This window comes from Gadus morhua, chromosome 6, assembly GCF_902167405.1.
Source record: "Gadus morhua chromosome 6, gadMor3.0, whole genome shotgun sequence".
Lineage (NCBI taxonomy): Eukaryota > Metazoa > Chordata > Actinopteri > Gadiformes > Gadidae > Gadus > Gadus morhua.
Genome location: NC_044053.1, coordinates 4,166,446 through 4,310,624, shown reverse-complemented (window position 1 = coordinate 4,310,624; position 144,179 = coordinate 4,166,446). Strand labels below are relative to the sequence as shown.

The 144,179-nt window shown below is 42.3% G+C and overlaps 7 protein-coding genes and 3 long non-coding RNA genes across 19 annotated transcripts; 1 reads left to right on the top strand and 9 right to left on the bottom strand.

The window, feature by feature from the left end:
• The first annotated feature begins 4,299 nt into the window (after positions 1-4,299).
• LOC115546145 (protein ALP1-like) lies at positions 4,300-6,497 on the top strand. The gene is made up of 2 exons (XM_030359837.1): positions 4,300-4,864; positions 5,140-6,497. The coding sequence occupies exons 1-2, from the start codon at positions 4,557-4,559 to the stop codon at positions 6,035-6,037; spliced, it is 1,206 nt and encodes a 401-aa protein (XP_030215697.1). The 5' UTR covers positions 4,300-4,556; the 3' UTR covers positions 6,038-6,497.
• Positions 6,498-6,946: 449 nt separating this feature from the next.
• LOC115546144 (sialic acid-binding Ig-like lectin 14) lies at positions 6,947-18,004 on the bottom strand. 3 transcript variants are annotated; one of them, XM_030359834.1, is made up of 9 exons: positions 17,896-18,004; positions 17,403-17,462; positions 12,971-13,294; positions 12,543-12,836; positions 12,014-12,277; positions 11,326-11,628; positions 9,999-10,071; positions 9,673-9,754; positions 6,947-8,915 (listed from the first exon to the last, which is right to left on the bottom strand). In XM_030359834.1, exons 2-9 carry the CDS (start codon positions 17,446-17,448, stop codon positions 8,625-8,627), a joined length of 1,677 nt encoding a protein of 558 aa, XP_030215694.1. In that variant the 5' UTR covers positions 17,449-17,462; positions 17,896-18,004; the 3' UTR covers positions 6,947-8,624. The 3 variants fall into 3 exon arrangements, with proteins under 3 accessions (XP_030215694.1, XP_030215695.1, XP_030215696.1); XM_030359835.1 differs by lacking the exons at positions 17,403-17,462; positions 17,896-18,004 and adding exons at positions 13,890-13,949; positions 14,407-14,507; XM_030359836.1 differs by lacking the exon at positions 9,999-10,071 and having other exon boundaries at positions 8,740-8,915.
• Positions 18,005-26,682: 8,678 nt separating this feature from the next.
• LOC115546143 (sialic acid-binding Ig-like lectin 14) lies at positions 26,683-57,295 on the bottom strand. Of its 7 annotated transcripts, XM_030359831.1 has the most exons (10): positions 57,086-57,295; positions 56,565-56,624; positions 55,700-56,044; positions 55,271-55,564; positions 54,736-54,999; positions 54,058-54,360; positions 53,805-53,877; positions 34,340-34,421; positions 34,201-34,257; positions 32,671-34,164 (listed from the first exon to the last, which is right to left on the bottom strand). In XM_030359831.1, exons 2-10 carry the CDS (start codon positions 56,608-56,610, stop codon positions 34,036-34,038), a joined length of 1,593 nt encoding a protein of 530 aa, XP_030215691.1. In that variant the 5' UTR covers positions 56,611-56,624; positions 57,086-57,295; the 3' UTR covers positions 32,671-34,035. The 7 variants fall into 7 exon arrangements, with proteins under 7 accessions (XP_030215686.1, XP_030215693.1, XP_030215692.1 ...); XM_030359826.1 differs by lacking the exons at positions 32,671-34,164; positions 34,201-34,257; positions 34,340-34,421; positions 53,805-53,877 and adding exons at positions 26,683-27,099; positions 27,653-27,734; positions 27,979-28,051 and having other exon boundaries at positions 57,086-57,282; XM_030359833.1 differs by lacking the exons at positions 32,671-34,164; positions 34,201-34,257; positions 34,340-34,421; ... (5 more) ...; positions 56,565-56,624; positions 57,086-57,295 and adding exons at positions 26,683-27,099; positions 27,653-27,734; positions 27,979-28,051; ... (4 more) ...; positions 31,060-31,090; positions 31,249-31,390.
• On the bottom strand, positions 46,034-46,852 carry LOC115546146 (sialic acid-binding Ig-like lectin 5). The gene is made up of 2 exons (XM_030359838.1): positions 46,477-46,852; positions 46,034-46,296 (listed from the first exon to the last, which is right to left on the bottom strand). The coding sequence occupies exons 1-2, from the start codon at positions 46,832-46,834 to the stop codon at positions 46,220-46,222; spliced, it is 435 nt and encodes a 144-aa protein (XP_030215698.1). The 5' UTR covers positions 46,835-46,852; the 3' UTR covers positions 46,034-46,219.
• Positions 49,454-50,574, bottom strand: LOC115546150 (uncharacterized). The gene is made up of 3 exons (XR_003977203.1): positions 50,508-50,574; positions 49,983-50,042; positions 49,454-49,465 (listed from the first exon to the last, which is right to left on the bottom strand). It is a non-coding gene; the product is annotated as an uncharacterized LOC115546150 (long non-coding RNA).
• Positions 57,296-59,489: 2,194 nt separating the features above from the next.
• Positions 59,490-62,846, bottom strand: LOC115545785 (sialic acid-binding Ig-like lectin 10). Its single transcript, XM_030359220.1, has 5 exons — positions 62,816-62,846; positions 62,377-62,679; positions 61,107-61,179; positions 60,298-60,379; positions 59,490-60,215 (listed from the first exon to the last, which is right to left on the bottom strand). Exons 1-5 carry the CDS (start codon positions 62,844-62,846, stop codon positions 59,994-59,996), a joined length of 711 nt encoding a protein of 236 aa, XP_030215080.1. The 3' UTR covers positions 59,490-59,993.
• Positions 62,847-71,816: 8,970 nt separating this feature from the next.
• LOC115545784 (sialic acid-binding Ig-like lectin 10) lies at positions 71,817-110,614 on the bottom strand. The gene is made up of 8 exons (XM_030359219.1): positions 110,401-110,614; positions 109,988-110,281; positions 109,452-109,715; positions 100,866-101,129; positions 100,194-100,496; positions 99,941-100,013; positions 99,121-99,202; positions 71,817-72,743 (listed from the first exon to the last, which is right to left on the bottom strand). Exons 1-8 carry the CDS (start codon positions 110,612-110,614, stop codon positions 72,522-72,524), a joined length of 1,716 nt encoding a protein of 571 aa, XP_030215079.1. The 3' UTR covers positions 71,817-72,521.
• Positions 78,735-80,081, bottom strand: LOC115546148 (uncharacterized). Of its 2 annotated transcripts, XR_003977201.1 has the most exons (4): positions 79,994-80,081; positions 79,501-79,560; positions 79,266-79,431; positions 78,735-79,127 (listed from the first exon to the last, which is right to left on the bottom strand). It is a non-coding gene; the product is annotated as an uncharacterized LOC115546148 (long non-coding RNA). The 2 variants fall into 2 exon arrangements; XR_003977200.1 differs by lacking the exon at positions 79,266-79,431 and having other exon boundaries at positions 79,994-80,070.
• Positions 110,615-110,717: 103 nt separating the features above from the next.
• On the bottom strand, positions 110,718-111,863 carry LOC115546149 (uncharacterized). Its single transcript, XR_003977202.1, has 3 exons — positions 111,763-111,863; positions 111,289-111,348; positions 110,718-110,730 (listed from the first exon to the last, which is right to left on the bottom strand). It is a non-coding gene; the product is annotated as an uncharacterized LOC115546149 (long non-coding RNA).
• Positions 111,864-122,974: 11,111 nt separating this feature from the next.
• Positions 122,975-127,345, bottom strand: LOC115545781 (sialic acid-binding Ig-like lectin 14). Its single transcript, XM_030359215.1, has 7 exons — positions 127,292-127,345; positions 126,465-126,794; positions 126,052-126,345; positions 125,575-125,838; positions 124,690-124,762; positions 124,359-124,440; positions 122,975-123,852 (listed from the first exon to the last, which is right to left on the bottom strand). The coding sequence occupies exons 1-7, from the start codon at positions 127,335-127,337 to the stop codon at positions 123,505-123,507; spliced, it is 1,437 nt and encodes a 478-aa protein (XP_030215075.1). The 5' UTR covers positions 127,338-127,345; the 3' UTR covers positions 122,975-123,504.
• Between the last annotated feature and the right edge of the window lie 16,834 nt (positions 127,346-144,179).

Sequence of the window (144,179 nt, the reverse complement as noted above, 5' to 3'; positions counted from 1 at the left end):
AGGAAGTCTCTGTAGCCAATCAGATGCCTCCCTCGTTTTCAGTCAACCACATGACTGCTGTGACTGGGTTTTTACGTCGGTGCCGTTTACTAGTGATGTTATGGTTTGCGTCGAGGCATCGGGGCGTGTGTCGAGTACCTCGGCTTCTCCCCCAGCGAAGCTCCGTATCGAGTAGGATTCACATAGGCGAAATGACGTAGCGCGTGACGTTCGAGGCTTCATCTCGGGCTGTTCCGCGATATGGGTTCACAATTGGCACATTTTTACAAAAAGAAGACCCTACCCAGTTCCAAGATCACTTTTATGGCTATGTAATTAATCACACTCGTTCTCAGTCATCATGCAGTTCTATTATTACAATTATTAGTAGGCTACTGTAGTTATAAGACAATCTATTTTGCCCGGGATGACTTAAAACCTTAGTCAAATGATTTGTTCTCTACCATGAGCTCGGGAGATATTTATGAACGGCACACTCACACGTATCACTGAAATGACTTTAATTCTTTAACGGTTTGATGTTGTACGAAGCAAACATCACATCGTCACAGGAAACTCTTTCTTTCATCATAATTTCATTCACCACTAGGTGTCCCTAGCGTAGCCTACTCATTTGAAGCTTCGAGGTCGAACCACTTTGATGGTTCACCTGGATGCGAGGCTTTGACGTTTCATGAGGCATCATCTCGCCACCACTACCGTTTACTACTTTAACGGCACCGATAATCCCAAATCCCAGTCGAAATTAGATGGAAAAAGTGTCGTGACGCAGCATTCACTTCTTCACCACCTAGAGATTGTTATGTACGATCATTCAAAAAAACATGTTCTTTCCGATAGAGTAGACATTTGACAGAGAACCGGGAGGCTCGGAGGCTGGACTCAGAGGTCGGAACTGCAGCCATGTGATTGGCTGAAAACGAGGGAGGCATCTGATTGGCTACAGAGAGTTCCTTGTTGAAAAAAATGCATTTGTGAATCTAGCGACGTCAGGAGTCTCAAAAATCCACACATAAATGCAGACAGTTTCACACACAAATGCAAACAAGCTCACAAATGAAAAGCGTCTTGTAAATTCAAGTTTAACAGTTTGTACATAAATGTAACAACATCCAAATACATTTTTGATGAAAATTGCAAATCTATTTTAAATTAATATATTTATGGATTTATATTACCTTTATTTAAAACAAGACATATTTGTGTGTGGATCAGAAATATGTTTGTGAAACTTATTTTTGTTTATGGATTTATTTTACATTTATACATGCCGATATCCATTTGTGTGTGCATTGAAATGTATTTGTGAGAAGAGAGTAATTTATGTATAAATCACAAAATACATTTGTGAATCCTTCTCTGTGCATTCATTAATAATGAGTCTGTTCTGACTCCATACACTCCAAGGGAGTAACACTGATTGGCTGTTACGGCATGTCACTCAGTGGCAACGCTGTTGAACGCTGATTGGCTGTCATCACGCGTTTGCTGCCGAAAAGTTGAAATATTTCAACTCGAGCAGCATTTGTCGCGCCGCAAAATACGTGAACGCACTGCAAATCAAATTTTGCCGCGCCGCAAATCAAATTTTGCTGCCGGTTTTCTCGGCAGCATGTGGTCCGGCAGCAAACCCGCAACACGTCTCTACATTCACTTTGAATGGGATCGTGCTGCGCGGCAACTTTTTGCATCTTTTGGTGTGAACCCAACCAGCTCGAAAACAAACTACAGAACTTTACATTGTATTGCACGCACAGCAATGCAATTCATAAATTGGAATGCATAAATATGCATTATGTGGTTGGAATGCATAAATTGCCCAGTTTATGCATACCGTTTATGCCCAGTTTATCGATACTGTCCACTGACGGTGCGACTGCATGGAATAAAGCATCTGTCAAACATGTGTCAATAAAATCATATTTTTATGTGACACTGTAAACACATGATCAAATGTCAATTAAATTCCAAGTGTGGAAAATCAAGCCACATACTCCTCATCACAATCGTTATATTATTGTCCGTTCCTCTTAATGCTTTTCATGACAAATCAGGCATTAAAAAGGGGTTATGTTCAAGAACATTTTTCGTGGTTGATTACAAACTGATTATCCAAGGTGTTCTCGGTCAGTCTTATTACCGTAACCCTATAAATACAGCGGTGAGCCCCGTGCGTAATGCTGCACCATGGCACTGGTGCAATGCTGGCACTGCTGGAGGACCATGCAAATGGCAGGATTCGGAGGGAGAGTGTCTTCAGGGACCATAACGATTTATTTGTACATAAAAATATGTACCTTTATGACAGACCACTTCTTTTTTAATTCTGGGACTGTGCGCTCCGTGCCACTGACAGAGTTCACTGCTGCAGCATCTCTCATCTCATCTCATCGTCATCCGCTTATCCGGGGTCGGGTCGCGGGGGGAGCAGCTCAAGCAGGGGGCCCCAGACTTCCCTTTCCCGGGCCACATTGACCTGCTCTGACGGGGGGATCCCGAGGCGTTCCCAGGCCAGTGTTGAGATATAATCTCTCCACCTATTCCTGGGTCTTCCCCGATGTCTCCTCCCCACTGGACGTGCCTGAAACACCTCCCAAGGGAGGCGCCCAGTAAGTGGGCATCCTTGCCAGATGCCCGAACCACCTCAGCTGACTCCTTTCTAAGTAAAGGAGCGCGGCTCTAATCCGAGTTCCTCACGGATGGCTGAGCTTCTCACCCTATCCCAAAGGGAGACGCCAGCCACCCTTCTGAGAAAACTCATCTCGGCCGCTTGTACCCGCGATCTCGTCCTTTCGGTCATCACCCAACCTTTTTTTTAACCTCTTATTTACCAGACATCTGAGGTTTTTTACTAGACATACTAGATATCTTAACCTCTGATTTACTAAACGATCCCACGCACAGTTTTATAAATGAGACCCCTGGGGTCTCATTTATAAAACTGTGCGTGGGATTGCTACTAAAAAAGCGAAATTTCACGGAGGTTAAAGTGGAGACACTTGTGGGTGAGATGGAGGCCCGAAAAGTAGTTTTGTTCGGCGGTCACGGGAATGGGATCGCCAACAACAAAAAGCAGAGTGAGTGCAACATGTTGCTGCAGCAGTGAACTCTGTCAGTAGCAAGTCCCAGAATTAAAAAAAGAAGTGGTCTGACATAAAGTTACATATTTTTATGTAGCCTACCAATAAATCGTTATGGTCCCTAAAGACCCTCTCCCTCCGAATCCCGTCATTTGCATGGTCCGCCAGAAGTGCCATATGGTGCAGCACCACGGCGCTCACCTGTTACGGTAATAATAGGCCTACTGACCGAGAACACCTTGGATAATCAGTTTGAAATCACCCACGTAAAATGTTCTTGAACATAACCCCTTTTTAATGCCTGGTTTGTAATGAAAAGCATCAAGAGTAACGGACAACGATTGTGATGAGGAGTGTGGCTTGGTTTTCCACACTTGGGATTTAATTGACATTTGATTATGTGTTTACAGTGTCACATAAAAATATTATGTTATTGACACATGTTGGACAGATGCTTTATTCCATGCAGTCGCGCCGTCAGTGGACAGTATGGAGTGACGGGATTAAATATAGAGAATTTTTTTTTATTTCTATTCTAAGGCCGCGTTCACATCTAGCGTTTTTTTTAATCTGCCAGCGCTTGTTTTACATTATATTCCTATGGAGCAGAGCGTTTCTGGAAAAAGTCACGGCCGCTTTTTTAAACGCCTCTCCCAGCGTTTTTTTCTGCCATACGGAGTGTTCGAAAAAGTTCAACTTTCAGGAAGAAAGCGGCCGACGTCAGGCGTCTTTTGGGCAACTGACCAATCACAAGCGGAACATTGACACTTCGTCACGAAGGAAGCTCTCAACTGTCAAAACAAGAAACAATGGCAGACAAATCACTCGGGAAAGTGCCGGTGGAGCGATTAATAGTTTTAATTACAGAACATGTCGAGATCTACAACTTGTCTAATGGGCTCTATCCTGGATACATAGTAGGCGGGTAACGTCGGATCTAGAATGGGTTCGTTGATAGGCAATAGAAAAAAAGCTCTCGGCGCTTTTATGGCCAAAAACGCTGCCAGCTTTTCTTTTTGTTGAAAAAACGGTCGGCTCAACTTATCCCTATTACAAAAAACGCTAGATGTGAACGCGGCCTTAGGCCGCGTTCACATCTAGCGTTGTTTCTTGTTTTGACAGTTCAGAGTTTCCTTCGTGACGAAGTGTCAATGTTCCGCTTGTGATTGGTCAGTTGCTCTGCTCCATAGGAATATAATGTAAAACAAGCGCTGGCAGATTAAAAAAAACGCTAGATGTGAACGCGGCCTAAGGGCCTGTGTCCACCAAAAGCGTTTTTAAAAGACGGAGCGCTCCGTGAACTGCTTTCAACGCGTTTGTGCGCGCCGCTCAAAAAAAAGACGCACAAAGCGTTTTTCGTTTACGTCATTAAATACGCGTCATCGCTTGTATCCATAGATACACAGCTTCTATCTGTTGGCTCCATCATATGGCATCTGACAACTGAACGTCCTGGTTACTCCTACAATTTGCGAAATGAATCCGAGAGTGATAACGCTTCTTGCCGTGGCAGCGGAGGTTACGGACGATCCCCCTGCGCCTTTCGTGGTTGCCCGGAGGAGAGTGTGGGTCCACAGCATTAATCGTGGCAGGGGGCAGTACGGGGAATATCACCGGCTGTGCCAAGAGCTCCGCCTGGACGAGGATCGCTTCAAGGTCTATTTTAGACTCAACCGGCAGCAGTGTGAAGGAGTGTTAACGTTTATTGGGCCGACCATCGCCAAGATGAACACCAATTATAGGGAGAGCATCAGTCCCGCCCAACGGCTTTGCATTTGTCTGAGGTGAGTAGCATAAACTGAAATGTGTCTTTGTAAATGAACACAACAGTTGGTATTTAACGTTAGGTCTATAGACCTAACGTTAAATACCAACTGACGTTAGGTCTATAGGAGTTAACAGGAGTTAACGGTTTGGCTTCTTATTAATTCAATAAATTAAATTAATTAAAAGTTTTCATATTTAATTAATAAGGCAAACCTTTATTAGCAGCTGTGCAGTTCTTTTTTGTTTTCTAATTAACTGAAGATAATGTAGGCTCTCTTTGTTTATGTTGCAGGTACCTGTCAACTGGAGACTCCTACAGGTCCATAGCCTTCAGCTACAGGGTGGGGTTCTGCACTGTGGCGAGGATCGTGAAGAGTGTGTGTGAGGCCATATGGCAGTGTATGGTCTCCACATACATGCCTGTGCCAGGGGCAGAGGACTGGAGGAAGATAGCTGGGGACTACGAGAAGCTGGCGGACTTCCCCAACTGCCTCGGCGCCATAGACGGCAAACATGTGGTTATACAGGCCCCACCGTCTACTGGCAGCCAGTATTTTAATTATAAGGGGGCATTCTCCATCGTCCTTCTGGCGGTGGTGGATGCCCGCTATCGCTTTAGGGTCGTGGATGTTGGGGCCTACGGCAGGAGCAGTGATGGAGGCACGCTCTCGTCTTCGGCCTTTGGCACTGCTCTGCGGCTGGGGAACCTGGACCTTCCACCTGATCAACCCCTACCTGGAGCAGACCATCTGGGACCCCAGCCGCATGTATTCATTGGGGATGAGGCTTTTCCTCTGCGGAGGAACCTCCTGCGGCCCTACCCTGGCCAAAACCTGGGGGGAGAGCGGAGGATTTTCAATTTTCGGCTGTCCCACGCCCGGAGGATTGTGGAGTGCGCCTTTGGCATCCTCGCCAACCAGTGGAGGCTCTACAGGAGGGTTCTCGGCGTGTCTCCAGAGGTGGCAGAGAGCGCCGTGAAAGCCACCTGTATCCTCCACAACTACATGCGTTGGGATGGTGAGGGAGAGGATGGCCCCCGCACTCCAACTGTGCCATCACAGGGTGCAGTGCAGAGCATCCCCAGGGTCGGCAGCAACAACGCCTCCAGGGAAGCGGTCGCAGTGAGGGAGACCTTCAACTGCTATTTTTCATCTCTGCCTGGTCGAGTGACATGGCAGGATGGAATTTAGTTTATCATTTTGTATATATTTATTTTGTATATATAATGATATATTTTTTTATCATTTTGTATATATTTAAATCAAAAAAGGCGAAAAACCAAAACTAATAATAAAATTTCTTAAATCAATCTAACATTCATGTTGTATGCTGATTACTTCTGAAGACAAAAACACACCTTTAACACCTTCATCATCATCAGAGCATTCATTATGTATCTACTACCTAATGTAATGAAAACAAAACAACATTGTCTTAGCATTAAAATGTTTAATTAAAGTCATAAGTCATCAGTGATGCCAGTGATGCCAGTAACGCGTTACGCATTACTGGCATCACTGATGACTTATGACTTGCTTATCAATAATAATCATATTTTAAAAGTTAAACCAATCTATAGAATCATAATAATCATAGTCATATAAAAAATATTCGAATGAAAACCTATTCACAACCTTTTTTTTAACTCTGATTTACTAGACATCTGGGGCCGTATTCACAAAGCTTTTTATCTTACCGCTAGGAGTGCTCCTCACTTGCTCTAAAAGTTTTTACGTAGGGGTTTTTCTTAAAGTAATTCACAAAGCCGCTGAGACCTACTCATACTAAGGATAAATCAACAAGAGTGAACTAAGAATGACACCCCCTTACGTCGATTCTCGGGCAAAAGTTTAGCGGTCAGTATGGTGACTGGTTGTTGAGTGCAGGCGGTCTCGGTGAAACTCATCCGAAACATCCTGTTACATACGCTACAATGAAGTCCTATCAAATAGTTATGGACAGTGCAGTTAGCAGAATACACACATGATGACACGTTTGTGCAGACCACGATAATGCAATGTGCACGTTAAAGAGAGAGAACACAAACAATAAAAACACGCAAATTGCATTATATCAAGGAGGTAATTAAAAGCACCATGCAAACTTCATCCATTGAGCATTTATCCAGAACTCAAACACTTTAAAATCAGCCCATACTGCTGTTCAAGTCCTCCTCTCATGATGAAAGAAAGCAAAGCCTAGACATGAAACTCAAGCGAAAGCCCAACTGGTACCAGGACCAATTGCTACTGAGCTGATTACAAACTTAATACAATATATTAATAAGAATGATTATAGATTCATTTGTAACATTTCCCCTGTTAAGTTTTAATATGTGATATTGCACCCTACTCCATGAACTGTGGTAGTAGGGTACCAGTATAATCCTGTTGACAATGTGTTACATGTTTTACGGTAACGTGATGATGTCACTACGCTCTAGCAGATGAGTGCGTCAAGTCAAGCTGGAGCGATGTAGTTGAATGACTGAGCGGCATCCAGTCGTGTATTCTGTAGGCTCTTCTGAACGGTGAATAAATATGTCATAAGGCTGAAGTGAATACTATTCGTTCTACGTATACTCCACCACGCCAGCGACAAAGAGTCACCACTCGATCTAAGCTTTACAGCCCCGTGTGTTTTAACCATCACTGATGTTGTGATTGTTGACGTTAAGGAAGGCCGCTTCCCCATACGCTACACTCTTTACACACGTGAACTCTTTAGCTCTTGGGCATGGTTTATGATATATTTTCTCAATACCATTTATACATGTTACGCTCGGCCGAGCTCTCTTAGAACTGCATTATACATCCTGAACATGTGCTTGATGTGAACGCACCTTCATTTACATATGCAAGCCTGCATCCTTACACAGCTCCCCACAGTGGTTCAATAATCTGTGGACTTGGGTTCAGAATCAACACTATATATATACATATTTATACAACAACTGAGGACATATTTATATGTCCTCAGTTGTTTCCCTTAACAGCGATATTCCTAAATCGTCAGCATTGCAAAGTTGCATTTTCCCTGTTGCTAAATGTCGAGGTGTTATTCACAAATTCAACCACAAGTTTGATACCCTTACGCCTATATCTCTTTATCAATTCGAAGTCCTCTATTATCTCCAAAACATTTTGTCTCGCTGCAGCCATTTTCTGATTCTTTGTGAATAGGTCTTACTGAGTTAGGAGTCCTCTCGAGGACTTTTAAGCTCTCCTAGACTTGGGTTCTACTTTTGGGCCCATAATACTTTGTGAATTGCTCTAATTTAAATCAATTAGGAGTCCAACATTTAAGACTGACACGCCCATTATTCTTAAGGGTTTCTCCTAAATCAGCCACTAACCCTAACTTTTAACCCTAAGATTCTTTGGGAATATGGCCCCTGGTCTAGCCCCGTACTCATCCCTCTAGCCCTTAACTCATCCCTACATCCCTTTACTCATCCAGGTAGCCCATAACTCCTCCCTCTAGCCTTTACCCATCAATGTAGCCCTTAACTCAGCCCTCTAGCATTAACTCATCCCTGTAGCCCTTAACTCATCCCTCTAGCCTTTACCCATCAATGTAGCCCTTAACTCATCCCTCTAGCCTTTACTCATCAATGTAGCCCTTAACTCATCCCTCTAGCCTTTACCCATCAATGTAGCCCTTAACTCAACCCTCCGGCCCTTAGCTCATCCCTCATCCACCCCAGAGGAAGTGTAGGGGCCTCTAGGGCCCTGGGCCCCAGAGGGTCTCTTCCCCAGGAGCTCAGATCTCTTTTTTCTAGGACTTCTTCTTCCATTTCACTGTTGTGTACACCACATCACAGTCGGCCCCTTCTCCCAGTCCAACAGCCCCTTCTCCCAGTCCAACAGCCCCTTCTCCCAGTCCAACAGCCCCTTCTCCCAGTCCAGCAGCCTCTTCTCCCAGTCCAACATCCCCTTCTCCCAGTCCAGCAGCCTCTCCCAGTCCAGCAGCCTCTTCTCCTGCTCCAACAGGATCCTGTCTCGGTCCGACCGTGTTCATCAGTGTATCAATGTTAGCATAGATGTCCTCCCCACTTCTGAAGAACACCTGAATGAGATATATATATTATATATATATATATATATGGATTTACTGATTGGGATGTCAAAAAGACATCCCACACACACACACACACACACACACACACACACACACACACACACACACACACACACACACACACACACACACACACACACACACACACACACACACACACACACACACACACACACACACACAAAGACACACATTTTTCCACATTTGACTTATTTCATGGGAGCTCAGACTTATGGGAGCTCAACTCCTACTGGCTCACATGTTACTCCCACCCTGGTTACCCGGGTTAAAAACGGTTACGTTTAGGGTGACCTTGGGACAGAGATAGGGTTAGGGTTACCTGTATAAACATAGGGTCGGGTTAGGGTAACCCATTTACAGATAAGGTTAGGGTTACCTTGGTAAACATAGGGTTAGGGTAACCTGTTTACCGATAAGGTTATGGTTACCCTGCTAACGATAGGGTTAGGGTAACCCGTTTACAGATAAGGTTAGGGTTACCTTGGTAACCATAGGGTTAGGGTAACCTGTTTACAGATAAGGTTAGGCTTACCTTGGTAAACATATGGTCGGTTTAGGGTAACCTGTTTACAGATAAGGTTAGGGTTACCTTGTTAATGATAGGGTTAGGGTAACCTGTTTACAGATAAGGTTAGGCTTACCTTGGTAAAGATAGTGTTAGGGTTATCCGGCTACAGATTGTTTTCAGATAGGGTATCCTGGGTATAAATAAGGGGAGGGTTACCTGGGAGTTCCCTTGGTTGGGTGGAGCTTTGTTGAGTAGAGCATCACTGCCAAGTCTTGTTCGGTTGGCCATTTTCCAAGCTCTGGAATGTTAACAGTTGGGAAGAAGAAGAAGAAGAAGAAGAAGAGGATGGAGAAGAAGAAGCTGACCATTTTTGATTGACATCGTGATTAGCTGAATTGATCCCACTGCAGGACAGGGAAAGTGGTTTCAATTCAGATGATGAACTCGGTGTGCCTGTAAACTAAATATTGAATAATGAGAATAATTAAATAATCAGTGAAGAAATGGACATTCGTACAAACAATGGCTAGCAGTCCACGTACCTCACGGCACACACTGTTGCAAACAGCAGACCCGCGGCTAGCACTGCAGTAGCAGCTATCCAGGGCAGTTGGTCTGAGTGTGAAAAGGTGGCACCAGGAATTTGTGATTTGACCAATCAAGGCATATTAAGAATCCCTTGTGCTTATTAGTCGTCGAAAGCCATTAAAAAAAAAGGAAATTTCTTACCAACCTACCAATTGGTGGAGTACATCGTGGAGGTGACCTGGGAGTTGATCTACCCATCCTATATTTTGTTTATTACCTCACTTTCATGAACCATGATCTATGATGTACAAGTCACTCCCTCAATTTTTTCTTACACGGCCTAACATGTGTTTTTTTGCTTTTAGACCTTACTGCTGCTTTTGAATCAGTAGACCATGTGATTTTATTGAACGTCTTAGGCATTGGGTTGGCTTATCAGGTGAAGCCTCAGATTTGTTTTCTATTTTATCCTTATGTTATCCTTTCTATTAGGAACTTTTGCGTGGCCATTGGTTACTTTAGTTCCCCAACCTTCCATTAACTATGGAATGCCTCAAGGCTCAGTCCTTGGCCCTTTTATATTTTCCATATATTTTTAACAGCTAGGTCAAATCCTTCATCAGCAAATCAGTTTCTATAAATATGCAGACTAATGCCGGACCAATTTCTTGTTTCACTACAATAAAACTCAAACACAACTGGTCAAAGTACAACACAGAATATTTTAAGTTGTTGTATATTCAAAACTTTCTTCCGCTAAACTCAGATCAATTGGTAGCCATTACCATAGGGGCAGGCCAGAGAGCACTTCTCCTCACGGTATCCTGTTGCATCATACCCCATTGCAGAAATGTTGGTGTCATAATTTCTAACTTTAACCACAAGATAATATCAGTCTTTGAATTGTGTTTCTGCAGTGTCGGATATCTATAAAATTAGATTGTTTTTATCCCGTTAAAATCTTGACACTGTTATCAACGCTCTCATCTCTCCTTGCTTACACTACTGTAACTCGTTGTATTACTGTCCCTCTCATTACAGCGTCTACAAACTTGAGCTTTTTTTCTTATTTCAAATATCTCCTAATTCATCTTGCTTGTCATTATTACTTTATCGATTCTACTTTTAGTAATTTGTCTTGTTTGTATGACCATGTAAATTACTTTGTAACTTTGAAAAGTGCTATATAAATAAATATAATTATTATAATCATTATCATACATCATCTGTAGTCTACATCACTCCTATTTGTGATGGGAGTATTTTTAAAGACATTGTAATGACTGACCAGCCTCACAGCTGGTGGTGCAATAAGGTCCCTTTATCTCCCTGAGGTCAGACCTGTCAGGGTTGGCTGTGTATCCAGGTGGGGGACAGGAAGCTCCTGGTTGGTGTTCCCGGCAGCGTTGGAGCTGTGGCAGGTCAAGGCTGTCAGACCAGCAGGGGCCCTCATTGTGAGGGAGCTCCTCAACGTGGCGTTCTCCAGCTTGACCTGGCTAACAGACACGTCTTCAGAACCCAACACCAGTTTCCCATCCAACCACCACTCCAGAGACGGTGATGGTCTGCCCACGCTGTCGCAGGAACATCGCACCCAGGCTGCAATTCTGCTGCAGCCTGAAGAGGGCAGGATCCTGGGAGGAGCTGTGAATACAGGGAAGGGGATGACAACATCAAGAGAGAATTTCATCTTCATCTTTCATCATCTTACTTCCGGTTTAACAAAAACCATTGTTATCACTACATCACCAAACTCAGGGTTGTTCCTGGTTTTGAGTCAATCTTACTTTGAATGTCGACCTTACAATAAGCAGTCAGAGTGAACAGAAAAGCAAAGCAAAAACTGAAATGAATAGATAAGAAACGTAATCAGGTTTGAATAAAATAACCTTACAATTGCTCAATGGTTTTGAGTCAATCTTACTTTGAATTATTGATCAACACACTGCTTTGTCTTCTGTCTTAGATCGAGGAAACCTTTAGATACATCACCAAGCTCAGGGTGGCTTCCTGTTTTGAATCAACTTACTTTGAATGTCAATCTTGTAGACATTAGACTTTTCTGTGCCAAAGTCATTCCGGACCTCACAGAAGAAAACGTTATTGGCGTTCCACAGCTGGATGGACAGAGAAAATCCAGTCCCGATCTTAAGGATGTGTTCTCCGTGTATTCGGTACCAGGTGAACTCGCTGACAGCAGGGTTAGCATGACTGGAGCAGGTTAGGTTCAGGCAGCCTCCCTCTCTGGCTGGAAGACACGGGCTGCCGACAGCAGAGGTGTTCCTGGGGGCATCTGAGAGAGAACCCACCAATCAGAGCCCTCAGCTCCGGTGTCATGTTGGTCAGATGTTGTGAATTTAACAAAACTGTTCTGAATACAGTAAAATATAGTAAATGAAATGAAAAACAGGAGAAGCATCAAAAGTTCTTGTTTATCAACCCACTGCTTTGTCTTCTAAGATCAAGTAAAAAAAGGTATATTACCGAGAAGATGAATATAAAAAAGTAAACAAATAATAAAATGTACTCTTCATTGAAAAGGTAGTACATTGACTCACATGAGATACTGAGTTGGTATCTTGTAGACGTCACAGTTTTGTCCCCAGATGGTATGTAGTAGGCTGCAGTGCAGGAGACATTGTTTCCATGGTGGAGGTGGGAGGCGTTGAAGGTCAGAGTGGAGGTCACGGTATCGTTCTGCTGGAGCTGGGTGCTGAGCCCCAGGGCGGGGGTCCACGTCACAGTGGGCGGGTGGGTGTCACAGTAGGACGGGGCAGAGCACCCCAGCTCCACAGGAGTCCCCTCCACCACCGGCTCCTTGGGGGGGGTCAAACGAGGTGCATCAGGGAGCCCTGGGTACCAAACCAATTTAGAGCGGTTACTATGGAGACCCAAGCATTACCAGCATTCAGCATCATCTGAACCACAGTAAGACCAATAGGACTTAGAGACATGTTTGTTTCAGACGGACACACATTGAACTTACCCTTGATCCTGATGGTCACTGGGTTTTCTTCAAAATTATATTTTAATGGATCTCCACAGTCAATTCTTAAATCATATTGACCATTGTCTTCAAGAACATCATTGAATGTCGTAGTACAGTTGTACGCTTTTAGATTTCCCTTTAATGTTGTAGTACTGAATGATTTTTTATCTTTTCGCCATATTGATATACATCCAGGATGTAGCTTGTCTTCAAAGCCGTCCCTCACGGTGAAGGAACAAGGAACGGTAACACAGGATCCTCTTAGTGTCGTCACTCTTTCTGGCATTAGGGCCTCAAATTCTGCAGCGTTGCACCCAGCACCTTTAAAACAAGAGATTGACAAATCCAAAGGCTCAATCGATGCACAAACTGACAAAATATTTAAATGCAACATTGCATTTCGTAACAAAACAAGATAATATATCCTACTATTATAATTAATTAGTAAAATTAGTTGCTTAGTTATCAGTTGTTATTATAATTATCATTATTATCATTGTTATTATCATTTATTATGTTTGATTTGGATGGTATATTTCAAAATCGAAGTTTAAAATCTTATGGTTAAATAATCATTGAGCAATTAAAAAGTATTTGCAGAGTACAACTGGTAATGAGAGAGGACAACAAAGAGAACTACCGGTATTAACAGAGGATTACAGTGAATACTCCAGATATTAACAGAGAACTACAGAGGGTACTACAGCTATTAAGAGAGTACATTAGGTATTAACAGAGGACCACAGATAGTACTACAGGTTTTATGAGAGTAATATATGCATTAACAGGGTAAGTATTATTAGAATACTATAGAGTGTAAAAATTAGAGTATCAAAGATATTAGAGAGTGTTCAGTGCTACAGGTATTACGATAGTACCCACTACAGGTATCATCAGGGAGGGTTGAGATGTTTACCTTGCAGGAGACTACAGAGAAGAAACAGTCTCCAGGATCCAGTCATGTTCTCCTCCAGAACTTCACCAGGAGAAATACAAAAATCACATTAACTTCTGTACTAGACTTAACATCGTACTACCTACTAGGTATTCAGTACTACAGTAATAATAGTAATATAATAGTAATAACATTGTTAAAATTTCAAAATACCAGTAAATCTACCACTTTTACCATGACTAATTAAACTAATTTTCCATCATATAATACCGATATTCAAAGAGGAACAATGATAATAACCATGCATATGTGATGTATTGCCTTTAAAGATAACATTTGGAAATGTTCAACTCTTGAGAAGTTTAGACAGAGATATAAACAGGAGAACAAAAGATCACACCCTTACATTAACTAAAACAGGTATAGCTTGAATAAAACTAAAAATAATATACATAAATATATGTAATAGACATTAGACGTGCAATACAACAGTAATTATGTCCCTTTGTTCTATCAACCAGACATAGAGTTGACTTACGTGATAGAGGTGAAGGACTTGATATGAAGTTCCTGAAGAGTAAAAGCTTCACTTCATCTTTCTCTCTACGCCTTGGTGAGGTGAGTGAATGAGGAACTTATTAAAATGTACATGAGCAGAGACATAACCTAGAGATGAGCCAACATACAGGAAGAAGATATAGTTAGAGATTAAAGGTTCAACAAAACCATAATCAACCAATATTAATACTGCACTGTATGACTGTTGATTAGTAAATACTCTTAATACTGTTAATTGCTACGACTGTTAATAATGTTAACGCTGTTAATGCAGCAAATATTGTTCTCTATTAATACTATTGATACTGGTCTCTTTTAATACTGTTACTATTGCAAAAACTCTTAAGCCGTCCACACTGTTCACTGGTAATACTGTTGATACTGACTTCTATTCATTTTGTTAATAATGTTAACACCGTTCATGCGGTTCTCTGATGATACTGTTTGTTAACACTGTTGATACTGTTCTCTGTTAACCTCGTTGATACTGTTCTCTGTTAATTCTTCTCACTGTTGATACTGTTCTTTGTTAATACTGTTGATACTGTTGACAATGTTCTGTTGAGACTGTTGATACTGTTCTCTGTTAATACTGTTGACACTGTTCTGTTAATACTGTTGATACAGATCTGTTAATACTGTGTTTAGACCCGGCTCTAGGCCGTAATAAACTATTTGAGAGGGTAATGATTGAAAGTAAACTTAACATAATTGAATGAAGGACGACCACTAAATTGAAGTAATGACATGTGTAGATCAGCAGCATCATTAACACAGTAAGTGGATGATGGATACATGTTATGTAGTGGTCTAGAGTCGACAAAGCAGGGTAATGGAACAGAAAACGGGAAGTTGAGCAGCCTGCACAACGGAAAGCGCAAGAGAGTCTAGCTGCAGACATCCACCCACACGCTCCGGACATCCACCAACAGGCACTTCCGCTGCAGACAGAAACATCCACCCACACGCCGGAAATCGGATAATAAAAAATAAAAATCGGAAAATAAAATAAAAATCGGGCGTTGCGATGTGTTTACATAAATGAAAGGGCGTTAAGTAATGTGTTTACATAAATGAACGAAATAAATTAAGTTATAAAATCGGATAAACGCTTCCGGTTTTGGACAGAAGACCTGACACTCGAAATATACTTTTGAAATATACCATCCAAATCAAACATAATAAATGATAATAAGCTTGTTTACTTTAAGCTGGAGCTTATGGCTCTTCTCTTTCTGTAAATACACACCTTATTCAGATTCCCTCTGTGTTATACTGCAATCATCTCAATTTAATATTTGATCGGACACAAACTGATACTCGTATTGTAAAGCTGAAGGGCATCAGAGATTGAGGCTAATAATTATTTTAAATACTATGAGTGGACAGGAATAGTTAGAACAATTCCCCTTTAGCTTCACCTTTTCTGACATATTTATATTAGGTCTAGCTATGTTACATTCTGTTGTCTTAATATCATAAGGTTCGATTGCATTCCAACATAATTTATCATACGTTATTAGCACTTTTGCATTCCTAAATTCTTACTCTGAACCATCATTCATTTAATATCTGGCTCTAATTGTCTATAATATTGTCTTACCTTGTGCTGCTGGACCACCTTATTTGCCCATATTTAAATCCGACAAACTCAAGTCTGTGTTTTAACTTAGCTCTGTGTGTAACCAAAGTGAATAAGTAAAGTCATAAAAAAAATCAATACATTGCAAACGTTGTAACACTTTATTAAGAACACTCAACAGATAACTGAACTCAGAACCTCAACACACACACACACACACACACACACACACACACACACACACACACACACACACACACACACACACACACACACACACACACACACACACACACACACACACACACACACACACACACACACACACACACACACAGCAATGTCACTGGCTGTCCACCCAGCGACCCAGAAACATGGCGTTGACCCGAAGATCCTCCTCAGCTGCCATGTTAAGGAAGACCTCCATGTCTTCCTGAAAGCCAAATGTGAAGAGCAGGGGGTACTTTTCTTCTTCATCACTTGAAGAACGTATCCTTTCCAGGAGCTCCTGCTGTTCTTTTGCGTCCATGTTCGGAAATGCAGGCTCGACCACCTTCCCCTTGAGCAAACCTGCATGCTTACGCAGCCAGGCAACTCCAGCCACAATGTTGTAAAGTGGCCACTGTTTAATGGAAAATGAAATGCCACCAAGTTGGAATAATTTTATATTCAATTATATTATTTTTGCAACCAGTTAGTTACTTAAACTAAGACTTGGAACTGTTTTTCAAACCGGTTGTACTTTTACTCTGGGCAGCAGAGACGGCAGAGGAAGACACAACAGTTGAAGCTTGGGGAGCAGGAGCAGTCGGGGCTGGAGAGGTGGTGGCTGTCTTGACTGTGATGGGGTTTTGATTGGATGTATGGACGGCAGCGGAGGTGGAGGGACTGTCTTGCGTGTTTGTGCAGGACTTCAGGTGTAGATCCATAACCGACTTCCTGATGATCGTTTTGCCACAAAGGGGGCAATGATAATGTCCCCCATCCCTGCAGCTGAGGTTGCACCTGCATATCTTTTTGTCTAAGATCAATGCAGGCAAAAGATAGAGGAAAATGAGTCAGTGACTTATAAAAGTAAGCAGACACACATTCATAAATATTGTCTACAGACATATACACATATATTCTTATATTCTTTCTACACACATACATATATGACCTTTAAATGTAATGGAATGTTTTATGTGGGATTCCAGGTGGCACTGAAGCTCCGTGTTGATGGTTGGTTTGAAAGTTGGGCATAGGGGGCAGTGGAAAAGTGAGCAGCAAGTTGTGCAGCGTTTGACTTCTGGCTTTGAATCATCCGTAAAAATCGAGTGATGCATCTACAAAAGACACAGTGCATTAAGATAGTACCCACTACAGGTATCAACAGAGAGGGTTGAGATGTTTACCTTGCAGGAGACTACAGAGCAGAAATAGTCTCCAGGATCCAGTCATGTTCTCCTCCACAACTTCATCAGGAGAAATACAAAGATTTCATTAACTTCTGTACTACACGTAATATCGTACTACACTTAAGGTATTCAGTACTACACTAATAATAGTAGGACATTGTTAACTGCTCTAGAAATGTCTATTTCAAAATACCAGTAAATCTACCACTTTTACCATGACTAATTAAGCTAATTTTCCATCATATAATACCAATATTCAAAGAAGAACAATGATAATAACCATGCATATGTGCTGTATTACCTTTAAAGATAACATTTGTACATGTTCAACTCTTGAGAAGTTTAGACATAAACAAGAAAACCAAAGATAACACCCTTACATTAACTAAAACAGGTATGGCTTGAATAAAACCAAAAATAATGTATATCAATACATGTAAACAGTAATTATGTTCCTTTGTTCTATCAACCAGACATAGAGTTGACTTACGTGATAGAGGTGAAGGACTTGATATGAAGTTCCTGAAGAGTAAAAGCTTCACTTCATCTTTCTCTCTACGCCTTGGTGAGGTGAGTGAATGAGGAACTTATTAAAATGTACATGAGCAGAGACATAACCTAGAGCTGAGCCAAAATACAGGAAGAAGATATAGTTAGAGATTAAAGGTTCAATAATAACATAATCAACTGATTAGTAAATCCTCTTAATACTGTTAATTGCTACTACTGTTAATAATGTTAACACTGTTAATGCAGCTACAGTTCTCTATTAATATTGATACTGGTCTCTTTTAATGCTGTTACTATTGTAAACACTGTTAAAGCCGTTCACACTGTTCACTGGTAATACTGTTGACACTGACTTCTATTCATTTTGTTAATAATTTTAACACCATTCATGCTATTCTCTGATGATACTGTTCTGTTAACACTGTTGATACTGTTCTCTGTTAACCTTGTTGATACATTTCTCTGTAAATCACTGTTGATACTGTTTATGTTCTTTGATAATACTGTTGATACTGTTCTGTTAATACTGAGTTTAGACCCGGCTCTAGGCCGTAATAAACGATTGGAGAGGGTGATGATTGAAAGAGTAAACTTAACATAATTGAATGAAGGACGACCGCTAAATTGAAGTAATGACATGTGTAGATCAGCAGCATCAGTAACACAGTAAGTGGATGATGGATATATGTTATGTAGTGGCGTAGAGTCGACAAAGCAGGGTAATGTAACAAAGAACGGGAAGTTGAGCAGCCTGCACAACGGCAAGCGAGTGCACTGGGGTCGAGGGCTTGAAGACTGCGTCATTCAAAATGGCAGCTTCTGAGATCACATGACACAGGTGCTTCCACCTCTCCGTAATGAGCCACTGGCTCCTCCCACGACCTCCAACACATGAGCAGGGGACCCGCCCCCAGTCTCCTCGAGCCACAGGGTCGGCACAACTGTTAGTACTGTTAATACTGCTCTGTTAATACTGCTCTGTTAATACTGTTAATACTGTTAATACTGCTCTGTAAATACTGTTAATACTGCTCGGTTAATACTGTTAATACTGCTCTGTTGATACTGCTCTGTTAATACTGTTAATACTGCCCTGTTAATACTGCTCTGCTAATACTGTTGATACTGCCCTGTTAATACTGCTCTGCTAATACTGTTGATACTGCTCTTTTGCTACCATTCTCCGTTACTTCTGTTGATCCTGCTCTGTTCATACTGCCTGTAGCAAATGTCCATGTTATACTCCACCTAGATGACTGCCCCACTCCACCTAGGTGACTTATTTTGGGCTCCTCCAGACAAAGGATGTACGGATGTGGTGTTAAAAATATGTTTTATTGCACAACTGTGATAATGAACATGGCAAGTGTGTCAGGTATGGTACACAGAAAGCTAGGGTGACTCAAGTGCAAAGCAGGATAAGTTTTAAGGTATTTATTCCTCAGACAGATAACGTTCCAATGAAGCTCAGAAGATCCGGCCTAAATACTGTGAGACAAAATGGCCGAACAAATCACATGACTAATTAACAGGGGGCAGGTGAGTCTGCTTAACAAGAGAAATAATTAGATGGAAAAAACAAAGAACAGAAAGTCAGAAATTGCGACATCTAGTGGTCTATAACAAAAGTCTGACATTGTGCCAAAGGGTGCTCCGCTGCCATCCAGGAGATCTCCCCGAGTGCGAGTGCAGACGGCTGGTTTAACCTGTGCACACTGATTACTCAATGTGCAACAGGTGTGCAGCCTCACCCAGCACCAGAGTCCAATCAGACTCCCCCAGTTTATAATGTTCCATTCCGAAAATGTTTTCTGTCGATAAGGTCATCTGTTAACAAGTTAGTACGTTTATATGCACAGCTTAATTTGATTAAAGCTAGTACGACTATGGTCCTCAATTGGACAACTGCAATTGTCAGATTATACATGGCGTTGAAAAACCGGTTCATTGGCCGAAGCATGTCATACCCCGGTACGATAGGTGGCGCCGTACCTAAAGTGGTGTCGAGATGATGCCTGATGAAACGTCAAAGGCTCCCAGCCGGATGAACCACCAAAGTAGTTCGACCTCAAAGCTTCAAATGTGTACGCTAGAGACACCTAGTGGTGATTGAAATAATGATGAAAGAAAAAGAGATTCCAGTGAACCTAGCCAAAAATGTGATGTTTGCTTCGTGTGCTGATACAACATCAAAACATTTGAGATTTAAAGTCATTTCAGTGATACATGTTTGTGAGGGTGCCGTTCATTAATATCTCCCCGAGCTCATGGTAGAAAATAAATCATTTTTAGCAAATATTTTAAGTAGTCATCCCGGGCAAATTATGTCTTATCAACTATAGTAGCGTAGCCTACTAATAATTGTAATGATAACAATTGAAGTAATTAATAGATTGAAGTAGTGTCACATCAGTTAAAACCAGACTCGGACAATAATAACAAAATATCCTGACAAATAATCTAAATAGAAACATATTGAAGACAGTAGCAGCATTAGAGCTGAAACTCATTTGTTTTAACGGTGACTCAGTCATTATGAAACCATAAATAGAGAATAGATTTTTTTTTAATCTACAGCTGTGAAAAAGTCTAAGACATGAATTACAGGTCTGAATACATACATATGAGAATGTATTTATATGTGCCCGAAGTCACTTATTCATTACCTCGTTGATGACCAACCTTTAGAAAAACATTAACTTTTAATTCAGTCTTTTCTTGGGTGAAATCTAAGCATAGTTTGTAGTGAATGCATGTCGATGATGATACACTTATAGGGTTACTACATTGGTACGACACCGGCTTCCTCCATCTTCTGCGCAACCTTTTTAAATAAATCGCCGTTTCTCGTTTTCCGATGGCGACAACAACACGACTACCATCTCCTTCTGCTTCAGGCTCACAGCCACCAGAAAAGATTATGAGCATGGGCAGAAAATTAAATCCAATTCCAATTAGATTAACCGTAAACATTAATAATCTAGGGGTCTTATTCCGACGACTAAGGTGTAAACATGCATCTTAATAATCCAATCATAGTTGAACTTACCCAATAGTTCAGTCTTCTTTAGTTTCATGTAAACGACTGTTTATACTGTTCTCTCTTGATACTGTAAAGACTGCTTTTGGTTAATTCTAACCAGGGAGACTGGAGGGCCCCAAGCTATGCTAATGGTTACCTAGGACTTTGTTAATAGGGACACTGGTCATTGTTGGTTCTAGGCAGTAGGGGGCCCTAGGCAAGACTTTCTTTAGGCCAGCTCCTTACCTTGCCTTGAGCTAAAACTGTGACTTTTCTTTTTAAACTTAACACTGCAATTGTTTAAAAGAGATGGTTACACATTTTAATTAACATTGCTATAAAACCTATAGTAGAAACATGACATGTTTATTTTGCCAACAGGATAGAATTACAACTAATACATTGATAAATTTCAATCGATTTCGTGTCATGTTTCACACAATGTCGTTTTTACACTGAAAAAGTATACATTGCATTAAATGCACTACTGACAACTACAAGCATTCTCTGCCTGGGCTGTGAATTCAAATCACCACCAGAGGGCAAAATAACCCCTTCAGAATGGATCTGAAATTGAATTGGCATAGCGGGTCCACACAATTGCATAGCCCTTAGCTCATCCCTCTAGCCTTTACCGATCAATGTAGCCCTTAACTCATCCCTCTAGCCTTTACCCATCAATGTAGCCCTTAACTCATCCCTCTAGCCCTTAGCTCATCCCTCATCCACCCCAGGGGAAGAGTAGGGACCCTGGGCCCCAGAGGGTCTCTGCCCCAGGAGCTCAGGTCTCTTTTTTCTTTTTCTTTTTATTCTTCCAGTTCACTGTTGTGTACAGGACATCGCGGTCCTCCACCTGCCTGTCTGCTGCTGGGTCTGCTGCTTCCTCTGAATCCCGTTGGATCAAGGCTGAGGAACCTGCTGCTGTTACAGCCTCCTCCCTCGGTCCAACAGCCCCTTCTCCCAGTCCAACAGCCTCTTCTCCCAGTCCAACAGCCCCTACTCCCAGTCCAACAGCCCCTTCTCCCAGTCCAACAGCCCCTTCTCCCAGTCCAACAGCCCCTTCTCCCAGTCCAACAGCCCCTTCTTCCAGTCCAACAGCCCCTTCTCCCAGTCCAACAGCCCCTTCTCCCAGTCCAACAGCCCCTTCTCCCAGTCCAGCAGCCTCTTCTCCCAGTCCAGCAGCCTCTTCTCCTGCTCCAACAGGCTCCTCTCTCGGTCCGACCGTGTTCATCAGTGTATCAATGTTAGCATAGATGTCCTCCCCACTTCTGAAGAACACCTGAGTGAGATATAAATATATATATATATATGGATTTACTGATTGGGATGTCACCAGAACCTCAGGGATCTCACATTTTCTCTCTCACTCACTCACTCACACACACACACACACACACACACACACGCGCACGCACACACACACACACACACACACACACACGCACACACACACGCACACACACACGCACACACACACGCGCACACACACACACACATTCATTTTGTTGGCTTTAATGGTGACTTTCAAACGTAAGACAGATTTAATTGAATACGAAGGTTACACAAATATAGCCCCTGCCAGTCTCCCAGACTACCTAAATGAAATGAGTGCTCCAAAACGCCTTGTTCTTGATGAGTTTATAGGCTACAACGTAAATTAGGCCGAATGATTTGTTCATGTTTATCGGAGTGAATGTTGTAGGTCCGGCCAGCCAGGTAGCCTAAGGAATGTCCATCTGAAAATGGCCTGAATCCGTTTGGATTTCAGTCTTTACCAAAATGTTATAAAAAAACGACTATGTCCGCATTATCGACCCATGCGATTGGGGGCGTCTACCGTGCGCTCCACACATGCATGGAGAGGTCTTTCAAATGTCATCGCAAAACCCCACACTTTAAGCTTGCGGTGAGTCAGGTATTGTGAAAGGGGCAGAAAGAAGAACTGACGTTGCGTGTTCAGACTCTTTGAGGTAAGACATGTCTCGTTTATCTACCTTCTCTGTTTTCTCACACAGATGGGTTGCCAGTTAACTGTGTGTTTGTTTGTGTGTGTGTGTGTGTGTGTGTGTTCGTGGGCGCACGCGTGTCCGCAAGTGCGTGTCCGCAAGTGCATACTTGTTTATTTTTTATAGTTTCTTCCCCTTTTCACTCGTTGCTTTCGTGTTTTTTTTAATAATTGTAATGGATGGGCAAGGTTCTTCTCCGTTTTGTGGCGAGCTGTGAATGTAGGTACACAACAGCCGCTCACCCAACAAACAGAAAACACATTCAAACATCTGTCTGCTTGACTTCAAGGTATCAAACAAACCAAACTCATCAATCATAACAAAATGATAATAATACATTTACCATATGTCTGCGACATCCTGACCAGGGTGACTGCTCGGAAAGCTGCTGGTCCTGATGGAGTCCCCGGACATGCACTGCGAGCCTGCGCTGAGCAGTTGGCGGGTCTCTTCACTGACATATTATTCAACATGTCACACAACCGATCAACAGAGGATGCTATCTCCACAGTGCTCCATCTAGCACCACCTGGATAGCCCCAAAACGTATGTTAGAATGCTGTTTATTGACTTTAGTTCCGCATTCAACACTGTGATCCCCTCCAAGCTGATCTCCAAGCTCAGCCAGCTTGGCATCAGCAACTCACTATGCAACTGGATTATGGACTTCCTTACTAACAGACCCCAGGCTGTTAAATTGGGGAGTCTCTACTCCCCCACTATCACCCTGAACACTGGCGTGCCGCAGGGTTGTGGGTTGAGCCCTCTGCTCTACTCTCTCTTCACCCACGACTGCGTTTATGGCTCCAACGCCATAATCAAGTTTGCAGATGACACCACTGTGGTGGGCCTGATCAGAGAAGAGGATGAAACAGCATATAGGGATGAGGTTCAACATCTAACTACGTGGTGTAAAAACAATAACCTGGAACTCAACACCAAGAAGACCAAGGAGATCATTGTGGACTTCAGGAGAACCAGGAGCAGGGCACACACCCCCCCTCCGTATCAGCGGCGCTGAGGTGGAGCGTGTGTCTAGCTTCAAGCTCCTTGGGGTCCACATCACAGAAAATCTTTCTTGGTCCCTCAACTCCTCCAGTCTGGTGAAGAAGGCATCAGTGCCTTCACTTCCTATGGAACCTCAAGAAAGCAAAGCTTTGTCGTAGGATTCTGTCAGACTTCAACCGCTGTACCACTGAGAGCATACTTACAAATTGCCTCTCTGTATGGTACGGCAACTGCAACGCTGCCGACCGCATGACACTACAAAGAGTAGTCAACTCTGCCCTGAGGACTATTGGCTGTCCACTCCCCCCCCCGTTCACAACATATACCATGACCGCTGCTTAAACAAAGCCAAATCCATTGTCAAGGATAACACCCACTCAAACCATGGACTTTTCACCCTTCTCCCATCTGGCAAGCGATACAGGAGCCTGCGCTCCCGCAACAGCAGGCACAAGAATAGTTTCTTTCCAGAGGCTGTAACACTGCTGAACAAACCCCCACCCCCCGTATAGCACTGGACTTTTAAATGGTTACCTGCATAGCTGTTGCATCTCACTTTATGCAATGTTCAACCTGTTAACATTGTAGTGCCTTGCACTGTGTAACTGTTTACACTCATTACTGCACTGAACTGCACTGTCTAGCACTGCACTTTTTAAACAGCTAACTTTTTGGTATTTAAATGCTTCGTTTGCATTTCATTAGTTTGCATTTCATTAGTTTTGTATCTATACTCTGCTAGTGACAATAAAGTTGAATCAAATCAAATCAAATATAGATTGCCATAAACAATAACGTTTCCTTTGGTTTTTCGTTTTAGGGTGAGGCTTTCCCGTTGGGGTTGGGTTATAGGGTTTGTTTTTTATATTAGGGTTGGGTTTTAGGATTAGGGTTGATTTTAGGATTGGATTTAAGGTGAGGTATTAGGTGTGGGTTTCAGGGTTAGGGTAAGGAATTTACTTGTTCTCTATTCTTGTAGGCAGTAGCAAGCCAGCCTGATTTTGCTCTGCCAGACTACAACAAACTCCAGGTGAGCAGTCACATCATCACATCCTCACAGCTTCCTGTCAACCTACGGTGTGATGTCACTAACATCTTTCTCATTCAGGCTCCCTCTGAACTGTCATTGGCCGTCTCAAAGTTTGTCCCGCTTCCTCCTGTCAGAACTGCAACAACTGTTTAAAGAAGCAAAACGATTTTATAAATGAATGTGTGTGTCTGTGTGTCTGTCTGTGTGTCTGTGTGTCTGTCTGTCTGTCTGTCTGTCTGTCTGTCTGTCTGTCTGTCTGTCTGTCTGTCTGTCTGTCTGTCTGTCTGTGTGTGTGTGTGTGACTGTTCATTTCATCCAGTACAATTTCGGCATACTAATTATTATTTATAATCTGTTTTAGTATGAATTTATAGTTACAGCAGAACAACTATTTATTGAATAATGAATAAGGTGAACAATTTTAATAATCTGGTTTTAGATTTCTGTACACAACCAAATGAACATTTTTCATTTGGTTTTGAACAGAAACATCTTACATTTTTAGTGCACTTACTTTTAACTGTCCCTCATGATCGGTTCCCTAAATAATAAGTAATCCATCCACTTTAAATGTGGTACAATGTCTAAATTATTTCACACCTTATATTTAGTTTGAATTGAAATTGTCAACATGTTACTTGCTTATACTTTACTAATAAATGCCTAAAGGATTAATTTCCTCTTTTGTTTTTAGTTCATTTAATTAGTTTTACACAAAAGTGCATTGGATTTGTTGAAGGGATAATGTGATGGATTTAATCTCAATCTGACTTGTTCTAACGTCCTCTTATCACGAAATGTTGGCTGCTGCCCATACTCTTTAGCCTTCATATTTTAAGCACACTATGTCTTCACATAAACCTGTTGCTTGAATAAATTGTTCCTATTTCTATTTTGGTTTTACATCATTGAGGTCTTAAAGTTAGACCTAAACTGTTAAGACTTCACTTCTGCTTTTGCTTCACTTCATAGCATCACGTCCCGATGATGGAATATAACTTGTATGAAGTGTTTTTTATTGCCATACATTTTGAAAATGTTGTCTTTGGTTGAAAATAAGACACAAGACACAACAAGATGGTAGTATTTGGTATTATTCAATACAAATACGGTAAACAAGTAGTAAACAAAATATCAGAAATACACAGTATGACTAATGACTGGCTTGTCAATAATAATCCTATTTTAAAAGTAAAACCAACTATATAATAACAATAATAATTCTTATCACAATATATATTTTTTAAACATATTTACAACCTGTGGGATTTTTAACCTCTGGTTTACTGGACATCTGGTCTAGCCCCTTACTCAGTCGTTTGCTCATCCCACTAGCATTAACTTATCCCTGTAGCCCTTAACTCATCCCTCTAGCCATTACTCATCCCTGTAGCCCTTAACAAATCCCTCTAGCATTAACTCATCCCTGTAGCCCTTAACAAATCCCTCTGGCATTAACTCATCCCTGTAGCCTTTACCCATCAATGTAGCCCTCAACTCATCCCTCTAGCCTTTACCCATCAATGTAGCCCTTAGCTCATCCCTCTAGCCTTTACCCATCAATGTAGCCCTTAACTCATCCCTCTAGCCTTTACCCATCAATGTAGCCCTTAACTCATCCCTCTAGCCTTTACCCATCAATGTAGCCCTTAACTAATCCCTCTAGCCTTTACCCATCAATGTAGCCCTTAACTCATCCCTCTAGCCTTTACCCATCAATGTAGCCCTTAACTCATCCCTCTAGCCCAGATCTCCTTTTTTTTTTTTTTTTTTATTCTTCCAGTTCACTGTTGTGTACAGGACATCACAGTCCTCCACCTGCCTGTCTGCTGCTGGGTCTGCTGCTTCCTCCGAATCCCGTTGGATCAAGGCTGAGGAACCTGCTGCTGTTACTGCCTCCTCTCTCGGTCCAACAGCCCCTTCTCCCAGTCCAACAGCCCCTTCTCCCAGTCCAACAGCCCCTTCTCCCAGTCCAACAGCCCCTTCTCCCAGTCCAACAGCCCCTTCTCCCAGTCCAGCAGCCTCTCCTCCTGCTCCAACAGGCTCCTCTCTCGGTCCGACCGTGTTCATCAGTGTATCAATGTTAGCATAGATGTCCTCCCCACTTCTGAAGAACACCTGAGTGAGATATAAATATATATATATATATATATATATATGGATTTACTGATTGGGATGTCACCAGAACCTCAGGGATCTCACATTTTCACACACACACACACACACACACACACACACACACACACACACACACACACACACACACACACACACACACACACACACACACACACACACACACACACACACACACACTTGACTTATTTCATGGGAGCTCAGACTTATGGGAGCTCAACTCCTACTGGCTCACATGGTGAGCCAGTGTGAGCCAGTTTTTAACCCAAAAACACCCAGGTTTTTTGGGTTAAAAACTGTTAAGTTTTGGGTGGCCTTGGGACAGAGATAGGGTTAGGTTTACCTGGATAAACATAGTGTCCAGTTAGGGTAACCCATTTGAAGATATGGTTAGGGTTACCTTGGTAACCATAGGGTTAGGGTAACCTGTTTACAGATAAGGTTAGGCTTACCTTGGTAAAGATAGTGTTAGGGTTATCCGGCTACAGATTGTTTTCAGATAGGGTATCCTGGGTATAAATAAGGGGAGGGTTACCTGGGGGTTCCCTTGGTTGGGTGGAGCTTTGTTGAGTAGGCCATCACTGCCAAGTCTTGTTCGGGTGGCCATTTTCCAAGCTCTGGAATGTTAACAGTAGGGAAGAAGAAGAAGAGGATGGAGAAGAAGAAGCTGACCATTTTTGATTGACATTGTGATTAGCTGAATTGATCCCACTGCCAGACAGGGAAAGTGGTTTCAATTCAGATGATGAACTCGGTGTGACTGTAAGCTAAATATTCAATAATGAGAATAATTAAATAATCAGTGAAGAAATCCGTGGAGAAATGGACATTCGTACTAACAATGGCCAGCAGTCCACGTACCTTACGGCACACGCTGTTGCAAACAGCAGACCCGCGGCTAGCACTGCAGTAGCAGCTATCCAGGGCAGTTGGTCTGTGTGTGAAAAGGTAGCATCATGGTATCCTGTTGCATCATACCCCATTGCAGAAATGTTGGTGTCATCTTCGCTAACATCTTTAACCACAAGATGATATCAGTCTTTGAATTGTGTTTCTGCAACGTCGCATTATCTATGAAATAGATTGTTTTTAACCAGTTAGAATCTTGACACTGTTATCAACGCTCTCATCTCTTCTTGCTTAGACTACTGTAACTCGTTGTATTACTGTCCCTCTCATTACAGCGTCTCTAAACTTCAGCTATGTTTCTTCTTTCAAATGTCTCCTAATTAATCTTGCTTGTCATTGTTACTTCATCAATTCTACTTTTAGTCATTTTTCTTGATAGTATGACCTTGTAGTGCACTTTGGAACTTTGAAAAGTGCTATATAAATAAATGTTATTATTATAATTATTATCATACATCATCTGTACTCTACATCACTCCTATTTGTGATCGGAGTGTCCAGAAGTGACTCTATTTTGAAAGACCTTGTAATGACTGATCTGCCTCACAGCTGGTGATGCAATAGGGTCCTGAGGTCGGGTTGTTCCTGTTTTTTAGTCAATCTAACTTTGAATGTCGACCTTACAATAAGCAGACTGAACAGAGAAAAAGCAGAGCAAAAACTGAAATTAACAGATAAAAAACGTATTCAGGTTTGAATAAAATAACCTTACATTTGCTCACTGGTTTTGAGTCAATCTTACTTTGAATTATTGATCAACACACTGCTTTGACTTCTGTCTTAGATCGAGGAAACCTTTAGATACATCACCAAGCTCAGGGTTGTTTTCTGTTTTGAATCAACTTACTTTGAACGTCGATCTTGTAGACAGTAGACTTTTCTGTGCCAAAGTCATTCCGGACCTCACAGAAGAAAACGTCATTGTCGTTCCACAGCTGGATGGACAGAGAAGATCCAGTCCCGATCTTAAGGATGTGTTCTCCGTGTATTCGGTACCAGGTGAACTCGCTGACAGCAGGGTTAGCATGACTGGTGCAGGTCAGGTTCAGGCAGCCTCCCTCTCTGGCTGGAAGACACGGGCTGCCGACAGCAGAGGTGTTCCTGGGGGCATCTGAGAGAGAACCCACCAATCAGAGCCTAGCCCTGAGCTTCGGTGTCATGTTGGTCAGATGTTGTGAATTTAACAAAACTGTTCTGAATACAATAAAATAAAGTAAATGAATTGAAAAACGGGAGAAGCATCAAAAGTTGTTGTTTATCAACCCACTGCTTTGTCTTCTAAGATCAAGGAAAAAAAAGGTATATTACAGAGAAGATCAATCTAAAAATGTAACCAAATAATAAAATGTACTTTTCATTGAAAAGGTAGTACATTGACTCACATAAGATACTGAGTTGGTGTCTTGTAGACGTCACAGTTTTGTTCCCAGATGGTATGTAGTAGACCGCAGTGCAGGAGACATTGTTTCCATGGTGGAGGTGGGAGGCGTTGAAGGTCAGAGTGGAGGTCACGGTATCGTTCTGCTGGAGCTGGGTACTGACCCCCAGGGCGGGGGGCCACGTCACAGTGGGGGGGTGGGTGTCACAGTAGGACGGGGCAGAGCACCCCAGCTCCACAGGAGTCCCCTCCACCACCAGCTCCTTGGGGGGGGTCAAACGAGGTGCATCAGGGAGCCCTGGGTACCAAATCAATTTAGAGCGGTTACTATGGAGACCCAAGCATTACTAGCATTCAGCATCATTTGAACCACAGTGAGACCAATAGGACTTAGAGACATGTTTGTTTCAGACGGACACACATTGCACTTACCCTTGATCTGGATGGTCACTGGGGTTTTGTCAAAATTATATTTGAAACCATCACTTCCATCACAGTCAATTCTAAAATAATATTGACCATTGTCTTCATGTACGTTATTGAATGTTGTAGTACAGTCGTATGCTGTTAGGTTCCCCCTGAATGTTGTAGAACTCATAAGTACTTTAGTATCCGTTTTAAACCACAGTTTTCCACATTCAGGAAGTATCTTGTCTTTATACGTGTTATCCACGGTGAAGGAACAAGGAACGGTAACACAGGATCCACTGAGTGTCGTCACACTTGCTGCCATTGGGGTCTTAAATTCTGCAGCGTTGCACCCAGCACCTTTAAAACAAGAGGTTGACAAATCCAAAGGCTCAATCGATGCACAAACTTTGACAATATAACGCAACATTGAAATTACTACAAAACAAGATCATTTATCAGTATCAGAAATTATTATTAGCTTGTAATATTATTTACTACGTTATTAGTTATTATTATTATTATTATTATTATTATTATTTTTATTATCATTATTTTGTTTGATATGTATCGTATTCTTCAAATTAGTTTCAAAATCTTACGTTTTATAGTAAACACTGAGTAATTAAGAAATATTAGCAGAGTACTACTGGTATTGACAGAGGATCACAGAGACTACTACAGGTATTAACAGAGGATAACAGTGATGATCCAGGTATTAATTAACAGAGCACTACAGAGGGTACTGCAGGTATTAAGAGAGTACTATAGGTACTCAAAGAGTACTACAGAGGGCACTACAAGTATTAAGAGAGTACTACAGAGGGTACTACAGGTATTATGAGTAATATAGAGGTTAAAAACAAAGACAGAGATAACTTCACTGCTGCAGGTATTAAGATAGGACCCACTACAGGTATCAACAGAGAGGGTTGAGATGTTTACCTTGCAGGAGACTACAGAGCAGAAATAGTCTCCAGGATCCAGTCATGTTCTCCTCCAGAACTTCATCAAGAGAAATACAAAAATCTCATTAACTTCTGTGCTACACGTAATATCGTACTACCCTTAAGGTATTCAGTACTACACTAATAATAGTAAGACATTGTTAAATGCTATAGAAATGTCTATTGAAGAAAACCAGTAAATCTACCACTTTTACCATGACTAATTTAACTAATTTCATCATATAATACCAATATTCAAAGAAGAACAATGATAATAACCATGCATATGTGATTTATTACCTTTAAAGATAACATTTGGACATGTTCAACTCTTGAGAAGTTTAGACATAAACAAGAAAACCAAAGATAACACCCTTACATTAACTAAAACAGGCATTGCTTGAATAAAACCAAAAATAATGTATATCAATCCATGTAAACAGTAATTATGTTCCTTCTTTCTATCAACCAGACATAGAGTTGACTTACGTGATAGAGTTGAAGGACTTGATATGAAGTTCCTGAAGAGTAAAAGCTTCACTTCATCTTTCTCTCTACGCCTTGGTGAGGTGAGTGAATGAGGAACTTATTAAAATGTACACGAGCAGAGTCATAACATAGAGCTGAGCCAACATACAGGAAGAATATATAGTTAGAGATTAAAGGTTCAATAATAACATAATCAACTGATTCGTAAATCCTCTTAATACTGTTAATTGCTACTACTGTTAATAACATTAACACTGTTAATGCAGCTACTGTTCTCTATTAATACTATTGATAGTGGTCTCTTTTAATACTGTTACTAATGTAAACACTGTTAAAGCCGTTCACACTGTTCACTGGTAATACTGTTGATACTGACTTCTATTCATTTTGGTAATAATGTTAACACCGTTCATGCGGTTCTCTGATGATACTTTTCTGTTAATACTGTACAATTCTGTTAATACTGTTGATAATGTTCTTTGTTAATACTGTTGATAATGTTCTTTGCTAATACTGTTGATAATTTTCTTTGTTAATAATGTTAATACTGTTGATACTGTTGACACTGTTCTGTTAATACTGTTGATACTGTTCTGTTAATACTATTGATACTGTTCTTTGTTAATACTTTTAATACTGTTGATACTGTTCTGTTAATACTGAGTTTAGACCCGGCTCTAGGCCGTAATAAACGATTGGAGAGGGTGATGATTGAAAGAGTAAACTTAACATAATTGAATGAAGGACGACCGCTAAATTGAAGTAATGACATGTGTAGATCAGCAGCGTCAGTAACACAGTAAGTGGATGATGGATATATGTTATGTAGTGGTGTAGAGTCCACAAAGCAGGGTAATGGAACAAAAAACGGGAAGTTGAGCAGCCTGCACAACGGAAAGCGAGTGCACTGGGGTCGAGGGCTTGAAGACTCCGTCATTCAAAATGGCAGCTTCTGATATCACATGACACAGGTGCTTCCACCTCTCCGTAATGAGCCACTGGCTCCTCCCACGACCTCCAACACATGAGCAGGGGACCCGCCCCCAGTCTCCTCGAGCCACAGGGTCGGCACAACTGTTAGTACTGTTAATACTGTTAATACTGCTCTGTTAATACTGTTAATACTGTTAATACTGCTGTTTGTTAATACTGTTGATCGGTTAACAGTTTATACTAATCTCTGTCAATACTGCCCTGTTAATATTTTTCATAATAATCTGTTAATACTGTTCAGACTGCCTGTAGTAAATGTCCATGTTATACCACCTAGGTGACTGCCCCACCCCACCTAGGTGACCTATTTTGGGCTCCTCCAGACAGAGGATGTGTACGGAGGTGGTGTTAAAAATATGGTTTATTGAAAAATTTGATAATGAACATGTCAAGGGTGTCACGGTATGGTACACAGAAAGCTAGGGTGACTCAAGTGCAAAGCAAGTTTTAAGGTATTTATTCCTCAGAAAAATCTAGTTCCAATAAAGCTCAGAAGATCCAAAAAAAGCAAAAAAAACACAAAAACTCAGTCCCAGAATCCAAAAAAGGCAAAGCACATTGACAGTAAATCCAAGGGGTAATCCAAAAGGCAGGGTAAACAGACAGGCAAAGGTTGGCAACAAGATCAATCCAGAAAGAGCGAACAAATCAACAGGGTAATACAAACTCAGAGTAGTAAAACAGTCCAGGGTCAAAAGTACCAGAAGGCAATCAGCAAATACTGTTGAAGACTAAGGTTTACTCACGGGGGTTCAGTGAAGACTCAACAGAGACAGAGTGGAAAGATCAGGCTTAAATACTGTGAGACAAAATGGCTGAACAAATCACATGACTAATTAACATGGGGCAGGTGAGTCTGCTTAACAAGAGACACAATTAGATGGAAAAAACACAGAGAACAGAAAGTCAGAATTGGCGACATCTAGTGGCCTATAACAAAAGTCTGACATTGTGACAAAGGGTGCTCCGCTGCCATCCAGGAGATCTCCCCGAGTGCGAGTGGAGACGGCTGGTTTAACCTGTGCACACTGATTACTCAATGTGCAACAAGTGTGCAGCCTCACCCAGCACCAGAGTCCAATCAGACTCCACCAGTTTACACTGTTCCCTCCTGAAAATGCTTACTGATTATACGGTCATCTGATAACACTGTTTATATTGTTCTCTCTTGATACTGCAAATACTGCTTTTGGTTAATACTGACCAGGAAGACTGGTTGGTACCATGGGCCCCAAGGTATGCTACTTGTCAGTGCTGGCTCTAGGCAGTAGGGGCCCCTAGGCAAGACATTTTTTTGGGTCCGCTCCTTGCCTTGAGCTGAAAACTGTGACTTAAAAAACAACAACTGAAGACTGCAATTGTTTAAAGGAGATGGCTACGCATCAACATTAGACATTGCTATAAAACCTTGTAGAAACTTGACCAATGTTTCTTTGGCCAAAAGGCTGGAATTACAATTAATACATTTATTAATTTCAATAGATTTGCCGTCATGTTTTACACAATGTAAGAAACAGTATATATTGCGTTAAAATTCACTACAGACAACTACAAGCCTTCTCTACCTGGGCTGTGAATGCAAATCACCACCAGAGGGCAACATAACCCCTTCAGAATGGATCTTGAATTAGAGAATTAATTAACTTTTGTGAACTGGCTTAGCTGGTCCACGCAACTGCATACTCAGCGTATAGGGCAGGCTGCCACTGATGGCTATCAACTTATTAAAAAACAGTTATATACTAACTTTTTAAAATATCTACCTGGAGGAAATACTTGGTCATCATGAACTGTTTACTGAGTATCTTCAGTGAGCTCCCTAGAGACCGGTCGTCCTGGGTGGGAGCCTGCAGGGCCTATCCGGCGGGAGGAGGCTGCATCACGGTGCTTTGAGACTGGGGAACCGGCTCTCAGAACAGCCTCCTCTCTCGGTCCAACAGGCTCCTCTCTCGGCTCAACCGGGTTCATCTGCATCCCGCTGTTAACGTAGTCGTCCTCCTCACTTCCAAAGATGACCTGAGACACAGAATGGGTCTTGAAACACAAAAGAGCTCCACAAATATCTCAGAGGTAAGTGTGGAGCTTGTATCCACGTTACCTGGGACTCCTCCTCGTCTGGGGGGGCTCGCTTCACAGTGGCAGCGTTAAAGGACCGCATCTCCTCACTCATCTTCCGAGTTCTGAAATCAAAATAATACACAGTAGAGCAAACTGTATATCAGAGGGGGTAGGATGGTCTATAGGTCAGGGGGTTTGGAAACCAGTTGAAAGGTTCTTGCAGAGCTATCATAGAGAGAGCGCTGTCCCACTCCCGTTGACCGGAATGCAACCAGAAAAATAATGCGCACCAGGGGTGCGCATTATTTATTATTGTACTAAATATAGTACAACTAGAATCCGTCTATTTCTGATTCGCTGCTACATAGATAACAATCCATGGGTTATTGTAAATAATGCGATTTGTCCCACACACGATTGATGTGTGATAAACCTTTTTAGATCAGAAGCTCCAGCACTGAAGCTACATGACGTGACGAGCACCTGGCAGCACTGTCAATCCTGCTGAATCTCTTTATTGTTTCTTTAAATAGCCCTCATTGATTAAAAAAATATGTTTTGCAAATATTATGCATAGATCTTGCCTTAAAAGTTTTCAGATTTATTGAACAGCAGGGCATAATAAGTGTACGTAGTTGGTACTTGAGGAGTAGTTGGCAACCGTCATTACACTCTACACTGTCAACGCTCAACTGCGCCCCTGGGGTTCAGTTCTCCATGTCCTCAAGTCTGGAATATAAAAGATCTGTGAAGGAACTGTGAATACGGGGAAGGGGGAAGACAACAAGAAGAGAGAATATCAAGCAAGTCATCTTACATCCTGTTCAACAAAAAACATTGTTATCACTACATCACCAACCTCAGGATCGTTCCTGTTTTTTAGTCAATCTAACTTTGAATGTCGATCTCACAATAAGCAGTCAGTCATCCAAAAAAGCAAAACTAAAACTGAAATGAGTACCTAAAAAACATATTCAGGTTTGAATAAAATAACCCTTTTCATTTGCTCAATGGTTTTGAGTCAATCTTACTTTGAATTATTGATCAACACACTGCTTTGTCTTCCGTCTTAGATCGAGGAAACCTTTAGGTACAAGCTCAGGGTTGATGCTATTTTGAATCAACTTTTACCACAAGATGATATCAGTCTTTGAATTGTGTTTCTGCAATGTCGCATTATCTATAAAATAGATTATTTTTAACCAGTTAGAATCTTGACACTGTTATCAACGCTCTCATCTCTTCCTGCTTAGACTACTGTAACTCGTTGTATTACTGTCCCTCTCCATACAGAGTCTCCAAACTTCAGCTATATTTCTTCTTTCAAATATCTCCTAATTAATCTTGCTTGTCATTGTTACTTCATCAATTTCTACTTTTAGTAATTTTTCTTGTTTGTATGACCATGTAAATTACTTTGTAACTTTGAAAAGTGCTTTATAAATAAATATTATTAGTATAATTATCATACATCATCTGTACTCTACACCACTCCTATTTGTGATGGGAGTGTCCAGAAGTGACTCTATTTTTAAAGACCTTGTAATGACTGATCAGCCTCACAGCTGGTGGTGCAATAGGGTCCCTTTATCTCCCTGAGGTCAGACCTGTCAGGGTTGGCTGTGTATCCTGGTGGGGGACAGGAAGCTCCTGGCTGGTGTTCCCGGCAGCGTTGGAGCTGTGGCAGGTCAAGGCTGTCAGACCAGCAGAGAAGCCCCTGACTGCAGCCCGCAGACGGAGCCCACATGGAGGGGGCGGGCACTCAGTCCACATGGAGGGGGCCGGCCCTCCGCCCACATGGAGGGGGCGGGCACTCAGTCCACATGGAGGGGGCCGGCACTCCGCCCACATGGAGGGGGCGGATACTCATGCTGCGTTCGAGTATTCTCTGCGAACCGACTCGGATCTCGGATCTGACGCCACGCCCGTCCACATCGAGGGGGCGGCCACTCAGTTCACATTGAGGACTGGTCAAACAGCATGTGCAGCATCTGATCCCGTTTCTGACCTGAAATTAGCTGAAATGTACCTGAAATTACCTGAAATTAGAGTGTGCCCGCCCGAGCTAGTGATGCCTAAAACATGCAAGTAAGTGAGACTGTCAAAATGCCTATATTTAGTAATATTTATGCAATTATGTATTATGTCTTGTTAACTACTTAATCGTCTTTTAAGTTTTAGTTACACCTAGCATGTTCCCCCCAACATGCTAGGTCAATTTTCAGCATCATAAGGTTGAGTGATATAGTCATGTCATACACCGTTTGAAAGCTTAGAATCTGTCAACCAATGTCAACCATTCGGTGGAATAAATATGTTTAGTGAATATAGATCAAATATATCCTAGTGTCTTGGGTCAAAATAGCCCCCCTCACCCTCCTCCTCCCTTGGTCCATTCTAACTTTATCGTAGTTGTGGATATCCTTAGCAATGAGTTGATACTTCATGTTGGGTCTTGAAATGTTCATAAGCGTCCACAGAAATCGAATATCAATATTATTTTAGTCTAATTACATTGTGTATATGCACAAGCCATCTTATACAAAGCAGCCGAAAAATAGAAAACCGAAACGCTGCAATGTTTTTTTGTAGAAAACTGCTTTTATGTTTATACTGGTTTTCTTTGACTTTTAGAGACACGTCAGTGTAATTGTGAATGGCGAGAGCCCTGAAATACAGCTGGACAGCAGCGGTCTACATCACTGCCCCTTCTGCAGATACAAAGGGTCAAAATGTGATATCGACCATCACATTAAATGCCATGCCTCGGTTAAATACAGAGGTACATTTTCTTATTTTTTTATTATTATTATTTATATTATTATTGTTATTATATATTTGTATGTATGTAATGTATGCCGTTTACTCACCAAGGTCTGCAGAGGAGCTTTCAGGAAGCAGGAAGAGAAGACGGGAGGAAAAAAAAGCTACAGGTACGTGTCATATACTGTAATGTGTGATGTTGTCTTAGAGCAATTGTGAAAGACTATAGTCTTACCACCCTCCCACCACTAATACATTTCAGGATAAAGATCTCTGCACAAAAAGGGCTAGAGTTGCTCCAACAGCATCCAGCTCTGAAGGATCAGGTCATGTATAGACTGTTAATCCAGGTGAATCCATGTAGGCCTACACATATTCAGAGTGTTTGTGAGATATGATTGATTCTATTAGGCTTCTACTTCCAAATTAAGTTGTACACATATCTCCATCAATATACAAGTTATAGCCTACTCCATGGCTGATCTATTGCGCATACTAGGGCCTACTTTTATTATTCCATTGTATTGGCCTACTCAACATTACAGACAACAATCTGTTTTGTTTCCAGACAAAACTGAAGACCAGGAACTGGAACCTGGGAACCTGGTACATAATATGTGTGTAATGTTGGAGGTTGTTTGTATAGCCAGATGAAATAGTCTGATGACTAGTTGAATAGTGTTTTTTATCACTGAAAACTCATCAGTAGTAGTAGCCTTTGTTTGCATACCATTTTGTGGTTTTGGGAGGGTAGGGTGTCAAGTACAGACACAAATAATTGTTCTTTCTTCTTCAAGGAAGATTATGTTGTCCTGAAGGACACAATTCAGGCAGCAGCATGGTGCCAGTTACAGTCCTTCAAGGACAGCGTTTCTCTCCCAGAGGTCATTGGGATGGAAGGTTGGGAGCAGATGGCAGCATCAACACAGCGCAAATCCCATGACGGCGGGGATGAGGAAGAAACGTGGAAACCATTCCAATTCTCATTCAGATTACATACTGACTATGAACTGTTCTGTGTGGAGAGGATGGACAGGAGAAACCTGAAGGTGTTTGCCTCTTTTGAGTCAAACACCTCTCCCCCTCCCCGTCCCCCCTCCCCGTCCCCCTCCCCGTGACGCCTGCGCCACACGACTCCAATGTAGTCTGATGATGCAGCATAATGGCGGCGCTTGGCAGCTATGGCGGCGGTGACGGCGATGTCGTGCGACAGAGCGTGAAGCAAGAGTGGCATCCACCTCACTGAGGAAGGCGTCAGTGTGTTCCCCCTTTGTTGTTTGACTTTGTTTGTTCTACTCTTTATTGATTTATCTTTTATGTTTATAGTTTACAATCTATTTTTTGTAGTTGTTATTTTTTAATTGTTTTGTTGAATAAAAAGACAGTTGTTAGTGCTCCTGTGATTGGTGTAACTTAATGTGCTTCACACATGTAGCTTTTCATTATGTCTATTGAGGTAAATTTTTTGCCCTTAGATGTGGTCACTTCGTTATTCCTCACATTACATCTGTTAAGGCCATACCTTTGGGTCCCAGTCTTCATAGTTCCCCAAATCTTATTTTGGCTCTTACTGGGCCTGTAGTTCGGACACGTTGCATTGTTTACAGGCAAGGGTGGATTACCGCACGGGCACACCGGGCACATGCCCAGGGGCCCAAGGGCGGCCCTAAGCCAGAGCTTCTGTGTGAAGTCGCTGTTAGTAACTTTTAATGTTGCATTGTCAAAGCAATCAGTAGAGAAATACAAAAATTCAAGCGAAAACGGCAATGGTAGGGCTATTAATACTGAGTAAAAAAAAAAAAAGATCACTAGGGGGCACTATTTCACTTAGTGAATTTGAGACAGGTCACGAACAAGGCACTGTGATTTAAACATTGAGCAACGGCGAACGGTAGTAACGTGAACTCTTAAGTGGAACCTTAATAGGTCCATGAGTGGAACAGTTAAGCGAAAAAAAAATAAACAAGAGAATATGTATTTGCAAGTCGTTTAGGCTATGCTTAACTTTATAATAGTTCCATGGTACGCAGCAAGAAAGATACCAAGTCACAATACTCCCGTACCATCTGTTTGTATAGTTTAATTAACAGCATGGGCTCCCGCTAGCTTAACATAGTATTACCGTTTCTTGCATTAACAAGAGCAGCAGAAATCTGCTCAATCGTCAGAGGTCGGAGCGCCCGCCCCCTCCATGTGGACTGAGTGCCCGCCCCCTCCATGTGGGCGGAGGGCCGGCCCCCTCCATGTGGACTGAGTGCCCGCCCCCTCCATGTGGGCTCCGTCTGCGGGCTGCAGTCAGGGGTACTTGGACCAGCAGGGGCCCTCATTGTGAGGGAGCTCCTCAACGTGGCGTTCTCCAGGTTGACCTGGCTAACAGACACGTCTTCAGAACCCAACACCAGTTTCCCATCCAACCACCACTCCAGAGACGGTGATGGTCTGCCCACGCTGTAGCAGGAACATCGCACCCAGGCTGCAATTCTGCTGCAGCCTGAAGAGGGCAGGATCCTGGGAGGAGCTGTGAATACAGGGAAGGGGGAAGACAACAAGAAGAGAGAATTTGGAGAAGTCATCTTACTTCCTGTTTAACAAAAAACATTGTTATCACTACATCACCAAACTCAGGGTTGTTCCTGGTTTTGAGTCAATCTTACTTTTAATGTCGACCTTACAATAAGCTGTCAGAGTGAACAGAAAAGAACAGCAAAAACTGAAATGAATAGATAAGAAACAATCAGGTTTGAATAAAATAACCTTAAATTTGCTCAATGGTTTTGAGTCAATCTTATTTTGAATTATTGATCAACACACTGCTTTGACTTCTGTCTTAGATCGAGGAAACATTTAGATACATCACCAAGCTCAGGATTGATCCTGTTTTGAATCAACTTACTTTGAATGTCGATCTTGAAGACATCAGACTTTTCCGTGCCAATTTTATTCCTGGCCTCACAGAAGAAAACGTCATTGGCGTTCCACAGCTGGCTGGACAGAGAAGATCCAGTCCCGATCTTAAGGATGTGTTCTCCGTGTATTCGGTACCAGGTGAACTCGCTGACAGCAGGGTTAGCATGACTGGTGCAGGTCAGGTTGAGGCAGCCTCCCTCTCTGGCTGGAAGACACGGGCTGCCGACAGCAGAGGTGTTCCTGGGGGCATCTGAGAGAGAACCCACCAATCAGAGCCTAGCCCTGAGCTCCAGTGTCATGTTGGTCAGATGTTGTGAATTTAACAAAACTGTTCTGAATACAATAAAATAGAGTAAATTAAATGAAAAACAGGAGAAGCATTAAAAGTTGTTGTTTATCAAAAAACTGCTTTGTCTTCTAAGATCAAGGAAAAAAAAGGTATATTACAGAGAAGATCAATATAAAAAAGTTAACAAATATTAAAATGTACTCTTCATTGAAAAGGTAGTACATTGACTCACATGAGATACTGAGTTGGTATCTTGTAGACGTCACAGTTCTGTTCCCAGATGGTATGTAGTAGGCCGCAGTGCAGGAGACATTGTTTCCATGGTGGAGGTGGGAGGCGTTGAAGGTCAGAGTGGAGGTCACGGTATCGTCCTGCTGGAGCTGGGTGCTGAGCCCCAGGGCGGGGGTCCACGTCACAGTGGGGGGGTGGGTGTGACAGTAGGACGGGGCAGAGCACCCCAGCTCCACAGGAGTCCCCTCCACCACCGGCTCCTTGGGGGGGGTCAAACGAGGTGCATCAGGGAGCCCTGGGTACCAAACCAACTTAGAGCGGTTACTATGGAGACCCAAGCATTACCAGGATTCAGCATCATCTGAACCACAGTAAGACCAATAGGACTTGTGAGAGATGTTTGTTTCAGTCAGACACACATTGCACTTACCCTTGATCTGGATGGTCACTGGGTTTCCTTTAAAATTATATTTTAATGGATTTCCATATCCACAGTCAATTCTAAAATAATATGGACCATTGCCTTCAAGTACATTATTGAATGTTGTAGTACAGTTGTACGCTGTTAGATTTCCCCTGAATGTTGTAGTAGTAATGATCGTTTTTTCATCTTTTTGCCATGTTGGTATACATCCAGGATGTCGATTGGCTTTATACTGGTCCTTCACGGTGAAGGAACAAGGAACGGTAACACAGGATCCATTGAGTGTCGTCACCCTCGCCTGCATTAGGACCTCAAATCTTCCACTGCACCCAGCACCTTTAAAACAAGAGGTTGACAAATCCAAAGGCTCAATCGATGCACAAACTGACAAAATATTTAAATGCAATATTTCATTTCCTAACAAAACAAGATAATATATCCTACTATTAATATTTAATTAGTAATATTAGTCACTGAGTTAATAGTTATTATTATTATTATTATTATTATTATTATTATTATTATTATTATTATTATTATTATTATTATTATCATTTATTATGCTTCTAAATCTCAAGTTAAAGTAATCACTGAGTAATTAAAAAATATTAGCAGAGTGCAACCGGTATTGACAGAGAGAACTACAGGTACTTACAGAGGATAACAGTGAGTACTACAGGTATTAACAGAGGACTGCAGAGGGTACTAAAGGTATTAAGAGAGTACAATAGGTATTAAAAGAGTATTACAGAGGGTACTACAGGTATTAAGAGAGTACTACAGAGGGTACTATCGGTATTAACAGAGGACTACAGAGAGTACTACAGGTATTATGTGAGTAACATAGGTATTAACAGATGACAAAAGAAAGTAAAAGTTCTCCAGGTATTATTAGAGTACTACAGAGGGTAAAAACAAGGTACGAGAGAGTGTACTACAGGTATTAAGATAGTAACTACAGGTAACATCAGAGAGGGTTGAGATGTTTACCTTGCAGGAGACTACAGAGCAGAAATAGTCTCCAGGATCCAGTCATGTTCTCCTCCAGAACTTCATCAGGAGAAATGAAAATATCGTATTAACTTACATTGTAAACTGGTATAGAAATGTCTATTTCAAAACACCAGTGAATCTACCACTTTTACCATGACTAATTAAACCTTAAAAGATAACATTTAATTCGACCTGTTCAACTCTTAAGAAGTTGAGGCAGAGATATAAACAGGAAAACAAAAGATAACACCCTAACATTAACTAAAACAGGTATTGCTTGAATAAAAATAATATACATCAATACATGTAATAGACATTAGACGTGTAACACAACAGTAATTATGTTCCTTTGTTCTATCAACCAGGCAAAGAGTTGACTTACGTGATAGAGGTGAAGGACTTGATATGAAGTTCCTGAAGTTCTCTCTACGCCTTGGTGAGGTGAATGAATGAGGAACTTATTAAAATGTACATGAGCAGAGACATAACCTAGACATGAGCCAACATACAGGAAGAAGATATAGTTAGAGATTAAAGGTTCAACAAAACCATAATCAACCAATATTAATACTGCACTGTATGACTGTTGATTAGTAAACACTCTTAATACTGTTAATTGCTACTACTGTTAATAATGTTAACGCTGTTAATGCAGCTAATACTGTTCTCTATTAATACTTTTGATACTGTTCTCTTTTAATACTGTTACTATTGCAAACACTCTTAAAGCCGTTCACACTGTTCACTGGTAATACTGTTGATACTGACTTCTATTCATTTTGTTAATAACGTTAACACCGTTCATGCGGTTCTCTGATACTTTTCTGTTAACACTGTTGATACTGTTCTCTGTTAATCTCATTGATACAGTTCTTTGTTAATTCTTCTCACTGTTGATACTATTGATACTGTTCTTTGTTAATACTGTTGATACTGTTCTGTTTATACTGTGTTTAGACCCAGCTCTAGGCCGTATCAAACTATTGCAGAGTTGATGATTGAGGGAGTAAACTTAACATAATTGAATGAAGGTCGAACACTAAATTGAAGTAATGGCATGTCTAGATCAGAAGCATCAGTAACACAGTAAGTGGATGATGGATATATGTTATGTAGTGGTGTAGAGTCCACAAAGCAGGGTAATGGAACAGAAAATGGGAAGTTGAGCAGCCTGCACAACGGAAATCGAGTGCACTGGGGTCGAGGGCTTGAAGACTGCGTCATTCAAAATGGCAGCTTCTGAGATCACATGACACAGGTGCTTCCACCTCTCCGTAATGAGCCACTGGCTCCTCCCACGACCTCCAACACATGAGCAGGGGACCCGCCCCCAGTCTCCTCGAGCCACAGGGTCGGCACAACTGTTAGTACTGTTAATACTGCTCTGTTAATACTGTTAATACTGCTCTGTTATTACTGTTGATACTGTTCTGTTAATACTGCTCTGTTAGTAATGCTCTGTTAATACTGTTAATACTGCTCTGTTAATACTGTTAATACTGCTCTGTTAATACTGTTAATACTGCTCTGTTAATACTGTTCTGTTAATACTGTTAATACTGCTCTGTTAATACTGTTGATACTGCTCTGTTAATACTGTTGATACTGCTCTGTTAATACTGTTGATACTAATCTCTGTTAATACTGCTGTCTATACTGGCTGTAGCAAATGTCCATGTTATACTCCACCTAGGTGACTGCCCCACCCCACCTAGGTGACTTATTTTGGGCTCCTCCAGACAGGATGTACGGATGTGGTGTTAAAAATATGGTTTATTGAAAAATGTGATAATGAACATGTCAAGGGTGTCACGGTAGTCACGGTATGGTACACAGAAAGCTAGGGTGACTCAAGTGCAAAGCAAGTTTTAAGGTATTTTTTCCTCAGAAAAATACAGTTCCAATAAAGCTCAGAAGATCCAAAAACATAAACTCAGTCCAAAAATTCGAAAAAGGCAAAGCACATTGACAGTAAATCCAAGGGGTAATCCAAAAGGCAGGGTAAACAGACAGGCAAAGGTTGGCAACAAGATCAATCCAGAAATAGCGAACAAATCAACAGGGTAATACAAACTCAGAGTAGAAAAACAGTCCAGGGTCAAAGTACAAGAAGGCAATCAGCAAATACTGTTCAAGACTAAGGTTAACTCACAGGGGTTCAGTGAAGGCTCAACAGAGACAGAGTGGAAAGATCAGGCTTAAATACTGCGAGACAAAATGGCTGAACAAATCACATGACTAATTAACATGGGGCAGGTGAGTCTGCTTAACATGAGACATAATTAGATGGAAAAAACACAGAACAGAAAGTCAGAATTGGCGACATCTAGTGGTCTATAACAAAAGTCTGACATTGTGACAAAGGGTGCTCTGCTGCCATCCAGGAGATCTCCCCGAGTGCGAGTGCAGGCGGCTGGTTTAACCTGTGCACACTGATTACTCAATGTGCAACAAGTGTGCAGCCTCACCCAGCACCAGAGTCCAATCAGACTCTGACAGTTTACACTGTTCCCTCCTGAAAATGCTTACTGATTATACAGTCATCTGATAACACTGTTTATATTGTTCTCTCTTGATACTGTAAACACTGCTCTTGTTTAATACTGACCAGGAAGACTGGTTGGTACCATGGGCCCCAAGGTATGCTACTTGTCAGTGTTGGCTCTAGGCAGTAGGGGCCCCTAGGCAAGACTTTTTTTGGGGGCCGCTCCTTGCCTTGAGCTGAAAACTGTGACTTAAAAAACAACAACTGAAGACTGCAATTGTTTAAAAGAGATGGCTACACATCAACATTAGACATTGCTATAAAACCTTGTAGAAACTTGACCAATGTTTATTTGGCCAAAAGGCTGGAATTACAATTAATACATTGATTAATTTCAATAGATTTGCTGTCATGTTTTACACAATGTAAGAAACAATATATATTGCGTTAAAATTCACTAATACAGACAACTACAATTCTCTACCTGGACTGTGAATGCAAATCACCACCAGAGGGCAACATAACCCCTTCAGAATGGATCTTGAATTAGAGAATTAATTAACTTTTGTGAACTGGCTTAGCTGGTCCACACAACTGCATATTCAGCATATAGGGCAGGCTGCCACTGACACAGATGGCTATCAACTTATTAAAAGAAAGCTGCATACTAACTTTTTAAAATTTCTACCTGGAGGAAATACTTGGTCATCATGAACTGTTTACTGAGTATCTTCAGTCAGCTCCCTAGAGACCGGTCGTCCTGGGTGGGAGCCTGCAGGGCCTATCCGGCGGGAGGAGGCTGCATCACGGTGCGTTGAGACTGGGGAACCGGCTCTCAGAACAGCCTCCTCTCTCGGTCCAACCGGCTCCTCTCTCGGCCCAACCGGGTTCATCTGCATCCCGCTGTTAATGTAGTCGTCCTCCTCACTTCCGAAGATGACCTGAGATACAGAATGGGTCTTCAATCACAACAGAGCTCCACAAATATCCCAGAGGTCAGTGTGGAGCTTGTATCCACGTTACCTGGGACTCCTCCTCGTCTGGGGGGGCTCGCTTCACAGTGGCAGCGTTAAAGGACCGCGTCTCCTCACTCACTTTCCGAGTTCTGAAATCAAAATAATACACAGTAGAGCAAACTGTACATCAGAGGGGGTGGGATGGTCTATTGGTCAGGGGGTTTGGAAACCAGTTGAAAGGTTCTGGCAGAGCTATCATAGAGAGAGCGCTGTCCCACTCCCGTTGACCGGAATGCAACCGGAAAAATAATGAGCACCAGGGGGACAGACTAGACAGTGTATAATGCATAGTGTGGACTGAGCTAAATATAGTACAACTAGAATACGTCTATTTCTGATTCGCTAATACATAGATAACAATCCATGGGTTATTGTAAATAATGCGATTTGTCCCACACACGATTGATGTGTGATAAACCATTTTAGATCAGAAGCTCCAGCACTGAAGCTACATGACGTGACGAGCACCTGGCAGCACTGTTAATGCTGCTGAATCTCTTTATTGTTTCTTTAAATAGCCCTCATTGATTAAAAAAATATGTTTTGCAAATATTATGCATATATCTTGCCTTAAAAGTTTTCAGATTTATTGAACAGCAGGGCATAATAAGTGTACGTAGTTGGTACTTGGGGAGTAGTTGGCAACCGTCATTACACTCTACACTGTCAACGCTCAACTGCGCCCCTGGGGTTCAGTTCTCCATGTCCTCAGTCTGCTTGTAGGCATCTGCTGCTAAATGACATCTATCTGAATTCAACAGAGAAAGTTGTGAATTTCTAAACACAGTGAATGTGTACGAGTTCAAGTGGACTTACCTTATAATACAGACGACCACGCACACTAAGCCCACGAGCATCACAGCAGATTTGACAATGCACAGCACCAAGTCTGGAATATTAAAGATCAGGATTTAGAATGTGTTGTCAGGTGGTTTTGTTAATGGTTTTGTGATTGTCTGTGATTGAACAGGTCAATACATTTTTAAAGAACCCGAGGCTCTTCAGACTCACAGCTGGTCGTGCATTGATATATGTGCATTGGTTGTGCTTTATCTCCCAGAGGACAGACCTGTCAGGTTTGGCTGTGTATCCAGGTGGGGGACAGGAAGCTCCTGGCTGGTGTTCCCGGCAGCGTTGGAGCTGTGGCAGGTCAAGGCTGTCAGACCAGCAGGGGCCCTCATTATGAGGGAGCTCGTCAACGTGGCGTTCTCCAGGTTGACCTGGCTAACAGACACGTCTTCAGAACCCAACACCAGTTTCCCATCCAACCGCCACTCCAGAGACGGTGATGGTCTGCCCACGCTGTAGCAGGAACATCGCACCCAGGCTGCAATTCTGCTGCAGCCTGAAGAGGGCAGGATCCTGGGAGGAGCTGTGAATACAGGGAAGGGGGAAGACAACAAGAAGAGAGAATTTGGAGAAGTCATCTTACTTCCTGTTTAACAAAAAACGTTGTTATCACTACATCACCAAACTCAGGGTTGTTCCTGGTTTTGGGTCAATCTTACTTTGAATGTTGACCTTAAAATAAGCTGTCAGAGTGAACAGAAAAGCAAAGCAAAAACTGAAATGAATAGATAAGAAACATATTCAGGTTTGAATAAAATAACCTTACATTTGCTCTATGGTTTTGAGTCAATCTTACTTTGAATTATTGATCAACACACTGCTTTGTCTTCTGTCTTAGATCGAGGAAACCTTTAGGTGCAAGCTCAGGTTTGATCCTGTTTTGAATGAACTTTTACCACAAGATGATATCAGTCTTTGAATTGTGTTTCTGCAATGTCGCATTATCTATAAAGTAGATTGTTTTTAACCAGTTAGAATCTTGACACCGTTATCAACGCTCTCATCTCTTCCTGCTTAGACTACTGTAACTCGTTGTATTACTGTCCCTCTCAATACAGCGTCTCCAAACTTCAGCGTTGTTTCTTCTTTCAAATATCTCCTAATTAATCTTGCTTGTCATTGTTACTTCATCAATTTCTACTTTTAGTCATTTTTCTTGTTTGTATGACCTTGTAAATTACTTTGTTAGGATTTTTTATTATTTTTTTAGGGTCCCTTTAGCTCCCTGAGGTCAGACCTGTCAGGTATTGCTGTGTATCCAGGTGGGGGACAGGAAGCTCCTGGCTGGTGTTCCCGGCAGCGTTGGAGCTGTGGCAGGTCAAGGCTGTCAGACCAGCAGGGGCCCTCATTATGAGGGAGCTCGTCAACGTGGCGTTCTCCAGGTTGACCTGGCTAACAGACACGTCTTCAGAACCCAACACCAGTTTCCCATCCAACCGCCACTCCAGAGACGGTGATGGTCTGCCCACGCTGTAGCAGGAACATCGCACCCAGGCTGCAATTCTGCTGCAGCCTGAAGAGGGCAGGATCCTGGGAGGAGCTGTGAATACAGGGAAGGGGGAAGACAACAAGAAGAGAGAATTTGGAGAAGTCATCTTACTTCCTGTTTAACAAAAAACATTGTTATCACTACATCACCAAACTCAGGGTTGTTCCTGGTTTTGAGTCAATCTTACTTTTAATGTCGACCTTACAATAAGCTGTCAGAGTGAACAGAAAAGAACAGCAAAAACTGAAATGAATAGATAAGAAACAATCAGGTTTGAATAAAATAACCTTAAATTTGCTCAATGGTTTTGAGTCAATCTTATTTTGAATTATTGATCAACACACTGCTTTGACTTCTGTCTTAGATCGAGGAAACATTTAGATACATCACCAAGCTCAGGATTGATCCTGTTTTGAATCAACTTACTTTGAATGTCGATCTTGAAGACATCAGACTTTTCCGTGCCAATTTTATTCCTGGCCTCACAGATGAAAACGTCATTGGCGTTCCACAGCTGGCTGGACAGAGAAGATCCAGTCCCGATCTTAAGGATGTGTTCTCCGTGTATTCGGTACCAGGTGAACTCGCTGACAGCAGGGTTAGCATGACTGGTGCAGGTCAGGTTGAGGCAGCCTCCCTCTCTGGCTGGAAGACACGGGCTGCCGACAGCAGAGGTGTTCCTGGGGGCATCTGAGAGAGAACCCACCAATCAGAGCCTAGCCCTGAGCTCCAGTGTCATGTTGGTCAGATGTTGTGAATTTAACAAAACTGTTCTGAATACAATAAAATAGAGTAAATTAAATGAAAAACAGGAGAAGCATTAAAAAATGTTGTTTATCAAAAAACTGCTTTGTCTTCTAAGATCAAGGAAAAAAAAGGTATATTACAGAGAAGATCAATATAAAAAAGTTAACAAATATTAAAATGTACTCTTCATTGAAAAGGTAGTACACTGACTCACATGAGATACTGAGTTGGTATCTCGTAGACGTCACAGTTTTGTTCCCAGATGGTATGTAGTAGGCCGCAGTGCAGGAGACATTGTTTCCATGGTGGAGGTGGGAGGCGTTGAAGGTCAGAGTGGAGGTCACGGTATCGTTCTGCTGGAGCTGGGTGCTGAGCCCCAGGGCGGGGGTCCACGTTACAGTGGGGGGGTGGGTGTCACAGTAGGACGGGGCAGAGCACCCCAGCTCCACAGGAGTCCCCTCCACCACCGGCTCCTTGGGGGGGGTCAAACGAGGTGCATCAGGGAGCCCTGGGTACCAAACCAATTTAGAGCGGTTACTATGGAGACCCAAGCATTACCAGCATTCAGCATCATCTGAACCACAGTGAGACCAATAGGACTTGTGAGAGATGTTTGTTTCAGACGAACACACATTGCACTTACCCTTGATTCTGATGGTCACTGGGTTTCTATGAAAATGATATTTTAAATCACTTCCATCACAGTAAATTCTAAAATAATATTGAACTTTGTCTTCCTGTACGTTATTGAATGTTGTGGTACAGTTGTATTCTGTAAGGTCCCCCCTGATTGTTGTAGAACCTATATGCATAAAATGATAATTTAACCAGAAATGTCCACATCCAGGCTTTAGCCAGGCATCAAACCCGTCCTCCAAGGTGAAGGAACAAGGAACGGTAACACAGGATCCACTGAGTGTCGTCACTCTTTCTGGCATTAGGGCCGCAAATCCTGCAGCGTTGCACCCAGCACCTTTAAAACAAGAGGTTGACAAATCCAAAGGCTCAATCGATGCACAAACTGACAAAATATTTTAATGCAACATTGAACTTCCTACCAAAACAAGATCATTTATCAGAATCAATAAATTATTATTTGTTAGTAATATTAATTACTAAGTTATTATTTATTATTATTAATATTATTATCATTATTATTATTATTATTATTATTATTATTATTATTATTATCACTATTATTTTTGACTTGGATGGTATTTTTCTAATTAATTTCAAAATCTTACGTTTTATAGTGAACACACACAGAGGATCACAGAGACTACTACCGGTATTAACACAGGATTACAGTGATTACTCCAGGTATTAATTAACAGAGGACTACAGAGGGTACTACAGGTATTAAGAGAGTACAATAGGTATTAACAGAGCAAGTACTACAGGTATTATCAGAGTATTACAGAGAGTAGTTCAGTGCTACAGGTATTAAGAAGGTAGCTACAGGTTTCAACAGAGAGTGTTGAGATGTTTACCTTGCAGGAGACTACAGAGTAGAAATAGTCTCCAGGATCCAGTCATGTTCTCCTCCACAACTTCATCAGGAGAAATACAATAATCTCATTAACTTCTGTACTACACTTAATATCATACTACATTTAAGGTATTCAGTACTACACTAACAATAGCAAGACATTGTTAAATGCTATAGAAATGTCTATTTCGAAATAAATCGAAGTAAATCTTCCACTTTTACCATGACTAATTAAACTAATTTTCCATCATATAATACCAATATTCAAAGAAGAACAATGATAATAACCACGTATATGTGATGTATTACCTTTAAAGATAACATTTGGACATGTTCAACTCTTGAGAAGTTTAGACAGAGATATAAACAGTAAAACAAAAGATAACACACTTACATTAACTAAAACAGGTTTTGCTTGAATAAAACAAAAAATAATATGCATCAATACATGTAATAGACATTAGACGTGTAATACAACAGTAATTATGTTCCTTTGTTCTATCAACCAGACATCGAGTTGACTTACGTGATAGAGGTGAAGGACTTGATATGAAGTTCCTGATGAGTAAAAGCTTTACTTCATCTTTCTGTCTACGCCTTGGATAGATGAGCGAATGAGGAACTTATTAAAATGTACACGAGCAGAGACATAACTTAGAGCTGAGCCAACATACAGGAAGAAGATATAGTTAGAGATTAAAGGTTCAACAAAACCATAATCAACTAATATTAATACTGCAATGACTGTTGATTAGTAAATGCTCTTAATACTGTTAATTGCTACTACTGTTAATAATGTTAACGCTGTTAATGCAGCTAATACTGTTCTCTATTAATACTATTGATACTGGTCTCTGTTAATACTGTTACTATTGTAAACACTGTTAAAGCCATTCACACTGTTTACTGGTAATACTGTTGATACTGACTTCTATTCATTTTGTTAATTTTGTTAACACCGTTCTTGCGGTTCTCTGATGATACTTTTCTCTGTTAATACTGTTGATACTGTTCTGTTAATACTGTGTTTAGACCCGGCTCTAGGCCGTAATAAACTATTGGAGAGGGTGATGATTGAAAGAGTAAACTTAACATAATTGAATGAAGGACGACCGCTAAATTGAAGTAATGACATGTGTAGATCAGCAGCATCAGTAACACAGTAAGTGGATGATGGATACATGTTATGTAGTGGTGTAGAGTCGACAAAGCAGGGTAATGGAACAAAAAACGGGAAGTTGAGCAGCCTGCACAACGGAAATCGAGTGCACTGGGGTCGAGGGCTTGGAGACGGCGTCATTCAAAATGGCAGCTTCTGAGATCACATGACACAGGTGCTTCCACCTCTCCGTAATGAGCCACTGGCTCCTCCCACGACCTCCAACACATGAGCAGGAGACCCGCCCCCAGTCTCCTCGAGCCACGGGGTCGGCACAACTGTTAGTACTGTTAATACTGCTCTGTTAATACTGTTAATACTGCTCTGTTAATACTGTTGATACTGCTCTGTTAATACTGTTGATACTGCTCTGTTAATACTGCTGTTAATACTGTTAATACTGCTCTGTTAATACTGTTGATACTAATCTCTGTTAATACTGTTGATACTGCTCTGTTAATGCTGTTGATACTAATCACTGTTAATACTGTTAATACTGCTCTGTTAATACTGTTAATACTGCTCTGTTATTACTGTTGATACTGCTCTGTTAATACTGTTGATACTGCTCTGTTAATACTGTTAATACTGCTCTGTTAATACTGCTCTGTTAATACTGTTAATACAGTTCATACTAATCTGTTACTACCATTCCCTGCTAATACTGTTGATAATCTCTGTTAATACCATTGATACTCTGTTGCTACCATTCTGTTACTTCAGGACTACAGGGTAATCCCAAACTCAGAGTAGAAAAACAGTCCAGGGTCAAAGTACAAGAAGGCAATCAGCAAATACTGTTCAAGACTAAGGTTTACTCACGGGGGTTCAGTGAAGACTCAACAGAGACAGAGTGGAAAGATCGGCTTAAATACTGCGAGACAAAATGGCTAAACAAATCACATGCCTAATTAACATGGGGCAGGTGAGTCTGCTTAACAAGAGACATAATTAGATGGAAAAAACACAGAGAACAGAAAGTCAGAAATGGCGACATCTAGTGGTTTATAACAAAAGTCTGACATTGTATCAAAGGGCGCTCCACTGCCGTCAAGGAGATCTCCCCGAGTGCGAGTGCAGACGGCTGGTTTAACCTGTGCTCACTGATTACTCAATGTGCAACAGGTGTGCAGCCTCACCCAGCACCAGAGTCCAATCAGACTCCCCCAGTTTACACTGTTCCCTTCTGAAAATGCTTACTGATTATACGGTCATCTTATAACACTGTTTATATTGTTCTCCCTTGATACTGCAAATACTGCTTATGGTTAATACTGACCAGGAAGACTGGTTGGTACCATGGGCGCCAAGGTATGCTACTTGTCAGTGTTGGCTCTAGGCAGTAGGGGCCCCTAGGCAAGACTTTTTTTGGGGGCCGCTCCTTGCCTTGAGCTGAAAACTGTGACTTAAAAAACAACAACTGAAGACTGCAATTGTTTAAAAGAGATGGCTACACATCAACATTAGACATTGCTATAAAACCTTGTAGAAACTTGACCAATGTTTATTTGGCCAAAAGGCTGGAATTACAATTAATACATTTATTAATTTCAATAGATTTGCTGTCATGTTTTACACAATGTAAGAAACAGTATATATTGTGTTAAAATTCACTACGGACGACTACATAACCCCTTCAGAACGGATCTCGAATAAGAGAATTAATTAACTTTTGTGAACTGGCTTAGCTGGTCCACACAACTGCATATTCAGCGTATCGGGCAGGCTGCCACTGACACCGATGGTTATCAACTTTTTAAAAAAAAAGCTATATACTAACTTTTTAAAATTTCTACCTGGAGGAAATACTTGGTCATCATGAACTGTTTACTGAGTATCTTCAGTCAGCTCCCTAGAGACCGGTCGTCCTGGCTGGGAGCCTGCAGGGCCTATCCGGCGGGAGGAGGCTGCATCACGGTGCGTTGAGACTGGGGAACCGGCTCTCAGAACAGCCTCCTCTCTCGGTCCAACCGGCTCCTCTCTCGGCCCAACCGGGTTCATCTGCATCCCGCTGTTAACGTAGTTGTCCTCCTCACTTCCGAAGATGACCTGAGACACAGAATGGGTCTTCAATCACAACAGAGCTCCACAAATATCCCAGAGGTCAGTGTGGAGCTTGTATCCACGCTACCTGGGACTCCTCCTCGTCTGGGGGGGCTCGCTTCACAGTGGCAGCGTTAAAGTACCGCGTCTCCTCACCCACTTTCCGAGTTCTGAAATCAAAAGAATACACAGTAGAGCAAACTGTATATCAGAGGGGTAGGATGGTCTATAGGTCAGGGGGTTTGAAAACCAGTTGAAAGGTTCTGGCAGAGCTATCATAGAGAGAGCGCTTCATATTTTTCTTTAAATAGCCCTCATTGGATAAAATGTATATTTATCTATATTTTTTGCAAATGAGATGCATATATCTTGCCTTGATCGTTTTCAGATTTATTGGACAGCAGGGCATACTAAGTGTTTGTAGTTGTTGGTACTTGAGGTGTAAATGAAAACCGTCACTACACTACACTGTCAACGCTCCACTGCGCCCCTGGGGTTCAGTTCCCCATGTCCTCAGTCTGCTTGAAGGCATCTGCTGCTAAATGACATCTATCTGAATTCAACAGAGAAAGTTGTGAATTTCTAAACACAGTGAATGTGTACGATTTCATGTAGACTTACCTTATAATACAGACGACCACGCACACTAAGCCCACGAACATCACAGCAGATTTGACAATGCACAGCACCAAGTCTGGAATATTAAAGATCAGGATTTAGAATGTGTTATCAGGAGGTTTTGTTCATGGTTTTGTGATTGGCTCTGTTTGAACAGGTCAATACATTTTTAAAGACCCCGAGGCTCTTCCGACTCACAGTTGGTTGTGCATTGATATAAGTGCATTGGTTGTGCTTAATCTCCCTGAGGACAGACCTGTCAGGTATTGCTGTATATCCTGGTGGGGGACAGGAAGCTCCTGGCTGGTGTTCCCGGCAGCGTTGGAGCTGTGGCAGGTCAAGGCTGTCGGACCAGCAGGGGCCCTCATTGTGAGGGAGCTCCTCAACGTGGCGTTCTCCAGCTTGACCTGGCTAACAGACACGTCTTCAGAACCCAACACCAGTTTCCCATCCAACCTCCACTCCAGAGACGGTGATGGTCTGCCCACGCTGTCGCAGGAACATCGCACCCAGGCTGCAATTCTGCTGCAGCTTGAAGCGGGCAGGATCCTGGGAGGAGCTGTGAATACAGGGAAGGGGGAAGACAACAAGAAGAGAGAATTTGGAGAAGTCATCTTACTTCCTGTTTAACAAAAAACATTGTTATCACTACATCACCAAACTCAGGGTTGTTCCTGGTTTTGAGTCAATCTTACTTTTAATGTCGACCTTACAATAAGCTGTCAGAGTGAACAGAAAAGAACAGCAAAAACTGAAATGAATAGATAAGAAACATTCAGGTTTGAATAAAATAACCTTAAATTTGCTCAATGGTTTTGAGTCAATCTTATTTTGAATTATTGATCAACACACTGCTTTGACTTCTGTCTTAGATCGAGGAAACATTTAGATACATCACCAAGCTCAGGATTGATCCTGTTTTGAATCAACTTACTTTGAATGTCGATCTTGAAGACATCAGACTTTTCCGTGCCAATTTTATTCCTGGCCTCACAGAAGAAAACGTTATTGGTGTTCCACAGCTGGCTGGACAGAGAAGATCCAGTCCCGATCTTAAGGATGTGTTCTCCGTGTATTCGGTACCAGGTGAACTCGCTGACAGCAGGGTTAGCATGACTGGTGCAGGTCAGGTTGAGGCAGCCTCCCTCTCTGGCTGGAAGACACGGGCTGCCGACAGCAGAGGTGTTCCTGGGGGCATCTGAGAGAGAACCCACCAATCAGAGCCTAGCCCTCAGCTCCACTGTCATGTTGGTCAGATGTTGTGAATTTAACAAAACTGTTCTGGATACAATAAAATAAAGTATATGAAATGAAAAACAGGAGAATAATCAAAAGTTGTTGTTTATCAACCCACTGCTTTGTCTTCTAAGATCAAGGAAAAAAAAGGTATATTACAGAGAAGATCAATATAAAAAAGTAAACAAATAATAAAATGTACTCTTCATTGAGAAGGTAGTACATTGACTCACATGAGATACTGAGTTGGTATCTCGTAGACGTCACAGTTTTGTTCCCAGATGGTATGTAGTAGGCCGCAGTGCAGGAGACATTGTTTCCATGGTGGAGGTGGGAGGCGTTGAAGGTCAGAGTGGAGGTCACGGTATCGTTCTGCTGGAGCTGGGTGCTGAGCCCCAGGGCGGGGGTCCACGTCACAGTGGGGGGGTGGGTGTCACAGTAGGACGGGGCAGAGCACCCCAGCTCCACAGGAGTCCCCTCCACCACCGGCTCCTTGGGGGGGGTCAAACGAGGTGCATCAGGGAGCCCTGGGTACCAAATCAATTTAGAGAGGTTACTATGGAGACCGAAGCATTACCAGCATTCAGCATCATCTGAACCACAGTAAGACCAAAAGGACTTGTGATACTTGTTTGTTTCAGTCAGACACACATTGCACTTACCCTTGATCCTGATGGTCACTGGGTTTTCATTAAAATTATATCTTAAATCACTTCCATCACAGTCAATTCTAAAATAATATTGACCATTGTCTTCATGTACGTTATTGAATGTTGTAGTACAGTCGTGTGCTGTAAGCTCCCCCCTGATTGTTGTAGAACTTATAAGTTGGTTGCTTATAGGTTGATCCTTAATTTTATACCACAATTTTTTGCATCCAGGCTTTAGCAATGCATCAAACCCGTCCCACAAGGTGAAGTTACAAGGAACGGTAACACAGGATCCATTGAGTGTCGTCACTCTTTCTGGCATTAGGGCCTCAAATTCTGCAGCGTTGCACCCAGCACCTTTAAAACAAGAGGTTGACAAATCCAAAGGCTCAATCGATGCACAAACTTTGACAATATATTTAAATGCAACATTGAACTTCCTACAAAATACGATCATTTATCAGCATCAATAAATTATTATTAGTTAGTAATATTATTTACTAAGTTATGAGTTATTATTATCATTATTATTGTCATTATTATGTTTCATTTGTATGGTATTCTTCTAATTAGTTTCAAAATCTTACACTTTAAAGTAAACACTGAGTAATTAAGAAGTATTAGCAGAGTACTACTGGTATTGACAGAGGATCACAGTGAATACTACAGGTATTAAGAGAGTACAATAGGTATTCAAAGAGTACTACAGAGGGCACTACAGGTATTAAGAGAGTAATATAGGCATTAACAGAGTAGGTACTACAGGTATTATTAGAGTACTACAGAGGGTAAAAACAGAGACTAGAGGGAGAACTTCAGAGCTACAGGTATTAAGATAGTAACTACAGGTATCAACTGAGAGGGTTGAGATGTTTACCTTGCAGGAGACTACAGAGCAGAAATAGTTTCCAGGATCCAGTCATGTTCTCCTCCAGAACTTCATCAGGAGAAATACAAAAATCACATTAACTTCTGTACTACACTTAATATCGTACTACCCTTAAGGTATTCAGTACTACACTAGTAATAGTAAGACATTGTTGAATGCTATAGAAATTTCTATTTAAAAATACCAGTAAATCTACCACTTTTACCATGACTAATTAAACTAATTTTCCATCATATAATACCAATATTCAAAGAAGAACAATGATAATAACCATGCATATGTGATGTATTACCTTTAAAGATAACATTTGGAAATGTTCAACTCTTGAGAAGTTTAGACAGAGATATAAACAGGAGAACAAAAGATCACACCCTTACATTAACTAAAACAGGTATTGCTTGAATAAAACTAAAAATAATATACATAAATATATGTAATAGACATTAGACGTGTAACACAACAGTAATTATGTTCCTTTGTTCTATCAACCAGACATAGAGTTGACTTACGTGATAGAGGTGAAGGACTTGATATGAAGTTCCTGAAGAGTAAAAGCTTTACTTCATCTTTCTCTCCACGCCTTGGTGAGATGAGTGAATGAGGAACTTATTAAAATGTACATGAGCAGAGACATAACCTAGAGCTGAGCCAACATACAGGAAGAAGATATAGTTAGAGATTAAAGGTTCAACAAAACCATAATCAACCAATATTAATACTGCACTGTATGACTGTAGATTAGTAAATACTCTTAATACTGTTAATTGCTACTACTGTTAATAACATTAACGCTGTTAATGCAGCTAATACTGTTCTCTAGTAATACTATTGATACTGGTCTCTGTTAATACTGTTACTATTGTAAACACTGTTCAAGCCGTTCACACTGTTCACTGGCAGGGCCGTTGCACCAAATCCTGGGCCCTGTATTCCCCCTACCAGCCCCCTGCGCTGAATTGTTGACGGGGGGGGGGGGGGGGGGGGGGGGGTAGAGAGCAACTGCTGACGGGAGGAGGGGGGACGGGGACGTGGTCGTGTGCGACTCCTAACACTATGGGCTGGTGGATGATTCAACCGTTTTTTCTTTTTTTGTTTTTTTTTAATTGCCATGGGCCCCCCCTCTGCCTTGGACCCCCCACGACTGCCTCACTTTCCCCCGCAGTCCGTCGGCCCTGTTCACTGTTAATACTGTTGATACTGACTTCTATTCATTTTGTTAATAATGTTAACACCGTTCATGCGGTTCTCTGATGATACTTTTCTCTGTTAACACTGTTGATACTGTTCTCTGTTAACCTCGTTGATACAGTTCTCTGTTAATTCTTCTGACTGTTGATACTGTTCTGTTAATACTGTTAATGCTGTTGATACTGTTCTGTTAATACTGTTAATGCTGTTGATGCTGTTCTGTTGATACTGTTAATACTGTTGATACTGTTGATACTGTTCTGTTAATACAAACTATTGGAGAGGGTGATGATTGAAAGAGTAAACTTAACATAATTGAATGAAGGACGACCGCTAAATTGAAGTAATGACATGTGTAGATCAGCAGCATCAGTAACACAGTAAGTGGATGATGGATATATGTTATGTAGTGGTGTAGAGTCGACAAAGCAGGGTAATGGAACAAAAAACGGGAAGTTGAGCAGCCTGCACAACGGAAATCGAGTGCACTGGGGTCGAGGGCTTGGAGACGGCGTCATTCAAAATGGCAGCTTCTGAGATCACATGACACAGGTGCTTCCACCTCTCCGTAATGAGCCACTGGCTCCTCCCACGACCTCCAACACATGAGCAGGAGACCCGCCCCCAGTCTCCTCGAGCCACGGGGTCGGCACAACTGTTAGTACTGTTAATACTGCTCTGTTAATACTGTTAATACTGCTCTGTTAATACTGTTGATACTGCTCTGTTAATACTGTTGATACTGCTCTGTTAATACTGCTGTTAATACTGTTAATACTGCTCTGTTAATACTGTTGATACTAATCTCTGTTAATACTGTTGATACTGCTCTGTTAATGCTGTTGATACTAATCACTGTTAATACTGTTAATACTGCTCTGTTAATACTGTTAATACTGCTCTGTTATTACTGTTGATACTGCTCTGTTAATACTGTTAATACTGCTCTGTTAATACTGCTCTGTTAATACTGTTAATACAGTTCATACTAATCTGTTACTACCATTCCCTGCTAATACTGTTGATAATCTCTGTTAATACCATTGATACTCTGTTGCTACCATTCTGTTACTTCAGGACTACAGGGTAATCCCAAACTCAGAGTAGAAAAACAGTCCAGGGTCAAAGTACAAGAAGGCAATCAGCAAATACTGTTCAAGACTAAGGTTTACTCACGGGGGTTCAGTGAAGACTCAACAGAGACAGAGTGGAAAGATCGGCTTAAATACTGCGAGACAAAATGGCTAAACAAATCACATGCCTAATTAACATGGGGCAGGTGAGTCTGCTTAACAAGAGACATAATTAGATGGAAAAAACACAGAGAACAGAAAGTCAGAAATGGCGACATCTAGTGGTTTATAACAAAAGTCTGACATTGTATCAAAGGGCGCTCCACTGCCGTCAAGGAGATCTCCCCGAGTGCGAGTGCAGACAGCTGGTTTAACCTGTGCTCACTGATTACTCAATGTGCAACAGGTGTGCAGCCTCACCCAGCACCAGAGTCCAATCAGACTCCCCCAGTTTACACTGTTCCCTTCTGAAAATGCTTACTGATTATACGGTCATCTTATAACACTGTTTATATTGTTCTCCCTTGATACTGCAAATACTGCTTATGGTTAATACTGACCAGGAAGACTGGTTGGTACCATGGGCCCCAAGGTATGCTACTTGTCAGTGTTGGCTCTAGGCAGTAGGGGCCCCTAGGCAAGACTTTTTTTGGGGGCCGCTCCTTGCCTTGAGCTGAAAACTGTGACTTAAAAAACAACAACTGAAGACTGCAATTGTTTAAAAGAGATGGCTACACATCAACATTAGACATTGCTATAAAACCTTGTAGAAACTTGACCAATGTTTATTTGGCCAAAAGGCTGGAATTACAATTAATACATTGATTAATTTCAATAGATTTGCTGTCATGTTTTACACAATGTAAGAAACAATATATATTGCGTTAAAATTCACTAATACAGACAACTACAATTCTCTACCTGGACTGTGAATGCAAATCACCACCAGAGGGCAACATAACCCCTTCAGAATGGATCTTGAATTAGAGAATTAATTAACTTTTGTGAACTGGCTTAGCTGGTCCACACAACTGCATATTCAGCATATAGGGCAGGCTGCCACTGACACAGATGGCTATCAACTTATTAAAAGAAAGCTGCATACTAACTTTTTAAAATTTCTACCTGGAGGAAATACTTGGTCATCATGAACTGTTTACTGAGTATCTTCAGTCAGCTCCCTAGAGACCGGTCGTCCTGGGTGGGAGCCTGCAGGGCCTATCCGGCGGGAGGAGGCTGCATCACGGTGCGTTGAGACTGGGGAACCGGCTCTCAGAACAGCCTCCTCTCTCGGTCCAACCGGCTCCTCTCTCGGCCCAACCGGGTTCATCTGCATCCCGCTGTTAATGTAGTCGTCCTCCTCACTTCCGAAGATGACCTGAGATACAGAATGGGTCTTCAATCACAACAGAGCTCCACAAATATCCCAGAGGTCAGTGTGGAGCTTGTATCCACGTTACCTGGGACTCCTCCTCGTCTGGGGGGGCTCGCTTCACAGTGGCAGCGTTAAAGGACCGCGTCTCCTCACTCACTTTCCGAGTTCTGAAATCAAAATAATACACAGTAGAGCAAACTGTACATCAGAGGGGGTGGGATGGTCTATTGGTCAGGGGGTTTGGAAACCAGTTGAAAGGTTCTGGCAGAGCTATCATAGAGAGAGCGCTGTCCCACTCCCGTTGACCGGAATGCAACCGGAAAAATAATGAGCACCAGGGGGACAGACTAGACAGTGTATAATGCATAGTGTGGACTGAGCTAAATATAGTACAACTAGAATACGTCTATTTCTGATTCGCTAATACATAGATAACAATCCATGGGTTATTGTAAATAATGCGATTTGTCCCACACACGATTGATGTGTGATAAACCATTTTAGATCAGAAGCTCCAGCACTGAAGCTACATGACGTGACGAGCACCTGGCAGCACTGTTAATGCTGCTGAATCTCTTTATTGTTTCTTTAAATAGCCCTCATTGATTAAAAAAATATGTTTTGCAAATATTATGCATATATCTTGCCTTAAAAGTTTTCAGATTTATTGAACAGCAGGGCATAATAAGTGTACGTAGTTGGTACTTGGGGAGTAGTTGGCAACCGTCATTACACTCTACACTGTCAACGCTCAACTGCGCCCCTGGGGTTCAGTTCTCCATGTCCTCAGTCTGCTTGTAGGCATCTGCTGCTAAATGACATCTATCTGAATTCAACAGAGAAAGTTGTGAATTTCTAAACACAGTGAATGTGTACGAGTTCAAGTGGACTTACCTTATAATACAGACGACCACGCACACTAAGCCCACGAGCATCACAGCAGATTTGACAATGCACAGCACCAAGTCTGGAATATTAAAGATCAGGATTTAGAATGTGTTGTCAGGTGGTTTTGTTAATGGTTTTGTGATTGTCTGTGATTGAACAGGTCAATACATTTTTAAAGAACCCGAGGCTCTTCAGACTCACAGCTGGTCGTGCATTGATATATGTGCATTGGTTGTGCTTTATCTCCCAGAGGACAGACCTGTCAGGTTTGGCTGTGTATCCAGGTGGGGGACAGGAAGCTCCTGGCTGGTGTTCCCGGCAGCGTTGGAGCTGTGGCAGGTCAAGGCTGTCAGACCAGCAGGGGCCCTCATTGTGAGGGAGCTCCTCAACGTGGCGTTCTCCAGGTTGACCTGGCTAACAGACACGTCTTCAGAACCCAACACCAGTTTCCCATCCAACCACCACTCCAGAGACGGTGATGGTCTGCCCACGCTGTAGCAGGAACATCGCACCCAGGCTGCAATTCTGCTGCAGCCTGAAGAGGGCAGGATCCTGGGAGGAGCTGTGAATACAGGGAAGGGGGAAGACAACAAGAAGAGAGAATTTGGAGAAGTCATCTTACTTCCTGTTTAACAAAAAACGTTGTTATCACTACATCACCAAACTCAGGGTTGTTCCTGGTTTTGGGTCAATCTTACTTTGAATGTTGACCTTAAAATAAGCTGTCAGAGTGAACAGAAAAGCAAAGCAAAAACTGAAATGAATAGATAAGAAACATATTCAGGTTTGAATAAAATAACCTTACATTTGCTCTATGGTTTTGAGTCAATCTTACTTTGAATTATTGATCAACACACTGCTTTGTCTTCTGTCTTAGATCGAGGAAACCTTTAGGTGCAAGCTCAGGTTTGATCCTGTTTTGAATGAACTTTTACCACAAGATGATATCAGTCTTTGAATTGTGTTTCTGCAATGTCGCATTATCTATAAAGTAGATTGTTTTTAACCAGTTAGAATCTTGACACCGTTATCAACGCTCTCATCTCTTCCTGCTTAGACTACTGTAACTCGTTGTATTACTGTCCCTCTCAATACAGCGTCTCCAAACTTCAGCGTTGTTTCTTCTTTCAAATATCTCCTAATTAATCTTGCTTGTCATTGTTACTTCATCAATTTCTACTTTTAGTCATTTTTCTTGTTTGTATGACCTTGTAAATTACTTTGTTAGGATTTTTTATTATTTTTTTAGGGTCCCTTTAGCTCCCTGAGGTCAGACCTGTCAGGTATTGCTGTATATCCTGGTGGGGGACAGGAAGCTCCTGGCTGGTGTTCCCGGCAGCGTTGGAGCTGTGGCAGGTCAAGGCTGTCGGACCAGCAGGGGCCCTCATTGTGATGGAGCTCCTCAACGTGGCGTTCTCCAGGTTGACATGGCTAACAGACACGTCTTCAGAACCCGACAACAGTTTCCCATCCAACCACCACTCCAGAGACGGTGATGGTCTGCCCACGCTGTAGCAGGAACATCGCACCCAGGCTGCAATTCTGCTGCAGCTTGAAGCGGGCAGGATCCTGGGAGGAGCTGTGAATACAGGGAAGAGGGAAGACAACAAGAAGAGAGAATTTGGAGAAGTCATCTTACTTCCTTTTTAACAAAAAACATTGCTATCACTACATCACCAAACTCAGGGTTGTTCCTGATTTTGAGTCAATCTTACTTTGAATGTCGACCAGGGGTGGACTGGCCATCTGGCATACCGGGCATCGTCCCGGTGGGCCGTTGACCCAATGTGGGCCGGTCCGGTCCGCTATTTTTTCTTTTTTCCTCTTCTAAATTCCCTCCAATTGGGCCAGCCAATGGGCTACAGAGAGCTAGCAGTGTGTTGCCAGCATCAACGCATATTATTGGTCTATGTTTGTCATTGTCAATCAATCATGGGCTGACTGGCTCAGAGAGCCCTGACAGTGCTGTCAATCACAACACAAACCAGGGTGGGCGGGACCTCATGGCATGGGCCGGAGTCGCGGGAGCCGGTACGGAGCTGAAAACGCCCGGGTGGTGCTGAAAAACGGCGACTTAAGCCTCTGGCGATGGAAGTTAAATGTTCAAAATTGACAGACCTATTTGGTGCCGGGGTCCACACCCCAGCAGGTGCTGCTGCGCCAGGAGACGAGCGAGTGGAGGCATATATGTTAAGTAACGTTAGCCTGGGGCTAGCTAGGCTACATTTTGAGACATGTCCAAAACAAAGTAGAAAACGTTTTTACATTGAATGTGATGTGACCTAATTAACTGCATACTTGTGACAACATATTAGCCCAGAGTTGAAGGGCTGTGACTGTTGGTAGTTGTGGTTGATTTTGTTTAAATAGGCCGAATTGTGATATTATGGGTTATTATTGTTCAGATGATTTGGCTAAGCGCAGTCTCTTGTTGCCATAGCAACAGTAAACATTGACATGGACTAATGAGCTGTAAATAGAGATGCAGAATCAAGCTGTATTGTAAATACAGATGTGACACTTTGAATTTTAGCACAAAATACAAGTAAACCTATTGGAAATAATTAGTTTAATTTGCAATATTTGCCATTGAATTCATTGTAATCTTTCAATTCATTTATTGTTTACTGAGGTGATGACTATTTCGAGAGCAATGCAATATGTGTATGTTTAAAGGTTTATGTGAAGAAGCATACTATATGTGTGATAAAATGACAATTGGTTATTCATAAATGTCACTTTATATTCTCTGCTACCATCATCTCCTGTCAAACAGGTTTTCCTGACCTGCTAGAAGTTCTTCTATGACGCTAGAGAGAGAGAGAGAGAGAGAGAGAGAGAGAGAGAGAGAGAGAGAGAGAGAGCTTCTCTTGACTGTGAGTTTATTATGCAACTTGTTTTGCCTCAGATTGAAACAAAAGGTTTGATTATGATTATTTCCTGGTTGAAGATTTTCACATTGATTTTAATTTCAAACATTTGCATATCTTTTAAGTTAAATTAACAGTTATGCAGGTAGGCCGAATTACAGGTCTGAATAGATATGCATTCTCATATACATGTATGTGCACATGTATACATACATGTGCACATACACGTGTATGAGAATATGAGAAAAAAAATTCAATTCTCTATTTATGGTTTCATAATGACTGAGTCACCGTTAAAACAAATTGGTTTCAGCTCTAATGCTGTTACTGTCTGTAATATGTTTCTATTTAGATTATTTGTCAGGAGATTTTGTTATTATTGTCCGAGTCTGGTTTTAACTAATGCTGGGCTTGCACCAAACGATTTTCACAGTCACAGACTAATAACTGCAAGAGAGGATTTATGTAGGGCTGTCACGGTTGAGGAATTTTCACCGCGGTGAAAACAGGGGGCGCAATATCGCGGTATGCGATATTATTGCACAATTTTTTAAAATGCCGTTTAAGCGAGATAATGCACATTTAAATTCAAAACACACCCGTAACCGGAGTTTTGTCAGCGAACTTTTCGGACACAACGGAGCTGAAGGTTTGTGTGGAACCAGTTGCCATGGAGAATGGTTTGATAGTTATGACGAAGAGGGAACGCTCCGTTCACTTGCATGGACAGAGTCTCTGGATGCTAAGCAACCTCAACGTCTTGGCGGACTATTTCTCTGCTGATACGAATGCTGGAAACACACCAGACACACCATGTGAAGTTATTTAACCCGATTATTGTTATTTATATCAGAGATTATTTAATCAAACCCGATTATTGCGACAGCCCTAATTTAGCGTTGGATCATGTGTGATATTTTACAAGGGTTTTGTAGTAGATATGGCGGTTGGAGATGCCGCAACCACAGGATATCTGCTAACTTCCTGTTCGGGTTTCACACCTTTCTTGTCACCAGCACAAGAAACACAAACTTGAAAAACAAAAAACTGTACTATTATTCGGATATACAGGGTTCTTCCCGTTCGTCTCGTCCCACCCCTAGTGCTAATAATGTAGTGGGCTGGTCTGGAGAGAAAATGCCTGGGCTGAATTTTTCTCCCAGTCCACCCCTGATGTCGACCTTACAATAAGCAGTCAGAGTGAAAACTGAAATGAATAGATAAGAAACGTAATTAGATTTGAATAAAATAACCTTGCATTTGCTCAATGGTTTTGAGTCAATCTTTAAATAAAGTAGATGAAATGAAAAACAGGAGAATCATCAAAAGTTGTTGTTTATCAACCCACTGCTTTGTCTTCTAAGATCAAGGAAAAAAAGGTATATTACAGAGAAGATCAATAAAAAAAAGTAAACAAATAATAAAATGTACTCTTCATTGAAAAGGTAGTACATTGACTCACATAAGATACTGAGTTGGTATCTTGTAGACGTCACAGTTCTGTTCCCAGATGGTATGTAGTAGGCCGCAGTGCAGGAGACATTGTTTCCATGGTGGAGGTGGGAGGCATTGAAGGTCAGAGTGGAGGTCACGGTATCGCCCTGCTGGAGCTGGGTGCTGAGCCCCAGGGCGGGGGTCCACGTCACAGTGGGGGGGTGGGTGTGACAGTAGGACGGCGCAGAGCACCCCAGCTCCACAGGAGTCCCCTCCACCACCGGCTCCTTGGGGGTGGTCAAACGAGGTGCATCAGGGAGCCCTGGGTACCAAACCAATTTAGAGCGGTTACTATGGAGACCCAAGCATTACCAGCATTCAGCATCATCTGAACCACAGTAAGACCAATACATGGTGGTTTCAGACGGACACACATTACACTTACCCTGGATCCTGATGGTCACTGGGTTTTCATTAAAATTCCATTTTAAATCACTTCCATCACAGTCAATTCTGAAATAATATTGACCATTATCTTCATGTACGTTATTGAATGTTGTGGCACAGTCGTATGCTGTAAAGTCCCCCCTCAATGTTGTAGAACTTATAAGTTGGTTGCTTATAGGTTGATCCTTAATTTGATACCACAATTTTTTGCATCCAGGCTTTAGCTTGTCTTTATACGTGTCCCCCACGGTGAAGTTACAAGGAACGGTAACACAGGATCCACTGAGTGTCGTCACACTTGCTGGCATCAGGGCCTTAAATCCTGCAGCGTTGCACCCAGCACCTTTAGAACAAGAGGTTGACAAATCCGAAGGCACAATCGATGCACAAACTTTGACAATATATTTAAATGCAACATTGAACTTCCTACAAAATACGATCATTTATCAGCATCAATAAATTATTATTAGTTAGTAATATTATTTACTAAGTTATTAGTTATTATTATTATTATTATTATTATTATGTTTCATTTATATGGTATTCTTCTAATTAGTTTCAAAATCTTACGCTTTAAAGTAAACACTGAGTAATTAAGAAGTATTAGCAGAGTACTACTATGTATCCCCACATCACGACTCACTACAATGGGTGCCCGGTCATTCAGCTGTTCAGCACCCAGGCTCTGGAACTCCCTCCCCCCACACATAAAACAGTCAGACACCCTTACAACCTTCAAGTCACAACTCAAAACTCACCTGTTCAAACTCGCACACAACATCTAACGTGATTGTTTGTTTGTTTTGTTTTGTCTTGTTTTTGTTTTATTTATTTTTTATTTTTTATTATGTTTATTTATTTATTTATTTTTTCCACAAATTTTTTTTTTTTTTTTTTAAGATTTTTGATGACTATATGCTCTGTAAGGTGACCTTGGGTGTCATGAACGGCGCCTCTAAATTAAATGTATTATTATTATTTTATTATTATTACAACTGGTATTGACAGAGGATCACAGTGAATACTACAGGTATTAAGAGAGTACAATAGGTATTAAAAGAGTACTACAGAGGGCACTACAGGTAGTAAGAGAGTAAAGGCAATAACAGAGTAGGTACTACAGGTATTATAAGAGTACTACAGAGGGTAAAAACAGAGGCTAGAGGGAGAACTAGAGCTACAGGTATTACGATAGTAACTACAGGTATCAACTGAGAGGGTTGAGATGTTTACCTTGCAGGAGAGTACAGAGCAGAAATAGTCCCATGTTCTCCTCCAGAACTTCATCAGGAGAAATACAAAAATCTCATTAACTTCGGTACTACACTTAATATCATACTACACTTAAGGTATTCAGTACTACACTAATAATAGTAAGACATTGTTAAATGCTATGTAAATGTCTATTTCAATATAACAGTAAATCTACCACTTTTACTAATTAAACTAATTTTCCATCATATAATACCAATATTCAAAGAAGAACAATGATAATAACCATGCATATGTAATATATTACCTTTAAAGGTAACATTTGGACATGTTCAACTCTTGAGAAGTTTAGACAGGGATATAAACAGGAAACAAAAGATAACATCCTTACATTAACTAAAACAGGTATTGCATGAATAAAACTAAAAATAATATGTACATGTAAAAAGTAATTATGTTCCTTTGTTCTATCAACCAGACATAGAGTTGACTTACGTGATAGAGGTGAAGGACTTGATATGAAGTTCCTGATGAGTAAAAGCTTTACTTCATCTTTCTCTCTACGCCTTGGTGAGATGAGTGAATGAGGAACTTATTAAAATGTACACGAGCAGAGACATAACTTAGAGCTGAGCCAACATACAGGAAGAATATATAGTTTGAGATTAAAGGTTCAACAAAACCATAATCAACCAATATTAATACTGCACTGTATGACTGTTGATTAGCAATTACCCTTAATACTGTTAATTGCTACTACTGTTAATAATGTTAACGCTGTTAATGCAGCTAATACTGTTCTCTATTAATACTATTGATACTGGTCTCTGTTAATACTGTTACTATTGTAAACACTGTTAAAGCCGTTCACACTGTTAATACTGTTGATACTGACTTCTATTCATTTTGTTAATGTTAACACCGTTCATGCGGTTCTCTGATGATACTTTTCTCTGTTAACACTGTTGATACTGTTCTCTGTTAATCTCGTTGATACAGTTCTCTGTTAATTCTTCTCACTGTTGATACTGTTGATAATGTTCTTTGTTAATACTGTTAATACTGTTGATACTGTTCTGTTAATACTGTTGATGTTCTTTGTTAATACTTTTGATAATGTTCTTTGTTAATACTGTTGATACTGTTCTTTGGTAATAATGTTAATACTGTTGTTGATACTGTTGACACTGTTCTGTTAATGCTATTGATACTGTTCTTTGTTAATACTGTTGATACTGTTCTGTTCATACTGCGTTTAGACCCGGCTCTAGGCCGTATCAAACTATTGCAGAGTTGATGATTGAAAGAGTAAACTTAACATAATTGAATGAAGGACGACCGCTAAATTGAAGTATTGACATGTGTAGATCAGCAGCATCAGTAACACAGTAGGTGGATGATTGATATATGTTGTGTAGTGGTGTAGAGTCGACAAAGCAGGGTAATGGAACAAAGAACGGGAAGTTGAGCAGCCTGCACAACGGAAAGCGAGTGCACTGGGGTCGAGGGCTTGAAGACTGCGGTCATTCAAAATGGCAGCTTCTGAGATCACATGACACAGGTGCTTCTACCTCTCCGTAATGAGCCACTGGCTCCTCCCACGACCTCCAACACATGAGCAGGGGACCCGCCCCCAGTCTCCTCGAGCCACAGGGTCGGCACAACTGTTAGTACTGTTAATACTGCTCTGTTAATACTGCTCTTAATGCTGTTGATACTAATCACTGTTAATACTGTTGATACTGCTCTGTTAATACTGCTCTGTTAGTACTGTTAATACTGCTCTGTTAATACTGATAATACTGCTCTGTTAATACTGCTCTGTTAATACTGTTAATACTGCTCTGTTAGTACTGCCCGTAGCAAAGGTCCATGTTATACCCCACCTAGGACGCTGCCCCACCCCACCTAGGTGACTTATTTTGGGCTCCTCAAGACAAAGGACGTAGGGTGGGGGTGTTGAAAATATGGTTTATTGCACAAGTGTGATAATGAACACGGCAAGGGTGCTCCGCTGCCGAGTGCAGACGGCTGGTCTAACCTGTGCTCACTGATTACTCAATGTGCAACAGGTGTGCAGCCTCACCCAGCCCCAGAGTCCAATCAGACACCGCCAGCTGAGGCTGCTTAAACCAGCCATCACACACACACACACACACACTGCCACAGTGGCCTTAATCTCTGATGATTTATCATGGTCAATGTAGGATGTAGTTCAGTAGGTGTGCTACATATAACTAGTGATGCCGAGATGACGCCTCATGAAACGTCAAAGCCTCGGAGCCAGATGAACCATCAAAGTGGTCCGACCTCGAAGCTTCAAATGAGTACGCTAGGGACACCTAGTGGTGAATGAAATTATGATGAAAGAAAGAGTTTCCTGTGATGACGTGATGTTTGCTTCGTACAACATCAAAACATTTGAGAATTAAAGTCATTTCAGCGATACGTGTGAGTGTGCCGTTCATAAATATCTCCCGAGCTCATGGTAGAAAACAAATCATTTAACAAAGATTTTAAGTCATCCCGGGCCAAATAGAATGTCTTATCAACTACAGTAGCCTACTAATAATTGTAATAATATAACTGCATGAAGACTGAGAATGAGTGTGATTAATTACATAGCCATTAAATTGATCTTGGAACTGGGTAGTGTCTTTTCTTTTGTAAAAATGTGCCAATTGTGAACCCATATCGCGGAACAGCCCGAGATGAAGCCTCGAACGTCACACGCTACGTCATTTCGCCTATGTGAATCCTACTCGATACGGAGCTGGGGGGAGGAGCCGAGGTACTCGACACACGCCCCGATGCCTCGACGCAAAGCATAACATCACTGCGTATAACACATTCGCGTTGGCAATCTTGACAATCTATCGCCAAATAAGGTAACACAATAGTGCCTTACTGTCCGTCCACACCAGAAGCGAATTGAGCGACCAAATCGCCGGAAGTCATTCACTTTCTATGGGCAAGAGCGACCAAAGCGACCAACGCTACCAGCGGCCAAAGTTGAGCGACCAGAGCGTCAAAAAGAAGTTGAAAACTTTTTAACTTTATGCAAATGACTATTATTCGCTTCAGCGGCCAAACACTGACAGCCAATCGGAATGTAGACGCTCTTCGCTTGCGTGGATCCCAGGGAACATCGGCAGGCACTTTGGTTCCTACCTACCTTTATTCACTCACTGAACAAATGTCGGCTGAAGTATTAATCGCGGCTGTAACTGGGCACCCGGTGTTGTACGAACCCACCCCTTTTCAGTTCAGAGATCGAAACGCCGTAGTGGTTTGGATATCAAGTGATGATAAGCGGGAGTATTTATAGGCTACATCTAGAACGTTCGTATTTAAGCGGGAATCATTTTAATTTGCTCTCCATGCCACCAATCTAACCAACCAATCGCGTGTAGCATGCTTTAAACAAAACCAAAAAAGTTTTTGAAATCGTCACATAAACAAACTAATCGACAAGACGAGGGATAAATGACAAGGGATATATCTAGTCTAGATAGATAGAAAGCCTAGTCAAGTCTTTATTAATACCAAACGACACAAATCGTCGGGAATCCATTTAGGTGGTTCGGCCCACACAGGACAGTAGCCTACAACACCACACAGAACAAGTCTGACTGGACATACACACAATACATCACATTAAAACTAGACACGCGTTGATAGATAGATAGACAGAAAAGCCTAGATAGATCGATATGTTCCATTATTTGCCTTGCGGAGCCAACCAGTCCTGTGCGCGTATGCAAATTAGCCATGTGCGTGAATGTCTATTTGTTTTGAATGCGACGAATGAGTGCAGATCATGATTTGCAGATCCAGATCAGTGAAACATATTTTAACTACTACAGCACGCAGGGTTTTTTGTTCTCGGTTGTAATTAGCCTACATTTTAGGATTTTTTTTGTATTGGGGGGAATCACTGTCCTACTTGTTGTCGAAGCACTTTATCGAACAAGCAAAACCGTCTCGGCAATATGGCCAAGGTGTATGGGAGAGTTCACTATTTGATATGGCTGTCTGTAGGGCCTACTAAACGCATACGGCTCCTTTAAATGCGTCTGCATAATTGAATTGTACGTCATGAGCGACTTGAGCGACCAAAGCGAACAGAAAAATTCGCAGCGAAACTTCGTGAGCGACCAAAGCGTCTTTGACGCTTTGGTCGCTCCTGGTGTGGACGTACAGTTAGACTGATGAAATCTATTGCTTTTGCAGTACTATGAATGTTGTGAATTAAATAAATCTTCAGGATTTCCACTTGAACACCGATAATACTGTTCTGTTACTGTAAAGTGTTCAGTGTTCATACTATTGATGCTGCTCTTAATACTGCTAATAATGTACTCTGTCAATACGAATACTTTTAATATTGCTATCTGTTTACACTGTTCCCTTCCGAAAATGCTTTCTGTTAGTACGGTCATCTGATAACACTGTTTATATTGTTCTCTCTTGATACTGTAAACACTTCTCTTGGTTAATACTGACCAGGAAGACTGGTTGCTACCATGGGCCCCAAGGTATGCTAGTTGTTGCCTAGCAATCTAGATGTTACCAGGGACACTAGAAGTTACCAGGGACACTAGATGTTACCAGGGACACTAGTTGGATACCAGGAACACTGGTCAGTGTTGGCTCTAGGCAGTTAGGGGCCATAGGCAAGACTTTCTTTGGGGCCGCTCCTTACCTTGAGCTGAGAACTGTGACTTTAAAAAAGAAAAAACAGAAGATTGCATTTGTTTAAAAGAGATGGTTACACATTTTAATTAACATTAGACATTGCTGTAAAACCTAGAAGATACGTGACCTATGTTTAATTTGCCAAAGGGATAGAATGACAATTAATACATTCATGAAATTCAATAGATTTGCTGTCATGTTTCACACAATGTATGAAACAGTATATATTGCGTTAAATCACTACAGACAACTACAAGCCTTCTCTCCCTGGGCTGTGAATGCAAATCACCACCAGAGGGCAACATAACCCCTCAGAATGGATCTTGAATCTGTGAATTCTTTAAATGTTGTGTATTGTCTTAGCAGTACACACAATTGCATACTGAGCGTATAGGGCGGGCCCGCCACTGACACTGATGGTTACCAACTTAGCAGCGATGCTAATGGTCACCATGACCACAGGTGGTTACCAGGGGCGACCAGGGAACTAGTGCTTACCAGGTTCACGTGTTGGTACTAAGGCCTAACAGGGTCAAACGTTGTTCTCAGGGTTTACCAGGGCCGTATAATTGCAAGTAGACTCAACACCATAGGATATAACCTTTATATTCATCGTAGCCAATAAGAAAAAGAGAAAAATAAGGAAAGAAAAACACAGAGAAAAACAAGCAGTTATTTTGATCAACAGTGAAACTATTAAGCGATGTACTAACTATGAAAATATCTCCCTGGAGGAAATATTTGGGTCATCGTGAACTGTTTACTGAGTATCTTCAGTGAGCTCCCTAGAGAACGGGCGTCCTGGGTGGGAGCCTGCAGGGCCTCTCCGGTGGGAGGAGGCTGCATCACGGTGCGTTGAGACTGGGGAACCGGCTCTCAGAACAGCCTCCTCTCTCGGTCCAACCGGCTCCTCTCCCGGCCCAACCGGGTTCATCTGCATCCCGCTGTTAACGTAGTCGTCCTCCTCACTTCCGAAGATGACCTGAGACACAGAATGGGTCTTCAAACACAACAGAGCTCCACAAATATCCCAGAGGTCAGTGTGGAGCTTGTATCCACGTTACCTGGGACTCCTCCTCGTCTGGGGGGGCTCGCTTCACAGTGGCAGCGTTAAAGGACCGCCTCTCCTCACTCACTTTCCGAGTACTGAAATCAAAAGAATACACAGTAGAGCAAACTGTATATCAGAGGGGTAGGATGATCTATTGGTCAGAGGGTTTGGAAACCAGTTGAAAGGTTCTGGCAGAGCTGTCATAGAGAGAGCGCTGTCCCACTCCCGTTGACCGGAATACAACCTGAAAAATAATGAGCACCAGGGGGACAGACTAGACAGTGTATAATGCATAGGGTGAACTGAGCTAAATATAGTACAATTAGAATCTGTCTATTTCTGATTCGCTGCTATATAGATAATAATCCACGATTATTGTAAATAATTTGATTTGTCCCACACACGATTGATGTGTGATAAACCTTTTTAGAGCAGAAGCTCCAGCAGTGAAGCTACACGACGTGACGAGCACCTGGCAGCACTGTTAATCCTGCTGAAGCTCTTCATATTTTTCTTTAAATAGCCCTCATTGGATAAAAATGATATTTATCGATATTTTGCAAATGAGATGTTTATATCTTGCCTTGATCGTTTTCAGATTTATTGGACAGCAGGGCATACTAAGTGTTCGTAGTTGGTACTTGAGGTGTAAATGGAAACCGTCGTTACACTCTACACTGTCAACGCTCCACTGCGCCCCTGGGGTTCAGTCCCCCATGTCCTCAGTCTGCTTGTAGTCATCTGCTGCTAAATGACATCTATCTGAATTCAACAGAGAAAGTTGTGAATTTCTAAACACAGTGAATGTGTACGATTTCATGTAGACTTACCTTATAATACAGACGACCACGCACACTAAGCCCACGAACATCACAGCAGATTTGACAATGCACAGCACCAAGTCTGGAATATTAAAGATCAGGATTTAGAATGTGTTGTCAGGAGGTTTTGTTCATGGTTTTGTTATTGGCTGTGATTGAACAGGTCAATACATTTATAAAGACCCCGAGGCTCTTCAGACTCACAGCTGGATGTGCATTGATATATGTGCATTGGTTGTGGGTTTATCTCCCTGAGGACAGACCTTTCTGGTTTGGCTGTGGATCCAGGTGGGGGACAGGAAGCTCCTGGCTGGTGTTCCCGGCAGCGTTGGAGCTGTGGCAGGTCAAGGCTGTCAGACCAGCAGGGGTCCTCATTGTGAGGGAGCTCCTCAACGTGGCGTTCTCCAGGTTGACCTGGCTAACAGACACGTCGTCAGAACCCAACACCAGTTTCCCATCCAACCGCCACTCCAGAGACGGTGATGGTCTGCCCACGCTGTCGCAGGAACATCGCACCCAGGCTGCAATTCTGCTGCAGTTTGAAGCGGGCAGGATCCTGGGAGGAGCTGTGAATACAGGGAAGGGGGAAGACAACATCAAGAGAGAATTTGGAGAAGTCATCTTACTTCCTGTTTAACAAAAAACATTTTTATCACTTCATCACCAAACTCTGGGTTGTTCCTGGTTTTGAGTCAATCTTACTTTTAATGTCGACCTCACAATAAGCAGTCAGAGTGAACAGAAAAGCAGAGCAAAAACTGAAATGAATCGATAAGAAAAATATTCAGGTTTGAATAAAATAACCTTACACTTGCTCAATGGTTTTGAGTCAATCTTAAAATAAAGTAGATGAAATGAAAAACAGGAGAATCATCAAAAGTTGTTGTTTATCATCCCACTGCTTTGTCTTCTAAGATCAAGGAAAAATAGGTATATATTACAGAGAAGATCAATATTAAAAAGTTAACAAAAAATAAAATGTACTCTTCATTGAAAAGGTAGTACATTGACTCACATGAGATACTGAGTTGGTATCTTGTAGACGTCACAATTCTGTTCCCAGATGGTATGTAGTAGGCCGCAGTGCAGGAGACATTGTTTCCATGGTGGAGGTGGGAGGCGTTGAAGGTCAGAGTGGAGGTCACGGTATCGTTCTGCTGGAGCTGGGTGCTGAGCCCCAGGGCGGGGGTCCACGTCACAGTGGGGGGGTGGGTGTCACAGTAGGACGGGGCAGAGCACCCCAGCTCCACAGGAGTCCCCTCCACCGACGGCTCCTTGGGGGGGGTCAAACGAGGTGCATCAGGGAGCCCTGGGTACCAAACCAATTTAGAGCGGTTACTGTGGAGACCCAAGCATTACCAGCATTCAGCATCATCTGAACCACAGTAAGACCAATAGGACTTAGAGACATGTTTGTTTCAGACGGACACACATTGAACTTACCCTTGATCCTGATGGTCACTGGGTTTTCTTCAAAATTATATTTTAATGGATCTCCACAGTCAATTCTTAAATCATATTGACCATTGTCTTCAAGAACATCATTGAATGTCGTAGTACAGTTGTACGCTTTTAGATTTCCCTTTAATGTTGTAGTACTGAATGATTTTTTATCTTTTCGCCATATTGATATACATCCAGGATGTAGCTTGTCTTCAAAGCCGTCCCTCACGGTGAAGGAACAAGGAACGGTAACACAGGATCCTCTTAGTGTCGTCACTCTTTCTGGCATTAGGGCCTCAAATTCTGCAGCGTTGCACCCAGCACCTTTAAAACAAGAGATTGACAAATCCAAAGGCTCAATCGATGCACAAACTGACAAAATATTTAAATGCAACATTGCATTTCGTAACAAAACAAGATAATATATCCTACTATTATAATTAATTAGTAAAATTAGTTGCTTAGTTATCAGTTGTTATTATAATTATCATTATTATCATTGTTATTATCATTTATTATGTTTGATTTGGATGGTATATTTCAAAATCGAAGTTTAAAATCTTATGGTTAAATAATCATTGAGCAATTAAAAAGTATTTGCAGAGTACAACTGGTAATGAGAGAGGACAACAAAGAGAACTACCGGTATTAACAGAGGATTACAGTGAATACTCCAGATATTAACAGAGAACTACAGAGGGTACTACAGCTATTAAGAGAGTACATTAGGTATTAACAGAGGACCACAGATAGTACTACAGGTTTTATGAGAGTAATATATGCATTAACAGGGTAAGTATTATTAGAATACTATAGAGTGTAAAAATTAGAGTATCAAAGATATTAGAGAGTGTTCAGTGCTACAGGTATTACGATAGTACCCACTACAGGTATCATCAGGGAGGGTTGAGATGTTTACCTTGCAGGAGACTACAGAGAAGAAACAGTCTCCAGGATCCAGTCATGTTCTCCTCCAGAACTTCACCAGGAGAAATAAAAAAATCACATTAACTTCTGTACTAGACTTAACATCGTACTACCTACTAGGTATTCAGTACTACAGTAATAATAGTAATATAATAGTAATAACATTGTTAAAATTTCAAAATACCAGTAAATCTACCACTTTTACCATGACTAATTAAACTAATTTTCCATCATATAATACCGATATTCAAAGAGGAACAATGATAATAACCATGCATATGTGATGTATTGCCTTTAAAGATAACATTTGGAAATGTTCAACTCTTGAGAAGTTTAGACAGAGATATAAACAGGAGAACAAAAGATCACACCCTTACATTAACTAAAACAGGTATAGCTTGAATAAAACTAAAAATAATATACATAAATATATGTAATAGACATTAGACGTGCAATACAACAGTAATTATGTCCCTTTGTTCTATCAACCAGACATAGAGTTGACTTACGTGATAGAGGTGAAGGACTTGATATGAAGTTCCTGAAGAGTAAAAGCTTCACTTCATCTTTCTCTCTACGCCTTGGTGAGGTGAGTGAATGAGGAACTTATTAAAATGTACATGAGCAGAGACATAACCTAGAGATGAGCCAACATACAGGAAGAAGATATAGTTAGAGATTAAAGGTTCAACAAAACCATAATCAACCAATATTAATACTGCACTGTATGACTGTTGATTAGTAAATACTCTTAATACTGTTAATTGCTACGACTGTTAATAATGTTAACGCTGTTAATGCAGCAAATATTGTTCTCTATTAATACTATTGATACTGGTCTCTTTTAATACTGTTACTATTGCAAAAACTCTTAAGCCGTCCACACTGTTCACTGGTAATACTGTTGATACTGACTTCTATTCATTTTGTTAATAATGTTAACACCGTTCATGCGGTTCTCTGATGATACTGTTTGTTAACACTGTTGATACTGTTCTCTGTTAACCTCGTTGATACTGTTCTCTGTTAATTCTTCTCACTGTTGATACTGTTCTTTGTTAATACTGTTGATACTGTTGACAATGTTCTGTTGAGACTGTTGATACTGTTCTCTGTTAATACTGTTGACACTGTTCTGTTAATACTGTTGATACAGATCTGTTAATACTGTGTTTAGACCCGGCTCTAGGCCGTAATAAACTATTTGAGAGGGTAATGATTGAAAGTAAACTTAACATAATTGAATGAAGGACGACCACTAAATTGAAGTAATGACATGTGTAGATCAGCAGCATCATTAACACAGTAAGTGGATGATGGATACATGTTATGTAGTGGTCTAGAGTCGACAAAGCAGGGTAATGGAACAGAAAACGGGAAGTTGAGCAGCCTGCACAACGGAAAGCGCAAGAGAGTCTAGCTGCAGACATCCACCCACACGCTCCGGACATCCACCAACAGGCACTTCCGCTGCAGACAGAAACATCCACCCACACGCCGGAAATCGGATAATAAAAAATAAAAATCGGAAAATAAAATAAAAATCGGGCGTTGCGATGTGTTTACATAAATGAAAGGGCGTTAAGTAATGTGTTTACATAAATGAACGAAATAAATTAAGTTATAAAATCGGATAAACGCTTCCGGTTTTGGACAGAAGACCTGACACTCGAAATATACTTTTGAAATATACCATCCAAATCAAACATAATAAATGATAATAAGCTTGTTTACTTTAAGCTGGAGCTTATGGCTCTTCTCTTTCTGTAAATACACACCTTATTCAGATTCCCTCTGTGTTATACTGCAATCATCTCAATTTAATATTTGATCGGACACAAACTGATACTCGTATTGTAAAGCTGAAGGGCATCAGAGATTGAGGCTAATAATTATTTTAAATACTATGAGTGGACAGGAATAGTTAGAACAATTCCCCTTTAGCTTCACCTTTTCTGACATATTTATATTAGGTCTAGCTATGTTACATTCTGTTGTCTTAATATCATAAGGTTCGATTGCATTCCAACATAATTTATCATACGTTATTAGCACTTTTGCATTCCTAAATTCTTACTCTGAACCATCATTCATTTAATATCTGGCTCTAATTGTCTATAATATTGTCTTACCTTGTGCTGCTGGACCACCTTATTTGCCCATATTTAAATCCGACAAACTCAAGTCTGTGTTTTAACTTAGCTCTGTGTGTAACCAAAGTGAATAAGTAAAGTCATAAAAAAAATCAATACATTGCAAACGTTGTAACACTTTATTAAGAACACTCAACAGATAACTGAACTCAGAACCTCAACACACACACACACACACACACACACACACACACACACACACACACACACACACACACACACACACACACACACACACACACACACACACACACACACACACACACACACACACACACACACACACAGCAATGTCACTGGCTGTCCACCCAGCGACCCAGAAACATGGCGTTGACCCGAAGATCCTCCTCAGCTGCCATGTTAAGGAAGACCTCCATGTCTTCCTGAAAGCCAAATGTGAAGAGCAGGGGGTACTTTTCTTCTTCATCACTTGAAGAACGTATCCTTTCCAGGAGCTCCTGCTGTTCTTTTGCGTCCATGTTCGGAAATGCAGGCTCGACCACCTTCCCCTTGAGCAAACCTGCATGCTTACGCAGCCAGGCAACTCCAGCCACAATGTTGTAAAGTGGCCACTGTTTAATGGAAAATGAAATGCCACCAAGTTGGAATAATTTTATATTCAATTATATTATTTTTGCAACCAGTTAGTTACTTAAACTAAGACTTGGAACTGTTTTTCAAACCGGTTGTACTTTTACTCTGGGCAGCAGAGACGGCAGAGGAAGACACAACAGTTGAAGCTTGGGGAGCAGGAGCAGTCGGGGCTGGAGAGGTGGTGGCTGTCTTGACTGTGATGGGGTTTTGATTGGATGTATGGACGGCAGCGGAGGTGGAGGGACTGTCTTGCGTGTTTGTGCAGGACTTCAGGTGTAGATCCATAACCGACTTCCTGATGATCGTTTTGCCACAAAGGGGGCAATGATAATGTCCCCCATCCCTGCAGCTGAGGTTGCACCTGCATATCTTTTTGTCTAAGATCAATGCAGGCAAAAGATAGAGGAAAATGAGTCAGTGACTTATAAAAGTAAGCAGACACACATTCATAAATATTGTCTACAGACATATACACATATATTCTTATATTCTTTCTACACACATACATATATGACCTTTAAATGTAATGGAATGTTTTATGTGGGATTCCAGGTGGCACTGAAGCTCCGTGTTGATGGTTGGTTTGAAAGTTGGGCATAGGGGGCAGTGGAAAAGTGAGCAGCAAGTTGTGCAGCGTTTGACTTCTGGCTTTGAATCATCCGTAAAAATCGAGTGATGCATCTACAAAAGACACAGTGCATTAAGATAGTACCCACTACAGGTATCAACAGAGAGGGTTGAGATGTTTACCTTGCAGGAGACTACAGAGCAGAAATAGTCTCCAGGATCCAGTCATGTCGTCCTCCACAACTTCATCAGGAGAAATACAAAGATTTCATTAACTTCTGTACTACACGTAATATCGTACTACCCTTAAGGTATTCAGTACTACACTAATAATAGTAGGACATTGTTAACTGCTCTAGAAATGTCTATTTCAAAATACCAGTAAATCTACCACTTTTACCATGACTAATTAAGCTAATTTTCCATCATATAATACCAATATTCAAAGAAGAACAATGATAATAACCATGCATATGTGCTGTATTACCTTTAAAGATAACATTTGTACATGTTCAACTCTTGAGAAGTTTAGACATAAACAAGAAAACCAAAGATAACACCCTTACATTAACTAAAACAGGTATGGCTTGAATAAAACCAAAAATAATGTATATCAATACATGTAAACAGTAATTATGTTCCTTTGTTCTATCAACCAGACATAGAGTTGACTTACGTGATAGAGGTGAAGGACTTGATATGAAGTTCCTGAAGAGTAAAAGCTTCACTTCATCTTTCTCTCTACGCCTTGGTGAGGTGAGTGAATGAGGAACTTATTAAAATGTACATGAGCAGAGACATAACCTAGAGCTGAGCCAAAATACAGGAAGAAGATACAGTTAGAGATTAAAGGTTCAATAATAACATAATCAACTGATTAGTAAATCCTCTTAATACTGTTAATTGCTACTACTGTTAATAATGTTAACACTGTTAATGCAGCTACAGTTCTCTATTAATATTGATACTGGTCTCTTTTAATACTGTTACTATTGTAAACACTGTTAAAGCCGTTCACACTGTTCACTGGTAATACTGTTGACACTGACTTCTATTCATTTTATTAATAATTTTAACACCATTCATGCGATTCTCTGATGATACTGTTCTGTTAACACTGTTGATACTGTTCTCTGTTAACCTTGTTGATACATTTCTCTGTAAATTATTCTCACTGTTGATACTGTTTATGTTCTTTGATAATACTGTTGATACTGTTCTGTTAATACTGAGTTTAGACCCGGCTCTAGGCCGTAATAAACGATTGGAGAGGGTGATGATTGAAAGAGTAAACTTAACATAATTGAATGAAGGACGACCGCTAAATTGAAGTAATGACATGTATAGATCAGCAGCATCAGTAACACAGTAGGTGGATGATGGATACATGTTATGTAGTGGCGTAGAGTCGACAAAGCAGGGTAATGGAACAAAGAACGGGAAGTTGAGCAGCCTGCACAACGGCAAGCGAGTGCACTGGGGTCGAGGGCTTGAAGACTGCGTCATTCAAAATGGCAGCTTCTGAGATCACATGACACAGGTGCTTCCACCTCTCCGTAATGAGCCACTGGCTCCTCCCAAGACCTCCAACACATGAGCAGGGGACCCGCCCCCAGTCTCCTCGAGCCACAGGGTCGGCACAACTGTTAGTACTGTTAATACTGCTCTGTTAATACTGCTCTGTTAATACTGTTAATACTGTTAATACTGCTCTGTAAATACTGTTAATACTGCTCAGTTAATACTGTTAATACTGCTCTGTTGATACTGCTCTGTTAATACTGTTAATACTGCCCTGTTAATACTGCTCTGCTAATACTGTTGATACTGCCCTGTTAATACTGCTCTGCTAATACTGTTGACACTGCTCTTTTGCTACCATTCTCTGTTACTTCTGTTGATCCTGCTCTGTTCATACTGCCTGTAGCAAATGTCCATGTTATACTCCACCTAGATGACTGCCCCACTCCACCTAGGTGACTTATTTTGGGCTCCTCCAGACAAAGGATGTACGGATGTGGTGTTAAAAATATGTTTTATTGCACAACTGTGATAATGAACATGGCAAGTGTGTCAGGGTATGGTACACAGAAAGCTAGGGTGACTCAAGTGCAAAGCAGGATAAGTTTTAAGGTATTTATTCCTCAGACAGATAACGTTCCAATGAAGCTCAGAAGATCCGGCCTAAATACTGTGAGACAAAATGGCCGAACAAATCACATGACTAATTAACAGGGGGCAGGTGAGTCTGCTTAACAAGAGAAATAATTAGATGGAAAAAACAAAGAACAGAAAGTCAGAAATTGCGACATCTAGTGGTCTATAACAAAAGTCTGACATTGTGCCAAAGGGTGCTCCGCTGCCATCCAGGAGATCTCCCCGAGTGCGAGTGCAGACGGCTGGTTTAACCTGTGCACACTGATTACTCAATGTGCAACAGGTGTGCAGCCTCACCCAGCCCCAGAGTCCAATCAGACTCCCCCAGTTTATAATGTTCCATTCCGAAAATGTTTTCTGTCGATAAGGTCATCTGTTAACAAGTTAGTACGTTTATATGCACAGCTTAATTTGATTAAAGCTAGTACGACTATGGTCCTCAATTGGACAACTGCAATTGTCAGATTATACATGGCGTTGAAAAACCGGTTCATTGGCCGAAGCATGTCATACCCCGGTACGATAGGTGGCGCCGTACCTAAAGTGGTGTCGAGATGATGCCTGATGAAACGTCAAAGGCTCCCAGCCGGATGAACCACCAAAGTAGTTCGACCTCAAAGCTTCAAATGAGTACGCTAGAGACACCTAGTGGTGATTGAAATAATGATGAAAGAAAAAGAGATTCCAGTGAACCTAGCCAAAAATGTGATGTTTGCTTCGTGTGCTGATACAACATCAAAACATTTGAGATTTAAAGTCATTTCAGTGATACATGTTTGTGAGGGTGCCGTTCATTAATATCTCCCCGAGCTCATGGTAGAAAATAAATCATTTTTAGCAAATATTTTAAGTAGTCAACCCGGGCAAATTATGTCTTATCAACTATAGTAGCGTAGCCTACTAATAATTGTAATGATAACAATTGAAGTAATTAATAGATTGAAGTGGTGTCACATCAGTTAAAACCAGACTCGGACAATAATAACAAAATATCCTGACAAATAATCTAAATAGAAACATATTGCAGACAGTAGCAGCATTAGAGCTGAAACTCATTTGTTTTAACGGTGACTCAGTCATTATGAAACCATAAATAGAGAATAGATTTTTTTTTAATCTACAGCTGTGAAAAAGTCTAAGACATGAATTACAGGTCTGAATACATACATATGAGAATGTATTTATATGTGCCCGAAGTCACTTATTCATTACCTCGTTGATGACCAACCTTTAGAAAAACATTAACTTTTAATTCAGTCTTTTCTTGGGTGAAATCTAAGCATAGTTTGTAGTGAATGCATGTCGATGATGATACACTTATAGGGTTACTACATTGCTAAGACACCGGCTTCCTCCATCTTCTGCGCAACCTTTTTAAATAAATCGCCGTTTCTCGTTTTCCGATGGCGACAACAACACGACTACCATCTCCTTCTACTTCAGGCTCACAGCCACCAGAAAAGATCTTGAGTATGGGCAGAAAATTAAATCCAATTCCAATTAGATTAACCGTAAACATTAATAATCTAGGGGTCTTATTCCGACGACTAAGGTGTAAACATGCATCTTAATAATCCAATCATAGTTGAACTTACCCAATAGTTCAGTCTTCTTTAGTTTCATGTAAACGACTGTTTATACTGTTCTCTCTTGATACTGTAAAGACTGCTTTTGGTTAATTCTAACCAGGGAGACTGGAGGGCCCCAAGCTATGCTAATGGTTACCTAGGACTTTGTTAATAGGGACACTGGTCATTGTTGGTTCTAGGCAGTAGGGGGCCCTAGGCAAGACTTTCTTTAGGCCAGCTCCTTACCTTGCCTTGAGCTAAAACTGTGACTTTTCTTTTTAAACTTAACACTGCAATTGTTTAAAAGAGATGGTTACACATTTTAATTAACATTGCTATAAAACCTATAGTAGAAACATGACATGTTTATTTTGCCAACAGGATAGAATTACAACTAATACATTGATAAATTTCAATCGATTTGGTGTCATGTTTCACACAATGTCGTTTTTACACTGAAAAAGTATATATTGCATTAAATGCACTACTGACAACTACAAGCATTCTCTGCCTGGGCTGTGAATTCAAATCACCACCAGAGGGCAAAATAACCCCTTCAGAATGGATCTGAAATTGAATTGGCATAGCGGGTCCACACAATTGCATAGCCCTTAGCTCATCCCTCTAGCCTTTACCGATCAATGTAGCCCTTAACTCATCCCTCTAGCCTTTACCCATCAATGTAGCCCTTAACTCATCCCTCTAGCCCTTAGCTCATCCCTCATCCACCCCAGGGGAAGAGTAGGGGCCCTGGGCCCCAGAGGGTCTCTGCCCCAGGAGCCCAGGTCTCTTTTTTCTTTTTCTTTTTATTCTTCCAGTTCACTGTTGTGTACAGGACATCACAGTCCTCCACCTGCCTGTCTGCTGCTGGGTCTGCTGCTTCCTCTGAATCCCGTTGGGTCAAGGCTGAGGAACCTGCTGCTGTTACAGCCTCCTCCCTCGGTCCAACATCCCCTTCTCCCAGTCCAACAGCCTCTTCTCCCAGTCCAACAGCCCCTACTCCCAGTCCAACAGCCCCTTCTCCCAGTCCAACAGCCCCTTCTCCCAGTCCAACAGCCCCTTCTCCCAGTCCAACAGCCTCTCCTCCCAGTCCAACAGCCCCTTCTCCCAGTCCAACAGCCCCTTCTCCCAGTCCAACAGCCCCTTCTCCCAGTCCAACAGCCCCTTCTCCCAGTCCAACAGCCTCTTCTCCCAGTCCAGCAGCCCCTTCTCCCAGTCCAGCAGCCTCTCCTCCTGCTCCAACAGGCTCCTCTCTCGGTCCGACCGTGTTCATCAGTGTATCAATGTTAGCATAGATGTCCTCCCCACTTCTGAAGAACACCTGAGTGAGATATAAATATATATATATATATGGATTTACTGATTGGGATGTCACCAGAACCTCAGGGATCTCACATTTTCTCTCTCACTCACACACACACACACACACACACGCACACGCACACGCACACGCACACGCACACGCACACACACACACACACACACACACACACACACACACACACACACGCGCACACACACACACATTCATTTTGTTGGCTTTAATGGTGACTTTCAAACGTAAGACAGATTTAATTGAATACGAAGGTTACACAAATATAGCCCCTGCCAGTCTCCCAGACTACCTAAATGAAATGAGTGCTCCAAAATGCCTTGTTCTTGATGAGTTTATAGGCTACAACGTAAATTAGGCCGAATGATTTGTTCATGTTTATCGGAATGAATGTTGTAGGTCCGGCCAGCCAGGTAGCCTAAGGAATGTCCATCTGAAAATGGCCTGAATCCGTTTGGATTTCAGTCTTTACCAAAATGTTATAAAAAAACGACTATGTCCGCATTATCGACCCATGCAATTGGGGGCGTCTACCGTGCGCTCCACACATGCATGGAGAGGTCTTTCAAATGTCATCGCAGAACCCCACACTTTAAGCTTGCGGTGAGTCAGGTATTGTGAAAGGGGCAGAAAGAAGAACTGACGTTGCGTGTTCAGACTCTTTGAGGTAAGACATGTCTCGTTTATCTACCTTCTCTGTTTTCTCACACAGATGGGTGGCCAGTTAACTGTGTGTGTGTGTGTGTGTGTGTGTGTGTGTGTGTGTGTGTGTGTGTGTGTGTGTGTGTGTGTGTGTGTGTGTGTGTGTGTGTGCGTGTGTGCGTGTGTGTGTGTGTGTGTGTGTGTGTGTGCGCATGCGCGTGTTTGCGTGCGTGTCCGCAAGTGCGTGTTCGCAAGTGCATACTTGTTTATTTTTTATAGTTTCTTCCCCTTTTACTCGTTGCTTTCGTGTTTTTTTTAATAATTGTAATGGTTGGGCAAGGTTCTTCTTTGTTTTGTGGCGAGCTGTGAATGTAGGTACACAACAGCCGCTCACCCAACAAACAGAAAACACATTCAAACATCTGTCTGCTTGACTTCAAGGTATCAAACAAAACAAACTCATCAATCATAACAAAATGATAATAATACATTTACCATATGTCTGCGACATCCTGACCAGGGTGACTGCTCGGAAAGCTGCTGGCCCTGATGGAGTCCCCGGACGTGTACTGCGAGCCTGCGCTGAGCAGTTGGCCGGTGTCTTCACTGACATATTCAACATGTCCCTAGCTCAATCAACAGTCCCCCACAGTTTTAAATCTGCCACCATTGTTCCGGTGCCCAAACACTCTACAGCGAAGGAACTTAAAGATTTCCGCCCTGTTGCACTGACACCCATCATTGCAAAATGTTTTGAGAAGCTGGTCCTCTCACATCTGAAATCCTGCTTGCCCACTTCACTGGACCCGTACCAATTTGCCTACCGTAGCAACCGATCAACAGAGGATGCTATCTCCACAGTGCTCCATCTAGCACTCACCCACCTGGATAGCCCCAAAACGTATGTTAGAATGCTGTTAATTTAATTTGACTTTAGTTCCGCATTCAACACTGTGATCTCCAAGCTCAGCCAGCTTGGCATCAGCAACTCACTATGCAACTGGATTATGGACTTCCTTACTAACAGACCCCAGGCTGTTAAATTGGGGAGTCTCTACTCCTCCACTATCCCCCTTAACACTGGCGTGCCGCAGGGTTGTGTGTTGAGCCCTCTGCTCTACTCTCTCTTCACCCACGACTGCGCCCCTGTTTATGGCTCCAACGCCATAATCAAGTTTGCAGATGACACCACTGTGGTGGGCCTGATCAGAGAAGAGGATGAAACAGCATATAGGGATGAGGTTCAACATCTAACTACATGGTGTAAAAACAATAACCTGGAACTCAACACCAAGAAGACCAAGGAGATCATTGTGGACTTCAGGAGAACCAGGAGCAGGGCACACACCCCCCTCCATATCAGCGGCGCTGAGGTGGAGCGTGTGTCCAGCTTCAAGCTCCTTGGGGTCCACATCACAGAAAATCTTTCTTGGTCCCTCAACTCCTCCAGTCTGGTGAAGAAGGCGCATCAACGCCTTCACTTCCTACGGACCCTCAAGAAAGCAAAGCTTTGTCGTAGGATTCTGTCAGACTTCTACCGCTGTACCACTGAGAGCATACTTACAAATTGCCTCTCTGTATGGTACGGCAACTGCAACGCTGCCGACCGCAAGACACTACAAAGAGTAGTCAACTCTGCCCAGAGGACTATTGGCTGTCCACTCCCCCCCCCCGTTCACAACATATACCATGACCGCTGCTTAAACAAAGCCAAATCCATTGTCAAGGATAACACCCACCCAAACCATGGACTTTTCACCCTTTTCCCATCTGACAAGCGATACAGGAGCCTGCGCTCCCGCACCAGCAGGCACAAGAATAGTTTCTTTCCAGAGGCTGTAACACTTCTGAACAAAGCCGCAGCCCCCGTCTAGCACTGGACTTTTAAATGGTTACCTGCCTAGCTGTTGCATCTCAGTTTATGCAATGTTCAACCTGTTTACATTGTAGTGCCTTGCACTGTGTAACTGTTTACACTCATTACTGCACTGAACTGCACTGTCTAGCACTGCACTTTTTAAACGGCTAACTTTTTGGTATTTAAATGCTTCGTTTGCATTTCATTAGTTTGCATTTCATTAGTTTTGTATCTATACTCTGCTAGTGACAATAAAGTTGAATCAAATCAAATAAAATATAGATTGCCATAAACAATAACGTTTCCTTTGGTTTTTCGTTTTAGGGTGAGGCTTTCCCGTTGGGGTTGGGTTATAGGGTTTGTTTTTTATATTAGGGTTGGGTTTTAGGATTAGGGTTGATTTTAGGATTGGATTTAAGGTGAGGTATTAGGTTTGGGTTTCAGGGTTAGGGTAAGGAATTTACTTGTTCTCTATTCTTGTAGGCAGTAGCAAGCCAGCCTGATTTTGCTCTGCCAGACTACAACAAACTCCAGGTGAGCAGTCACATCATCACATCCTCACAGCTTCCTGTCAACCTACGGTGTGATGTCACTAACATCTTTCTCATTCAGGCTCCCTCTGAACTGTCATTGGCCGTCTCAAAGTTTGTCCCGCTTCCTCCTGTCAGAACTGCAACAACTGTTTAAAGAAGCAAAACGATTTTATAAATGAATGTGTGTGTCTGTGTGTCTGTGTGTCTGTGTGTCTGTCTGTCTGTCTGTCTGTCTGTCTGTCTGTCTGTCTGTCTGTCTGTCTGTCTGTCTGTCTGTCTGTGTGTGTGTGTGCGTGCGTTTGTGTGTGTGTGTGACTGTTCATTTCATCCAGTACAATTTCAGCATACTAATTATTATTTATAATCTGTTTTAGTATGAATTTATAGTTACAGCAGAACAACTATTTATTGAATAATGAATAAGGTGAACAATTTTAATAATCTGGTTTTAGATTTCTGTACACAACCAAATGAACATTTTTCATTTGGTTTTGAACAGAAACATCTTACATTTTTAGTGCACTTACTTTTAACTGTCCCTCATGATCGGTTCCCTAAATAATAAGTAATCCATCCACTTTAAATGTGGTACAATGTCTAAATTATTTCACACCTTATATTTAGTTTGAATTGAAATTGTCAACATGTTACTTGCTTATACTTTACTAATAAATGCCTAAAGGATTAATTTCCTCTTTTGTTTTTAGTTCATTTAATTAGTTTTACACAAAAGTGCATTGGATTTGTTGAAGGGATAATGTGATGGATTTAATCTCAATCTGACTTGTTCTAACTTCCTCTTATCACGAAATGTTGGCTGCTGCCCATACTCTTTAGCCTTCATATTTTAAGCACACTATGTCTTCACATAAACCTGTTGCTTGAATAAATTGTTCCTATTTCTATTTTGGTTTCACATCATTGAGGTCTTAAAGTTAGACCTAAACTGTTAAGACTTCACTTCTGCTTTTGCTTCACTTCATAGCATCATGTCCCGATGATGGAATATAACTTGTATGAAGTGTTTTTTATTGCCATAAATTTTGAAAATGTTGTCTTTGGTTGAAAATAAGACACAAGACACAACAAGATGGTAGTATTTGGTATTATTCAATACAAATACGGTATACAAGTAGTAAACAAAATATCAGAAATACACAGTATGACTAATGACTGGCTTGTCAATAATAATCCTATTTTAAAAGTAAAACCAACTATATAATAACAATAATAATTCTTATCACAATATATATTTTTTAAACATATTTACAACCTGTGGGATTTTTAACCTCTGGTTTACTGGACATCTGGTCTAGCCCCTTACTCAGTCGTTTGCTCATCCCTCTAGCATTAACTTATCCCTGTAGCCTTTACCCATCAATGTAGCCCTTAACTCATCCCTGTAGCCTTTACCCATCAATGTAGCCCTTAACTCATCCCTCTAGCCTTTACCCATCAATGTAGCCCTTAACTCATCCCTCTACCCTTTACCCATCAATTTAGCCCTTAACTCATCCCTCTACCCTTTACCCATCAATGTAGCCCTTAACTCATCCCTCTAGCCTTTACCCATCAATGTAGCCCTTAACTCATCCCTCTAGCCTTTACCCCTCAATGTAGCCCTTAACTCATCCCTCTAGCCTTTACCCATCAATGTAGCCCTTAACTCATCCCTCTAGCCTTTACCCATCAATGTAGCCCTTAACTCATCCCTCTAGCCTTTACCCATCAATGTAGCCCTTAACTCATCCCTCTAGCCTTTACCCATCAATGTAGCCCTTAACTCATCCCTCTAGCCTTTACCCATCAATGTAGCCCTTAACTCATCCCTCTAGCCCAGATCTCCTTTATTTTTTATTTTTCTTCTTCCAGTTCACTGTTGTGTACAGGACATCACAGTCCTCCAACTGCCTGTCTGCTGCTGGGTCTGCTGCTTCCTCTGAATCCCGTTGGATCAAGGCTGAGGAACCTGCTGCTGTTACAGCCTCCTCTCCCAGTCCAACAGCCCCTTCTCCCAGTCCAACAGCCTCTTCTCCCAGTCCAACAGCCCCTACTCCCAGTCCAACAGCCCCTTCTCCCAGTCCAACAGCCCCTTCTCCCAGTCCAACAGCCTCTCCTCCTGCTCCAACAGGCTCCTCTCTCGGTCCGACCGTGTTCATCAGTGTATCAATGTTAGCATAGATGTCCTCCCCACTTCTGAAGAACACCTGAGTGAGATATATATATATATATATATATATATATATATATATATATATATATATATATATATGGATTTACTGATTGGGATGTCACCAGAACCTCAGGGATCTCACATTTTCACACACACACACACACACACACACACACACACACACACACACACACACACACACACACACACACACACACACACACACACACACACACACACACACACACACACACATTTTTACACATTTGATTTATTTCATGGGAGCTCAGACTTATGGGAGCTGAACTCCTACTGGCTCACATGTTACTCACACCCAGGTTTTTTGGGTTAAAAACTGTTAAGTTTAGGGTGGCCTTGGGACAGAGATAGGGTTAGGGTTACCTGGATAAACATAGTGTCCGGTTAGGGTAACCCATTTGAAGATATGGTTAGGGTTACCTTGGTAACCATAGGGTTAGGGTAACCTGTTTACAGATAAGGTTAGGCTTACCTTGGTAAAGATAGTGTTAGGGTTAGCCGGCTACAGATTGTTTTCAGATAGGGTATCCTGGGTATAAATAAGGGGAGGGTTACCTGGGGGTTCCCTTGGTTGGGTGGAGCTTTGTTGAGTAGGCCATCACTGCCAAGTCTTGTTCGGGTGGCCATTTTCCAAGCTCTGGAATGTTAACAGTTGGGAAGAAGAAGAAGAAGAAGAAGAAGAAGAGGATGGAGAAGAAGAAGCTGACCATTTTTGATTGACATCGTGATTAGCTGAATTGATCCCACTGCCAGACAGGGAAAGTGGTTTCAATTCAGATGATGAACTCGGTGTGACTGTAAGCTAAATATTCAATAATGAGAATAATTAAATAATCAGTGAAGAAATCAGTGAAGAAATGGACATTCGTACGAACAATGGCCAGCAGTCCACGTACCTTACGGCACACACTGTTGCAAACAGCAGACCCGCGGCTAGCACTGCAGTAGCAGCTATCCAGGGCAGTTGGTCTGAGTGTGAAAAGGTGGCATCATGGTATCCTGTTGCATCATACCCCACTGCAGAAATGTTGGTGTCATCTTCGCTAACATCTTTAACCACAAGATGATATCAGTCTTTGAATTGTGTTTCTGCAGTGTCGTATTATCTATAGAATTAGATGGTTTTTATCCAGTTAAAATCTTGACACTGTTATCAACGCTCTCATCTCTTCCTGCTTAGACTACTGTAACTCGTTGTATTACTGTCCCTCTCAATACAGCGTCTCCAAACTTCAGCTATGTTTCTTCTTTCAAATGTCTCCTAATTAATCTTGCTCGTCATTGTTACTTCATCAATTCTACTTCTAGTCATTTTTCATGATAGTATGACCTTGTAGTGCACTTTGGAACTTTGAAAAGTGCTATATAAATAAATGTTATCATCTGTACTCTACATCACTCCTATTTGTGATGGGACTGTCCAGAAGAGACTCTATTTTGAAAGACCTTGTAATGACTAATCAGCCTCACAGCTGGTGGCGCAATAGGGTCCTGAGGTCGGGTTGTTCCAGTGAACAGAAAAGCAGAGCAAAAACTGAAATTAACAGATAAAAAAGGTATTCAGGTTTGAATAAAATAACCTTACATCTGCTCACTGGTTTTGAGTCAATCTTACTTTGAATTATTGATCAACACACTGCTTTGTCTTCTGTCTTAGATCGAGGAAACCTTTAGGTACATCACCAAGCTCAGGGTGGTTTTCTGTTTTGAATCAACTTACTTTGAATGTCGATCTTGTAGACATCAGACTTTTGTGTGCCAAAGCCATTCCTGGCCTCACAGAAGAAAACGTCATTGTCGTTCCACAGCTGGATGGACAGAGAAGATCCACTCCCGATCTTAAGGATCTGTTCTCCGTGTATTCGGTACCAGATGAACTCGCTGACAGCAGGGTTAGCATGACTGGTGCAGGTCAGGTTGAGGCAGCCTCCCTCTCTGGCTGGAAGACACAGGCTGCCGACAGCAGAGGTGTTCCTGGGGGCATCTGAGAGAGAACCCACCAATCAGAGCCCTGAGCTCCGGTGTCATGTTGGTCAGATGTTGTGAATTGAACAAAACTGTTCTGAATACAATAAAATAAAGTAATTGAATTGAAAAACAGGAGAAGCATCAAAAGTTGTTGTTTATCAACTCACTGCTTTGTCTTCTAAGATCAAGGAAAAAATGGTATATTACAGAGAAGATCAATATGAAAAAGTAAACAAATAATAAAATGCACTCTTCATTGAAAAGGTAGTACATTGACTCACATGAGATACTGAGTTGGTATTTTGTAGACGTCACAGTTTTGTTCCCAGATGGTATGTAGTAGGCCGCAGTGCAGGAGACATTGTTTCCATGGTGGAGGTGGGAGGCGTTGAAGGTCAGAGTGGAGGTCACGGTATCGTCCTGCTGGAGCTGGGTGCTGAGCCCCAGGGCGGGGGTCCACGTCACAGTGGGCGGGTGGGTGTGACAGTAGGACGGGGCAGAGCACCCCAGCTCCACAGGAGTCCCCTCCACCACCGGCTCCTTGGGGGTGGTCAAACGAGGTGCATCAGGAGGCCCTGGGTACCAAACCAATTTAGAGCGGTTACTATGGAGACCCAAGCATTACCAGCATTCAGCATCATTTGAACCACAGTGAGACCAATAGGACTTGTGAGAGATGTTCGTTTCAGACGGACACACATTACACTTACCCTTGATCCTGATGGTCACTGGGGTTTTATCAAAATTATATTTGAAACCATCCCTTCCATCACAGTCAATTCTAAAATAATATTGAACTTTGTCTTCATGTACGTTATCGAATGTTGTGGTACAGTCTTTTGCTTTAAGGTTCCCCCTGAATGTTGTAGAACTTATAAGTACTTTAGTATCCGTTGTAAACCACTTTTTTCCACATTCAGGAGGTATCTTGTCTTTATACGCGACCGCCACGGTGAAGTTACAAGGAACGGTAACACAGGATCCACTGAGTGTCGTCACACTTGCTGCCATTAGGGTATATTCTGCATCGTTGCACCCAGCACCTTTAAAACAAGAGGTTGACAAATCCAAAGGCTCAATCGATGCACAAACTTTGACAATATAACGCAACATTGAACTTACTACAAAACAAGATTATTTATTAGAATCAGAAATTATTATTAGGACTTTCGGTCGGCACCAAAGTGTTTCTGGAAGACTATCCGGCACCTCAGGAGGGGGAAACGGGGAACCATCCAAGCTGTGTACAGTAAGGATGGGACTCTGTTGACCTCAACTGAGGAGGTCGTCGGACGTTGGAAGGAACACTTTGAGGAACTCCTGAATCCGAATAACACGCCCTCTATGTTGGAGGCAGAGCTCGAGGTTGATGGTGTTTCGTCGTCAATTTCCCTGGTGGAGGTCACTGAGGTAGTCAAACATCTCCGCAGTGGCAAAGCCCCAGGGATTGATGAGATCCAGCCAGAAATGCTAAAGGCTCTGGGTGTTGAGGGGCTGTCATGGTTGACACGCCTATTCAACATCGCGTGGGAGTCGGGTACAGTGCCAAAGGAGTGGCAAACCGGGGTGGTGGTTCCCCTGTTCAAAAAGGGGGACCAGAGAGTGTGTGCCAATTACCGGGGTATCACACTTCTCAGCCTCCCTGGTAAAGTCTACTCCAAGGTGCTGGAAAGGAGGGTTCGGCCGATCGTCGAACCTCAGATTGAAGAGGAACAATGCGGTTTTCGCCCCGGACGTGGAACTACGGACCAGCTCTTCACTCTCGCAAGGATCCTGGAGGGGGCCTGGGAGTATGCCCATCCGGTCTACATGTGTTTTGTGGATCTGGAGAAGGCGTATGACCGGGTCCCCCTGGAGAAACTGTGGGAGGTGCTGCGGGAGTATGGGGTAAGGGGGTCTATCCTCAGGGCCATCCAATCTTTGTACTCCCAAAGCGAGAGCTGTGTTCGTGTTCTCGGCAGCCAGTCAGTTTCGTTCTCAGTGGGTGCTGGTCTCCGCCAGGGCTGCGCCTTGTCACCAATCCTGTTTGTGATATACATGGACAGGATATCGAGGCGTAGTCGTGGTGGGGAGGGGTTGCAGTTCGGTGGTCTGAGGATCTCGTCACTGCTTTTTGCAGATGATGTGGTCCTCATTGGATCATCGGCCTGTGACCTTCAGCACTCACTGGATCGGCTGGCGGCCGAGTGTGAAGCGGCTGGGATGAGGATCAGCACTGCTAAATCTGAGGCCATGACTCTTAGCAGGAAACCGGTGGATTGCTTACTCCGGGTAGGAAATGAGTCCTTAGCCCAGGTGAAGGAGTTCAAGTACATCGGGGTCTTGTTCGCGAGTGAGGGTACTATGGAGCGTGAGATTGGCCGGAGAATCGGAGCAGCGGGGGCGGTATTGCGTTCGCTTTACCGCACCGTTGTAACGAAAAGAGAGCTGAGCCGCAAAAAAAAATGCTCTCGATCTACCGGTCGATCTTCGTTCCTATCCTCACCTATGGTCATGAGGGCTGGGTGATGACCGAAAGGACGAGATCGCGGGTAAAAGCGGCCGAGATGAGTTTTCTCAGAAGGGTGGCTGGCGTCTCCCTTAGGGATAGGGTGAGAAGCTCAGCCATCCGTGAGGAACTCGGATTAGAGCCGCTGCTCCTTTACTTAGAAAGGAGTCAGCTGAGGTGGTTCGGGCATCTGGTAAGGATGCCCACTGGGCGCCTTCCTTGGGAGGTGTTTCAGGCACGTCCAGTGGGGAGGAGACCTCGGGGAAGACCCAGGACTAGGTGGAGAGATTATATCTCAACACTGGCCTGGGAACGCCTCGGGATCCCCCCGTCAGAGCTGGTCAATGTGGCCCGGGAAAGGGAAGTCTGGGGCCCCCTGCTTGAGCTGCTCCCCCCGCGACCCGACCCCGGATAAGCGGATGACGATGAGGATGAGGATTATTATTAGTTTGTAATATTATTTACTACGTTATTAGTTATTATTATTATTATTATTATTATTATTATTATTTTTATTATCATTATTTTGTTTGATTTGTATCGTATTCTTCCAATTAGTTTCAAAATCTTACGTTTTATAGTAAACACTGAGTAATTAAGAAGTATTAGCAGAGTAATACTGGTATTAACAGAGGATAACAGTGATGCTCCAGGTATTAATTAACAGAGCACTACAGAGGGTAGGCCTACTGCAGGTATTAAGAGAGTACTATAGGTACTCAAATGCCGCTTTTCCACTGCATGGTACCAGCTCGACACGACTCGACTCGACTCAGCTCGCCTTTTTTGCGTTTCCACCGCAAAAACATGGTATCTGGTACCTGAAGTGGCTGCTTTTTCTAGTACCGCCTCGCTCTAGGTTCCAAGCGGCTGAGCCGATGCTAAAAGGTGACGTCGGCAGACGGCCGGCCACTGATTGGCCAGAGAGTGTGACGAAGTCACGAGAGCGACATGGCAACCATGCTGGTAACAGCCATAGCAGCGCCGCAGCCAACATATTCCACTTCTTCAACATGCCAGCTAATAATACGAACACGAATACCATCGCATCGATGTTCTCCATTGTTGTTATGTGGGTTCTGTCCATGTGTGGGTTACGTAGGTGTTGTTTGGGTCGCGTACAAAAATACGTCACGGCCCTTTCGCGCAGCCGACCCCGCCCACGTCCCGGAGGTACTATTTGCGGTGGAAAAGGACCCGCGCTGCTACCGTGTCGAGTCGTGTCGAGTCGTGTCGTGTCGAGTCGAGCTACATGTGCGGTGGAAAAGCGGCAAGAGTACTACAGAGGGCACTACAAGTATTAAGAGAGTACTACAGAGGGTACTACAGGTATTATGAGTAATATAGAGGTTAAAAACAAAGACAGAGAGTACTTCAGTGCTACAGGTATTAAGATAGTACCCACTACAGGTATCAACAGGGAGGGTTGAGATGTTTACCTTGCAGGAGACTACAGAGCAGAAATAGTCTCCAGGATCCAGTCATGTTCTCCTCCAGAACTTCATCAGGAGAAATACAAAAATGTCATTAACTTCTGTACTACACGTAATATCGTACTACCCTTAAGGTATTCAGTACTACACTAGTAATAGTAAGACATTGTTAAATGCTATAGAAATGTCTATTTCAAAATACCAGTAAATCTACCACTTTTACCATGACTAATTAAACTAATTTTCCATCATATAATACCAATATTCAAAGAAGAACAATGATAATAACCATGCATATGTGCTGTATTACCTTTAAAGATAACATTTGGACATGTTCAACTCTTGAGAAGTTTAGACATAAACAAGAAAACCAAAGATAACACCCTTACATTAACTAAAACAGGTATGGCTTGGATAAAACCAAAAATAATGTATATCAATACATGCAAACAGTAATTATGTTCCTTTGTTCTATCAACCAGGCATAGAGTTGACTTACGTGATAGAGGTGAAGGATTTGATACGAAGTTCCTGAAGAGTAAAAGCTTCACTTCATCTTTCTCTCTACGCCTTGGTGAGGTGAGTGAATGAGGAACTTATTAAAATGTACATGAGCAGAGACATAACTTAGAGGGGAGCCAACATACAGGAAGAATATATAGTTAGAGATGAAAGGTTCAATAATAACATAATCAACTGATTAGTAAATCCTCTTAATACTGTTAATTGCTACTACTGTTAATAATGTTAACACTGTTAATGCAGCTACAGTTATCTATTAATACTATTGATACTGGTCTCTTTTAATACTGTTACTATTGTAAACACTGTTAAAGCTGTTCACACTGTTCACTGGTAATACTGTTGACACTGACTTCTATTCATTTTGTTAATAATGTTAACACCGTTCATGCGGTTCTCTGATGATACTTTTCTCTGTTAACACTTGATAATGTTCTTTGTTAATACTGTTGATACTGTTCTGTTGATACTGTGTTTAGACCCGGCTCTAGGCCGTAATAAACTATTGGAGAGGGTGATGATTGAAAGAGTAAACTTAACATAATTGAATGAAGGACGACCGCTACATTGAAGTAATGACATGTGTAGATCAGCAGCATCAGTAACACAGTAAGTGGATGATGGATATATGTTATGTAGTGGTGTAGAGTCCACAAAGCAGGGTAATGGAACACAAAACGGGAAGTTGAGCAGCCTGCACAACGGAAAGCGAGTGCACTGGGATCGAGGGCTTAAAGACTGCGTCATTCAAAATGTCAGCTTCTGAGATCACATGACACAGGTGCTTCCACCTCTCCGTAATGAGCCACTGGCTCCTCCCACGACCTCCAACACATGAGCAGGGGACCCGCCCCCAGTCTCCTCGAGCCACGGGGTCGGCACAACTGTTAGTACTGTTAATACTGCTGTTAATACTGTTGATACTGCTCTGTTGATACTGTTGATACTGCTCTGTAAATACTGCTCTGTTAATACTGTTAATACTGCTCTGTTAATACTGTTAATACTGCTCTGTTAATACTGTTAATACTGCTCTGTTAATACTGTTGATACTGCTCTGTTAATACTGCTCTGTTAATACTGTTGATACTGCTCTGTTACTACCATTCCCTGCTAATACTGTTGATAATCTCTGTTAATAGCCTACTATTGATACTCTGTTTATTCTGTTACTTCTGTTGAGCCTGCTCTGTTTATACTGCCTGTAGTAAATGTCCATGTTATACTCCACCTAGGACGCTGCCCCACTCCACCTAGGTTACTTATTTTGGGCTCCTCCAGACAAAGGATGCGTACGGAGGTGGTGTTAAAAATATGGTTCATTGCACAACTGTGATAATGAACATGGCGTGTCACTGTTTGGTACACAGAAAGCTAGGGGGACTCAAGTGCAAAGCAAAAGCAGGATACTTTTTAAGGTATTTATTCCTCAGACAAATACATTTCCAATAAAGCTCAGAAGATCCAAACACATAAACTCAGTCCAAAATTCCGAAAGCAAAAAACACAAAAACTCTGTCCCAGAATCCAAAAAGGCAAAGCACATTGACAGTAAATCCAGGGGGTAATCCAAAAGACAGGGTAAACAGACAGGCAAAGGTTGGTAACAAGATCTATCCAGACATAGCGAACAAATCAACAGGGTAATCCCAAACTCAGAGTACAAAACAGTCCAGGGTCAAAGTACAAGAAGGCAATCAGCAAATACTGTTCAAGACTAAGGTTCACTCACGGGGGTCCAGTGAAGACTCAACAGAGACAGAGTGGAAAGATCAGGCTTAAATACTGCGAGACAAAATGGCTGAACAAATCACATGACTAATTAACAGGGGGCAGGTGAGTCTGCTTAACAAGAAACATAATTAGATGGAAAAAACACAGAGAACAGAAAGTCAGAATTGGCGACATCTAGTGGTCTATAACAAAAGTCTGACATTGTGACAAAGGGTGCTCTGCTGCCATCCAGGAGATCTCCCCGAGTGCGAGTGCAGACGGCTGGTTTAACCTGTGCACACTGATTACTCAATGTGCAACAGGTGTGCAGCCTCACCCAGTCCCAGAGTCCAATCAGACTCTGCCAGTTTACACTGTTCCCTCCTGAAAATGCTTACTGTTGATACGGTCATCTGATAACACTGTTTATATTGTTCTCTCTTGATACTGTAGATACTGCTTTTGGTTAATACTGACCAGGAAGACTGGTTGGTACCATGGGCCCCAAGGTATGCTACTTGTCAGTGTTGGCTCTAGGCAGTAGGGGCCCCTAGGCAAGACTTTCTTTGGGTCCGCTCCTTGCCTTGAGCTGAAAACTGTGACTTAAAAAACAACAACTGAAGACTGCAATTGTTTAAAAGAGATGGCTACACATCAACATTAGACATAGCTATAAAACCTTGTAGAAACTTGACCAATGTTTATTTGGCCAAAAGGCTGGAATTAAAATTAATACATTTATTAATTTCAATAGATTTGCTGTCATGTTTTACACAATGTAAGAAACAGTATATATTACGTTAAAATTCACTACAGACAACTACAAGCCTTCTCTACCTGGGCTGTGAATGCAAATCACCACCAGACGGCAAAATAACCCCTCAGAATGGATCTTGAATTAGAGAATTAATTAACTTTTGAGAACTGGCTTAGCTGGTCAACACAACTGCATACTCAGCGTATAGGGCAGGCTGCCATTGACACAGATGGTTATCAACTTATTAAAAAAAAAGCTGTATACTAACTTTTTAAAATTTCTACCTGGAGGAAATACTTGGTCATCATGAACTGTTTACTGAGTGTCTTCAGTCAGCTCCCTAGAGACCGGTCGTCCTGGCTGGGAGCCTGCAGGGCCTATCCGGCGGGAGGAGGCTGCATCACGGTGCTTTGAGACTGGGAAACCGGCTCTCAGAACAGCCTCCTCTCTCGGTCCAACCGGCTCCTCTCTCGGCCCAACCGGGTTCATCTGCATCCCGCTGTTAACGTAGACGTCCTCCTCACTTCCGAAGACGAACTGAGACACAGAATGGGTCTTCAAACACAACAGAGCTCCACAAATATCCCAGAGGTCAGTGTGGAGCTTGTATCCACGTTACCTGGGACTCCTCCTCGTCTGGGGGGGCTCGCTTCACAGTGGCAGCGTTAAAGGACCGCGTCTCCTCACCCACTTTCCGAGTTCTGAAATCAAAAGAATACACAGTAGAGCAAACTGTATATCAGAGGGGTAGGATGGTCTATTTGTCAGGGGGTTTGGAAACCAGTTGAAAGGTTCAGGCAGAGCTGTCATAGAGAGAGCGCTGTCCCACTCCCGTTGACCGGAATACAACCGGAAAAATAATCAGCACCAGGGGGACAGACTAGACAGTGTATAATGCATGGGGTGGACTGAGCTAAATATAGTACAATTAGAATCTCTGTCTATTTCTGACTCGCAGCTACATAGATAACAATCCACAGGTTATTGTAAATAATACGATTTGTCCCACACACGATTGATGTGTGATAAACATTTTTAGATCAGAAGCTCCAGCAGTGAAGCTACACGACGTGACGAGCACCTGGCAGCACTGTTAATCCTGCTGAATCTCTTCATATTTTTCTTTAAATAGCCCTCGTTGGATAAAAATGATATTTATCGATATTTTTCAAATGAGATGCATATATCTTGCCTTAATCGTTTTCGGATTTATTGCACAGCAGGGCATAATAAGTGTACGTAACTTGTATTTGAGGGGTAGTTGGAAACCGTCATTACACTCTAGACTGTCAACGCTCAACTGCGCCCCTGGGGTTCAGTCCCCCATGTCCTCAGTCTGCTTGTAGTCATCTGCTGCTAAATGACATCTATCTGAATTCAACAGAGAAAGTTGTGAATTTCTAAACACAGTGAATGTGTACGATTTCAAGTGGACTTACCTTATAATACAGAAGACCACACACACTAAGCCCACGAACATCACAGCAGATTTGACAATGCACAGCACCAAGTCTGGAATATTAAAGATCAGGATTTAGAATGGGTTATCAGGAGGTTTTGTTCATGGTTTTGTGATTGGCTGTGATTGAACAGGTCAATACATTTATAAAGACCCCGAGGCTCTTCAGACTCACAGCTGGTTGTGCATTGATATAAGTGCATTGGTTGTGCTTTATCTCCCTGAGGACAGACCTGTCAGGTATTGCTGTATATCCTGGTGGGGGACAGGAAGCTCCTGGCTGGTGTTCCCGGCAGCGTTGGAGCTGTGGCAGGTCAAGGCTGTCGGACCAGCAGGGGCCCTCATTGTGATGGAGCTCCTCAACGTGGCGTTCTCCAGGTTGACATGGCTAACAGACACGTCTTCAGAACCCGACAACAGTTTCCCATCCAACCACCACTCCAGAGACGGTGATGGTCTGCCCACGCTGTAGCAGGAACATCGCACCCAGGCTGCACTTCTGCTGCAGCCTGAAGAGGGCAGGATCCTGGGAGGAGCTGTGAATACAGGGAAGGGGGAGGACAACATCAAGAGAGAATTTGGAGAAGTCATCTTACTTCCTGTTTAACAAAAAACATTGTTATCACTACATCACCAAACTCAGGGTTGTTCCTGGTTTTGAGTCAATCTTACTTTGAATGTCAACCTTACAATAAGCAGTCAGAGTGAACAGAAAAGCAGAGCAAAAACTGAAATGAATAGATAAGAAACGTAATCAGGTTTGAATAAAATAACCTTCCATTTGCTGAATGGTTTTGAGTCAATCTTACTTTGAATTATTGATCAACACACTGCTTTGTCTAGATCGAGGAAACATTTAGGTACATCACCAAGCTTAGGATTGATCCTGTTTTGAATCAACTTACTTTGAATGTCGACCTTGTAGACATTAGACTTTTCTGTGCCAAAGTCATTCCGGACCTCACAGAAGAAAACGTCATTGGCGTTCCACAGCTGGACGGACAGAGAAGATCCACTCCCGATCTTAGGGATGTGTTCTCCGTGCATTCGGTACCAGGTGACCTCGCTGACAGCAGGGTTAGCATGACTGGTGCAGGTCAGGTTCAGGCAGCCTCCCTCTCCGGCTGGAAGACACGGGCTGCCGACAGCAGAGGGGTTCCTGGAGGCATCTGAGAGAGAACCCACCAATCAGAGCCTAGCCCTCAGCTCCGGTGTCATGTTGGTCAGATGTTGTGAATTTAACAAAACTTCATCAGGAGAAATACAAAAATATCTGCATCTCATCATTAAATCTATAGAGGACATTATCTGCTGTACTCCCCTAAATATCCTACTACACTTAAAGGTTGTATAGGTGATTTGCTTTTTTGGCCATTTTTGCAAAATTACTTGAAATCCTTATCATAACCCGCTTACAGCCACTGAGTTAGAAGTACTGACATGAAAATTAAACAAGTCAATCATCTGTGGAACGGGCAGGGCTCGAAAAACTCCAGCCAATCATTTCCATTGCCACCGAGTTGCATTGGACAGTAAGTACGTCAATCAAACGGTCGTACTGCACTCCCCCTCCCCCGCGCCCCGCGCGCGACCCCTTCGTGCAGTACTCGTGACCTAGAGCTCGTGACCCAGAGCAAGCTCCTGTTTGTTGTTATCCTGCGGTAGCTACTGGAACTATAGTTAATCCACATTTGGACCTAGCAGTAGAAGACAATTTCCATGGCAGACAAGACGCCACCATCCCCACCACCACCACCACCACCACCAGCAAAGAGAAGGAAAACTCTTTTTCAGAGAGTAATTGATAATAAAAACGCTGAAAGAGAAAAACTGAAATCAAGAATAATCCTAGGCGCTGCTTTCGAACGTTGGCGGCAACTGAAGGACGAGAAGGGTCTAAAAACCGATGCTTGTGTGGCGGTTGACCTAGTTTCAAAGTTTATACCGTTTATACTCGGTAATACCGGTGTGGAGACGAGTGTATTACTCGGTGTGAAAATGTCCACACCGCGGCAACCCTAGTGAAAACCAGGACTTCCAATACAATTATATGAAACAAACATACATTTTCTAAAAATAGTAATGATTTATGTGACCGTTTAATGTTTATAACATCTGGTCCAACCATTGCAGCGAGAACGTATTCTCAGCAGGGGGTGCTGGGAAAAAAAAAAACTCAGCCTGCACTAGACTCGCAACTCGTTACATTGATAAAAAAAAGATGTATAGCAGCGCAGCTCAATTACACCAGTGCATGCGCGGACAGTTGAAAATCGATCGTTCACATCCAGCTGCTCACAGAACAAGTTTAGCGCACCACCGCTACCCTCACACTTTTTCATATAACCTTTTTTCAGCCCTAGGTCATATGAGCATTAAATAAATGCTGCGTCCCAAAATGCATTGGACAGCAGCGAGGATGACTCGCTTTGCCACGGGCCGAAACAGTTCGGAGCGACCACAGCCAGAGCGAACACAGCGGGGCAGAGGAGTGTCAGGAATAGTCTTTGGTGTACACATCAGTACGGCCTATTTGCACTACTGTTTAGTGGCAATGCAGTGTTTTATTCGATGCCTTTTTATTTTCGTATATTATTTCAATGAATACAATTTATTTATTCATAAAAAACGGATCTGGTCTTCAAACCTTTTTTCCAAATATAGGTCGTCTTACAATGGGGTTTGTGTTTATATTCGGACCAATACGGTACAGCGGGCGCTCACATGACGTTAAGCATTTCCTGGTGCATAATGTGACGCTTCAGAACCTAAAATCCCGTTTCTCCCCGTTGACACGACAACACATAACCGGCGTTTTCAGAAATCTCCACTTTGGCCGGAGTTTTTAGAAATGATCGTTTTCTTTGATAAGACAGGGCCTCGGACAGGGGGTGTTGCAGCACCCCCAGCACTCCTACTTCCCGCGGTACTGGGTGCAACTTACAGTTGAATGTAGTGCCATGTTGTTAAACGAAAACCTACTCTAGCCTGGCTCGCTCTCGCGCATCTCTGTTCGCGCTCGTGCATGATTGCGCGTCCAGGTACTTGGAATGGGTGGAGTCAGAGTCAGCGTTGAAGGAGAGGGGGTAGGACCATAGACATCATATAGGTAGACGCCCCCTTCGGCCTTGGGCGGCATAAATCGTCGGCGCCATCTTGGTACGGGAGTTATTTCGTCTTCGGAGTGAAGATGCCTACTTCATGCGCCGCTTGGGGGTGCACTACCGTCAGGACGATTCAAACGAGATCGCAAGGAATTACCTTTCACAAGTAAGACTAAACAATTGTTTCTATTTGTAATTGTAAAATTCAGTCATGTCACGTAGATCATGTGTTATGTTGAGAGCTAAGAGCTGTTGAGACAGCTAAGTTGCCGCCAGAATCAGACTATAGCTAGTCTAACGTGAAATGGACATGGTGAGCAAAGCCTTATTCTATCGTTCGTCAACAGGAGATAATATTGTCAAGAAATATAGGATATACAGTATATATATATATATATATATATATATATATATAATCTACCACTACTTGCTTGTGAGTAATTACAATGTATGTATAATGTAATTATATAGCATTTATGGTCGCGACGGAAAGCTGCGTTTCGGCTGAGCGACTGGCCTTAATTTCTCTCTGTGATGTATTTAAAAAAGAGACTAGATTAAAACAAAAAAAGGCTCAAAACATGCCACTGTATATGTAATGGTTCTACAATATATGAAGGTGTCACGTAATGAATGAAACTACGGAAAAAATGTCACGATACTCTACATGCACCTGTGAGATGCACGTGCAGTCAGTCGCCGGCCGAAATTGACGTTTTAAACGTTATTTCTATTTAAATGTTTTTCTTTTTTAAAGATACATCTGTATTATGAATCTGACTGACTGGCTAGCTAACCTTTCTCGCAATTTTAAGGTTTCCCAAAGAGAAGCAGTTGAGGAGACAGTGGGAAGTGGCTGTGAAAAGGGAAGACTTTTCTGCCAATGAGAGGTCAATGCTCTGTAGCCAGCACTTTCGGCCGGAGGATTTTGACCGGACAGGCCAAATTGTCAGGCTCAGGGATGGAACTAAACCATCTGTGTTCAGTTTCCCAACACATCTCAAAAGAGTAAGTGCATCACTAAACTTGTTGAAAATGGTTTTTGTGTGTGTGTGTGTGTGTGTGTGTGTGTGTGTGTGTGTGTGTGTGTGTGTGTGTGTGTGTGTGTGTGTGTGTGTGTGTGTGTGTGTGTGTGTGTGTGTGTGTGTGTGTGTGTGTGTGTGTGTTCATTTGGAATGATTGAGAATGAGATACACCTGTTCAAGTATTTTGTTCTTCGGTTTTAGAAAGTGCCAGCCAGGACTACACAAGCCTCAAGGAAGGCTGAAGCGAGCCTTGTAATTGACTGTTCTTTACAATCATTACAAGTCACTGAACCTTCACCTACCTACCTTGTGAGTATTAACACTAGCTATGCCCCAAAACAGCAGTGAGCATCATGGCATCATAAACATTACTCACTACTGTTTTGTCCTTTTTTACTAGGAACACCCTTATGCATTGCCTCCATCTCCCACTCTTCTCAAGACTAGACTCAGTGAAGCCCTGGCTAGGGTGGAGAGTCTTGAGAAAGAGATGAGGAACTCAAAGGCCCGAGAGTGGAGGGCGAAGAAAACAGTGCGTTGTCTTCTGGAGGACCTCAGGGGGAAGAACCTCATAAATGAAGAGCTGCACGAGAGGCTTGACTTATACTCAGGTAACATTGAAATTAAACTTTGAATGTCAATTATATCTTGGGGCTGTAACCAAAGAAATACAACTGCAATAATGTGTTCAAATGCTTGGCTTGTCTGAATTTCATATATCAGACTTAAACTCCAAATACCTGACGTCTGTAATATGCCCCCATTCATAGTTTGAATAGCATCTGGCACAGACAAAAGCCAACAATCATAGTCTGATAGCTCTAGCTTCAAGACACACAATAGCCAGGTACCTTTGTTGGCAGGTGTTTATGGGCACCTGTTTAGAGCAATCAGTCATGGTTCCTGGCTTTTGTGCATCTTTAAGCTAGAGCTATTAAGTCAATGATTGTTGGCTTTGGTCTACAGCCATGACAAGATTACATTTTTCATTCATATGGCCTTGCCTGGAAATAAACACATTAGCCTATTGGTGTTTTCATAATGACATTCATACTCTTTCAGTCACTTACTAATTACTCTGTGCTATCTGCATTTCAGATCTTCCATTAGGCCTCCTGTCCAAACAGGGCCATGAGTACACTAAAGAGCAGAGGGAGTTTGCCCTCACTCTCCACCTGCACGGGCCCAAAGCCTACTCTTACCTGAGAGAGTCTCTCCACCTCCACCTACCACATCCACATACATTGCAAAGGTATTTGCCATTACATTTAATTGCACTTTATTGATAGGAAATTACTGGTTCAAATACATTTGTATTGTATTATTGCTACTTAATAATAACTACTTTTTCATTTGATAAAGGTGGATGATCTCTGTGGATTCCAAGCCTGGACTCAACACCATGATGCTGGACATGTTGAGAAGAAAAAGAGAGGAAGATCCAGTGAAGTATGGACGTGTGGCGCTCATGCTGGATGGCATGGCCATCAGGAAACATGTCCAGTACAGTCCACATTCCCAGAAAATGACCGGATTTGTGGACATGGGGGATGGCCTAAACGAGACAGATATTGCCACTGAGGCTCTGGTTTTTATGGTGGTTGGCCTACAAGGCCATTGGAAGGCTCCAATTGCCTACTACCTGACCAAGTCTCTGACGCCCGACACACAGAAGGTCCTGCTGGTACATGCGCTGGAGGCCCTGCATGAGCGTGGCATCCGGGTCATGTCCCTCACAATGGATGGGCATGCATCAAACGTAAGCATGTGCAACCAGCTGGGGTGCCAGCTAAAGGCCAACCCTTGTGAGCCTTTGAAAACATTTTTCCCCCATCCTGCGACTGGCGAGAGGGTGTTTGTCATGATGGACGCTTGCCACATGTTGAAGCTGGCAAGAAACATGCTGCAAGCGTACAGCCCAATCTGTAGCAGAACTGGCCTCATCAACTGGGACTACGTTGTTTGTTTGAACGATATTCAAACAAAGAATGGACTGCATGCTGCCAACAGGGTCACTGAAAAGCACATTCAGTTTGACTCACAGAAGATGAAGGTGTCCCTGGCTGCACAGACGCTGAGTCGCTCTGTGGCAGTAGCGCTCCGAACGCTGAGGGACCTGGGGTATCCACGCTTCACCCTCTCTCTAGCGACAGCCGAATTCATTGAGGTAAGACTAGATTCAAACATTGTTTTCTTATCAAAGGGTCCTGGCCATCTTCTTCATCTTCATCTTCTTCCTTTCTATTTCCTAAACAATTTATTTTAGATGATTGACAGGCTGTTTGACATTATGAACAGCCGCAATCCCCGTGCCAAAGGATTCAAAGCCCCCCTGGGATCTTTGAATTGGACAAGGAGTGTGGAACTCTTGTCCAGAGGCCGGGAGTACTTAATCAGTTTGGTGATGAAGGATGGAACTCCCCTTCATCGTTCAAAGAGGTATTTTAAATAGTGACTCTTCCATATGTGCATGCTCTGCTTATGCATGCATATGATGCTCTGTTCTATTGTTCCGATCTTTTTGCTGTCTGCGGTTTTTCAGTTCATACAGGTGAATGTGGAAATGTCCATGAAATGTCCATCTACAACTTTCAAACTGACAAAATATTTTCTTTTTAAGGTACCTGTCTGTCATGGGGTTTGTCATCAACATTGACACCCTAATGCTGATGTGTCCTGAGCTGCTTCAGAGTCAGCAATATATCTGCACCTACCGGTTCAGCCAGGATCATTTGGAGCTCCTTTTCAACTCCATCAGGGCATCAGGTAAGGATCTCAGAAGTTTCTAAATTAATTAAATTGTCTTTCCAAAAAAGTCTTTGACGTCTGAAAAGAGTAAATATCGCTATTAAGTGTTGTGTGTTTTTGGTTTTTAGGGGGCTGGAACAACAATCCCTCCGCAGGCCAGTTCCAGGGCATCTTCCGCCGGCTCATGGTCCGATGTGGTGTCACACCGAGCACTTCAGGGAATGTGGCACCACAGGATGAGACCGTGTCTCTGTCGGCTGTAGAGATGTCCTCTCCCTCTGAAACGGAAGAGCTTGAGGTGCCCTTCGTGAATGTGTCTGCGTTGATTGGGGACCACAGCTACTTGCCAACCCGCTTTGGTGGCCTAGTGGAAAACGCACTGGTCTACATTGCAGGGTTTGTGGTGCGGCAGGTTTTGAGAAAGCTGTCCTGTGGTGAGTGCCGTGCTAGCCTGGTGACAGATGCTGCACGCGCATCTTTCGACGAGAGCTACCACCTGCTGACTCTGAAGAACAAAGGAGGGCTGATGATTCCTTCAGAGGGGACAGTGAAGGTGGTCAGGTCAGCAGAGCGGTTCATTCGCCAGCGTGCATCAGGGCAAGCTGTCAGTGTGTCTGTGATCCAGCAGTTTGTCCGGGCTGACATCTGGACAGATGATGTGTTTCTCCTCAAGGAGCACATTCAGGACACACAATTTGGCATTGAAAACCACCACTTTGCACTGTTGTCCTTGGTTGTGTCTGTATTTCACAAAATCAGGCTGCACCACATTGCAAAACTGAGCACGCTGCAATTACAGACTGGCAACAGTCGAAAAAAGCTCAGCAAGACTATACTTTTTAAAGGGTTCTAGCCTAGATTAAATTATTATATAATATCATATTGTGGCGACTCCTACCCCTGGGGAGTCTGGGTAATGGGGTATTCATAACGTTGTTTGGGGAAAAGGGGGTTTATTGTCTTTAGATAAGTTGTTTATGTTATTAGGTTCAGTGGGGTTAACGGGTTTGGGGTCTCTATTGTTTGTGTGTTTATTGTGTGTAGTGTTGTCGGCAACCATTACCCGGAATTGGATGTATGTCCGTCGGTCAGGTGTGCCGTGTTTTCTGTTATGTGTGCGTGTTTGAATAAAGGCAGCTCTCGGGGTCGTGCGGTGTATTGAGGCACGAGAGTTGCGCCGCCATTTAAACCTGGGCTCCCGTCTCGTCCTTCCCGCGCTGCTCGCCACAATATATTGTGTGAAATTATATATTGTGTCAATTGCACTGCATAGATGTGAAAATGTTATGAGCATGATTGTATATTATGTCAAATTGTACAAATGTACAAATATATATATTATATAATATGAATATATACCTATACTTAAAATATATTATATTGTTTCACATATTATATATATCATATATATGTTATTCCATTGCACATTATACTGAGTCATTATATTATATTGTATTATATATATGCTGTTATTTATATTACAGTTCAACTATTGAGATGTGTATGTATATATTGAGATGCGTATATTTTTACTGCTATAGAATATATATATATATTCTCTTATAATATATATAATATATTTCTCTTAATGATGGTCAATACGTAGTAACTAAAGAAGCACTATTTCGATAGTTCATAGATCTCAGTATTTTCAAAGTGCACGGGCTGTGCAAGAAAAGGGAGCGTTTATCATAGACCCATGCACATGTATGACTGGCGATTTAACTAGCGAGATTCAAAGTAACGTAGAGGCAAATCTTTTTCACACACTTCACGTAGAGCATAAACCCTTGAATACTCCATGAAATTGGTTGCGAAATGTAAAAGGTTATCGTGATTTTTATCCAGATAAACCGCAGCTCCTGGCAACTTGCGCTTGTTTTGACGCGTCTGACAGACCTCCGGCTTCAGAGAGCTCCCGTACCAATATGGCGGCGCCGCGTTTCGCCTAGGCAACGGGCTGACGCAGTGGAGGCGGCGTCTACCTATATGATGTCTATGGGTAGGACCATTTGAGTTGTGTATTTTCAAAATCTGCTGGCGTTTCGCAAATCACCTACCCAACCTTTAAGGTATTCAGTACTACACTCATTATAGTAAGACACTGTAAACTGCTATAGAAATATCTGTTTCAAAATACAAGTAAATCTACCAATGCTACCATGACTATTTATATCATTCTCAAACATATAATACCATTATAAAAGAAAAAAAATGATAACCCTGCTCATGAGAATTAATTGGACATGCTCAATCCTTGAGTGGTTTAGATACAGATATATATAGTAAAATAAAAGATAAAACGTGGTGGTTGTCTGCCCATCACTACATCACTAAACTCAGACTTGTTCCTGTTTTTAGTCAATCTAACTTTGAATGTTGATCTCAGAATAAGCAGTCAAAGTGAACAAAAAAGCAGAACAAAAACTGAAATGAGTACATAAGAAACATATTTAGGTTTGAATAAAATAACCTTTTCATTTGCTCAATTGTTTTGAGTCAATCTTACTTTGAATTATTGATCAACACACTGCTTTGTCTTCTGTCTTAGATCGAGGAAACCTTTAGATACATCACCAAGCTCAGGGTGGTTTCCTGTTTTGAATCAACTTACTTTTAATGTCGGCCTTGTAGACATTAGACTCTTCCGTGCCAATGCCATTCCTGGCCTCACAGAAGAAAACGTAATTGGCGTTCCACAGCTTGATGGACAGAGAAGATCCACTCCCGATCTTACGGTTGTGTTTTCCGTGTATTCGGTACCAGGTGAACTCGCTGACAGCAGGGTTAGCATGACTGGTGCAGGTCAGGTTCAGGCAGCCTCCCTCTCTGGCTGGAAGACACGGGCTGCCGACAGCAGAGGTGTTCCTGGGGGCAACTGAGAGAGAACCCACCAATCAGAGCATAGCCCTGAGCTCCGGTGTCATGTTGGTCAGATGTTGTGAATTTAACAAAACTGTTCTGAATACAATAAAATAAATGAAATGAAATGAAAAACAGGAGAAGCATCAAAAGTTGTTGTTTATCAACCCACTGCTTTGTCTTCTAAGATCAAGGAAAAATAGGTATATATTACAGAGAAGATCAATATAAAAAAGTAACCAAATGATAAAATGTACTCTTCATTGAAAAGGTAGATCATTGACTCACATGAGATACTGGGTTGGTATCTTGTAGACGTCACAGTTTTGTTCCCAGATGGTATGTAGTAGGCCGCAGTGCAGGAGACATTGTTTCCATGGTGGAGGTGGGAGGCGTTAAAGGTCAGAGTGGAGGTCACGGTATCGTCCTGCTCGAGCTGGGTGCTGAGCCCCAGGGCGGGGGTCCACGTCACAGTGGGCGGGTGGGTGTCACAGTAGGACGGGGCAGAGCACCTCAGCTCCACAGGAGTCCCCTCCACCACCGGCTCCTTGGGGGTGGTCAAACGAGGTGCATCAGGGAGCCCTGGGTACCAAACCAATTTAGAGCGGTTACTATGGAGACCGAAGCATAATTTGAACCACAGTGAGACCAATAGGACTTGTGAGAGATGTTTGTTTCAGACGGACACACATTGCACTTACCCTTGATCCTGATGGTCACTGGGTTTTCATTAAAATCATATTTTAAAGGACTTCCATCACATTCAATTCTAAAATAATATTGAACATTGTCTTCATGTACGTCATTGAATGTTGTGGTACAGTTGTATGATGTAAGGTTGCCCCTGAATGTTGTAGAACTTATAGGTTGACCCCTCCTTTTAAACCACCGTTTTCCACATCCAGGGTGTAGCATGTCTTCAAACCCGTCCCTCACGGTGAAGGAACAAGGAACGGTAACACAGGATCCACTGAGTGTCGTCACTCTTTCTGGCATTAGGGCCTCAAAGTCTGCAAAATTGCACCCAGCACCTTTAAAACAAGAGGTTGACAAATCCAAAGGCTCAATCGATGCACAAACTGACATAATATTTAAATACAACATTGAACCTCCCACAAAACAAGATAATTTATCAGAATCAATCAATTATTATTAGTTAGTAATATTATTGACTAAGTTATTAGCTATTATTATTATTATTATTATTGTTGTCATTATTATGATTATTATTATCGTTATTATGTTTGATTCTTTTGATTCTTCTAATTAATTTCAAAATCGTATGTTTTATAGTAAACACTGAGCAATTAAAATGTATTAGCAGAGTACTGCTGGTATTGACAGAGGATCACAGAGAGAACTACAGGTATTAAGAGGATTACAGTGAATACTCCAGGTATTAATTAACAGAGGACTACAGAGGCTACTACAGGTATCAAGAGAGTAATATAGGTATTAACAGAGCAAGTACTACAGGTATTATTAGAGTACTACAGAGGGTAAAAACAGAGACTACAGAGGGCACTTCAGTGCTACAGGTATTAAGATAGTAACTACATGGTATCAACTGAGAGGGTTGAGATGTTTACCTTGCAGGAGACTACAGAGCAGAAATAGTCTCCAGGATCCAGTCATGTTCTCCTCCAGAACTTCATTAGGAGAAATACAAAAATCTCATTCACTTCTGTACTACACTTAATATCATACTACACTTAAGGTATTCAGTACTACACTAATAATAGTAAGACATTGTTAAATGCTATAGAAATGTCTATTTTAAAATAACAGTAAATCTACCACTTTTACTAATTAAACTAATTTTCCATCATATAATACCAATATTCAAAGAAGAACAATGATCATAACCATGCATATGTAATATATTACCTTTAAAGGTAACATTTGGACATGTTCAACTCTTGAGAAGTTTAGACAGGGATCAAAAGATAACATCCTTACATTAACTAAAACAGGTATTCCATGAATAAAATTAAAAATAATATGTACATGCAAACAGTAATTATGTTCCTTTGTTCTATCAACCAGACATATAGTTGACTTACGTGATAGAGGTGAAGGACTTGATATGAAGTTCCTGAAGAGTAAAAGCTTTACTTCATCTTTCTCTCCACGCCGTGGTGAGGTGAGTGAATGAGGAACTTATTAAAATGTATATAACTTAGACAGGGGTGGACTGGTACAGAAATCCAGCCCTGGCATTTTCTGTCCAGACCAGCCCACTACATTATCAGCACTAGGGGTGGGACGAGATGAACGGGAAGAATCCTGTATGTACTTGATTAAAACAATTTAATATAGTACATACATCCGAATAATAGTGCAGCACTGTAAATAGCAGTTGTTGCTTTTTTTTCTTTTTGTTTTTCAAGTTTGTGTCTCTTGTGCTGCTGAGAAGACAGGTGTGAAACCCAAACAGGAAGTTACCCCCTGTGGTCGCTGCACCTCCACCGCCCGTATCTACATATCTACAAAACCCTTGTTAAATATCACACTTAATCCAACACTAAATTCTCTCTTGCAGTTTTTAGTCTGCGACTGTGAAAATCGTTTGGTGTAAGCCCAGCATTAGTTAAAACCAGACTCGGACAATGATAACAAAATATCCTGACAAATAATCGAAATAGAAACATATTACAGACAGTAGCAGCATTAGAGCTGAAACTCATTTGTTTTAACGGTGACTCAGTCATTATGAAACCATAAATAGAGAATTTAATTATTATTTTTTAACTATAGCTGTGTGAAAAAGTCTAAGACATTAATTACAGGTCTGAATAGATATGCATCACTCAAAATCACAAAGTTAAGACGAATCTCTCTCTCTCTCTCTCTCTCTCTCTCTCTCAAGCATCATAGAAGAACTTCTATCAAGTCAGGAAAACCTGTTTGACAGGAGATGATGGTAGCAGAGAATATAAAGAGAAATTTAAGAAAGACCAATTGTCATTTTATCACACGTATAGTATGTTTCTTCACATAAACCTTTGACCATACATATATTGCTTCCACCTCTCCGTAATGAGCCACTGGCTCCTCCCACAACCTCCAACACATGAGCAGGAGACCCGCCCCCAGTCTCCTCGAGCCACAGGGTCGGCACAACTGTTAATACTGCTCTGTGAATACTGTTAATACTAATTTGTTAATAATCTGTTACTACCATTCCCTGCCAATACTGTTGATAATCTCTGTTTATACTATTGATACTCTGTTGCTACCATACTGTTACTTCTGTTGATCTTGCTCTGTTTATACTGCCTGTAGCAAATGTCCATGTTACACTCCACCTAGGTGACTTATTTTGGGCTCCTCCAGACAAAGGATGTGTACGGAGGTGGTGTTAAAAATATGGTTTATTGCACAACTGTGATAATGAACATGGCAAGGTCACGGTATGGTACACAGAAAGCTAGGGTGACTCAAGTGCAAGGCAAAAGCAGGATACGTTTTAAGGTATTTATCCTCATCATCCTCATCGTCATCCGCTTATCCGGGGTCGGGTCGCGGGGGGAGCAGCTCAAGCAAGGGGCCCCAGACTTCCCTTTCCCGGGCCACATTGACCAGCTCTGACGGGGGGATCCCGAGGCGTTCCCAGGCCAGTGTTGAGATATAATCTCTCCACCTAGTCCTGGGTCTTCCCCGAGGTCTCCTCCCCACTGGACGTGCCTGAAACACCTCCCAAGGAAGGCGCCCAGTGGGCATCCTTACCAGATGCCCGAACCACCTCAGCTGACTCCTTTCTAAGTAAAGGAGCAGCGGCTCTAATCCGAGTTCCTCACGGATGGCTGAGCTTCTCACCCTATCCCTAAGGGAGACGCCAGCCACCCTTCTGAGAAAACTCATCTCGGCCGCTTGTACCCGCGATCTCGTCCTTTCGGTCATCACCCAGCCCTCATGACCATAGGTGAGGATAGGAACGAAGATCGACCGGTAGATCGAGAGCTTTGCCTTGCGGCTCAGCTCTCTTTTCGTTACAACGGTGCGGTAAAGCGAACGCAATACCGCCCCCGCTGCTCCGATTCTCCGGCCAATCTCACGCTCCATAGTACCCTCACTCGCGAACAAGACCCCGAGGTACTTGAACTCCTTCACCTGGGCTAAGGACTCATTTCCTACCCGGAGTAAGCAATCCACCGGTTTCCTGCTAAGAGTCATGGCCTCAGATTTAGCGGTGCTGATCCTCATCCCAGCCGCTTCACACTCGGCCGCCAGCCGATCCAGTGAGTGCTGAAGGTCACAGGCCGATGATCCAATGAGGACCACATCATCTGCAAAAAGCAGTGACGAGATCCTCAGACCACCGAACTGCAACCCCTCCCCACCACGACTACGCCTCGATATCCTGTCCATGTATATCACAAACAGGATTGGTGACAAGGCGCAGCCCTGGCGGAGACCAGCACCCACTGAGAACGAAACTGACTGGCTGCCGAGAACACGAACACAGCTCTCGCTTTGGGAGTACAAAGATTGGATGGCCCTGAGGATAGACCCCCTTACCCCATACTCCCGCAGCACCTCCCACAGTTTCTCCCGGGGGACCCGGTCATACGCCTTCTCCAGATCCACAAAACACATGTAGACCGGATGGGCATACTCCCAGGCCCCCTCCAGGATCCTTGCGAGAGTGAAGAGCTGGTCCGTAGTTCCACGTCCGGGGCGAAAACCGCATTGTTCCTCTTCAATCTGAGGTTCGACGATCGGCCGAACCCTCCTTTCCAGCACCTTGGAGTAGACTTTACCAGGGAGGCTGAGAAGTGTGATACCCCGGTAATTGGCACACACTCTCTGGTCCCCCTTTTTGAACAGGGGAACCACCACCCCGGTTTGCCACTCCTTTGGCACTGTACCCGACTCCCACGCAATGTTGAATAGGCGTGTCAACCATGACAGCCCCTCAACACCCAGAGCCTTTAGCATTTCTGGCTGGATCTCATCAATCCCTGGGGCTTTGCCACTGCGGAGATGTTTGACTACCTCAGTGACCTCCACCAGGGAAATTGACGACGAAACACCATCAACCTCGAGCTCTGCCTCCAACATAGAGGGCGTGTTATTCGGATTCAGGAGTTCCTCAAAGTGTTCCTTCCAACGTCCGACGACCTCCTCAGTTGAGGTCAACAGAGTCCCATCCTTACTGTACACAGCTTGGATGGTTCCCCGTTTCCCCCTCCTGAGGTGCCGGATAGTCTTCCAGAAACACTTTGGTGCCGACCGAAAGTCCTTCTCCATGGCCTCTCCGAACTTCTCCCACACCCGCTGCTTAGCCTCCGACACGGCAGCCGCTGCAGCCCTTCGAGCCTGTCGGTACCCTGCAACCGAGTCAGGAGTCCTCCAGGATATCATATCCCGGAAGGCCTCCTTCTTCAGTCGGACGGCTTCCCTGACCACCGGTGTCCACCACGGTGTCCGAGGGTTACCGCCCCTTGAGGAGCCTAAGACCCTGAGGCCACAGCTAGCCACCGCAGCTTCAGCAATGGAGGCTTTGAACACCGCCCACTCCGGCTCAATGCCCCCAACCTCCACAGGAATGCCAGAAAAGCTCCGCCGGAGGTGTGAGTTGAAGATACCTAGGACGGGGGCCTCCTCCAGACGTTCCCAGTTCACCCGCACTACTCGTTTGGGCTTACCAGGTCTATCCGGAAATTTCCCCCATTCCCTGATCCAACTCACAACCAGATGGTGGTCGGTTGACAGTTCCGCCCCTCTCTTTACCCGAGTGTCCAAAACATGCGGCCTCAGATCAGATGACACGATCACGAAATCGATCATCGATCTTCGACCTAGGGTACTCTGGTACCAGGTACACTTATGAGCACCCTTATGTTCGAACATGGTGTTTGTTATGGATAATCCATGACTAGCACAGAAGTCCAATAACAAACGACCGCTCGGGTTTAGATCAGGGAGGCCGTTCCTCCCCACCACGCCTCTCCAGGTGTCTCCATCGTTACCCACGTGGGCGTTGAAGTCTCCCAGCAGAACTACGGAGTCCCCATTATTAAAACACCTCAATTCAAAAAATCTCGAATTTATTATTTATTTATTTATTCCTCAGACAAATAAAGTTCCAATATAGCTCAGAAGATCCAAACACATAAACTCAGTCCAAAAATTCCAAAAGGCAAAGCACATTGACAGTAAATCCAGGGGGTAATCCAAAGGGCAGGGTAAACAGACAGGCAAAGGTTGGTAACAAGATCTATCCAGACATAGCGAACAAATCAACAGGGTAATCCCAAACTCAGAGTACAAAACAGTCCAGGGTCAAAGTACAAGAAGGCAACCAGCAAATACTGTTCAAGACTAAGGTTTACTCACATGAGTTCAGTGAAGACTCAACAGAGACAGAGGGAAAAGATCAGGCCTAAATACTGTGAGACAAAATGGCTGAAAAAATCACATGACTAATTAACAGGGGGCAGGTGAGTCTGCTTAACAAGAGAAATAATTAGATGGAAAAAACACAGGGAACAGAAAGTCAGAATTGGCGACATCTAGTGGTCTATAACAAAAGTCTGACATTGTGACAAAGGGTGCTCCGCTGCCATCCAGGAGATCTCCCCGAGTGCGAGTGCAGACGGCTGGTTTAACCTGTGCACACTGATTACTCAATGTGCAACAGGTGTGCAGCCTCACCCAGCCCCAGAGTCCAATCAGACTCCGCCAGATTATACTGTTCCCTTCCGAAAATGTTTTCTGTCGATAAGGTCATCTGTTAACAAGTCAGTACGTTTATGTGCACAGCTTAATTTGAATAAAGCTAGTCCGACTATGGTCCTCAATTGGACAACTGCCATTGTCCGATTATACATGGCGTCGAAAAAACCGGTTCATTGGCCGAAGCATGTCATACCCTGGTACGATAGGTGGCGCCGTACCTATAGTGGTGTCGAGATGATGCCTCATGAAACGTCAAAGGCTCCCAGCCGGATGAACCACCAAAGTAGTTCGACCTCAAAGCTTCAAATGAGTATGCTAGAGACACCTAGACTAGTGGTGATTGAAATAATGATGAAAGAAAAAGAGATTCCAGCGAACCTAGCCCAAAATGTGATGTTTGCTTCGTGTGCTGATAAAACATCAAAACATTTGAGATTTAAAGTCATTTCAGTGATACATGTTTGTGAGGGTGCCATTCATTAATATCTCCCCGAGCTCATGGTAGAAAATAAATCATTTTTAGCAAATATTTTAAGTAGTCAACCCGGGCAAATTATGTCTTATCAACTATAGTAGCGTAGCCTACTAATAATTGTAATAATAACAATTTAAGTAATTAATAGATTGAAGTAGTATCACATTAGTTAAAACCAGACTCGGACAATAATAACAAAATATCCTGACAAATAATCTAAATAGAAACATATTACAGACAGCAGTGGCATTAGAGCTGAAACTCATTTGTTTTAACGGTGACTCAGTCATTATGAAACCATAGAGAATTGTTTTTTTTTTAATCTATAGCTATATGAAAAAGTCTAAGACATGAATTACAGGTCTGAATAGATATGCATTCTCATATACGTGTATGTACATGTATACATACATATGAGAATGCATTTATTTATGCCCGAAGTCACTAATTTATTACCTCGTTGATGACCAACCTTTAGAAAAATATTAACTTTTAATTCAGTCTTTTCTTGGGTGAAATCTAAGCATAGTTTGTAGTGAATGCATGTCGATGATGATACACTTATAGGGTTACTACATTGGTACGACACCGGCTTCCTCCATCTTCTGCGCAACCTTTTTAAATAAATCGCCGTTTCTCGTTTTCCGATGGCGACAACAACACGACTACCATCTCCTTCTACTTCAGGCTCACAGCCACCAGAAAAGATCTTGAGTATGGGCAGAAAATTAAATCCAATTCCAATTAGATTAACCGTAAACATTAATAATCTAGGGGTCTTATTCCGACGACTAAAGTGTAAACATGCATCTTAATAATCCAATCATAGTTGAACTTACCCAATAGTTCAGTCTTCTTTAGTTTCATGTAAACGACTGTTTATACTGTTCTCTCTTGATACTGTAAAGACTGCTTTTGGTTAATTCTAACCAGGGAGACTGGAGGGCCCCAAGCTATGCTAATGGTTACCTAGGACTTTGTTAATAGGGACACTGGTCATTGTTGGTTCTAGGCAGTAGGGGGCCCTAGGCAAGACTTTCTTTAGGCCAGCTCCTTACCTTGCCTTGAGCTAAAACTGTGACTTTTCTTTTTAAACTTAACACTGCAATTGTTTAAAAGAGATGGTTACACATTTTAATTAACATTGCTATAAAACCTATAGTAGAAACATGACATGTTTATTTTGCCAACAGGATAGAATTACAACTAATACATTGATAAATTTCAATCGATTTGGTGTCATGTTTCACACAATGTCGTTTTTACACTGAAAAAGTATATATTGCATTAAATGCACTACTGACAACTACAAGCATTCTCTGCCTGGGCTGTGAATTCAAATCACCACCAGAGGGCAAAATAACCCCTTCAGAATGGATCTGAAATTGAATTGGCATAGCGGGTCCACACAATTGCATAGCCCTTAGCTCATCCCTCTAGCCTTTACCGATCAATGTAGCCCTTAACTCATCCCTCTAGCCTTTACCCATCAATGTAGCCCTTAACTCATCCCTCTAGCCCTTAGCTCATCCCTCATCCACCCCAGGGGAAGAGTAGGGGCCCTGGGCCCCAGAGGGTCTCTGCCCCAGGAGCCCAGGTCTCTTTTTTCTTTTTCTTTTTATTCTTCCAGTTCACTGTTGTGTACAGGACATCACAGTCCTCCACCTGCCTGTCTGCTGCTGGGTCTGCTGCTTCCTCTGAATCCCGTTGGGTCAAGGCTGAGGAACCTGCTGCTGTTACAGCCTCCTCCCTCGGTCCAACATCCCCTTCTCCCAGTCCAACAGCCTCTTCTCCCAGTCCAACAGCCCCTACTCCCAGTCCAACAGCCCCTTCTCCCAGTCCAACAGCCCCTTCTCCCAGTCCAACAGCCCCTTCTCCCAGTCCAACAGCCCCTTCTTCCAGTCCAACAGCCCCTTCTCCCAGTCCAACAGCCCCTTCTCCCAGTCCAACAGCCCCTTCTCCCAGTCCAACAGCCCCTTCTCCCAGTCCAACAGCCTCTTCTCCCAGTCCAACAGCCCCTTCTCCCAGTCCAGCAGCCTCTTCTCCTGCTCCAACAGGCTCCTCTCTCGGTCTGACCGTGTTCATCAGTGTATCAATGTTAGCATAGATGTCCTTCCCACTTCTGAAGAACACCTGAGTGAGATATAAATATATATATATATATGGATTTACTGATTGGGATGTCACCAGAACCTCAGGGATCTCACATTTTCTCTCTCACTCACTCACACACACGCACACACACACACAAACGCGCACGCACACACACACACACACACACACACACACACACACACACACACACACACACACACACACACACACACACACACACACACACACACACACACACACACACACACACACATTCATTTTGTTGGCTTTCAAACGTAAGACAGATTTAATTGAATACGAAGGTTACACAAATATAGCCCCTGCCAGTCTCCCAGACTACCTAAATGAAATGAGTGCTCCAAAATTCCTTGTTCTTGATGAGTTTATAGGCTACAACGTAAATTAGGCCGAATGATTTGTTCATGTTTATCGGAGTGAATGTTGTAGGTCCACCCAGCCAGGTAGCCTAAGGAATGTCCATCTGAAAATGGCCTGAATCCGTTTGGATTTCAGTCTTTACCAAAAAGTTATAAAAAAACGACTATGTCCGCATTATCGACCCATGCCATTGGGGGCGTCTACCGTGCGCTCCACACATGCATGGAGAGGTCTTTCAAATGTCATCGCAGAACCCCACACTTTAAGCTTGCGGTGAGTCAGGTATTGTGAAAGGGGCAGAAAGAAGAACTGACGTTGCGTGTTCAGACTCTTTGTGGTAAGACATTTCTCGTTTATCTACCTGCTCTGTTTTCTCACACAGATGGGTGGCCAGTTAACTGTGTGTGTGTGTGTGTGTGTGTGTGTGTGTGTGTGTGTGTGTGTGTGTGTGTGTGTGTTCGTGCGCATGCGTGTGTTTGCGTGCGTGTCCGCAAGTGCGTGTTCGCAAGTGCGTGTTAGCAAGTGCATACTTGTTTATTTTTTATAGTTTCTTCCCCTTTTCACTCGTTGCTTTCGTGTTTTTTTTAATAATTGTAATGGTTGGGCAAGGTTCTTCTCCGTTTTGTGGCGAGCTGTGAATGTAGGTACACAACAGCCGCTCACCCAACAAACAGAAAACACATTCAAACATCTGTCTGCTTGACTTCAAGGTATCAAACAAAACAAACTCATCAATCATAACAAAATGATAATAATACATTTACCATATGTCTGCGACATCCTGACCAGGGTGACTGCTCGGCAAGCTGCTGGCCCTGATGGAGTCCCCGGACATGTGCTGCGAGCCTGCGCTGAGCAGTTGGCCGGTGTCTTCACTGACATATTCAACATGTCCCTAGCTCAATCAACAGTCCCCCACAGTTTTAAATCTGCCACCATTGTTCCGGTGCCCAAACACTCTACAGCGAAGGAACTTAAAGATTTCCGCCCTGTTGCACTGACACCCATCATTGCAAAATGTTTTGAGAAGCTGGTCCTCTCACATCTGAAATCCTGCTTGCCCACTTCACTGGACCCGTACCAATTTGCCTACCGTAGCAACCGATCAACAGAGGATGCTATCTCCACAGTGCTCCATCTAGCACTCACCCACCTGGATAGCCCCAAAACGTATGTTAGAATGCTGTTAATTTAATTTGACTTTAGTTCCGCATTCAACACTGTGATCTCCAAGCTCAGCCAGCTTGGCATCAGCAACTCACTATGCAACTGGATTATGGACTTCCTTACTAACAGACCCCAGGCTGTTAAATTGGGGAGTCTCTACTCCTCCACTATCCCCCTTAACACTGGCGTGCCGCAGGGTTGTGTGTTGAGCCCTCTGCTCTACTCTCTCTTCACCCACGACTGCGCCCCTGTTTATGGCTCCAACGCCATAATCAAGTTTGCAGGTGACACCACTGTGGTGGGCCTGATCAGAGATGAGGATGAAACAGCATATAGGGATGAGGTTCAACATCTAACTACATGGTGTAAAAACAATAACCTGGAACTCAACACCAAGAAGACCAAGGAGATCATTGTGGACTTCAGGAGAACCAGGAGCAGGGCACACACCCCCCTCCATATCAGCGGCGCTGAGGTGGAGCGTGTGTCTAGCTTCAAGCTCCTTGGGGTCCACATCACAGAAAATCTTTCTTGGTCCCTCAACTCCTCCAGTCTGGTGAAGAAGGCGCATCAGCGCCTTCACTTCCTACGGACCCTCAAGAAAGCAAAGCTTTGTCGTAGGATTCTGTCAGACTTCTACCGCTGTACCACTGAGAGCATACTTACAAATTGCCTCTCTGTATGGTACGGCAACTGCAACGCGGCCGACCGCAAGACACTACAAAGAGTAGTCAACTCTCCCCAGAGGACTATTGGCTGTCCACTCCCCCCCCCCGTTCACAACATATACCATGACCGCTGCTTAAACAAAGCCAAATCCATTGTCAAGGATAACACCCACTCAAACCATGGACTTTTCACCCTTCTCCCATCTGACAAGCGATACAGGAGCCTGCGCTCCCGCACCAGCAGGCACAAGAATAGTTTCTTTCCAGACGCTGTAACACTTCTGAACAAACCCCCACCCCCCGTCTAGCACTGGACTTTTAAATGGTTACCTGCCTAGCTGTTGCATCTCACTTTATGCAATGTTCAACCTGTTTACATTGTAGTGCCTTGCACTGTGTAACTGTTTAACTCATTACTGCACTGAACTGCACTGTCTAGCACTGCACTTTTTAAACGGCTAACTTTTTGGTGTTTAAATGCTTCATTTGCACTTCTGGTTGGATGTCAACTGCATTTCATTAGTTTTGTATCTATACTCTGCTAGTGACAATAAAGTTGAATCAAATCAAATCAAATCAAATCAAATCAAATATAGATTGCTATAAACCATAACGTTTCCTTTGGTTTTTCGTTTTAGTGAGGTGAGGCTTTCCCGTTGGGGTTGGGTTATAGGGTTTGTTTTTTATATTAGGGTTGGGTTTTAGGATTAGGGTTGATTTTAGGATTGGATTTAAGGTGAGGTATTAGGTTTGGGTTTCAGGGTTAGGGTAAGGAATTTACTTGTTCTCTATTCTTGTAGGCAGTAGCAAGCCAGCCTGATTTTGCTCTGCCAGACTAGAACAAACTCCAGGTGAGCAGTCACATCATCACATCCTCACAGCTTCCTGTCAACCTACGGTGTGATGTCACTAACATCTTTCTCATTTAGGCTCCATCTGAAATGTCATTGGCCGTCCCAAAGTTTGTCCCGCTTCCTCCTGTCAGAACTGCAACAACTGTTTAAAGAAGCAAAACGATTTTATAAATGTGTGTGTGTGTGTGTGTGTGTGTGACTGTTCATTTCATCCAGTACAATTTCGGCATACTAATTATTATTTATAATCTGTTTTAGTATGAATTTATAGTTACAGCAGAACAACTATTTATTGAATAATGAATAAGGTGAACAATTTTAATGATCTGGTTTTAGATTTCTGTACACAGCCAAATGAACATTTTTAATTTGGTTGTGAACAGAAACATCTTACATTTTTAGTGCACTTACTAAATAATAAGTAATCCATCCACTTTAAATGTGGTACAATGTCTAAATTATTTCACACCTTATATTTAGTTGAATTGAAATTGTCAACATGTTATACTTTACTAATAAATGCCTAAAGGATTAATTTCCTCTTTTGTTTTTAGTTCATTTAATTTGTTTTACACAAAAGTGCATTGGATTTGTTGAAGGGATAATGTGATGGATTTAATATCAATCTGACTTGTTCTAACTTCCTCTTATCATGAAATGTTGGCTGCTGCCCATACTCTTTAGCCTTCATATTTTAAGCACACTATGTCTTCACATAAACCTGTTGCTTGAATAAATTGTCTATTTCTATTTTGGTTTTACATCATTGAGGTCTTAAAGTTAGACCTAAACTGTTAAGACTTCACTTCTGCTTTTGCTTCACTTCATAGCATCACGTCCCGATGATGGAATATAACTTGTATGAAGTGTTTTTTATTGCCATCAATTTTGAAAAGGTTGTCTTTGGTTGAAAATAAGACAAGACACAACAAGATGGTAGTATTTGGTATTATTCAATACAAATACGGTAAACAAGTAGTAAACAAAATATCAGAAATACACAGTATGACTAATGACTGGCTTGTCAATAATAATCCTATTTTAAAAGTAAAACCAACTATATAATAACAATAATAATTCTTATCACAATTTTTTAAACATATTTACAACCTGTGGGATTTTTAACCTCTGGTTTACTGGACATCTGGTCTAGCCCCTTACTCAGTCGTTTGCTCATCCCTCTAGCATTAACTAATCCCTGTAGCCCCTAACTCATCCCTCTAGCCTTTACCCATCAATGTAGCCCTTAACTCATCCCTCTAGCCTTTACCCATCAATGTAGCCCTTAACTCATCCCTCTAGCCTTTACCCATCAATGTAGCCCTTAACTCATCCCTCTAGCCTTTACCCATCAATGTAGCCCTTAACTCATCCCTCTAGCCCTTAGCTCATCCCTCATCCACCCAAGGGGAAGAGTAGGGGCCTCCTGGGCCCTGGGCCCCAGCGGGTCTCTGTCCCAGGAGCTCAGATCTCTTTTTTCTTGGACTTCTTCTTCCAGTTCACTGTTGTGTACAGGACATCACAGTCCTCCACCTGCCTGTCTGCGTCTGGGTCTGCTGCTTCCTCTGAATCCCGTTGGATCAAGGCTGAGGAACCTGCTGCTGTTACTGCCTCCTCTCTCGGTCCAACATCCCCTTCTCCCAGTCCAACAGCCTCTTCTCCCAGTCCAACAGCCCCTTCTCCCAGACCAACAGCCCCTTCTCCCAGTCCAACAGCCTCTTCTCCTGCTCCAACAGGCTCCTCTCTCGGTCCGACCGTGTTCATCAGTGTATCAATGTTAGCATAGATGTCCTCCCCACTTTTGAAGAACACCTGAGTGAGATATAAATATATGGATTTACTGATTGGGATGTCACCAGAACCTCAGGGATCTCACATTTTCACACACACACACACACACACACACACACACACACACACACACACACACACACACACACACACACACACACACACACACACACACACACACACACACACACACACACACACACACCTTTATTTCATGGGAGCTCAGACTTATGGGAGCTCAACTCCTACTGGCTCACATGTAACTCACACCCAGGTTTTTTGGGTTAACGGTTAAGTTTAGGGTGGCCTTGGGACAGAGATAGGGTCAGGGTTAACTGTATAAACATAGGGTTGGGTTAGGGTAACCCATTTACTGATAAGGTTAGGGTTACCTTGGTAAACATAGGGTTAGGGTAACCTGTTTACAGATAAGGTTAGGGTTACCTTGGTAAAGATAGTGTTAGGGTCAGCCGGCTACAGATTGTTTTCAGATAGGGTAACCTGGGTATAAATAAGGGGAGGGTTACCTGGGGGTTCCCTTGGTTGGGTGGAGCTTTGTTGAGTAGAGCATCACTGCCAAGTCTTGTTTGGTTGGCCATCTTCCAAGCTCTGGAATGTTAACAGTTGGGAAGAAGAAGAAGAAGAGGAAGAGGATGGAGAAGAAGAAGCTGACCATTTTTGATTGACATCGTGATTAGCTGAATTGATCCCACTGCCAGGGAAAGTGGTTTCAATTCAGATGATGAACTCGGTGTGACTGTAAGCTAAATATTCAATAATGAGAATAATTAAATAATCAGTGAAGAAATCAGTGAAGAAATGGACATTCATACGAACAATGGCCAGCAGTCCACGTACCTTACGGCACACACTGTTGCAAACAGCAGACCCGCGGCTAGCACTGCAGTAGCAGCTATCCAGGGCAGTTGTTCTGTGTGTGAAAAGGTAGCATCATGGTATCCTGTTGCATCATACCCCATTGCAGAAATGTTGGTGTCATCTTCGCTAACATCTTTAACCACAAGATGATATCAGTCTTTGAATTGTGTTTCTGCAACGTCGCATTATCTATGAAATAGATTGTTTTTAACCAGTTAGAATCTTGACACTGTTATCAACGCTCTCATCTCTTCTTGCTTAGACTACTGTAACTCGTTGTATTACTGTCCCTCTCATTACAGCGTCTCTAAACTTCAGCTATGTTTCTTCTTTCAAATGTCTCCTAATTAATCTTGCTTGTCATTGTTACTTCATCAATTATACTTTTAGTCATTTTTCTTGATAGTATGACCTTGTAGTGCACTTTGGAACTTTGAAAAGTGCTATATAAATAAATGTTATTATTATAATTATTATCATACATCATCTGTACTCTACATCACTCCTATTTGTGATCGGAGTGTCCAGAAGTGACTCTATTTTGAAAGACCTTGTAATGACTGATCTGCCTCACAGCTGGTGATGCAATAGGGACCTGAGGTCGGGTTGTTCCTGTTTTTTAGTCAATCTAACTTTGAATGTCGACCTTACAATAAGCAGAGTGAACAGAAAAGCAGAGCAAAAACTGAAATTAACAGATAAAAAACGTATTCAGGTTTGAATAAAATAACCTTACATTTGCTCACTGGTTTTGAGTCAATCTTACTTTGAATTATTGATCAACACAAAGTCTTCTGTCTTAGATCGAGGAAACCTTTAGATACCACCAAGCTCAGGGTTGTTTTCTGTTTTGAATCAACTTACTTTGAACGTCGATCTTGTAGACAGTAGACTTTTCTGTGCCAATGCCATTCCTGGCTTCACAGAAGAAAACGTCATTGTCGTTCCATAGCTGGATGGACAGAGAAGATCCACTCCCGATCTTAAAGATGTGTTCTCCGTGTATTCGGTACCAGGTGACCGCGCTGACAGCAGGGTTAGCATGACTGGTGCAGCTCAGGTTGAGGCAGCCTCTCACTCTGGCTGGAATACACGGGCTGCCGACAGCAGAGGTGTTCCTGGGGGCAACTGAGAGAGAACCCACCAATCAGAGCCTAGCTAGTTCTGAATACAACAAAATAAAGTAGATGAAACGAAAAACAGGAGAATCATCAAAAGTTGTTGTTAGAAGACTGCTTTGTCTTCTAAGATCAAGGAAAAAAAGGTATAGTACAGAGAAGATCAATATAAAAAAGTAAACAAATAATAAAATGCACTCTTCATTGAAAAGGATTGACTCACATAAGATACTGAGTTGGTGTCTCGTAGACGTAACAGTTTTGTTCCCAGATGGTATGTAGTAGGCCGCAGTGCAGGAGACATTGTTTCCATGGTGGAGGTGGGAGGCGTTGAAGGTCAGAGTGGAGGTCACGGTATCGTTCTGCTGGAGCTGGGTACTGAGCCCCAGGGCGGGGGTCCACATCACAGTGGGGGGGTGGGTGTCACAGTAGGACGGGGCAGAGCACCCCAGCTCCACAGGAGTGCCCTCCACCACCGGCTCCTTGGGGGGGGTCAAACGAGGTGCATCAGGGAGCCCTGGGTACCAAATCAATTTAGAGCGGTTACTATGGAGACCGAAGCATCATCTGAACCACAGTGAGACCAATAGGACTTGTGAGAGATGTTTGTTTCAGACGGACACACATTGCACTCACCCTTGATCCTGATGGTCACTGGGTTTTCATAAAAATTCCATTTTAAATCACTTCCATCGCAGTCAATTCTGAAATAATATTTAACATTGTCTTCATGTACGTTATCGAATGTTTTAGTACAGTCGTATGCTGTAAGGTCCCCCCTGAATGTTGTAGAACTTAAAGGTTGATCCTTAATTATTTTTTTCCACGATTTTCCACATCCAGGCAGTAGCATGTCTTTATACTTGTCCTTCAAGGTGAAGGAACAAGGAACGGTAACACAGGATCCATTGAGTGTCGTCACACTCGCTGGAATTAGTGCCTCAAATTTTCCAGTGCACCCAGCACCTATAAATCAAGAGGTTGACAACTCCAAAGGCTCAATCGATACACAAACTATGACAAAATATTTTTATATATATATTTATATTATAGTATTATATATATATATGTATTATAGCTATTATTATCATTATTATGTTTGATTTGGATGGTATTCTTCTAATTAGTTTCAAAATCTTAGGTTTTATAGTAAACACTGAGTAATTAAGAAGTATTAGCAGAGTACTACTGGTATTAACAGAGGATAACAGTGATGATCCAGGTATTAATTAACAGAGCACTACAGAGGGTACTGCAGGTATTAAGAGAGTACTATAGGTATTCAAATAGTACTACAGAGGGCACTACAAGTATTAAGAGAGTACTACAGAGGGTACTACAGAGGGTACTACAGGTATTATGAGTAATATAGAGGTTAAAAACAAAGACAGAGATAACTTCACTGCTGCGATATTAAGATAGGACCCACTACAGGTATCAACAGAGAGGGTTGAGATGTTTACCTTGCAGGAGACTACAGAGCAGAAATACTCTCCAGGATCCACTCATGTTCTCATCCAGAACTTCATCAAGAGAAATACAAAAATCTCATTAACTTCTGTACTACACGTAATATCTTACTACCCTTAAGGTATTCAGTACTACACTAATAATAGTAAGACATTGTTAAATGCTATAGAAATGTCTATTTCAAAATACCAGTAAATCTACCACTTTTACCATGACTAATTTAACTAATTTTCCATCATATAATACCAATATTCAAAGAAGAACAATGATAATAACCATGCATATGTGCTGTATTACCTTTAAAGATAACATTTGGACATGTTCAACTCTTGAGAAGTTTAGACATAAACAAGAAAACCAAAGATAACACCCTTACATTAACTAAAACAGGCATTGCTTGAATAAAACCAAAAATAATATGCGTCAATACATGTAAACAGTAATTATGTTCCTTCACACTGTTCACTGATAATACTGTTGATACTGACTTCTGTTCATTTTGTTAATAATGTTAACACCGTTCATGCGGTTCTCTGATGATACTTTTCTCTGTTAACACTGTTGATACTGTTCTGTTAATCTCCTTGATACAGTTCTCTGTTAATTCTTCTCACTGTTGATACTGTTCTCTGATAATCTCGTTGATACAGTTCTCTATTAATTCTTCTCACTGTTGATAATGTTCTTTGTTAATGCTGTTCTCTGTTGATACTGTTCTATTAATACTGTGTTTAGACCCGGCTCTAGGCTGTATTGGAGAGGGTGATGATTGAAAGAGCAAACTTAACATAATTGAATGAAGGACGACCACTAAATTGAAGTCATGACATGTGTAGATCAGCAGCATCAGTAACACAGTAAGTGGATGATGGATATATGTTATGTAGTGGTGTAGAGTCCACAAAGCAGGGTAATGGAACAGAAACGGGAAGTTGAGCAACCTGCACAACGGAAAGCGAGTGCACTGGGGTCGAGGGCTTGAAGACCGCGTCATTCAAAATGGCAGTACTAACAGAGCATACTGCTCTGTTAGTACTGTTAATACTATAATCTGTTAATACTGTTGATACTGCTCTGTTAATACTGTTGATACTGCTCTGTTAATACTAATCTGTTAATACTGTTGATCCTGCTCTGTTAATACTGCCCGTTTCAAATGTCCATGTTATACTCCACCTAGGTGACTTATTTTGGGCTCCTCCAGACAGAGGATGTACAGATGTGATGTTAAAAATATGGTTTATTGAAAAATGTGATAATGAACATGTCAAGGGTGTCACGGTATGGTACACAGAAAGCTAGGGTGACTCAAGTGCAAAGCAACTTTTAAGGGTATTTATTCCTCAGAAATAAAGTTCCAATAAAGCTCAGAAGATCCAAAAACATAAACTCAGTCTAAAAAAAAAAGCAAAAAACACAAAAACTCAGTCCCGGAATCCAAAAAAGGCAAAGCACATTGACAGTAAATCCAAGGGGTAATCCAAAAGGCAGGGTAAACAGACAGGCAAAGGTTGGCAACAAGATCGATCCAGAAATAGCGAACAAATCAACAGGGTAATCCCAAACTCAGAGTAGAAAAACAGTCCAGGGTCAAAGTACAAGAAGGCAATCAGCAAATACTGTTGAAGACTAAGGTTTACTCACATGAGTTCAGTGAAGACTCAACAGAGACAGAGTGGAAAGATCAGGCTTAAATACTGCGAGACAAAATGGCTGAACAAATCACATGACTAATTAACATGACGCAGGTGAGTCTGCTTAACAAGAGACATAATTAGATGGAAAAAACACAGAGAACAGAAAGTCAGAATTGGCGACATCTAGTGGTCCATAACAGAAGTCTGACATTGTGACAAAGGGTGCTCTGCTGCCATCCAGGAGATCTCCCCGAGTGTGAGTGGAGACGGCTGGTTTAACCTGTGCTCACTGATTACTCAATGTGCAACAGGTGTGCAGCCTCTCCCAGCCCCAGAGTCCAATCAGACTCCGCCAGTTTATACTGTTCCCTTCCGAAAATGTTTTCTGTCGATAAGGTCATCTGTTAACAAGTTAGTGCGTTTATATGCAAAGCTTAATTTGATTAAAGCTAGTACGACTATGGTCCTCAATTGGACAACTGCAATTGTCCGATTATACATGGCGTTGAAAAACCGGTTCATTGGCCGAAGCATGTTATACCCCGGTACGATAGTTGGCGCCGTACCTATAGTGGTGTCGAGATGATGCCTCATGAAACGTCAAAGGCTCCCAGCCGGATGAACCACCAAAGTAGTTCGACCTCAAAGCTTCAAATGAGTACGCTAGAGACACCTAGTGGTGATTGAAATAATGATGAAAGAAAAAGAGATTCCAGTGAACCTAGCCCAAAATGTGATGTTTGCTTCGTGTGCTGATGCAACATCAAAACATTTGAGATTTAAAGTCATTTCAGTGATACATGTTTGTGAGGGTGCCGTCCATTAATATCTCCCCGAGCTCATGGTAGAAAATAAATATTTTTTAGGAAATATTTTAAGTAGTCATCCCGGGCAAATTATGTCCTATCAACTATAGTAGCCTAGCCTACTAATAATTGTAATAATAAAAATTGAAGTAATTAATAGATTGAAGTGGTATCACATTAGTTAAAACCAGACTCTGACAATAATAACAAAATATCCTGACAAATAATCTAAAGAGAAAAATATTACATGAGCTGAAACTCATTTGTTTTAACGGTGACTCAGTCATTATGAAACCATAGAGAATTGATTTTTTTTTAATCGATAGCTATGTGAAAAAGTCTGAGACATGAATTACAGATCTGAATATGCATTCTCATATACGTGTATGTACATGTATACATACATATGAGAATGCATTTATATGTGCCCGAAATCACGTTGATGACCAACCTTTAGAAAAACATTAACTTTTAATTCAGTCTTTTCTTGGGTGAAATCTAAGCATAGTTTGTAATGCATGTCGATGATGATACACTTATAGGGGGTCACTACATTGGTACGACACCGGCTTCCTCCATCTTCTGAGCAACCTCTTTAAATAAATCGCCGTTTCTCGTTTTCCGATGGCGACAACAACACGACTACCATCTCCTTCTACTTCAGGCTCACAGCCACCAGAAAAGATCTTGAGCTTGGGCAGAAAATTAAATCCAATTCCAATTAGATTAACCGTAAACATTAATAATCTAGGGGTCTTATTCCGACGACTAAAGTGTAAACATGCATCTTAATAATCCAATCATAGTTGGACTAACCCAATAATTCAGTTTTCTTTAGTTTCATGTAAACTACTGTTTATACTGTTCTCTCTTGATACTGTAAATACTGCTTTTGGTTCATTCTAACCAGGGAGACTGGAGGGCCCCAAGCTATGCTAATGGTTACCTAGGACTTTGTTAATAGGGACACTGGTCATTGTTGGTTCTAGGCAAGACTTTCTTTAGGGCAGCTCCTTACCTTGCCTTGAGCTGAGAACTGTGACTTCTCTTTTTAAACTTAACACTGCAATTGTTTAAAAGAGATGGTTACACCTTTTAATTAACATTGCTATAAAACCTAGTAGAAACTTGACATGTTTATTTTGCAGGATAGAATTACAACTAATACATTTATAAATTAGAATCGATTTGGTGTCATGTTTCACACAATGTCGTTTTTACACTGAAAAAGTATATATTGCATTAAATGCACTACTGACAACTACAAGCATTCTCGGCCTGGGTTGTGAATTCAAATCACCACCAGAGGGCAGAATAACCCCTTCAGAATGGATCTGGAATTGAATTGGCATTGCGGGTCCACACAATTGCATATTCAGCCAGTGGCGGCTCCTGAAAAAAACCTCATGTGGGGCTATTTTTCTTATAATGATTGAGGTGACCCATTCAATGGGTGCATTAAGCAAGACAGTACCAATTTTTTGTTGGATGATTAACTCACACGGAGATGGTTCTTGTGTCCACTAGATTGCAACTCCATATAAAAAAATGGTCATCACAGTTAATTATTTATATGAATCTAATGTTGCATGATGTAAACTAGCTAAACAGGAGAAAATATGTCCTGAAACAACATAAAGACAGGAGAAGCATATTAAGTCTAGTTGACTGACAGTGAAAGCTTACAAAAGTAAAATAAGTTATCAAAGTGGTACATAGAAATACAATCATTTTACGTTCCTCAACATAGCACAAACGAAATAAAATACAAAATGAGCTGAAATTACGACATCTTGGTATTTGTTCAGATTGTAGGATCAAGAGCTTTCATAACCTTTACGACATATCAAAGGTAGTGCAGTCAAAGTATCTAGGAGTTGCTGGAGTTGAGTGGCAATGTTCACCCTCTCAATAGCCGCAAATCTCCCCTCAATGTGTCCCACCAGTCGATACCCGGGCAGCGCTGTCTGCCGTGCGGCCGTCAGGGTGGAAGAGGAGGCGGGGGAGCAGAACACTGCGCTAGCTTCTTCACAGCCTGCTAGACAGCTCTTTATCTCATACTAATATGTTAGGGTTAGGGTTATCCTCGGGTGTGTGACATCCTCCACTTAGTATGAACCTGTTTAATCTTATTTGGTCTTCGATAGTTTTGATGCCAATTTGTCTGAATTTGATCGCCGGCTATAAGGAACTTCTTTCAAAGACACAACGGAATTGCACCGTAAAGCGATCTGGAAAGTAGTACGTGACTTGACCGAACATGCCCCCTCCCACTCTTTGCTTGGTTACGTGTGACGCAATCATGTTGGGGCGAGGCCTCCCGGAACCCATAGAGAACCCATACTAATGGTGTGTTCCTGAATCCTCGGAAGCCAGCCTTCCGAGTCGGAAGACGGAAAATCTCTCAGCTTTCTTGCGGCACTTCTCGGAGGCACGCCCCCTTTTCCGCCCGTGAAGAGATTTATTTTCTTGTATTTGTACCACTATGGTCATTTCATTGTTGATTTTTAAATGCTCTTACACACTTGATTACATTGCTACTTTATTCCGGTCACCAAATTGTGCATTGCACGGTCTTGCTGTGCGTACACAGTGAAGTTTTGTGGTTTGTTTTCGAGCTGGTTTGCTAAAGAGGCTAATGTAGCTAACAATAAACAACGACTAGCCAATTTAATGACCCAATCACAAAGTCGCACGGGAACGCTATAAATGCTCCCAGAACGGAAATTACGTCAATAGTGCAACTCGGAAGGCTGGCGTCCGAGGATTCAGGAACACGCCATAAGGACGACATTTTTAGAGCTCAAAATCAAAAAAATTGACGACGCTGATTGACTAAATGTTATTTTTTGCATAGAGTCCAGAGCCCTGTTTCAGGTAGCTGGTTTTGAGGCAACCCCGAGTTTGTTCGCTCTGAGTTAGTGGAAACTCTGGGTTTTCCGTTTCAGGTAGCAGGTTCAGCGCAACCGAGAGTTAGTTGCTGCGGCAACATACGCCGTGGACCTAACCTGCTCGGGAGGTGGTTAGACCTACTCTGAGTTTGTTGTCTATAAGGCTGAAGGCAGCTCTCCGACAGAAGGAAGTGTTAGAAATGGCATGTTCTTTTCTACGAGAGCCTGTGGACGTAGAGGCTGCGATCCTCAGAAGGAATCTCTGTGAGGAACGATTATTAAGACCCCGGTTGGATATACTTTATTTTCCTGGTAATTTTCTTCACGAGCGCTATCGTTTTTCAGCGCAATCTATCATTTATTTAGACCACCTTCTCAGCCCCCATGTTAACTGTCAAACGCACCGGGGGCATGCTTTAAGTTTATTTTTTTATTTTTTTATCGCAATTAACGCATGTGCAGAATGATCCGCCCCGTGCATCCCACCCGCTCTGTACTACAGTCACTTCAACGTTGTGGCTTTCCCATGATCAGAGTAGCTGACTAACCACGGACCTATAACTGCTGCAAGTCAAGAAACTCATTTTAAGAATGCAAGGCAGAAAAGACCCTGTTACTGCTTTTAACCAGATGCTGTTCTTCTCTACATGCACATGCTCAGCATCGTCTTCATTGTTCACTGAAGTAAAACCCTTTGAGTAAACTGTTCAACAAAATAACTTGTCCCACCACAGCCCGTGTTCTAATAAAGACCATCTACTTATGAGGATTTTTTTATTTCCTGAAAGCACAAAAAAAAAAAAGTCATTTATATTGGGTATGTTTTTAGAGCAGGGAACAGTAGCCTATCCCAGTTTGCACCTCACCCACCTATAACTTATGTTCCAAAATTTGGATCTCCAAAGCATCCTTTTGCATCTTTTGAATTGTTACAATTGCATGGAGGTTGGTGAGGGCATCTGGTTCAAGTAGGGCGATGACGCCATCAGTTACTGGAAGAAGATGATTAGACAGTGCAATTATTACTTGAGCCAGAATATTGCCCCATCTAATTTGCAACGCGCTGGGTTGCGTGTACATATTTAATTATTTTGAATAACCAACCTCTTATACTGTAAAGGCACTTCTATCCTGGGGGGTGGGGGGGATCAGAGGAGCTCCCCCCAGGGATGCCCTCAGCCACAGGACGCATACTCTGTTGGCTGAGGGCCATCTCCTCAGCCTCTGTGAGGGCTGCAGGTGGTGGACCCCCTCCAGTCTGCCGGGTCTCTGCATTTTTTCGATTTGCTAACATGGAGGAAAATGTTACCCTAATATTCAGTAAGCGCTATTTTGAAGACAGATATATATTTATAATGCATTTTGCCTAGGTGTAGCCTTCTAATATATCTAAATCCTAATAAATATTGGCAGTGTTGGGGTGGCTGGGTAATGTAGGCTACTACTTACATTTACTGCTTAAATATAGTATACAAATATATAATACATGTTGAACATAGCTGTTCAATTAGGTAGAGCAGGCAAAACAGCACAATTGATTTGATTTCAATTAAACATTAGTTTACCTGTTTAAACTATATTTTTGTACTTCATTACCTGCCAAGTCCTCTTGGGGCAACTCGGGGTTGCGTAAATTGACACACACACAAACACACACACACACACACACACACACACACACACACACACACACACACACACACACACACACACACACACACACACACACACAATTTACATATTGAATAAGTGGAAGATATTAAACTTTCCTCTTGTTTTATTTTATTTTACTAATTTATTTGACTCACGCATTGACTTGTTCAGCTATTTCCTGCCAAGCTCTCTCTCGCGCTCTCGCTGCCGCGGCGGTATTGCTTTTTTTTGTTAAAATGGGTAACTGCTCGCAGGGCCGTAGCACCAAATCCTGGGCCCCTATACTATAGGTAATGATGGGCCCCCCTGCGCCAGGTTGTTGACGGGGGGGGGGGGGGGGGGGGACTGGCCTGAAGGTAAAAAAAAAATTTTTTTTTTTTTGGTCATGGGCCCCCCCTCTACCTTGGGCCCCCCCACAACTATCCCCTTTGTCCCCGCAGTCCGACGGCCCTGACTGCTCGGCATACACGTTCATTGGAATTTCCAATTCCGTGGGGGAAAAGTAAGTGGATCTACGCTTTTGGTCCATATTTGATCATGTTATCAGAGATCCATTGATGATGGCTCTTCATAGTCAACAGGCACACCCCCAACCCAGAGTGAACATACAGAGTTGATTAACCCAACGCTGATCACCTGTTCTGAAACCGAAAACCTAGAGTTGCTTTTCAACCCTGAACTCTGAGTCAACCAACTCAGAGCGCAGGATTAAACTCAGAGTATGTTAAACCAGCTACCTGAGACAGGCCTCAGGTCAGTGCCGGTGGTAAGCAGCGGGTAACATCATGTCTCTCGTGGTTCATCTCTCAGCCCTCTCTGTGTTCAGCTGGGCTGCTGAGCGTCAGATTAGAGGGGGCCGCTTGGGTCTGGGGGGGTCCTCAACAACGTCAGGACTGTGAGGAGGACGTTTGAATACCTGTGGACCCATGGACGTACCTGTAGAGCATCGGGTTGTTGAGCAGCAGCTGTTGGTGCTCTGAGGGCTCAACCCGTTCAGTGGGATTGCAACATTGGTTTAAATGCTCCGCTGTACTCCAAATTATTCATTTTAGTGGGCTTCTGGAAGGTTCAGCATAAACCATGAAAGGACTTTTGAGATCTTCCTTTGGGTTTAGCAGGTTGTACAAATATTTACTTTCTATTGCACAAATGTGTTTTCAATGTTGATTGAAGATACATTATTTTACTACAATATTTTAAATATTTTCAACATCGTAATAAAGGAATTTGATATCAGTTTTAATTTTGCCATGCCTGACATGGAACTTGATTTAAAGCAGATTTAACAACATAATCATAAATTATGATAAGTGTTCTATGGGAAAGGGTAAAGATGTTGTGAATGACTTTAAACTGAAGATCTTTGTGTTCTTTTGGGAACAACAAGTCAACATGTATAGTTATTGAAGATACCTGTTTTATAATTGTTCATAAAGCATAATGTTAATAAACAACTCAGTGGATCAACTCAACGTTCTCGTGTGTTCAGATGATTCTTCCAGTTGGTTCAATTTTTAATCCTCCAAGTCTTCCTCCAACACAACAGTGGAGCCTCCATTCACCCCTTCATCAGTGTGGAGGGAGGACATTACCACACGCACAACAGTGGAGTCTGACTTTTTTAACCACACACGTATACACAAAAACTAAAAGAAAGTCATCTGGTGAAAAATATACACAAACATCCTCACATACACACATAAACATAGGCACACACACATTACAGAGTTACAATTAAGTTTATTTAGGAACTCTGTGAAGTTCCTTCCTTCATCAAACATAGACAATATAACTGGCATCAGAGTTAGTGAGAAGCTTCTACCGCTAACCCTCAAACGTATTTCAGGACAGGGGTTTAACTGATCTAAATCATTTGTAGTTCAAGTTATGCGAGGCCGCAAGTTATGCGAGGCAATCAGACAAATATGTTGGGGCGCCCTCTAGTGGCGCCCTTAATTAATTAATTAAATTAAATTAAATTGAACAAGCCAAATAAATCATGTTGATTAAACATGTTCCCAAATGGAACGGACAAGGGGGGGACGGGGATCCACTGTTGTGGATTGAAACCCTTACTGAAGCTCGCTGGGCGATGCGATAATCTCTGGGGTCCACTCCCCTACAGATGAGGTCTCTGAGGTCCACTCCCCTAGAGATGAGGCCTTTAGGGATGAGAAGGTCATCCCTAGAGATGAGAAGGTCATACTAACCTTTCTAGGTTAGTATGAACGTGGCTATGAATGTGAGGGATGTGGCCTCCAAATATAATATGAGCTACTCCACTAAAAAGTGGAAGTGACAGAGAAAGGTCACTGATTGAACTTCCTGGTCCTGATCAAGACATGGACTACGTTGGACCGGGTCAGAACCGGGTCGGAAAGCCACTCACAGTCCAAGCAGGATGGAGGGAGAGGAGGAGGAGAGAGACAGAGAGAGAGAGAGAGAGAGAGAGAGAGAGAGAGAGAGAGAGAGAGAGAGAGAGAGAGAGAGAGAGAGAGAGAGAGAGAGAGAGAGAGAGAGACGGAGAGAGAGAGAGAGAGAGAGAGAGAGAGAGAGAGAGAGAGAGAGAGAGAGAGAGACGGAGAGAGAGAGAGAGAGAGAGAGAGAGAGAGACGGAGAGAGAGAGAGAGAGAGAGAGAGAGAGAGAGACACACACACACACACACACACACACACACACACACACACACACACACACACACACACACACACACACACACACACACACACACACACACACACAGAGACAGAGGGAGAAAGAGAGAGAGAGAGAGAGAGAGAGAGAGAGAGAGAGAGAGAGAGAGAGAGAGAGAGAGAGAGAGAGCTTTCTCTCCTTTCCGTAAGGTAACCCTAACCCTGTAGGACTGTGAATGAGGACGCAGGTTGCGGATGTTCTTCCAGATGTTCCTGCTGTGGAAGAGCTCATGGTAGGACAGGCATGGCCGGCTGCAGCCGCTGGGCTCCAGGTCCAGCTCTCAGGAACATCACTACGGTCAGCAGACTGAGCAGTCACCTGCTTCTCCAACTCACAGAACCCACAGAACCCGCTCTTCATCACAGCCCAGCTGGTTCTCCAACCCACAGAACCCTCTCCTACTCCTCCTCCTCCTCCTCCTCCTCCTCCTCCTCCTCCCTGATGAAGACCTACCTGTGAGGCTCTCGTCGTCCGGGTTCCCTCTGGAGCCACTCCTCCCGCTGAAGGAGCTCGTGTCCTCGGACCGGCCGGCCAGCAGCAGCCAGCGGGGAGACTCAGGGAACACCCCGGGAACCCTGAAACACAGGGGTGGGGGGGTTGTCCTGCCGTACGGCCAGACCGCCCACGGGCCACGTGTTCCTGATAAGAGACAAAGAGAGTCACTGGGGCTGTTTCAGACATCAGCACCTCAGACTAGCGCCGCCACTAGCGCTGCACGCCAAGTGGGCGTGTCCACCTAGATGTGTGCTGATAGATCAGTCTACCAGCCTACCCAGTGGACTGCAGCAAACGTTGCTCATCTATCCAGCACAGATCTAGGTGGACACGCCCACTTGTGATGTCATAAGGGGGCGAACGGCTTGTAACGGCTAATCACACTCACACCTGGTGGCATGTCATGGGACCTTTAACCACTCCACCATTTTGTATGGCTGTCTGTTCCTGGGCGAGCAGGAGAATCAAGGCCGGATTATCCATATATACAGTCGGGCGAGTGCCCTGGGGCACCAGCCAAATTGAGCCAATGGGGGGCACCAAATGATCAGGACAATGACTAAAGCCTTAACCTATTTTTGTTATATTTTAAATATTTTATATCGGCATAATATACTAGTAGAGATAAAAACACATACAAAATGATCCACTGATAGGATTATTAATAAAAAAAAAAACTGTTATTTGGGTGTAGGGCCCCCCTCCCCCCATCATGGACGAGTCCACAATAACGCAGCGGCAGTGGCGCGAAATTATATGTAAACAAAAAATTAAAAAATGGACAGGAGAGATCACCATGAGACGCAGCGGGGGAGAAAGAGAAAAGCGTTCGCAGATGAGTCAACGGAGAATGATACAGTGCTTACCGAAAAAATGGCATACAGACAACTTTCCCCGGCGTGTTCGTTGCACTTAGGCTGTTTCTAACCCTGCCAGTTACTAACTGCGAGGGCGAGAGATCCTTCTCTCAACTAAAAAGGGTTAAAAACTAACTAAGGACAGCCATGGGACAGAAGCGTCTGTCTGCCCTCTCCCTGATGGCCATTAAATCGGAACTGGTTAAACAAATGGACTTTGAGGATCTGCTGAACGACTTTGCCAGCAGGAAAGTGAGAAAGAAGTTATAAAGGTAAGGCCTATTTACCATTATTTCTATCTGCTTTTTTGCTGCCATTTGACGCTGGGGTTGTGTTGCTATCTGCTGCTGTGACGTCACAAAGGTGTGGGGATTGCACTGTTTATTTCAGTAGGCGGTGTATTACTGCTGATAAAAAAAAAACAGGTTCTTATTCTTATGTGTGTGCAACAGTTGTTATTAGGTTTATGGTTTTGCATTTCCTCTGGTCATTTATGATGGAAATATTCATATTCATCATTACGTTGTGATGGGGGTTGCATTCTGATTTGAGCATCAGTGTAAGTCAGTTTCAGGATTTTTGGTTGGATCTACATTTTTATGTAGTATGTGTGGTGAGTCTGTTTACTTTCTTGTAAATCTGTGGCTTTTATGCCATTGTGAATTTCATTTTTTTTGTGTAAAGCTGACGGACACAGAAGCATTTCATGTGAAGTCACCCTGGGGCACCCTAAGGGGTTAATCCGGGCCTGAGGAGAATCGATCATGTACATAACTGCTCCTTCTGGGACATCTTCTCAGAGTGCATGGGGTGAGGGATGACACAACCAGAAATTATCATAATTATTATATTAGGACGACATGGGAAAATGACATCAAGGCAAGATGACTCATGTTTGGTTTTTAGAAGTCTTCAGCAGGACGCTGTCATCACAGAGAACAGGGTAGTACTCACTGTTTACTTCACCTCTATTCATTCAGCTTTAATGCTGCAACTTTGGTTTCTTCAGACACATGTCATTAACGAGGTACGAGGTATGAGTGAGGCGCATCTTGCTCAAAGGCTGTGGACAAAAGGAATTGAACCCTCCTCCTTTTGGCTGGGAGTCCACAATTACAATTAGGGCACTTAGCAGACGCTTTTATCCAAAGCGACTAACATCGGTTAATACACACATTGACACACCGACGGCAGAGTCAACCACGCAAGGTGACAGCCAGCTCGTCAGGAGCAGTCAGGGTTAAGTGTCTTGCTCAGGGGCATTTTTCTCGATTGTATACACACAAAAAATTGAACTATGCACACAATTCTGAAAACTTGAGGCTCATGTATCAACTACAAGAATCCAGACTGCTAAACTCTACGCACCAATCCATTGTTTTCACGCATATTCTAAATCATATTTTTGCAAAACCCTACGGATTGGTCTCACTCACTTCTCACCTGTTCAAACTCAACTGGCAAAACACTTCAATCATGTGTGAGAGCATAGAGAGGCCTCAGGTGAGCTCTGCTGTGTTGTAGGTGAGCTGCTCTGGCCTGATCAGGATTGGAGGTGGGATACAGACTGATTTACATGTAGATCCGTTTTACTTTTTGTTGGCCTACGAAAAGCTTTTCATACAGTAAGTTCAGCTGAACATATTACTGTATTACAGTATCAAATAAATATTTGCGTTGTTACCTATTCGTACTTGTGCACTGATTTCCTCATTACATCCCACGAAAGACTAAAGTCTAAACATTTTCTTACTGTAGTGTTTTGTCATTTTACTTATCACTGCAATTACTGTACTGTAATTTGCCAAAATAGGTAACATTGGTGTATTGTCATAACAATGGTGCGGTATCAACTATAGGTGTACAATATAACTCTGGGAAGCTGGGATTGTGAGTTTAGCCCATTGGAGCTCATTGGATAGACAAATATGCATTGTATCCTATTCTGATACGATTGTGTAAATGCAATATTTACATGATATATTCACAGTATTGTATTACAATATGGCAATAGTCTTTATACCATGTGTAGCACCTAATTGCAACTTTAAAAAAGGAAGCTATTTCTAAAAAAAATTAGGGAGACAGGAGGAGAGGGAGAAGGGGGGGAGGGGGAAGAGGGAGACGGGGGGGAGGAGGGGAGAAGGAGACGGGGGGGAGGGGGGGGAAAGAGAGAAAGAGAGAGAGAGAGAGAGAGATACCGGGGTAGAGATAGACGGAAAGAGAGACAGGGAGTGATTGTCCGGCCGTCTGTCTGTGGTTTCTTTTTACAACCGAAACAGAGACACTGGGGCACCTTCCCCCCCCCCCAACCAAAACCCAGGGAGGAGGTCTGAGAATAATATCGGAAAAACATTTGTTTTATTTATAATTTCAGATCAATATATCATTATTCTTAGGGCACTTACGTAAGCATTATTTACTTATAAAACGAGAATGATCATCGGCTGAACACACAAGAACATTCAGTTGGATCCACTGAGTTGTTTAATACAATTATGCCTCATTAACAAAAAACAACAGAAAAATAGTGCCTTACATGTGCACAATAAACAAAAGGACTAAAACAATAAAAGCAGCAGTAATTACAAATCATCATCAGGTGTGTATATATCTTTTATAATTGAACATCAGTGTTGGGCAAGTCACTTTAAAAAAGTAATTAGTTACAGATACTAGTTACTTCTCCCAAAAAGTAACTAAAGTAGTTACTCCGTTGCAAATTATAAAAGTAACTAGTTACTGTGGAAAATAACTATTGCGTTACTTTCAAGTACATTTTTTTAAATGATCAAAATTTGTCAAATAATTTGGACCCCACGTCCAGCCCAACCCCTCTTTAACGGAACTTAAAATGCAACTTCACCCATTTCACATAAGCTTTGTATTTTTAGAACCCCCGCATATTTTTGAATGGTCTAGCATCATTTCCTTATTTTCTGGAGAGACTGGAGAGATCCGTATCGATCTCCAACACTTCCTGTTTTTTATGACGCAATATGACGATTTTTGCGTACAAGAAAATAGGAAGTGTAAGAGGGGATGATTCTCGTACAACTACAACCACTAGTCCCACCCCCCTCTAGGGGGTGGGACCCACTGACGCTACAGACCTATTAGAGCAGTGCCAGTGGGTGGGACTTCACCAGCAGAAACTAACATCCACAGCGTCTGAAGCTAAGATAACAGAGGCTGTTGATAAAACTGAAGTAGGCCTACATTGGCGGAGGGTACTCGATCTGACATAGAAGATGGCTCCATGCAAAAGTTCACCATTTCGAAAGAAATAGACGAGGGCTGCCGTATTTTCCGCACTATACGGCACACCGGATTATCAAGCGCACCTTCAATGAATGGCCTATTTTAGAACTGTTTTCATGTATAGGGCGCACCGGATTATAAGGCGCATAGAATAGAAGATACTGCAGTCAAACGTTTGACTGGGGTTGCGTTATGCATCGACCAGACCGAGCTGTGCTAAAGGGAATGTCAACAAAACAGTCAGATAAAGTCAAACTTTATTAAGCGTTCTGACAACTCCGGTCGCTCCCATGGTAACGATGTTCAAACGTTAATGTGCATATTAACAATATCTCATCAATATCAATATCTCTCAACAATAAGCTCACTTTTTCAGTTTATTCCCCGTCTACGAATCCCTCGAATTCTTGTGTGTCCGAATTAAACAGTTGGGCGAGTACGGCATCCAACATGCCCGGATCCCTCTCGTCATTATCCGAGTCAGTGTCGCTGCTGTTGCCTGGCAGTTCAGTGATTATTCCTGCCTTCGTGAAAGCTTAGACCACAGTTGAGACTGTTATATCAGCCCAGGCATCCACGATCCATTGGCAGATAGTGGCGTAAGTCGCCTGGCGCTGTCTCCCCGTCTTGGTGACGTGTGTTCGCCTTCTTGGCCCCGTCCACACGAAGCCGATTTTTTGGGTGAAACCGCATAAAAAGACGCTTTTGGTGGACACGGGCTACGGCCACACCAAACGCGTGTAACGTGCTTAACTTGAAGCTTGATCATTGTGTGTCACAAAAATGGTTCAACGCGCCAACGCGCCTGTGGCTGCGCTGGATTTAGGAGTCCGAGGTAGGAAACCCAAATGCCGCCGTGTTTGGGTGCATGATAGAGTTTAGATTGGGTTAGATTAAATAATGTCGGATATAAATAACAATAATCGGGTTAAATAACTTCACATGGTGTGTCTGGTGTGTTTCCAGCATTCGTAGTGTTGATCAGCAGATAGTCCGCCAAGACGTTGAGGTTGCTTAGCAACCAGAGACGCTGTCCATGCAAGTGAATGGAGCGTTCCCTCTTCGTCATAACTATCAAACCAAACATCCTTCACATTCAACGAGCGAACATTATGAAATTAAAATGCACATTTCTCGCTAAAATTTTTTACAGAAACGCATTTAATTGCGTAACTATGTTACTATTTCCACCCAGAATAAAGGAAGATGTCGGCCGTATGCTTCTGTGCAAGCGTCACTACTCTAGTGACGTCGGTTCAAGCTCCACGCTGATTTGTTCCATTAGTAGATGGAACAAGGAGGTGTCCGATAGGCGGAGATGATCAGCGGGAGTGGCCGCCAGCGAAGCTGTGCATGGTGGGAGTTGTTGTCTTCAATCCACAAGCGCCAAAAAGTCACTTTCTGCCTTTTCTCGGTCAAGACTGCACCAAAGTAGAATTTTATTTTATTATTCGACTACATATAGGACCCAATTGCAATACATATTCATGCCTCCACCGGTGAAATGCTCCTTTAATGTACATGTGTACGTGCATGTTCATGCACTGAAGCATGGAATGCACGGAAGCATGCAACGTTGAACGATGTTTGAATTACTTGACACCGACGTTGCATAATGTGCATTTCACGATAACCCTCGTTCCTTTAATTCTTGGAGGAAAATGTAATGTCCATACTTCCATTTAAAGAAGGCTGTTTTAGGATTATTTGGGCTTGCCATTCCTGTTTCACGTTGACTCACTTGTTTCGTTGTGTCGGAATATGCGTGCTTTCGAATGTGTTTTAACACCCGCCCAACTCTACCTCTGATTGGCTTACCGTGACATGTTACTCTACCTCAACCAATCGTTATCACCAATGCGATTGTCTCGTACACACCCACTAACCAAGGAAGAACACTAAAGAGATAAAGAGCGTTAAGAGCGAGATCTAGTCTGATGAAAAAACTGCTTTGATTATAGTAACGCGCCACATTTTTTGGAAGTAAGGGTAACGGCGTCATAATGATGGGGAGAATAATCTGTTTATTTGTTATGGAAAAAAGTAACGCCGTTAGTAACGCCGTTATTTATAACGCCGTTATTTATAACGTCGTTATTCCCATCACTGCTTTACATATTCTGTCCCATTTTGGTTCCCAACAGAACACAAAGAAATCAAGATTCAGCTTAAGGTAATTTAACATGCAACATTATCCCATAAACCTCTTGGTTATTATGAACAGATATCAAATCTGCTTTAGTAGAGTTTAGGATTATGAACAAAATTAAAGTTATCAGATTCCTTCTGAAAATATACAAACATTTACCATCAATAGGTATTTTATATACATTTCAAATAATGAATGTGCTTATCTAACTATGGAAGATCTTAAAAGTCTTTTCATGGTTTATCATCCTATACTTTCCAGAGGAGAGAGGAAGAGAGAGAGAGCGAGAGACTATAACTGCCAGAGACAGTGGCAGTTGAGTCATCAGTCCTCTCAGGCTTTCAAAGCCCCTTCATCAAAAGCCACTCATCCTCTAACACAAAAGCAGTGTGTGTGTATCTGTGTGAGTGTGTGTATGTGTATGTGTGTGTGTGTGT

Excerpts from the sequence above, each read along its gene's own strand:
- LOC115546145 (XM_030359837.1), top strand. The coding sequence starts at position 4,557 with ATGAATCCGAGAGTGATAACGCTTCTTGCCGTGGCAGCGGAGGTTACG. Across the intron at positions 4,865-5,139 it reads CGGCTTTGCATTTGTCTGAG|GTACCTGTCAACTGGAGACT; the intron begins GTGAGTAGCATA and ends TTTATGTTGCAG.
- LOC115546144 (XM_030359834.1), bottom strand. The coding sequence starts at position 17,448 with ATGACTGGATCCTGGAGACTATTTCTGCTCTGTAGTCTCCTGCAAG. Across the intron at positions 12,278-12,542 it reads ATACCAACTCAGTATCTCAT|ATGCCCCCAGGAACACCTCT; the intron begins GTGAGTCAATGT and ends GTTCTCTCTCAG. Across the intron at positions 8,916-9,672 it reads CCAACCAAGGGAACTCCCAG|GTGTTCTTCAGAAGTGGGGA; the intron begins GTAACCCTCCCC and ends TATCTCATTCAG.
- LOC115546146 (XM_030359838.1), bottom strand. The coding sequence starts at position 46,834 with ATGACTTCTCCAAATTCTCTCTTCTTGTTGTCTTCCCCCTTCCCTGTA. Across the intron at positions 46,297-46,476 it reads TACACAGCCAAACCTGACAG|ACTTGGTGCTGTGCATTGTC; the intron begins GTCTGTCCTCTG and ends TTAATATTCCAG.
- LOC115546143 (XM_030359826.1), bottom strand. The coding sequence starts at position 56,610 with ATGACTGGATCCTGGAAACTATTTCTGCTCTGTAGTCTCCTGCAAG. Across the intron at positions 55,565-55,699 it reads AGTGACCATCAGGATCAAGG|GGCTCCCTGATGCACCTCGT; the intron begins GTAAGTGCAATG and ends TTTGGTACCCAG. Across the intron at positions 54,361-54,735 it reads CTTCAAGATCGACATTCAAA|CTCCTCCCAGGATCCTGCCC; the intron begins GTAAGTTGATTC and ends CTGTATTCACAG.
- LOC115545785 (XM_030359220.1), bottom strand. The coding sequence starts at position 62,846 with ATGGCCAGTCCACCCCTGGTCGACATTCAAA. Across the intron at positions 62,680-62,815 it reads ACCCCTGGTCGACATTCAAA|CTCCTCCCAGGATCCTGCCC; the intron begins GTAAGATTGACT and ends CTGTATTCACAG. Across the intron at positions 60,380-61,106 it reads GTGGTCGTCTGTATTATAAG|AACTCGGAAAGTGAGTGAGG; the intron begins GTAAGTCCACTT and ends TTTTGATTTCAG.
- LOC115545784 (XM_030359219.1), bottom strand. The coding sequence starts at position 110,614 with ATGCTACACCCTGGATGTGGAAAACGGTGGTTTAAAAGGAGGGGTCAA. Across the intron at positions 109,716-109,987 it reads ATACCAACCCAGTATCTCAT|TTGCCCCCAGGAACACCTCT; the intron begins GTGAGTCAATGA and ends GTTCTCTCTCAG. Across the intron at positions 101,130-109,451 it reads CTACAAGGCCGACATTAAAA|ATGCCTCCAGGAACCCCTCT; the intron begins GTAAGTTGATTC and ends GTTCTCTCTCAG.
- LOC115545781 (XM_030359215.1), bottom strand. The coding sequence starts at position 127,337 with ATGAGTGGATCCTGGAGAGTATTTCTGCTCTGTAGTCTCCTGCAAG. Across the intron at positions 125,839-126,051 it reads ACACCAACTCAGTATCTTAT|TTGCCCCCAGGAACACCTCT; the intron begins GTGAGTCAATCC and ends GTTCTCTCTCAG. Across the intron at positions 124,763-125,574 it reads CTACAAGATCGACGTTCAAA|AACAACTGCCCTGGATAGCT; the intron begins GTAAGTTGATTC and ends TTTCACACACAG.